This window comes from Anomaloglossus baeobatrachus, chromosome 5 (genome assembly GCF_048569485.1).
Source record: "Anomaloglossus baeobatrachus isolate aAnoBae1 chromosome 5, aAnoBae1.hap1, whole genome shotgun sequence".
In the NCBI taxonomy this organism is placed as follows: Eukaryota; Metazoa; Chordata; class Amphibia; order Anura; family Aromobatidae; genus Anomaloglossus; species Anomaloglossus baeobatrachus.
The window spans coordinates 295,975,793-296,119,971 of record NC_134357.1 but is presented as its reverse complement, the minus strand read 5'-3'; the positions used below and the strand labels follow the sequence as shown (position 1 = coordinate 296,119,971).

General features: G+C 47.1%; 1 protein-coding gene across 2 annotated transcripts; it reads right to left on the bottom strand.

The window, feature by feature from the left end:
- Window positions 1–41,692: 41,692 nt before the first annotated feature.
- Window positions 41,693–139,777, bottom strand: LOC142310003 (glutamine-rich protein 2-like). Of its 2 annotated transcripts, XM_075347481.1 has the most exons (19): window positions 139,731–139,777; window positions 134,184–134,323; window positions 132,851–132,955; window positions 119,348–119,783; window positions 116,542–116,630; window positions 110,055–110,155; window positions 107,211–107,325; window positions 88,822–88,916; window positions 88,605–88,719; window positions 84,504–84,839; window positions 79,853–79,975; window positions 79,182–79,256; window positions 77,943–78,107; window positions 59,472–59,593; window positions 56,290–56,355; window positions 56,089–56,190; window positions 54,343–54,567; window positions 54,009–54,168; window positions 41,693–41,984 (listed from the first exon to the last, which is right to left on the bottom strand). In XM_075347481.1, the coding sequence occupies exons 2-19, from the start codon at window positions 134,217–134,219 to the stop codon at window positions 41,745–41,747; spliced, it is 2,706 nt and encodes a 901-aa protein (XP_075203596.1). In that variant the 5' UTR covers window positions 134,220–134,323; window positions 139,731–139,777; the 3' UTR covers window positions 41,693–41,744. The 2 variants fall into 2 exon arrangements, with proteins under 2 accessions (XP_075203596.1, XP_075203594.1); XM_075347479.1 differs by lacking the exons at window positions 134,184–134,323; window positions 139,731–139,777 and adding an exon at window positions 133,578–133,998.
- Window positions 139,778–144,179: the final 4,402 nt, after the last annotated feature.

Genomic DNA, 144,179 nt, shown 5'->3' with positions numbered 1-144,179 from the left:
CTTCACCCGGCTCCCACTATGGCTACCCACAAACCGGACCCACACCGGTCTGCTTCGCGCTTGAGATTCCGCCCGCTCCTTCACTCTTCGGCTTCTCCTTTCTCCAGCTCCCACACTCTGCCCCTGCTCTGCTTCTTCTCTCCCGTCCCACAACCAACTGCCAACTAATCTCACACTTTCCTCAACAACACTGCTTGTCCCTCCCCTTGCTTCTGCCGGCTCCTCCTCTCCACTGTGGTGACAGCCGTCCCACCCGGCCACTAGGGGGAACCCTAACCCAAAATACATACAATAAAAACATTTTTATTCAACAGTATCAACATTCCGGGCTCCTTTGTAAGGGGTCTGCCCACCCCCTACACTGGGAACAACTAAGATCCTGCGCAGAACCCTCAAACTCCCAGGCCTCTGGTAGAGGACCCGAGAATGAGGAAGGACAAATAACCACCCACAGGGGGTGAGAAGGTAATTTTAATTTTTTATATATAGTATTATATATTTATATATGTGCTTCCTGATCATACCTGGGCCTGGCTGCAGGACGTCACAAATTATAATGTATGGCACTATAAAATGATATAAAATGTCTTGGTGCAAGGCCCAGGACCAGTCAGTGTGTGATTCTGTATATTGGTGTCTGCAGTTGCTCTCACTGGGAGTTATTGCTGCAGATTGAACATTCTTTGAGATCGGGTGACACTGACGGCACAACCTAATCTGTCCAAAGGCTCAAACTGGATCAATAACTCATCATATTGTGTGCTTCGGAGCCTCCACAGATACACAGTATCTGACCCTGTACCTGACTTTCTAACCCCGGACCCTGCTGACCTCTCCTCCGAGTTCTCTCAGTCTCCAGTGAGAAAGCAGCCTGCCTGGGCGGCATTTTGGGGCGTCAGGTCAGAAGATATGCTCATACAGCATTAAATGTGGTGGAGTCTGAAGTGCTAGGCCGGGCCTGTACTTGTACATACGTACAGTAGAGTGGTAGCAGCAGACAGCTGGGAGGCTCGCAACTGCTGCTGGGGGACCGTCCCAGGGGGCATTTGCCCCCTGTCCCAGCCCGCCCCTGTCTCTGACTCCTAGGTTGCTGCTGGGAATTAATAAATAATTTAAAAAAAAATTATGTGGGGCCCCCCCATTTTTGATAACCAGCCGGCTCAACTCAGCGAGAGAGTTGATGTCAATGCTTGGCGCCTGTGAATACCTGTACTTTACTGCTATTCACAGTTTTTGGAGTTGCATTTCAATTGATGACCGAGGGATAATTTGGAAGAGTCTTTTAATGGATGCACAAATTTTGGAGAGGCTGGGGGCTGTTATTTTCAGGCAGGGAAGAGCCAAATAACCATGGAACTACCCAGCCTGATAACACCAGCCTGCAGCTGTATGCTTTATATTCTATGGTTAATAATTCAACAATAAATTTGTGAATGAGAGACAGTATCATGTCTATCTGTCTCTCTTCTTTTTAATGTCTTTCAGGTTTCCTTCAGGAATACAATCTGATTTGGTGGACTACTTCGAATTTGCTTTGCTCTCTTTTTTTTTTTTGAGGGGGATTTTTTTTGAGAAATTGGTGAACCAGGGAGTGTTTTTTTTTATAAATAAAATATTTTTGTGTGTGCTTTTTTTCTTACTAGGTTAGTAGTGGGGGTGTCTGATAGACACCTCTTTATTACTAACAGCAGGGCTTGATCCAGCTGATATCAACCTCAAGAACCACTACCCCGATTGACACTGCAACAGGGCAGCCGAGTTGAAGTGACTATGTTTATTCACAGAAACAAAAGGGCAACAGTGTTTACCTGCCAATGCCACAGAATCTAGTGCACGAACAGGATGCAGCAAAACCCCTTAATAAAGATGGAGGCAACAGGTGCAAAACACTGATGTAGCAACCACTCACAAACTACCAATCCTTGGGGAGGGTAACTGCTTAGTATTAAAATTGCACACAAAAAGGCATGTATGGATTGCTTGTTGTAAATGTATTGTGTAATGTACAGATAGCTATGAGAGACTCAGATTCCAATAATCTTAACATGGTTAGATTAGTGAGTTTTTTGAAAGAAAAGATGGCTTCCTCCATAGATGTAGATCCTGGGTTCTCATGTTTGAATCTTGTTTATTGTCGATAAATGACATTTTAAAGTAAGGTTTCTTGCGAGTTTATTAACATTTAGAACTGTTTTAAAAATGTCAAACTTATTCCTAGTCCTAATGCTCTAGAGCAGTGTTCCCCAACTACAGCCATCAAGGCCCAACAGTACATGTTTTCAGGATTTCCTTAGTATTGCAGACCTTTTTGACTCATCATCACCTGTGCTGGGATGAGATTATCACCTGTGTAATACTAAGGAAATCCTGAAAACATGCACTGTTGGTGGGCTTTGAGGACTGGAATTGTGGAACACTGCTGTAGATAATAAGGAGATTTGCATTTCCAAAAGACTATAGCTTGATAGATTCCAAACTGGACATGCTAATATCTGTTCCTTGCACGTCAAGGGTATCTTCTGACAATTATGCTTTTTCCTGCATGACTGGTGAGTTTTTTTGTCTGACATTTCCGTGATGTTTAATTCTGTGTTCCAAAAGAAAAATCTCCCATAGAATCCAATGAAAATTCTGACAAACCATCAAGTGTATCCTGATTAGAAGAACCTGTGGAGACGCTGGTCAGGCTGACCCTCCTGTATTTGTAATAAAAAGTTTTATTCCTCTTACTTTTTAATATAGATCCAGTAGTTTTATCAAGTCTCCATGTACATACTCAATCTTTTGAATATATCACACGTGTTTGGCTCTAAACTCGCCGCGTTTCATGGCAGTTCCTGGCGCTGTTCACACCACAGACTCTGACACTCCACACTGTGGTTTCTCTGAGGCTTCTGACTTGCACAGGCAGGCTTGGGCTTCGACCAGCTGTGTGCTCAAGTCAGTAGTGATCGGTCTGGCAGGATTTAATCTCTCCTGGTCTGCTGGTTATCTCTAGGATCACATGTTATGAGAAACCTATCACAGTTTCTCCCCACCTTTTTAGATTTTGGAAACTGACTTCCTGTGCAGACTATAGGTTTAAGCGATACCACTCCATGTGCTGTTGTGATCCAGTTGCTGGTGAACTACTGAATGCTGTTTGGTGTGTTGTGGGAATTCTCTTATTGTTTGTTTATTCCCCTCTGTTCTTTATCTCCTCCTGATCACGTATTGTCTAAGGGTACTTTCACACATCCGGATTTTTGCTCTGCGGCACAATACGGCGTTCTGCAGAAAAACCGCAACCGGCTTTTGTAACGCCGGTTGCGTTTTTTTTTGCATAGACTTACATTAGTGCCGTATTGTGCCGCAGGGGCTTGCGTTCGGTCCGGTTTTTGCCGCATGCGGCAGATTTAGCCGATGCCGCGGCCGGATCGAACGTTCCCTGCAACGTTTTTTGTTCCGGCAAAAAACACCGCATTGCGCCGCATCCGGCCGCTGCGGCGCATTTTTCAATGCATACCTATGGAGGCCGGATGCGGCGCGATGCGGAAAAAAACGCATCCGCTCGCCGCATGCGGTTTTTTCCACTGCGCATGCTCAGTAGCATGCCGCAACCGGAAAAAAACGGACGGGCCGCATGTAAAAACTTATGCAAAGGATGCGGTGTTTTCGCCGCATCCGTTGCATAGTTTTCACAGCCGGATTGAGCCGCACTGCTCAAACCGGATGTGTGAAAGTAGCCTAATACCTCTGTGCGTGATTGCTGTTAGAGTTTTGGTTTCCCCGTTTGTCTATTTGTGTGGGTTTAATCACTCCTGTCCCAGTCCTCCCCTGGGATGGGGATGAGGGGATAAATAGAGCAGAGCTGGCCAGGACCAGGGCTAGGTTGGCGGGACAGATCTTGCACCATCAGTAGTACCTCTGGGCAGGGCCGGCGTTAGCACCCAGCAAACCCGGTCAAATGCCGGGGCCCTAGGCTGTCGGGGGTGCACACTTGCAGTGGCAGTGGGGCCTGGTGCCAGCGCTGTCACCGCCTTCCCCCCCCCCCGTTGAGGCTCGCACTTTCACTTGTATCGGCATCACAGTTGCCGATACAATTGAAAGCAATGATGAGACGGAGTGGCGCGCTGCCTCTCATCATTCTCCCCGCTGTGTCTGGAGTGTCGGCACTCTGACAGGACTGCAGCGGAGCGCAGTGACATCACCACCGCGCGCCTGCAGTCAGGTCAGAGCGAGCGACAGCAGTGGACGCGCCGAGGAGACCGGAGCAGCGGTGGAACGGGGAAAAGTGAGTATGTGCTAGTTACTGTGGCCAGACGACCATGGGGGCTATATACTACATGACCGTGCCTAATGTTATCTGGGTCTGCACTGTCTATATGGGGCTGTATACTACTTGAAAGTGCCTAATGCTATCTGGGTCTGTACTGTGCTATATATGGCTGTATACTACATGAAGGTGCCTAATACTACCTGGGTCTGTACTGTGCTATATGGGGCTATATACTACATGAAGGTGCCTAATGCTATCTGGGTCTGTACTGTGCTATATATGGCTTTATACTACATGAAGGTGCCTAATGCTATCTGGGTCTGTACTGTGCTATATGGGGCTGTATACTACATGAAGGTGTCTAATACTATCTGGGTCTGTATTGTGCTATATACGGGCTGTATACTACATGAAGGTGCCTAATGCTATCTGGGTCTATACTGTGCTATATACGGGCTGTAGACTACATGAAGGTGCCTAATGCTATCTGGGGCTGTATACTACATGAGGGTGCCTCATGCTATCTGGATCTGCACTGTGCTATATATGGGCTGTGCACTACATGAAGGTGCCTAATGCTATCTGGGTCTGTACTGTGCTATATATGGCTGTATACTATATGAAGGTGCCTAATACTATCTGGATCTGCACTGTGCTATATATGGGCTGTGCACTACATGAAGGTGCCTAATGCTATCTGGGTCTGTACTGTGCTATATATGGCTGTATACTACATGAAGGTGTCTAATACTATCTGGGTCTGTACTGTACTATATGGGGCTGTATACTACATGAAGGTGCCTAATGCTTTATGGGGCTGTATACTACATGAAGGTGCCTAATGCTATATGGGTCTGCACTGTGCTATATAGGGGCTGTGCACTACATGAGGGTGCCTAATGCTATCTAGGTCAGCATTGTGCTATATAGGGGGCTGTATACTACACGAAGGTGCCTAATGCTATCTCGGTCTGCACTGTGCTATATGCGGGCTGTATACTACATGAGGGTGCCTAATGCTATATGGGGCTGCATTGTGCTTTATGGGGGCTGTATACCACATGAGGGTGCCTAATGCTATATGGGTCTGCATTGTGCTATATGGGGGCTGTATACTACATGAGGGTGCCTAATGCTATATGGGTCTCCATTGTGCTATATGGGGGCTGTATACTACATGAGGGTGCCTAATGCTTTATGGTTCTGAATTGTGCTATATGGGGACTGCTTAATGTTAATGGGGGTTGCATAGTTCCATTTGGGGGCTGCATAGTGCCATATGGGGGCTGCATAGTGCCATATGGGGGCTGCATAATGCCATATGGGGGCTGCATAATGCCATATTGTCACGGCCGGGCGGTCGGGCCGACCCAGGAGGTGGATCCACTGGACCGAACTCTTAAGATGGTGGTAGGGAGTCCGGCAGCTGAAGCACTGATGGGCAGCAGAACAGTCCGTGCAAGTGAAGGCAGCGGAGGAGTCCCTGGGACCACGGTGTCACAGATGGTAGTCCTGGTGACGTAGCTCAGGTTCGGAAGCCGAGATGATATCAGGCGGGGTCCGGAACCTCAGGAGCGAGATGACGGGTCACCGCAGGGATCCGAGATGGTACGGACTGTCAGATGGCAGACGGACAGTGTGCGGGGTTCAGGATACGGCAGACGGGATGGCGAGGCAGGTACGGCTCTACAAAGAGAGATAGGTGAGTACAGGCACATAAACACCAAGAGACCTGACTCCTAGCTCAGGGAACACGAAGATCAGGCCCCGCCCCCTTGGACACTAACCCCCTTTATACCCAGTACCTGTTCAACCTCATTTCCTGTTAATGGACGCTGGCCCTTTAAGAAAGGGTCAGTGACCGCGCGCGCGCCCTAACGCGCATGCGCGCCGCCCGGGTGCCAGAAGCCAGGGAAGGAGGCTGAGGGGAGGACGCAGGGGAGCCGGCCAGGTCCTGGGAAGCCGTCGGGCGCCGGGATCGGGGACCAGGGGGCCTGGGACGGACGGAATCCGGGGGCTGAGGAGCGGGCAGCGTGGCAGGTGAGCCGGGGAGCGGGGGTGAGGACCCGGGGAGCGTGACAGTACCCCCCCCCCCCACGCCCCCCACCCCGCAACCGGGACATGAAGGCACGGATAAGAGGAGTGCCCACGTTCTCCCTGGGCTCCCAAGACCTATCCTCAGGACCATACCCCTCCCAGTCCACCAGGAAGAACTGCCGACCTCGTACGGTCTTCATGGCCACGATATCCCTTACCGCATAGATGTCGTCATCGGCAATAGGTGGAGGGGCCGGACTGGCAGCATTGGAGAAGGGACCAAGGACAACCGGCTTGAGCAGGGAGACGTGGAATGAGTTGGGTATCCTCATCGTGGCCGGGAGCTGTAGCTTGTAGGAAACCTCATTGATCTTGCTGAGGACTTTAAACGGCCCAATGTAGCGAGGACCCAGCTTGTATGACGGTATCTTCAGGCGGACGTACTGGGAAGCAAGCCAGACGAGGTCTCCAGGAGAGAAACACGGAGGGTCTAGACGCCTTTTGTCAGCGTGTTTCTTCATCCGCTGGGAAGCGCGTCCAAGGGACGCCTTGACAGAGTCCCAAATGGTAGCGAAGTCACGGGCTACAGTATCAGCCGCAGGGACATCCGAAGAAGGGGATATAGGCAATGGAACGGAGGGCTGAAGTCCGTAAACGACATGGAAGGGAGATTTGGAGGACGACTCACTGATGTGGTGGTTATGTGAGAACTCAGCCCAAGGCAGAAGCGTGGACCAGTCGTCGTGATGGGTGTTGACATAGTGACGTAAGAAGGATGTCAAGATTTGATTGACCCTCTCCACTTGGCCATTAGACTGAGGATGGTATGCGGAAGAAAAGTCCAGAGTTACTCCCAGGTGTTTGCAGAGCGCCCTCCAGAAGCGGGAGGTGAACTGAGTTCCTCTGTCGGACACGATGTGGGATGGAAAGCCATGCAAGCGGAAGATGTGATGGATATAGGCTTCCGCGAGTTCCTGAGCAGAGGGCAGTCCAGCCATGGGGATGAAGTGGGCCATTTTGGAGAACCGGTCCACCACGACCCATATGACTGTGTGTCCAGAGGATAATGGCAAGTCCGTAATAAAGTCCATCGCAATGTGTTGCCAGGGAACTGAGGGTATCGGTAGAGGCAGAAGACGGCCATAGGGCAGGTGTTTGGGCGTCTTGTTCCTGGCACAAGAGGAGCAGGCAGAGACAAAGGCGGCGACGTCAGTGCGAAGGGATGGCCACCAGTAATGGCGTACAATCGCACCCCATGTTCTCTTCTGGCCTGCATGGCCGGCTGTTTTTGAGGCATGACCCCAGTGTAACACTTTTTGCCTGTCGGTCTCCGAGACATAGGTCTTCCCGGGTGGTATTTGGGCCAGAGTGACGGGAGCCACCGGAACAATCTTGCTAGGAGGGATGATAGGTTGGGTAGTCTCTTCCTCCTGCTCCATGGACATGAGGGACCTAGACAAGGCATCGGCGCGTACATTCTTGTCCGCGGGTCGTAAGTGGAGCTGGAAGTCAAACCTGGCAAAGAATAAGGACCACCTGGCTTGCCGCGGGTTCAGTCGCTGAGCGGACCGCAGGTATTCCAGGTTCTTGTGGTCCGTGTAGATGGTCACGGGGTACACTGCTCCTTCCAGGAGGTAGCGCCACTCCTCCAGAGCTAGTTTGACCGCCAATAATTCTCGGTCACCGATGGTGTAATTCCGTTCTGGTGCTGAGAAGCTCTTAGAAAAGAAACCGCAAGTCACCATCTTCCCGGAGGAGGATTTTTGCATGAGCACTGCTCCGGCTCCTGAGGAGGAGGCATCCACCTCCAAGGTGAACTGGCGGTTTAACTCCGGTCGGTGGAGTACAGGAGAGGAGGCGAAAGCTCGCTTCAAAGAGCAAAACGCGGCGTCGGCCGCAGGTGACCAGTCCTTTGGTTTAGCCTCCTTTTTGGTCAAAGCGGAGAGAGGGGCAGTCAGGGCGGAGAAGTGCGGGATAAACTGGCGGTAGTAGTTGGCGAATCCCAGGAACCGTTGGATTGCCTTCAGTCCAGAAGGAGGAGGCCAGTTGAGTATGGAGGAGACCTTCTTTGGATCCATCTGCAACCCCGTACCCGAGATGATGTATCCCAGGAAAGGGAGAGAAGACTGCTCAAAGACGCACTTCTCATATTTGGCGTAGAGACGATTCTCTCTCAGTCTTTGTAGGACCAGTTTTACGTTCTCTCTGTGGGTCTGGAGGTCCGGAGAGAAGACAAGGATGTCATCCAGATAAACTACTACACAGAGGTAGAGGAGGTCCCGGAATATGTCGTTCACCAGTTCTTGGAATACGGCAGGAGCGTTACACAGACCGAAGGGCATCACGCAGTATTCGTAGTGCCCGTCGCGAGTATTAAATGCGGTCTTCCATTCATCCCCAGAGCGGATACGAACTAGGTTGTAGGCACCCCGAAGATCCAGTTTGGTGAACACACGGGCTCCTCTGAGCCGGTCGAACAATTCGGGGATGAGCGGTAGGGGGTACTTGTTTTTTATGGTGATCTGATTCAAGCCCCGGTAGTCAATGCATGGGCGTAGGTCACCCTCTTTCTTCTTAACGAAGAAGAAGCCTGCTCCCGCAGGAGAGGAGGATCTCCGGATGAATCCCTTTGCCAGGCTTTCCGTGATGTATGTGGACATGGCCCTGGTTTCCGCTGGAGACAACGGATATATCCGTCCTCGAGGTGGTGTTGTTCCTGGGAGCAGGTCGATGGCGCAATCGTAGGGACGGTGTGGCGGAAGTACCTCAGACTCCTTCTTGTCAAAAACGTCCGCGAAGGACCAATAGGCCGAGGGCAGTTCCGGTAGGTTCTCTGGAGCCGGAGGACGTCGGATTGGTTGTAGGGACTTTAGACATCTCTCATGACAGGCAGAGCCCCAACGAGTGATTTCGCCAGTACCCCAGCTGACTGATGGTTCGTGCGTCCGCAACCAAGGAAGTCCCAGCAGGATTTGATGGGACATGTGTGGAAGGACGTAGAGAGCGATGTTCTCGGTGTGCAGAGCACCTATACGCAATTCCACCGGCTTGGTGATCCAGGAGATGGTATCAGAGAGGGGTCTCCCATCCACCGAGGCAATCATTAGGGGCTTATCGAGTGGAGTAACAGGCAGCTGGTACTTGTCCACCGTGGCCTGCTGGATAAAATTGCCTGCTGCTCCGGAGTCGAGGTATGCCTCAGCCGTGAAGCGCGTCTCTCCTGTTGACACTTGTACCGTCCACATAACTGGGTCTGAGAGAGTCCCAGCACCTAGGGTGGCCTCTCCTACCAACCCTAGGCTTTGGAGTTTCCCGGCCTTTCCGGACAGGAGCGTAAGAGATGTGTGCCCTCTCCGCAGTAAAAGCAGAGGCCTTTGGCGAGCCGCTCTGCTCTACGTTGGTCAGACTGTCGTACTCGGTCAACCTGCATGGGCTCGTGGACAGGAATCCCAGCTGTTGAAGAGTGAGGCACAGAGGACTTCTGTGGAGGAGGGGAGTGCCGTACTGCACGTCTCTCACGATACAGCTCTTTGGAGCGTTCCTGGAAACGAATGTCCACTCGAGTGGCTAGGGCAATCAGGGCATCTAGGGTGGAGGGCACGTCACGACCCGCCAACTCATCCTTGATGCGACTCGAGAGTCCTTCCCAGAAGGCGGCTGTCAGGGCCTCATTATTCCACCCGAGTTCAGAAGCCAAAGTACGGAAACGGATGGCATATTGACCCACCGTCAGTGTTCCTTGACGTAGGCGGAGGAGGGATGAAGCAGACGCAGAGGCGCGTCCCGGCTCGTCGAAGGTGCTGCGAAAGGCCTGCAGGAACTCTTGAAGGTTCTTGGTCATGGGGTCCTCCTTCTCCCACAAGGGGTTCATCCACGCCAGCGCCTCGCCCTCCAGATGAGACATTATAAAGGCGACCTTGGCTTGGTCAGAGGCGAACAGATGTGGCAGCTGCGTGAAATGAAGGGAACACTGGTTTATGAAGCCCCTGCAGGTCTTGGGATCTCCAGCATAACGAGGTGGTGACGCCAAACGGAGACGGGAAGCATCTGAAGAGGCTGCCACTGGTGCGGGAGCCATGGCTTGCATAGCTGGGGACCTGGGTGCCGCAGGCGTCATTGATGCTTGTAACGTGTACAGGCGGGTGTCCACGGAGGTCATAAATTGCAACATGCGGGTCTGGACTTCATGCTGACGTCGGAGTTCCTCTTGCAAGGCCGCTAGTGCTGCAGCGGGATCCATGGCCTGATCTTACTGTCACGGCCGGGCGGTCGGGCCGACCCAGGAGGTGGATCCACTGGACCGAACTCTTAAGATGGTGGTAGGGAGTCCGGCAGCTGAAGCACTGATGGGCAGCAGAACAGTCCGTGCAAGTGAAGGCAGCGGAGGAGTCCCTGGGACCACGGTGTCACAGATGGTAGTCCTGGTGACGTAGCTCAGGTTCGGAAGCCGAGATGATATCAGGCGGGGTCCGGAACCTCAGGAGCGAGATGACGGGTCACCGCAGGGATCCGAGATGGTACGGACTGTCAGATGGCAGACGGACAGTGTGCGGGGTTCAGGATACGGCAGACGGGATGGCGAGGCAGGTACGGCTCTACAAAGAGAGATAGGTGAGTACAGGCACATAAACACCAAGAGACCTGACTCCTAGCTCAGGGAACACGAAGATCAGGCCCCGCCCCCTTGGACACTAACCCCCTTTATACCCAGTACCTGTTCAACCTCATTTCCTGTTAATGGACGCTGGCCCTTTAAGAAAGGGTCAGTGACCGCGCGCGCGCCCTAACGCGCATGCGCGCCGCCCGGGTGCCAGAAGCCAGGGAAGGAGGCTGAGGGGAGGACGCAGGGGAGCCGGCCAGGTCCTGGGAAGCCGTCGGGCGCCGGGATCGGGGACCAGGGGGCCTGGGACGGACGAAATCCGGGGGCTGAGGAGCGGGCAGCGTGGCAGGTGAGCCGGGGAGCGGGGGTGAGGACCCGGGGAGCGTGACACATATCGGGGCTGCATAGTGCCATATGGGGGCTGCATAGTGCCATATCGCGGTTGCATAGTGAAATATGGAGGCTGCATAATGCTACATGGGGGCTATATAATACTATAAGGAGGACTATGGGGGCTTCATAACACTATATGGAGGAATATGGGGGCTGCATAGTACTATAACCCCAGAGTTGTATGTCCCCTCCACCCGGGTGCTGTATACCCCCTCAGAGCTGTATGTCCCCCCCACCCCAGAGCTGTGTATACCCCCAGAGCTGCATGTAACCCCCACCTCAGAGCTTTTTGTCCCCCCATCCCAGAGCCACTGCCCCTCTCTAGAGCTGTATACCCCCCTTTGCTGTATACCCCTTTCCTCAGTATTATGTATGCCCCCCAGTAATGTGTATGTCCTCAACCTCTCTTGTGATGTATACAGCAGTGTTAGTGTTCTCTATGTGCGGCCATGTCTGTTAGTCATGGCCACCAATCAGCGTGGCACCAACACATGCCCAGGAGGAGCTGGACGGACACAAGTGGGGAGGTGAATGAAGGCTGTTGCCGGCTTCTCAATATTAGAAATATCTCTAATGTGTCTGTGTGTGCATGTATGATCTGTATCTATGTATGTCACTGTATATGACTGTGTCTAGATTTCTGTCTATATATATATATATATTATATATATATATATATATATAATATATATATATACTAGAAGGTGGCCCGATTCTACGCATCGGGTATTCTAGAATTTACGCATTGTGTAGTTAATGTATGATTTTTGTTATATATATAGATGTTGTTGTGGGTAGTTGCCAAGTGTTTGTGTAGTGCGCTGTAAATGTTCTGGGTGTTGTCTGGGTGTGGCGGGAGGGTGAGAGCGGTGTTTGTGTGTTGCATTGTTTGTGGAGCGCTGTGTGTCTGTAGCGTTGTGTGTGTGTGTGGTGCTGTGGGTGTTGCGCGGTTTGTGTGGGTGTGGGGTGCGTGTGTGTGTTTTGGGGGGAGGTATGTTTTGTGCAGTGTGTGTGTTGTGCGGTATGTGCGTATATTTGTGTGTGCCGCGGTGTTTGTGTGTTGGGTGTTGTGTGTGTGCGGCGTTGTCTGTGTGTGTGGGTGTCTGTGTAGGGCGGTGTTTGTGATTCCCAGTGTGTGTGTGGTGTGTTGTGCGGTGCGTGCGTGGCGGTGTGTGTGTGTTTTGGGGGGAGGTGTGCACCCCCCATCGTGCTCCATCCCCCATGCTGCGCACCCCCCATCGTGCTCCATTCCCCATGCTGCGCACCCCCATCGTGCTCCATCCAACATGCTGCGCACCCCCCATCGTGCTCCATCCCCCATCGTGCTCCATCCCCCATTCTGCGTACCCCCCAACGTGCTCCATCCCCCATGCTGCACACCCCCCATCGTGTTTCATCCCCCCATTCTGGGCACCCCCCATCGTGCTCCATCCCCCACACTGCACCCCCCATCGTGCTCCATCCCCCACGCTGCACCCCCCCCATCGTGCTCCATCCCCCATGCTGCACTCCCCATCGTGCTCCATCCCCATACTATGTACCCCCCCGTGCTCCATCCCCCATGCTATGCACCCCCCATCGTGCTCCATCCCCCATGCTACGCACCCCCCATCGTGCTCCATCCCCCATTCTGCGCACCCCCTATCGTGCTCTATCCCCCATGCTGCACCCCCATCGTGCTCCATCCCCCATGCTGCACACCCCCCATCGTGTTTCATCCCCCCATTCTGGGCACCCCCCATCGTGCTCCATCCCCCATGCTGTGCACCCCCCATCGTGTTTCATCCCCCCATTCTGGGCACCCCCCATCGTGCTCCATCCCCCATGCTACACACCCCCCATCGTGTTTCATCCCCCCATTCTGGGCACCCCCCATCGTGGTCCAGCCCCCATGCTGCACCCCCCAGCGTGGTCCACCCCCCATGCTGCACTCCCCATCGTGCTCCATCCCCCATGCTGCACTCCCCATCGTGCTTCATCCCCCATGCTGCGAACCCCTCAGAGAGGAGTATAATAGGAGGAGTATAATAGGAGGAGTATAATGGGAGGAGTAGTCCTGGAGAAAGAGGAGTATAATGGGAGGAGTAGTCCTGGGGAAAGAGGAGTATAATGGGAGGAGTAGTCCTGGGGAAAGAGGAGTATAATGGGAGGAGTAGTCCTGCGGGGTGGTGTACAGGTGCCCAATGTGTGTGGGGGGCGTGGCCTAGTGGGCATCGCATGCGGGGGCGTAGCCTAGCGGGCATCGCGTGCAGGGGGCGTGGCCTAGCGGGCATCGTGTGCGGGGGCGTGGCCTAGCGGGCATCGTGTGCGGGGGCGTGGCCTAGCGGGCATCGTGTGCGGGGGATGTGGCCTAGCGGGCATTGCGTGCGGGGGATGTGGCCTAGCGGGCATTGCGTGCGGGGGACGTGGCCTAGCGGGCATTGCATGCGGGGCGTGGCCTAGCGGGCATCGCATGCGGGGCGTGGCCTAACGGGCATCACATGCGGGGGCGTGGCCTAGCGGGCATCGCGTGCGGGGGGCGGGCCTGGCCAAACGGTTAATCCATGCGGGGGGCGGGGCCAGCGGGCATCGCATGTGGGGGGCGGGGCCAGCGGGCATCGCGTGCGGGAGGCGGGCCTGGCCAAACGGTTAATCCATGCAGGGGGCGGGGCCGAGCGGCTAATCCGTGTGGAGGGGCGGGGCCAGGCCGAGCCCAGCGGCCAATCCGACGGTTGTCACTGTAAGGAATTATCATAAAAGACACTGCACTCTCGTCTAGATATAGTAGGAGTAAAGAAATCAACAGATTCGTTTTTTTCATATGCAAAATAGTATATGTGTTTATTTACAAGTATTGTAAGTGGGAGGGACTAAGGGGACGTTTCGGCCCATACAAGGGACTTCTTCACGCCAAGTCACGCTGGAAAAGGGGGGAGAAAAAATGGCAATCAATATTTACATATATCACAGGGGGTACATATTTACAAATTTACAAACATTTGGACAAACATATAAAAAGTAGAGATAAATCATGTCACAGTTTGATTTTCAGTGGTCCCTTAAAATGCATGAGGGAGGGGTGCTGACTCCTCTACAATGTAAAGGGAGGAGTGTTAGACTGCAAGTTGCATACCTTGGTGACCGTCTTCCCAGACTCTGGCTTATTGCAACGTGTAGCTGGATCCAGCTACACGTTGCAATAAGCCAGAGTCTGGGAAGACGGTCACCAAGGTATGCAACTTATTTCTCTGCCTCTATATCTCCTGCACTTCTACTCTTGCAGTCTAACACTCCTCCCTTTACATTGTAGAGGAGTCAGCACCCCTCCCTCATGCATTCATCTTGAAATCCACAGGTAATATGTACCATTCCATGAATTGCTTCCAATGTTATGTCCTCCCTTTCCTTCTATGAATCTTAGTTGTTGCTAACCTTACATCATTATTTCAGATGTGAATAAGCTCCATAATTTTCTAAGTGGATTCCCACAACACATTACGTATTCTATTTGAAGCGACCGATGGGAGGGCCGCGGGTGTGTGTGTATGCTCTATTCCAACAAAATCCCCATACTCAGATTTTACCGGTAGTAACATTTCTTTACTAGGAAACATGTTTATAATACAATCAACTGAGCTATCTGCACACATGGGTATAGGAAGCCCCTGGACTTTCACTCCTTCCGGGTATGCAGCAAGAAAAAAACAACAACAAAAAAATGGCGGCAACTTTCCCTAACTTTCCCTACAAACACGTACCAGTCTATCCCGAAAGAAGATGTCGCTCCCACGTCGCAGGCCTGGGGTCTCGCGGTGATGGGTCCCGGTGCAGCGCTGGAGAGATGAAGCTCCTCGGTCTTTTCTTTTCTTTTATCTTCCCCAGCTGGTGACGGATTATAAGTAGTCTTTTGGTCCCGGAGCACGCCGGGCAGAAGAAGGCAGGTCACAGTCCCTGCAATTACACTCAGATGGCGGTGCTCGGTAGTCCGGTTAACTCCCTGAGGAAAACAAAGTTCTGCAGACTGGGAGTGACAGAAACTGCTTTCACCGGGTGATTTCTTCCTGACTTTTGCGGCAAAACGAGCCCTCTCTTCAGGGAGACCACACGCAGGACTCTCCTCACTGAGCTCCGGAGCTGAACAACACTTTCCCGCGTCTTCTCTTCTGGTTTTTCACACACCAGCTCCTGTGGGGAATTTCCCAGCTCTGTGTTTGTCGTTGTACAGTACGACGCTGCCCCTTTGTGGGCAATTGCTGGAACAGTATTCAAAGCCATTTCTACAGAAGGGATACAGTCGGACTTGTTGACCCCATTACATACCCCCCCACTTAAAGGTTGGCAGTCCCTGTCAACTACCGTCGGTTCCCAGGCAGCGATGACTGCAGACGTTACAGGGGTTGGTTGAGAAGTGGGCCATACGTACTGGTCCCTGTAAGACCGCCCGGGCGGGATCCCAGCAGTGGTGCGGTCAGTGCGCCTCAAGGGTCGGTTGTTCCCCTCCCTGTCACTGTCTCTACGCCCCACTCCAGTCAGCACCCCGGGGAAAGAACTGGGTTGTGTAGGGAGGTCACTGATCTCAGAGTCAAGGTGATCACTGTGCCGGGAAACGTCCGTGTCGTCAGTCGTGTTGGTAGTGTCATCCCCTCCGGGTACTGTGGTAGGGGAGTCAGGCTGGGATCGGCAGGGCCGCAACATATTTCGGTGCACAGTGCGGATGCTGTGATTGTCTTCACCCCGCACTCGGTATACATGCCCGTTGGGGTAGGGGCGTTCGATTACCCGGTAAACCTCAGTCTCCCACTTGGCTCGAAGTTTCCCTTGGGGCTTCTTGATACGGAGCAGGACTGGCTGTCCCAACTTCAAGGGTTGCTCTTGCACGGGGAGTGGATCAGCATGTATCTGGCCCCGGATTTGTTTGCTCACCAGTCGGTGTACCGTCTCCATCTTCTGTCGGTGAGCATTTAGCCAGGAGGGGTAGTTATGGCAGACGTCAACTCCAGGGCGAAATAGGTTCAGGTCATGGACCCCTTTTCCGGGGCGACCAAAGAGAAGGGTGTGTGGAGTGTAGCCAGTCACAGAGTGGACCTGGTTGTTATAGGCCCATACTAAATCAGGAAGGAATTGAGGCCATTGGTCTTTCTTATCATCGGCCAAGGTGCGGATCAGCTGGAGTAGGGTCCGGTTGAAGCGTTCACATGCACCGTTCCCTTGTGGGTGATAAGGAGTGGTCCTCGACTTCTGGATCCCATACATCTGGTGCAGCTCTTCGATGACTCGGCCCTCGAAACAAGCCCCCTGGTCGGAGTGCAACCTCTCCGGGCACCCGTAGACATGGATGAACTGTCGACAGATGGCCCGAGCAGCCGATTCAGCCGTCTGGTCTTTGGTAGCGACAGCGACAGCGAATTTTGTGAAGTGATCCACCATGACTAAACAATACTGATAGCCACTGCTCGCCGTCCCAACCAGCAGATAATCCACCATCAACAGCTCAAGGGGTCTGGATGTTTTAATTGTCTGAACAGGTGCACGCTGCTCAGAGGACTTGTGTAGTTCACAGGTGCGACAGGTCTGGCAGACGTCTTCAACCAGCTTGCGGAGCCCCGGACAATAGATGGACTGTTGAACCCACCGAAAAGTCTTGTCCATTCCGAAGTGTCCATTCCTTTTGTGGGCCTGGACCACCATCTCACGGGCCAATTGTTCAGGCACTACAACTTGTGCGCATTCTTCCAGCATGTGTGACAAGAGAACCTTCCGGTATAGCACTCCTTCTCTCAGAATCAGCCGGTCCCACTGGCTGAGCAGGGTCAAGGTCCCGGTAGACAGTCGCGCCCGTATATCGGCGGGAGGCTTCTGCTGCCGTTTCACCCATTGTTTGAGTAGAGCCCAATCGGGGTTCTGGTCCTGAATCCTGCACCACTCCTGGGGTGGCAAGGCGACTCCCACCGGAGTTCCAGCTTCGCCCACAACGAGCTGGCGGTGATCCACCATCTGTTGGGCGAGCTTTGCAAAGTCAGGTGTCTCGTCCCCTTCTAATTCTTCATCCCGGTCTCGGTTGAGTAAGGGGTATGACACTCTAGACAGGCTGTCCGCATTTTGGTTCTCAGCGCCAGCCCGATACTTGATCTTGTAATTGAACTTGGAGAGCCGAGCCATCCAACGCTGCTCCATGACTCCGAGCTAGATGGGCCAACGGGTTGTTATCGGTCAGGACTAGTACTTCGGTCCCCGTGAGATACCCTGCAAATTTCTCCGCCATAGCCCACGTTAGGGCCAACAGCTCCAGCCGGAACGAGCTATAATTGGTGGGGTTCTTCTCGCCCTCATGTAGGGACCGACTGGCATAGGCTATGACCCGTTCCTTGCCGTCTTGGACCTGTGAAAGTACTGCCCCTAGACCCTGTAAACTGGCATCGGTGTGTAGTTGGAAGGGCAGGTTGTAGTCCGCATATGCCAGGATGGGGGGAGACGTTAAGGCACCCTTTAGGGCTTGGAAGGAGTCTTCCTGGCTGGGTCCCCAGCGGATGAGTCGTCCTCTGGGGCTGTTGGTGGTCCCTCGAAGCAGATCCTGCAAGGGTGCAGCAAGCCGGGCGAAGTTTTTGACGAACCGGCGGTAGTAGCCGGCCAACCCCAGGAAAGCCCTGACCTCCTTGACGTTTGTGGGCTGCGGCCAATCCCGTACGGCGGCTATCTTCTCTGAAGATGGCTGGACGCCTTCGGCTGAGATCCGGTGACCCAGGTAATTGATCTCGGGCTGCAGAAGACGGCACTTGTTGGGTTTCAACTTCAGGCCATGTTCCCTCAACCTACTGAACACACGGCCCAGCTGCTGCAGGTGTTCTTCAAATGTGGCCGAATAGACTACAATGTCGTCCAGATAGATGAGGGTGAAGTCGAAGTTGAAGTCTCCCAAGCAGCGCTCCATCAGCCGCTGGAAAGTCCCCGGCGCGTTGTTCAGACCAAAGGGCATCCGGTCAAACTCGTACAGGCCCATGGGTAAGATGAAAGCAGTCTTCTCTCTATCTTTCTCATGCATAGGTACCTGCCAATATCCGCTGGCCAGATCCAACGAGGAGAAGTATTTGGCTTTCTTCAGGGCTGTCAGGGATTCTTCGATCCTTGGCAGAGGGTACGAGTCCCGGATGGTGCAAGCATTCAAACGGCGGTAGTCCACACAGAATCTCAGGGATCCGTCCTTCTTCTTGACTAACACTACCGGCGCCGCCCAGGGGCTCTGGCTTTCCCGTACCACTCCCGCGTGTAGCATGGAATTCAGGAGATTTTTCACTTCTTGGTATTGCTGGGGAGGAATTTGGCGGTACCTTTCACGGATAGGAGCAGTGTCACCGGTGGGGATCTCGTGTTTGATACTGGTGGTGCACCCAAAATCGGTGTCGTGCCGGGCAAAGGACGCCTGATGCTCTTGGAGTAGCTCTTCCACCTGAGACACCTCCCGTTTGGAGTATTGGGATACGTCCAACTGACACTTCTCTCGGAGTTCTCGCCCCACGTTGGTGTCACCCGCGACAGCGGCCATGGTAGAGACCGTCACTGTCCAATCTCCCTCTGTAGACGGTACAAACTGGAGGGGGCTCATAGGGTTCACCTCTTCGGTTAGAGCGTAGACTCGGCCGAGCTGTGTCCCGGCTTCTAGGTCAACGCTCACATTAGCCGTGTTGCCCAGCCTGACAGGAATTCTTCCCTTTCTCACTACTGCTAGAGTTCGAGCGACTAGTGGGTTCAGCTTCCCCTCCCTCGGGGAGCGCGGCTCAATCAGCACCTCCACGCCTTCAAACTGTCTCATGGTGCCAAGGGGTAGTGAGATAACTGTCTCTTTTCCAGCTGGTAAGGTGATCCTAGTATGGCGGGGTACGGTGACCGTGGCCAGCGGCAGCTGTTCTTCGGTCATTCGCTGGAGGTTGCAGGTCCGGACCACTTGTTGAAAGGCACGGCGGGTGGCCTTATGTGCGGTCACTCCTTGCCAGTACTTGGGCCCCTTCTTGGTAAACAGCACCAGATTCAGGTCCTTCAAGATGTTCATCCCAATAATCATGGGCGTTTCTGGTTCAAAGCCTTCCCTGACCACAATTATCCCTCTCTTCCCGAGATCTTGGCCACAGATTTCGGTGTTCATCCAGGCAACTCCCGACACCGGAATGGGTAGATTATTGGCTGCTTTGATCTTGATGGCGGTATCAGGGTCATAGGCAACTCGCGGTTTTAGACATTCTTCGTAGAACTGCTCGGAGATAGTGGATACCTGAGACCCAGTATCCATTAACCCTTGTACGGCGATCCCTTCCAGTAATACTTCTAGGGTGGGGCTATTTGATGCAAGTTTGTTCCGTGGCTGGCTCTGTTTTCCTACACCCCTCTCTTTGGCATCCCCTGTCGAGTGAGCCTCTTTGACAGGGGCGTCTAGTTTAAAGGCGGCCTCTGTTGTGGGACCTGACTTGCTGGTTCTGGTAGATCGGACTGTGGAGGAGCTTGAAAGTTCTGAGGGCAACGGTTGGCTCTATGGCGGGGATCGCCGCATGTCCAGCATCTTCCCATCGGCCGGCTGGGTTGTTGTCTCGCTTGCCGGCCCGCCTGTTGATCTAAGGTGAGCTGTAACACCTGTTTCTGCAACTCTGCCACCATCTGTTTCAGTTCCTCCGTGTTGCTGTTCGGCGTCCCGATATCAGATATGGACCTGCAAGCCGCGGTATATGTCTGTGTCTCCACGACAGGCCCCCTTGAACGTTCTATAGCTTCTTGTTTGGCCTCAGCGAACGTAAAGGCCGGATTTATCCGGAGTAGATCTTGCAATGAGCGGTTAAGGTACGGGTCTCTCAATCCGGTCACAAACTGATCTCTCAACACCAGGTCACGGGTACCCGTACTAGCTATCTGTTCTTCTTTTCTACAGGCTTGTTCTAGTAGCACTTGAAGGGCATTGGCATATTGAGGGATGTCCTCCGACTCGAGTTGCGTCCGCCGGAAAAACATATAGCGCAATGTTCCCGCATATGTGGTCGGTCCATAGGTGTTCTCCAGCACCCGCACTAAGTCATCCAACGTACGCTGGCCCCTAACCGTCTCCAGCCTGACTGTCGTCCACGCTTCCCCTTCTAGTGTTAGCATGGCCATTTCTGCTAAGGTCTTAGGGTCAGTGTTATACATTTCCCCCACTATCTTAAGTTGTTCAGTCCATTCCGTTACAGGATAGTTCCGTCCGTCAAACTTCCTCACCTGATTGACAATAGACGGCGGGGGAGCTGTCTGGTTATAAGTTACTACCGGGGGATGATTTTGTTGGTCACACATCCTGCCGACTACGCCACATGAAGCGACCGATGGGAGGGCCGCGGGTGTGTGTGTATGCTCTATTCCAACAAAATCCCCATACTCAGATTTTACCGGTAGTAACATTTCTTTACTAGGAAACATGTTTATAATACAATCAACTGAGCTATCTGCACACATGGGTATAGGAAGCCCCTGGACTTTCACTCCTTCCGGGTATGCAGCAAGAAAAAAACAACAACAAAAAAATGGCGGCAACTTTCCCTAACTTTCCCTACAAACACGTACCAGTCTATCCCGAAAGAAGATGTCGCTCCCACGTCGCAGGCCTGGGGTCTCGCGGTGATGGGTCCCGGTGCAGCGCTGGAGAGATGAAGCTCCTCGGTCTTTTCTTTTCTTTTATCTTCCCCAGCTGGTGACGGATTATAAGTAGTCTTTTGGTCCCGGAGCACGCCGGGCAGAAGAAGGCAGGTCACAGTCCCTGCAATTACACTCAGATGGCGGTGCTCGGTAGTCCGGTTAACTCCCTGAGGAAAACAAAGTTCTGCAGACTGGGAGTGACAGAAACTGCTTTCACCGGGTGATTTCTTCCTGACTTTTGCGGCAAAACGAGCCCTCTCTTCAGGGAGACCACACGCAGGACTCTCCTCACTGAGCTCCGGAGCTGAACAACACTTTCCCGCGTCTTCTCTTCTGGTTTTTCACACACCAGCTCCTGTGGGGAATTTCCCAGCTCTGTGTTTGTCGTTGTACAGTACGACGCTGCCCCCTTGTGGGCAATTGCTGGAACAGTATTCAAAGCCATTTCTACAGAAGGGATACAGTCGGACTTGTTGACCCCATTACATATTTACTACAAATTCAAGGTATTAGCTACAACTTAGTATGCACTATATGTGAATATAGTATACTGGTTTTACCATACTAATTACAGCTTGTTGCATTTTAAGGGACCACCAGCAAAAAAAACTCCCCTTCTACAAATCACTCTATACGAATAGACCTTTTGAGAATACCAGTAAGTTAATTTCTTCCTCTTAGTGTTATAATTACTCTAGTACAAACTAGATTCCCATATATTTATACTCTTTTACCTACAGGACTTATATTCTGTGACCACCATAACCAATATCCTTAGGGGTGACTTCCTCATTAGCACTACCCCTGCATGAACAATTCTCTGAATAAACTTATTCTTCTTTATATGGAGGTATGCTACTGGTCATTTGCTTTCATATCTCATTTCTCCTGCTCCTGTGTTACTACTACTATTTCATCTTTCACTATACTCTGAAAAAAATCCGTCATGATGACTGCCAATATGCTATTACTCCAGTCACTGAAAATAAAACTGTGACATGATTTATCTCTACTTTTTATATGTTTGTCCAAATGTTTGTAAATTTGTAAATATGTACCCCCTGTGATATATGTAAATATTGATTGCCATTTTTTCTCCCCCCTTTTCCAGCGTGACTTGGCGTGAAGAAGGCCCTTGTATGGGCCGAAACGTCCCCTTAGTCCCTCCCACTTACAATACTTGTAAATAAACACATATACTATTTTGCATATGAAAAAAACGAATCTGTTGATTTCTTTACTCCTACTATATCTAGACGAGAGTGCAGTGTCTTTTATGATAATTCTATATTCTGGACCTTGGTCCCCTCACTAGCACCTCAGAGTACCATTTACTCGTTTAAGCAGTGTTCACACCATTTGTATTGTCACTGTGAGGACACAATTTTGGAGCAAGACAGACAGACCGACAGACAGAATAAGGCAATTATATATATAGATACAGTATATATGTGTGTGTTTTTGTGAATTTTTCTTTAAATATATATGTGTATGTATGCCTGTATGTATCTGTGCATGTCTATGTGTGGATGGGGCCCACTGAGACTCTTTCGCCCAGGGCCCACAAAAACCTGGAGCCGGCCCTGTCTCTGAGATAAGGGACAGCTAGGGTTCCCTAGCCTGAAGGCCAGTCTAGGAGCCCCAGTCCCCGGTTATCCCCTTATACTTCATGATAAAATAGTTCATTATATCTCTTTGGAATTTTGTTCTCTTTAAAGGGAAGGATGTCGTCAAAAAAACCTTTTTTTTCAATAACTGAAAAAATATATAGTATTAATGTTTTAATGTTCTATTTAAATATTATTTGTTTTAATTTAGAAAAATATAAAACAATAAATTAAAAGTTTGATATTTTCCACTCTTAAACACTAGGGGGAGCAGCTGCTGAAATCCTGCTGTAGAGCAACTGTAGAACTAGCTCACATTACAACTGCAGTAAAAGTGGGTGGAATCTGCTCTCCTTCGTGTGATGTCACAGCCCCCCCTCCTGTTCTGGGTGTTTCCAAAAGGATAAGAGAGAATGAAGTTTAGGATCACAGTGCAGAGCCATTTTGTTGGTGGCCGCAAAGTGATCCTAATGTCTAAAGTGTCACTAAGGCCAGCTGCATAGTGATCCACTGTATCCCGCTCCGCACTGTATCCCAATGCTCCACTGACTGTATCCCAATACCCCACTGACTGTTACCCAATGCCCCACTGACTGTATCCCAATGCCCCACTAACTGTATCCCAATGCCTCACTGTATCCTGCACCCCCATATACTGTGCTGCTGGCTGGGATCAGAGGTCCGAGGTGACATACGGCAAGGAGGGGTGATCTGTAGTGCAGTGTCACTCAGACTGCAGATATCATGCCACGCTCACTGCTCCCAGACGCATGCACTCACCTCAGACCTGCAAGCAGCAGAGGCTCGAGGTGAGGACATGCGGGGAGGGGGGTGAGTGGTGGGGGAGGGGGAAGTGAGCGGAGGGGGGTGAGCGGAGGGGGAGGGGGCGTGAGTGGCAGAGTGGGGGGGTGAGTTGCAGAGTGGGGAGCAGCATGCCAGGATCAGTTACGGTGCAATCACCGCTGTCCAGCGCCGGTACTCACCCCATCCATCTGGCAGTTGACAGGGGGAAAGTGGAGCACACAGCATACGCTGTGAGCTCCACAAAGATGGTGCTGATCTCCTCCCTCTGGTGATCTGGACAGCTCAGGGGGCCTGTCCAGATGACACCAGACGCTGTTTCTGTGTTAAGTATAGGGATCGGAGCCTGACAACGATTTTATATGCACAGGGGGCTGCCATAAATGAGGGAATTGTCGTTACTCACAGCAAATCCAAGATGGCAGCCCCCAGTGCTTCAGTAAAACTAGAATTAAATAAAAACTAAATAAACAGTGAATTTAATTTTGTATTAAAAATACTTGATTTCATAATCACTATTATTAATACATTAAGTGTTTGTGTTTGTTTACTTTCACTACAGATTAATCATGGAAGGTGTCTCATAGACGCCTGCCATGATTAACCTAGGACTTAGTGGCAGCTATGGGCTGCCATTAACTCCTTATTACCCCACTTTCCACCACACCAGGGCAATTCGGGATGAGCCAGGTAGAATCTAATGGATGTGGCAATTCCGGGAGGCTCCTGGCTGATATTTTTAATAAAGATGAAGGCTGCACATCCAATAATTTGATAATGGTATAATGCTACAAGCATGCTGACAATTATAATGAAAAATGCAATTTGCTAACTGGGAAGTGAAAATGTGAATAATGATATGCATACCTGCCAAGAATATTTGGAAAAAAGAGATATTTAGCAATCGCATTGATCAATGTAACCAAGCCCCAATACCTCGCCAAGGTATATCTCTATATTGGGGTCTCTAGCTCTGTGACCCTAACTCTGTGTCATCTCATTGCAATTAAAAACTGCTGTGTGTGGAGAAGCTGATATTTTTAGGCTGGGTGGCTCCCCATAACGTGGGGCTCCCCATCCTGAGAATACCAGCCTTCAGCTGTGTGGCTTTACTTTGGCTGGTATCAAAATTGGGGGGGACCACACGCCATTTTTTATTCTTAATTATTTATTTTACTGAAAGATTTAAATCTGCCCACTGGAGCTGTGATTGGTTGCAGTGAGAGCTATCACTCAGCATAGGGGCGCGTCTGACTGCAACCAATCATAGGCGCCGATGGGCGGAGGAATCAGTGAATACGAGATGGAATAATGAGCTGCCGGCATTTTCAAAAGCAGGAAAAGCCGCTGGAGCAGTGTGACAGCTGTTCAGCGCCACGTCCGTGATTGGCGAGTATGAGAGACGAGGTGAGAGGGAGAGACCGACCGACAGAGAGAGAGAGAGACCGACATCGATAGAGCAAGACCGACAGACAGAGAGAGAGAGACCGACATCGATAGAGAAAGACCAACAGACAGAGAGAGAGACCGACATCAACAGAGAGAGACCGAGAGAGAGAGTTTTGGTGTGTATCTTAACACATTAGGTCTATATTTATTTCATCCATCTTATTATTGAGGTGCAATGTTAATATGTAACTAGATAAAATATGCTTGGGAGTAGTACAAAAACCTGAATATACCCAAAAATGAAGAAAAGGGAGGGGGGGAATCATCTCACTGATCAGATGGTACCTGTAGCCTCTGTGTAAACCATTGCGCGGAGACTAGGTGCAAGCCAAGCCAATTTTTTTACACCATTTACCATGCGGTATAAGTGATTAGACTGCCTTATTCTTCGGGTCAGTGCGATTACAGCGATACCAGATTTATATAGCTTATTAGGGTTTTCTATTATCATGCACTAAAAAACGTTGTTTTTTATTTTGTTTTTTAATACAAAAAAAGTCTTTGCATTTTTTTATGTTTTGCTGCTTTTACACAATACAAACAATTTTATATAAAAAAAAATAAATTGTTTTTGCATTTTGAAAGCTGTAGTTTTTGTATTTCTTTCTTTGGTGATGGAGCTGTAGCTAGGCTTCCTCAGCCGGATTGAAGATTCTATATTTTCAGGCGGAGGCAGAGGCAGTGTTGGTGCGCTTACAGGTGCCTGACGGGACATGTCCTTTTAGCCCCCCAATTCAGCCCTGGGATTAAATATTAATCTGTTCAATATTAATGTAAGGAAATACTATGAAAATTGGATGATCTATTGCACCTAGTTTCCTGACTGGATCATCTTTATTGGTAACGTATTGGATAAATTAAGACTTTCAGGAGTTTATATAGTTACATAGCTAGTATGGTTCAAAAAAGGCACATGTTCAGTTGAGTGAAGGGAAAGAAAGTATAATGCAAATGGGGATAGGTACAGCCAAAATGCATGAGCCAATCTGCCCTAAAAGAGGAGTTTATTTTCCCTTCTAATCACGTGTTCATTAATTGGATCAATAATCAAAACATGATATTTTTACATTTACATAAGTATTTGCTAGATTATTCCACAGAATAATAGTTGTTTAAAAAAAACATTCTTTTATTGAAAATTTTCACATTACACAAATTCAAAAATACATACCCTCAAAGAAATAGGTATTAAAGATAATGATATGTAAAGGGCGCTTTACACGCTACAATATATCTTACGATGTGTTGGCGGGGTCACGTCGTAAGTGATGCACATCCGGCATTGTAAGTTATATTGTAGCGTGTGACAGCTAAGTGCCATTGCGATTGAACGGTAAAACGTTCATCGCATGCACGTCGTTCAATTCCTAAAAATTGAACGTCAGGTTGTTCATCGTACCCGGGGTAGCACACATCGCTCCGTGTGACACCCCGGGAATGATGAACTGCAGATTACCTGCGTCCCGCGGCTCCCGCCGGCAATGCGGAAGGAAGGAGGTGGGCGGGATGTTTACGTCCCGCTCATCTCCGCCCCTCCGCTTCTATTGGCCGGCTGCCGCGTGACGTCGATGTGACGCCGAACGTCCCTCCCACTCCAGGAAGTGGATGTTCGCCGCCCACATCGAGGTCGTATGGACGGGTAAGTACGTGTGACGGTGGGGTTACTCGTTTGTGCGACACGTTCAACAAATTGAACATGCCGCACATACGATGGGGGCGGGTACGATCGCATATGATATCGTATGCTGGATCGTATGGTGTAAAGCAGGCTTAAGTCACATCAACATTCCATTGGGAGGAAAGGCCTCTCAAAGTTTCCCTTCTTCACCCTTTTCACAGACTCCCCAACCCAAAATCAACACAGTAACCCTTCCCACACCCAACCCCTTTAACGGTTTCCCAACATAAGGCTATGTGCGCACGCTGCCGATTTACTGCGGATTTTGCCGTGGATTTGCTGCAGAAAATGTGTCTAACATTGCTACAGTCATTCCCCAGAAAATCCTATGGGTTTTAAAAAATGCTGTGCGTACACTGTTTTTTTATACCGGTTTTTGCCATAGATAATGGTAAAAATCCGCAGGGACCAACATGCGGAAAATACGCAGTAAATCTGCCGCAAACCGCGGTAAAACCGCATGCGGATTTCGCTGCAGTTTTTTACCGTGGGTGCGGGAATCTTTAAGAGGGTCCGGATTTTTCTTAAGAAATAGTCACTTTTTAGTGCGCACATGGCCTAAAATTCCTACCCCACTTAACACTAGAACTACTGGACTCGTGACACCTATATAGAAATACATAGTGCAAAGTAGTCAAAATGACTACCTCAGTAGTTCTAGTGTTAATCTCTTTTGGTGCAGCACTATCAGGTTTTCTATCATATTTATCAACATTGATGTCTAATATGAAACCTCCTGTCACCCCTAGATTTTTAGTTTTCCCAAGCTGTCCATCAGATCTTCAGTCAGGTACCACTCCATATGTACAAATGGGGAAACAACCCGTTCAGTCTACTCATTCGAGTATAATCTCACTATGAAAGCTCTCCATTTCCCGAAAAAAAAAATGTTCTCATTTTGTCTTTATCCCTCTCCACTCCCAACTTTTTCAAGTAAAGCAAATCTTTTAACCTCTTTACTACCTCCTCTTGTGACGGTAGTTCTCCAACTAACCAATTGTGTAGAATTAATTTCTTACTCAGCATCGCTAAACAGTGGAATAAGCTGGATAATTTCATTTTGGATGTCCTCACTCTCCTCTCGCTTTCCACAGTGAAATAACCACAGGATCAGGTCCAGCTTCAAACTCCCAAATGTTCCAGGTTAGCTTCTGGATCTGTACCCAAAACATCTGGATAGCCTTACACTGCCACATCCCATGGAACAAATCCGTTTTTTCCAATTTGCATCTTGAGCAACAAAGAATCTTATCGGGCTGTTTTGTATTAGGAATATTAAACCCATATATTGTATGATGCAAAACTGAGTAATAGTTTTTATGGTACAAGAGACTTGTCTCCTTTGGAGATTGAACATTTTTTCTGCAGATAGAGAGCCCTCTGGTGTTTAGAGGGGGATTTACAAGAAATTAAAAAGGAACCTGTCATGTTGTTTTTTTTACTTTTAAACTGCCCCAAGGTGTTTTAAGTGATACAATGTGCATCACCAACATAGTTTAAAAAAATAAATAAATACAATAAATCCATGGATATATCTTAAAGAAAACTTGTCACCAGTTTTTTGCCCTATAAGTTGCGGCAACCACCAGTGGGCTCTTATATACAGCATTCTAACATGCTGTATATAAGAGCCCAGGCCGCTGTGTAGCACATAAAAATCACTTTATAATACTTACCTAAACTGGTCGCTCCGGTGGATGTGGCTCAGATGGGCGTCTTCATCCTCTGGTGCCGGCACCGGCTCTTTCGGCCATCTTTGTCGCCGCCTCGTCCTTCTGAAGCAGTGGGGTATGACGCGTCCGACATCATCCACAATCGCCGTAATTGAGGTCCTGCGCAGGCGCACTTTGAGCTGCCAGTGCACTAGTACGCCTGCGCGGGATCGGCGAGTGTGTATGACGTAGACGCGTCATGCACACAGGCTTCAGAAGGAGGATGAAGATGGCCAAAAGAAGCGGCGGCAACACCGGATGACTAAGACGCCCATCTGAGCCACATCCACCGCAGCGACCATTAGGTAAGTATTATAAAGTGTTTTTTTATATTCTACACAGCTGCCTGGGCTCTTATATACAGCATTCTAACATGCCGTATATAAGAGCCCACTGGTGGTGGCTGCAGCTTATAGGGAAAAAAACTGGTGACAGGTTCCCTTTAAAAAAAAGACTTTATATGCTTAGGTGAATGGACCTGTGGTAATCAACAGAAGAGAAGTGTTGTGCAGGACCTATAGTGATGTCACGTCCATGTAAATGTAGTGGGCAGAGCTCAGCAGAGAAGTGATGAAGGACCTGTGGTGTAAACACTTACAACACTGGGGGAGTGGCTAAGTTAAAAAAAAATGATCCCTGAACTTGAGTGACAGTGATTGAAGCCTGCAAAAGCTTAACTGCTATGACTGAAACCTAAGGTTTTTACTGCACTCACCTAAGCATACAAAATCTTTTTTTAAGATAAATACATGGATTTTTTTTTAAACCATGTTAGTGATGCACATTGCATCATTTAAAACACATTGGGGGTAGTAGAATACAAAAAACAACATGACAGTTTCCCTTTAACATTTTTGGCACTCTCCGTAAAATTTCTCTTTCTCATACACTTCATTGGGGGACACAGAAGCCGTGGGATAGTCTGCTGCCACCTGGAGGCTCTGACTATGCTAGTAACTCTGAGGGAGAAGAGAAGCAAGGTACTTAAAGGAAGGAGAGCAATCACCTCATTAATGTGAAATAGCGGAGCACTCCACTAAGGCGAAACGAGGGAGCTGAAAACCACAACATATTATGCTGGAAAAGGAGAGGGGAAAAAATATTTAAAAAGCTGAACTGGAGGGTTCTCTCTGGCACAAAAAAGGGGGGCATGAAAGGGCGGAATGACTCCATAGAAGTCTCCCGGATCCCAGGCAACAATACAATGGCGGCGAGTCCTGACCCTTGGACTATAAGATAAATTCTGCTGGACCAGGATAACCACGGTAGGAAACAAACTGGCTCTTGGGAGTCTACCCTAGTTCAATAAGACATGCAAAATGTACTAAATTAAAAAGGCAGAAAAATGACCTTTCAAGGCTTCAGTTCCCTAATTCTAGTCAGACAAACCCAAACGAAAGGCAAAGAGCCTTCTGAACTGTAGACTTGCCGGTAAACTAAATAATCAAAAAATTGTCTAAAAGTGGACAACCCTGGGAGAGGTCTGACTGGATGATACAAATGGTGCCACCCCTGAACCCATCAGGGTGCTACAAGGTTCTGCATCCCCACCAGGATGCAGGGCCTACCCCCTTAGGGACCCAGAACCCCAGTGCCGGTAACCAAAAACCCAGGTGATCCCAGTTTTCCCCAACAAATCCCCCAAACAATGGTACCCAGCTAAGGTGGGACCAATGGATGGCCGCCTAGAGGTGGAGCCACTCCAATCCACTAGTTGACCAGATGGGAGGGGCAGATTGTGGAGAGTAGTCAGTCTAGAGTTGACTGTAGAGGTGTAAAGGTGGAAGTGAAGTGACTCCCTGACTCGGGTAAACGGTGACCTGGTACCCAGGAGAAGTGGTTGCTGGTAGAATACGGTGGAGTACTCCCGGACCTACGCACCAACGGGGTACAGAACCCTAGGACAGCAAAGAGCTTCAAGCCGACCTGTTAACACTTGCACAGCAAAGGGGACTATCAAGGACCTTGTTGACCCTAAAGAATCCGAAGACTCAGTAGCAAAGGGAGAACCTGGGACAGGACCAGAGACTCCAACCCCACAGGGTTCATGCTACCGTCAGGCAGACAGAAGTGGACAAACCACAGAACGGGGACCACCAGTGTTCTATACCACGGGGACCCACTTACCAGAGACAGGTGCAGGGGAAGAAGGTACCAGAGAAACCAGACTGGCACTGGGACGAAGGGAACCCGGAGGCGAAACCAGCCGGCCACGGGCAACAAGTTAACGTCTCAAGTGAGTAAACTAGTTGCACTGAATACCCATCTGGACTCCCTTCTATCGACGCCTACTGCACCATACACCCGCTGGGGCAAAATCCAATAGAGACTCTGCCCGGAACAGAGTACACCATACCCCTGGGTGCTACACATCTGCCCATTAAATAGGAGTCCTGGACTCAAACAACAGAATACTAAGCTAAACTGGCAATCAAAATATCCAATCAAAGCTGGGAAAGGAGAATGCTATCCTAATAAGGAAAGACCAAGATTCTTCTTGGGTGTGAAGAGCACAGATGTCTGCCATGACCCATCACCTACTGAAAGAAGCTCTAGTGTAGGCAGTAGGCCTCTTGGGAGACCCTTAGAGGTGTAAGATCGCCAAACGCCCTGGAAGATGATTGTCTGAATGACTTGCATTAACACCCAAATGAGACGGACCTGGCCAGAGTTCCATAGGAGGCGACAAGAACTAGGATAAGATGCAGACTAGGATAGCATAGAGGATGCATCCAAATAATGAACTAGTTGCCTCAAAAGGGGGCCACAATAGCCAATCAATGTATCTAAAAAGTACCGCTATACTCAGGAGTATCAATCCTGGTATATCTTGATCAATGGTTTCCTATTGGCTGAAAAAACCTCAATGAGTGTGAGCAATCTGCATCTCTCACTGTAGAGCAAAAAACACTTGCTGTGTAAGTAAGTAACCCTGGCGGCAAGAATTAGAGGAAATGCTAAAACTAAAGGCTCACTAATCAATCAAAAGGGAGCCCTAGTCACTTAGTGGAAAAGCTGAAGCAGGGCTACCTGGACTGCTAAAAGGATGCCCTAAACCGAGAGGTTTCTTCTTGAGACAAAAATACTTGCTGAAAGTTGAAGTGCACTTAAGACCTGCAAGTCCTCCAAAACGAAAAGTCATTGTTGATAGGTCTGAGTCAACTAGCAAGAGATCAGAGACCTGTTGTTCACCCAAAATACACCTTTCCAAGGGGTCTGAATTACCTGGACAGACTCTCACCTAGGTAGGATGAGGCTAAAGAACTGGTCCATGTGTGCAAACGGCCTACCAAGCGGTCTCCTCTAGAATGAGGCTCATCCCGGATAGGGGTCCAGGTGCCAACTGAATTACCTGAAAGACTAGCAAATAAAATGCCTCGCTTGTGATACAACAATAGTTGTAGTGATGGTGCTCTCTCCATTAAGATGCAATATATGGCAATTAGTTTTTACCTTTATAAGATTCCACAGAGTAACTCACAAACTGTTTTTTGGCTCCTGACAGGCGCTTTCATCAAGTATTGATTGTAGTGATGACCAGCCGAGAAAAAATAAATGGTTAGAGCAATGCCTATGCTACATGCCAAACTGATGGTCTCAACCTAACTGATTCCTCTTTGAAGAGACATCTTCTTTGGGAAGTGGTTAGGGTCCCTCAGGACTAGTCATGTGCTACCATCAACCGAGGAGTCAGAGTTTGATGGTCTGACTGATTTGGGGAGATCAGAGTACTGACTGGTCTGCTATTGCGATACACCCTGCAAGAGATCATGCTCAGTTGAATCGGCTAAGTAGAAAGAGCCCAGTCTGGCCTGCTTCCATGATGTAGAAAACCCAAAATAAGAATATGAACATATAACCTACTGTAACTAAATAAAAGCATAGTGCATATAAATAATCATAGGGTACTTAGTAAACACTGTTTTTGATCAAAAAAGCGTAAAGCCATCCTACTGCGAGAAGGTGTATCCAAATCGGGACAGTACCTACACTCTCTAGTATTAACACCTTACCATATGACAGAACAGACCTTAATCGGAATAAGGCTAGGGCCCCACTTTGCGTTCACCTACTTGCAGTTCAGAACGCATGTTTTGGGCTTAATTGATTTGACCAAAGTTGCCTTTTTCAGATATTTAGCGCTGAAAACGTATGCGTATTTACCACGTTTTAGATGCGTTTTCAGCGCTTTTTACCTGCTTTTCCACCTGCGTTTTGATAGATGCGTTTTGAACATCAACAGACTGCTAAATAAAGTTTAAATAGTCAAACTCAATGAAAAAAAGAAACAAATTATATTTTTGGAAAAATAGTGGAAATTAATTATTTTAATGAAATTATAGCGGTAATATGATATTTAATGGAAAAATAGCACTAATTTAATACATTTCTTATTTTTAATTGTCGGACTATGTGTGTGTGTGTAAAGGGACATATGAAATCATTATTTTAATGTCCAAAAAGCATGCGTTTTTGAAGTCCAAAACGCATGTTTTCTGCACTGAAAAAGCAGGTAAAACACTGGAATTTGTAGGAATCTTGGTTTTTGCCGTTTCTCATAGACTTCAATGTTAGCAAAACGCACCCAAAATAGCAAAAACAATTGACATGTTGCTTCTTTGAACGCATGGTTTTTGCCACAAAATATGCAAATTAAACGCAGCGTTTAGAAACGCAAAGTGGGGTCAGGAAATCCACTTTTTCCATAGACTTTGCTGGAAAATGAAAACGCACACATTTAGGCATGAAAAAGGTGCTTCTCAAAACAGACCTAAAAAGCACCTAAAACGCAGGTGGAAACACAAAGTGGGGCCCTAGCCTAAGGGGAGAGAATGGCTGGGTCCTGACTATAGGCACACAGCCATGGGATGAAATGCTCAGCTCACTGGAAAAAGGGGGCCCACACCCTATTTGTACTAAGTACAAGACACTAACTAAATATATGGGATAGGATAAAATCTGGCTCAACTGTTCAATAGGCTTGTGCCACCGAGGGAAAAAACGGTTGTATTAGAAAAATACGGTCAGGCACACATACATGACAAAAAGAAGGAAAGAAGGGAATTTTGTTACTTACCGTAAATTCCTTTTCTTGTAGCTCCTATTGGGAGACCCAGACGATTGGTTGTATAGCACTGCCTCCGGAGGCCACACAAAGCATTACACTAAAAAGTGTAAGGCCCCTCCCCTTCTGGCTATACACCCCCAGTGGGATCACTGGCTCACCAGTTTTAGTGCAAAAGCAAGAAGGAGGAAAGCCAATAACTGGTTTAAACAAATTCACTCCGAAGTAACGTCGGAGAACTGAAAACCGTTCAACATGAACAACATGTGTACCCGAAAAACAACCAAAAATCCCGAAGGACAACAGGGCGGGTGCTGGGTCTCCCAATAGGAGCTAGAAGAAAAGGAATTTACGGTAAGTAACAAAATTCCCTTCTTCTTCGGCGCTCCATTGGGAGACCCAGACGATTGGGACGTCCAAAAGCTGTCCCTGGGTGGGTAAAGAAATACCTCATGTTAGAGCTGCAAAGACAGCCCTCCCCTACGGGGAGGCAACTGCCGCCTGCAGGACTCTTCTACCTAGGCTGGCGTCCGCCGAAGCATAGGTATGCACCTGATAATGTTTGGTGAAAGTGTGCAGACTCGACCAGGTAGCTGCCTGGCACACCTGTTGAGCCGTAGCCTGGTGTCGTAATGCCCAGGACGCACCCACGGCTCTGGTAGAATGGGCCTTCAGCCCTGATGGAACCGGAAGCCCAGCAGAACGGTAGGCTTCAAGAATTGGTTCTTTGATCCATCGAGCCAGGGTGGCCTTGGAAGCCTGCGACCCTTTGCGCTTACCAGCGACAAGGACAAAGAGTGCATCCGAGCGGCGCAGGGGCGCCGTGCGGGAAATGTAGATTCTGAGTGCTCTCACCAGATCCAACAAATGTAGATCCTTTTCATACCGATGCACTGCATGCGGATAAAAGGAAGGCAAGGAGATATCCTGATTAAGGTGAAAAGAGGACACCACCTTAGGGAGAAACTCCTGAATGGGACGCAGCACTACCTTGTCCTGGTGGAACACCAGGAAAGGAGCTTTGCATGACAGCGCTGCTAGTTCAGACACTCTCCGAAGAGACGTGACCGCTACCAGAAAGGCCACTTTCTGTGAGAGTCGAGAAAGTGACACATCCCTCAGGGGCTCGAAAGGCGGCTTCTGGAGAGCAACAAGGACCTTGTTTAGATCCCACGGATCTAACGGCCGCCTGTACGGAGGTACGATATGACACACCCCCTGCAGGAACGTGCGCACCTGAGAAAGTCGCGCTAGACGCTTCTGAAAAAACACGGATAGTGCCGAGACTTGCCCTTTAAGGGAGCCGAGCGACAAGCCCTTTTCCAACCCAGATTGCAGGAAGGAAAGAAAGACAGGTAACGCGAATGGCCAGGGGGATACTCCTTGTGCAGAGCACCAGGATAAGAAAATCTTCCACGTTCTGTGGTAGATCTTAGCAGAAGTGGACTTCCTAGCCTGTCTCATGGTGGCCACGACCCCTTGGGGTAATCCTGAAGACGCTAGGATCCAGGACTCAATGGCCACACAGTCAGGTTCAGGGCCGCAGAATTCCGATGGAAAAACGGCCCTTGGGACAGTAAGTCTGGACGGTCTGGTAGTGCCCACGGTTGGCCGACCGTGAGATGCCACAGATCCGGGTACCACGACCTCCTCGGCCAGTCTGGGGCGACGAGTATGACGCGGCCGCAATCGGATCTGATCTTGCGTAACACTCTGGGCAAGAGAGCCAGAGGTGGAAACACATAAGGGAGCCGGAACTGCGACCAATCTTGCACTAAGGCGTCTGCCGCCAGAGCTCTTTGATCGCGAGACCGCGCTATGAAGGTCGAGACCTTGTTGTTGTGCCGAGACGCCATTAGGTCGACGTCCGGCACCCCCCAGCGGCGGCAGATTTCCTGAAACACGTCCGGGTGAAGGGACCATTCCCCTGCGTCCATGCCCTGGCGACTGAGGAAGTCTGCTTCCCAGTTTTCTACGCCCGGGATGTGAACTGCTGATATGGTGGATGCTCTTTCCTCCACCCACATCAAAATCCGCCTGACTTCCTGGAAGGCTTGCCGACTGCGTGTCCCTCCTTGGTGGTTGATGTATGCCACCGCTGTGGAGTTGTCCGACTGAATTCGGATCTGCTTTCCTTCCAGCCACTGCTGGAAGGCTAATAGGGCAAGATACACTGCCCTGATTTCCAGAACATTGATCTGAAGGGTGGACTCCTGCTGAGTCCACGTCCCTTGAGCCCTGTGGTGGAGAAAAACTGCTCCCCACCCTGACAGACTCGCGTCTGTCGTGACCACTGCCCAGGATGGGGGCAGGAATGATCTTCCCTGTGATAATGAGGTGGGAAGAAGCCACCATTGCAGAGAGTCCTTGGCCGTCTGAGAGAGGGAGACTTTCCTGTCTAGGGAAGTTGTCTTCCCGTCCCATTGGCGGAGAATGTCCCATTGAAGTGGGCGCAGATGAAACTGCGCAAACGGGACTGCCTCCATTGCTGCCACCATCTTCCCTAGGAAGTGCATGAGGCGCCTTAAGGGATACGACTGACTCTGAAGGAGAGACTGCACCCCTGTCTGTAGTGACCGCTGCTTGTCCAGCGGAAGCTTCACTATCGCTGAGAGAGTATGAAACTCCATGCCAAGATACGTTAGTGACTGAGTCGGTGTCAGGTTGGACTTTGAAAAGTTGATGATCCACCCGAAAGTCTGGAGAGTCTCCAGCGCAACATTCAGGCTGTGTTGGCATGCCTCTTGAGAGGGTGCTTTGACAAGTAGATCGTCTAAGTAAGGGATCACCGAATGTCCCTGAGAATGCAAGACTGCTACCACTGCCGCCATGACCTTGGTAAAAACCCGTGGGGCTGTCGCCAGACCAAATGGCAGAGCTACGAACTGGAGATGGTCGTCTCCTATCACGAACCGTAGAAAACGTTGGTGCTCTGTAGCAATCGGCACGTGGAGATAAGCATCCTTGATGTCTATTGATGCAAGGAAATCTCCTTGAGACATTGAGGCAATGACGGAGCGGAGGGATTCCATCCGGAACCGCCTGGCGTTCACATGCTTGTTGAGCAGCTTTAGGTCCAGAACAGGACGAAACGAGCCGTCCTTTTTTGGAACCACAAAGAGATTGGAGTAAAAACCTTGCCCTTGTTCCTGCAGAGGAACAGGGATCACCACTCCTTCTGCTTTTAGTGAGCACACCGCTTGCAGAAGGGCATCTGCTCGGTCGGGATGTGGGGAGGTTCTGAAGAACCGAGGCGGAGGACGAGAACTGAATTCTATCCTGTACCCGTGAGACAAAATGTCTGTTACCCACCGGTCTTTGACCTGTGGCAGCCAAATGTCGCAAAAGCGGGAGAGCCTGCCACCGACCGAGGATGCGGAGGGATGAGGCCGAAAGTCATGAGGAAGCCGCCTTGGAAGCGGTTCCTCCGGTTGCTTTCTTGGGGCGTGAATGAGCCCGCCAGGAATCTGAGCTCCTTTGCTCCTTCTGAGTCCCTTTGGACGAGGAGAATTGGGTCTTGCCGGAGCCTCGAAAGGACCGAAACCTCGACTGCCACTTCCTCTGTTGAGGTTTGCTTGATCTGGGCTGGGGTAAGGAGGAGTCCTTACCCTTGGATTGCTTAATGATTTCAGCCAATTGTTCACCAAACAGTCTATCTACAGATAGTGGCAAGCTGGTTAAACATTTTTTGGAAGCAGAATCCGCTTTCCATTCTTTTAACCACAAGGCTCTGCGCAAGACAACAGAGTTGGCAGACGCAATTGAGGTACGGCTTGTAGAGTCCAGGACAGCGTTGATAGCGTAAGTCGCAAACGCAGACATTTGCGAGGTTAGGGACGCTACTCGCGGCACTGCTGGACATATGATAGAGTCCACCTGTGCCAAGCCAGCTGAAATAGCTTGGAGTGCCCACACGGCCGCGAATGCTGGAGCAAACGACGCGCCGATAGCTTCATAGACAGACTTTAACCAAAGGTCCATCTGTCTGTCATTGGCATCTTTAAGTGAAGCCCCGTCTTCCACTGCAACTATGGATCTAGCCGCAAGCCTGGAGATTGGGGGGTCCACCTTTGGACACTGGGTCCAGCGTTTGACCACGTCAGGGGGAAAAGGATAACGTGTATCCTTAAGACGTTTGGAGAAACGCTTATCTGGGCAAGCATGGTGTTTCTGGACTGATTCCCTGAAGTCAGCGTGGTCCAGAAAAGTACTCAGTTTAGGCTTGGGATACCTGAAATGGAACTTCTCCTGCTGTGCAGCTGCCTCCTCTGCAGAAGGGGCAGGGGGAGAAATTTCCAATAGACTATTGATGGCCCCTATAAGGTCATTTACCATGGCGTCACCATCAGGAGTATCCAGATTGAGAGCGGTTTCAGGATTAGACTCCTGATCCCCCTCCTCTGTCTCATCATGAAGAGACTCTTCTCGCTGAGACCCTGATCCGCGTGATGACGTGGAGGGTCTCTCCCAGCGAGCACGCTTAGACTGTCTGGGACTGTCATCTGAATCAGAGCCGTCAGGCTGAGATGCCTGGGACCCCCTTGAAGCACGGATTAACTCCAACTGAGGGGGACCGGGGAACATTGCCGCAGCATTGTCCATGGACTGAGTAACTGGCCTGGCCTGCAAGGTCTCTAGGATCTTTGTCATAGTGACAGACATTTTGTCAGCAAAAACTGCAAACTCTGTCCCCGTCACCGGGACAGGGTTCACCGGCGACTCTGCCTGGGCCACTACCACCATAGACTCCGGCTGACGAAGTGGCACAGGGACCGAACATTGCACACAATGGGGGTCATTGTAACCTGCCGGTAGATTAGCCCCACAAGCGGCACAAGTAGCGCTCACAGCCTGTGTCTTGGCACCCTTGCGTTTTGCAGATGACATGTTGTCGTCTCCTCAGAGCAATTGGGGTATACAGCCAAGAAGCGACCTTACAGTGCAACTATATAGATATATATGGTACAGAGAAAAAAGTACACAAATATAACACTGTGGCACAAGTGGGGCCAGCACTTAAGTGCTGCTTACCGCCCGCTTAACGCGGGTGTGTGGTCGCCAGAAATCCCTTGTCTGGGTCTCCCAGAGCTTGTGTCCGTTCTCCAGCCAGACTGCATGTGAGGAATGGCTGCCGGCGTCCTGTGGAGAGGGGCGGGCCCTGGGCGTGTGCAGACAAAAAGCGGGAAACCTGCGTCCCACTGTGCTCAGTGAGAGGGCTGGAGCATGTAAATAAGGCTCCAGCCCTCGGCGCTGCTTAATCGTACAGCGTCTCTCCCTTGCCCTGATTGACAGGGTGGGGGCGGGAACGAAGCGGAGCTAGGCCGCAGAAGCCGGGGACTAAATTTATAAGCGACGCCGTCGTAAAAGCACGGCGTCGCTAAGTCCCCGGCGCACTACAAGTCGCAGCTGCGCCGCCGCTCCAGGGGCGGCCGGCGCAGCAGTCCCCAACACATAAAGTCACTCAGAAAAACTGTAGTGACTATAACCCCAGCGCGCAGCGCTACTGTCCCCGGCGCACTAGCACACCCAGCAAGTCTGGAGTGTGCGCGGCCTGTACATACGGGGACACAGAGTACCTTAATGTCGCAGGGCCTTGTCCCTGAACGGTACCCAGCTCCGTATCCAGCAGGTTCCATGGGTCTGTGGATGGAGCCCGGCCTCAGGGCTTGGGGGCCGGTAAGATCCCACTTCCTCAGAGCCCCTCAGGGGGATGGGGAAGGAAAACAGCATGTGGGCTCCAGCCTCCGTACCCGCAATGGGTACCTCAACCTTAACAAACACCGCCGACATAAAGTGGGGTGAGAAGGGAGCATGCTGGGGGCCCTAGTATGGGCCCTCTTTTCTTCCATCCGATATAGTCAGCAGCTGCTGCTGACTAAACAGTGGAGCTATGCGTGGATGTCTGACCTCCTTCGCACAAAGCAGAAAACTGGTGAGCCAGTGATCCCACTGGGGGTGTATAGCCAGAAGGGGAGGGGCCTTACACTTTTTAGTGTAATGCTTTGTGTGGCCTCCGGAGGCAGTGCTATACAACCAATCGTCTGGGTCTCCCAATGGAGCGCCGAAGAAAATCATATATACTTCTTTTAACTGCTGTTTTATTTGTGCAAAGATTCAGAACAAAAAATCTGACGTTTTGTCAAAGACATTAGATCTATACGAAACTAGGGGAAACAAGCAGGAGGTGAGTCAATGATCACTTGTACGTAGATATTAAAACAAATGAGGTATACCTTTGCTGTGTTCCAAGATCGTATATTAATAGGCGTAATCACAGGTTGTGTTACGATATGAGTGCCAGGACTTATAGGAGGCTCGTCCTAGTAACCGGGTTGTACGATAAATGAAATTGTGTAGTAGTACGTGGCGCTTACACCTCAGTTGCTTCTAACTGACACTACAAAAAACTGAGGAGATCTGATGCTAGCAGGCAAGGTATAGTCTGCTGGGGAGGGGGTCAATTTTCATTTAGGATGTAATAATAGTGTCAGAGTGAAGGTGGGAACAGACTATCCCATGGTTTCTGTGTCCCCCAATGAAGCGACAACTTTTGACCATATTTATTGTATGAACCATTTATGTACTTGTACAAGTTAATTATGTCCCCCATTAGTTGTCTGTTCTTTATGACCCTTATCAGCATTCTTTAAGAAAAAAAAATATTCTTCAATCCCCTCACAGATAATCAGTTTCCACGATGGTAGTAGTATTGCTTACGCCTTGAACTCTGCTATTATGAAGGTGAGGCATTCATCATTCCCTGTTTATGGGGGCACACTGCCCCAATGGCAAAATTGTTTGTGTAGTTGTCGCGGGCGGCGGGGCGCTGCGCTTACCACGCTCGGGTCCGGCGCTGCTGCTGCTGCTGCTCGGTGGCTCGAGCAGTGGGCCGGATCCGGGGACTCGAGCGGCGCTCCTCGCCCGTGAGTGAAAGGGGTGGTTTGTTGGTGTTTGGGATGTCGGTTTGTGACACCACCCACGGTGTGTGGTGAGGTTGGGGCACCACCGCTGCTCTGTACGGGGATCCCGGAAGCAATGACAGGGAGCAGCTGGGATGTTTCTCTCCCCTCCGTGGGTAGGGGGACTTTGGCAGTCCCGGGGCCCGAAGTTGTTGTCTGTTTGGTGGATTGCGGGGCTTGGCCAGGTGCAGGGTCGCGGGGCAGCGCAGTGCCAGATGGCACGGTGGTACTTACTCAGACAGTAACGCACACGGAGTCTCTGGTAAAACAAACGGCTGGATGGACGAGTCCCACAGACGGCTGCGACGGTCACTCCCGCTAGGCTGGCGGTAACTGTCTCTCCCTGCACCGGTGTTATGTTCTCGGCCCCAATGGTTTCCCACCGGAAACCCGCTCCCCCGCGGTATGTTGGCTAAGGGAGCCCCTGTTTGCCCGCAGGCTCTGGCCCTGGGAGCTCTAGCTCTGGCGGTAGCTTTATCTCCCTCACGGTTTGGACGGTTGCCTTCAGTCGGGTCTTTACTGCTGGGAAACCCCGGAGGTTCCCGTCGCTGACGGATTTGACCGGTTTAACGGCGACTCCTAGCTTGGTCGGGGTCCGTAGGCCCTTCCGGATGGTGCTGGCTTCTCTTCGCTCCCCGATCCGGTACCGGCGGGCCACCGCCCGTCCCCGGTCCTTACGGTTGTGCGTCAATCGGCCTCTCCTGCAGACGGTCACCACCGTCTGCCAACCTTGCTGTTTCTGTGCCCGGGCCACGTACCCGGACACGGCCAGTCAGTTCCGCCACTACTACTTCCCTAACTCTCACTCTAAACTCAACTGCCTTCCTTTTCCCGCCTCCAGGACTGTGAACTCCTTGGTGGGAGGAGCCAACCACCTGGCTCCACCCCACCTGGTGTGGACATCAGCCCCTGGAGGGAGGCAACAAGGATTTGTGTCTGACTTAGATGTTCCTAACCGGGGTGTGGGGTGTGTTGTTGCAGTACCTGTGACGTCCTGGCTTGTCCAGGGCGCCACATAGACCACTCTGGTAAGGCTGCTCTCACATCAGTGGTATTCTGCCACAATGCCGAATCCGTCAAAAATGGGGTACAGTTCAATGAACTCGCGGCAAGTTAAGTTCACATGCGGCCGCATGTGACCTTATCTTGCCACGATTCCATTGAACTGTATTGAACTGTACCACATTTTTGACGGATCCGGCATTGCGGCAGAATACCACTGATGTGAGAGCAACCTAAGACAGCTAATGATTGTGTGCAAATATAATAATTAAATATGGATATTATTTGGGAAATGTATAGTGCCATAATTGATTGTAGGGTATTATTATGATATTTGTGTATTGTGGCCTTACAATATATGAAAGTTTAGGTACTTGCCAAACTTATGAACTTGTATTGATGATAATCTTTAGCGGAGGCAGACATCTATTTAACTAGATGAAACCAAGTATAGAAATTGACTCTTGCTAAGAAAAAAAAAGACAGAATACTTCTCTATGCTGGAGCCATACAGTGTATTTAAGGCCGGAGATTCGGTGATGCCATACGGAGAGATTTACTTCAGCTCCTCTGACAACATGTGTAACAATGTCGTTGCCTTCTTACCATGAGGAATCTCTAAAGATGTGACAGTAGAATATTCAGAAGGATTTTCTTTCCCCTGTACATTATATCCGCTGACTTTCTGATGAGAAGAGGGTTCTATCTTGCTATCTTTTGGCTTAGTTGTTCGTAAGTGGTTGGCCTTTTTGCCACGATAGAAGCGTCCATCTTGGCCTAAAACGAATACTTCATTCTGTGATAAAAAGGTGGAGTAGAAAAAATATAAAAATGTGAACACAATGGGTGAATTTCCTGCTACTTGAGCCATAAAGCATTATTCACCTAAAATCTTTTGAAGTTTCCTTGTATCCATGAATATTAATATATTTAATTATATACACATAAAATTAATAATATTATGGAGAAAATATCTAAACTGCATCTGAGCTGAGAAAAAGCAGATAAATAAATCATATCATGTAATAAATAACAAATCTCACTCCTTGATAAAGCCAAAAGGCGAAACATGCATCTCTTCCTCATGATATGCCTGTTATTTGGTGCATACGGTATATCATATCTGGTTTGCACTAATTTATTAATATTTATTTTGATATATTTACTTATATTCGCTATATAATGTTGAATGTGGCTTGATTGGCCAAAGTCAAGATCAAACCATTTGACCAAAGCACCTATTTTTTTTTTCTAAATTAAAAAAAAAAAAAAAAGATTAGCAATTACAGAAGTAATTGGGGCCTCATTTATGAGAGTTGCCTCACAGTAAAATCATTCTGGTTGCCTGTAGCCACTGCAGAAGTAACTGTGTTGCCCAGGGCTATGGAGTACTCGGTCCCGGGCGATGTACTCCTGGGGAAATGTCACTGGGTGGCTGTTACCCGGTTCCGTGACCCTGGGGTCGCTTTTAAAAGGGGAATATTTACAGGGGATTTGAAATAAAAGTTTTTGTCGTGACGCCACTCGCCGGTTGCGACTATTTAGTGGAGCCGCAGCTGCACAATTCTCACTACTGGGGCTGGTGTTGATTGCAGCCTGGATGTTGGGTCCTCCGCAAAAGGGGCCAGGCCCCAGGGGATAGATGATGTTGTTGGGCGCAGAAAGAAGGTAGACCACACCAGTGCAATGTAACTGGATCCTTTACTCACAGTAAGATGGTAGCTGGTAACTCGAGGAAGGCTTGTCTTGACTGCTGGTCCCCTTAGTTCCAGTGCTAGTGTGGTGACCTGGTGACTTCTTTCCCCTGCACCTGTCTCTGGTTGGTGGGTCCCCGTGGCTTGGAGTGTCTGAGTACTCCACCGGCAGCCACACGCCCTCAGGTCACCGTTGCAGTCTCCTGTCAGTACTGCTACGTCCGTCTCCTCTCACTTCCACTTACTATCTGACCGCTCCCACCTAGTTGTCGTCTAGTGGACTGGCTCGGCTCCACTCCTAGGTGGCCATCCGCTGGGTCCTACCCTAGTCTGGCACCAGTCTTTGGGAATGGGGAAAAACAGCGATTTATTGGAATGTTTTGTTGTTACCGGCACTAGTCTTCTGGGTCCCTGGAAGGTAGGCCCTGCATCCTGGTGAGGATGCGGTACCTTGTAGCTCCTGATGTCTTCATGGGCGCTACATAACTGGGGTCTCATTTATGAGAATTGCCTCCCACTAAGATTGTTCTGGTTTCCTGTAGTGACTGTAAAAGTAACTGGATCTTCATTTATGAGAATTGCCACCCAGTAAGATCGTTCTGATTACCTACAGCAACCAGATTGAAGCTGTCAGCATTGAAGCTGCTGAGGTAAAAAGTGAAAGTTGAGCTCTGATTGGTAGGTAGCTATGGACAACTAGATCCTTATGAGCGCAACCAATAATCTATTCACTATATAATGTTGAACGCGTCCTATTGTCCGAAGCCGGGCCGGCGCTTGCGCAGTGCTATGTTCACGTGAACATAGCACTGTGCATGCGCCAGCCGTCACCTCCTCCCCCCCACAACATATGCATCATAGTGAGGGAGTGGAGAGGCATGGAACCACCCACCCACAGACTTGTCATGGTGAGGAGAGGAACCGCCCGCCCATACCAGACACGTCATGGTGAGGGATGGGTGAGAGGAGGAACAAAGACGTGTCGCCACAGCAACCGTCCGATATCATCTTCGTCTGCCCACACCAGGCACATCATAGTGAGGAAGGAGGGAGGCGAGGAACAAGACGCATTGCTGTGGCAACCACAGAAGTGGAGGGTGGAGGAGCACATACTGCCAAAGGACAAAGATAGGGAGAAAAAGCAAGGCAACAATGCCCATAATGAGTGCTAAATACATAAGGCGATAAGTATTAATTTATATATGTATCAATTGAGGCAGAAATTTAGGAAATAAATAAAATATACACTGTAGAACACAGTATGTATAAAAAGTGCATAGTGCAAGATAATCCACATGAAAATAAGAGACACTGTGTGCATATTTTTTATTCACTATATAATGCTGAAAGTGTACTTTTGTCCAAAGTTGGGATCGAACCGTTTGTCAGGCGAGTGTGTAATGCTACAGTTAGGTCCAGAAATATTTGGACAGTGACACAAGTTTTGTTATTTTAGCTGTTTACAAAACCATGTTCAGAAATACAATTATATATATAATATGGGCTGAAAGTGCACACTCCCAGCTGCAATATGAGAGTTTTCACATCCAAATCGGAGAAAGGGTTTAGGAATCATAGCTCTGTAATGCATAGCCTCCTCTTTTTCAAGGGACCAAAAGTAATTGGACAAGGGACTCTAAGGGCTGCAATTAACTCTGAAGGTGTCTCCCTCGTTAACCTGTAATCAATGAAGTAGTTAAAAGGTCTGGGGTTGATTACAGGTGTGTGGTTTTGCATTTGGAAGCTGTTGCTGTGACCAGACAACATGCGGTCTAAGGAATTCTCAATTGAGGTGAAGCAGAACATCCTGAGGCTGAAAAAAAAGAAAAAAATCCATCAGAGAGATAGCAGACATGCTTGGAGTAGCAAAATGAACAGTCGGGTACATTCTGAGAAAAAAGGAATTGACTGGTGAGCTTGGGAACTCAAAAAGGCCTGGGCGTCCACGGATGACAACAGTGGTGGATGATCGCCGCATACTTTCTTTGGTGAAGAAGAACCCGTTCACAACATCAACTGAAGTCCAGAACACTCTCAGTGAAGTAGGTGTATCTGTCTCTAAGTCAACAGTGAAGAGAAGACTCCATGAAAGTAAATACAAAGGGTTCACATCTAGATGCAAACCATTCATCAATTCCAAAAATAGACAGGCCAGAGTTAAATTTGCTGAAAAACACCTCATGAAGCCAGCTCAGTTCTGGAAAAGTATTCTATGGACAGATGAGACAAAGATCAACCTGTACCAGAATGATGGGAAGAAAAAAGTTTGGAGAAGAAAGGGAACGGCACATGATCCAAGGCACACCACATCCTCTGTAAAACATGGTGGAGGCAACGTGATGGCATGGGCATGCATGGCTTTCAATGGCACTGGGTCACTTGTGTTTATTGATGACATAACAGCAGACAAGAGTAGCCGGATGAATTCTGAAGTGTACCGGGATATACTTTCAGCCCAGATTCAGCCAAATGCCGCAAAGTTGATCGGATGGCGCTTCATAGTACAGATGGACAATGACCCCAAGCATACAGCCAAAGCTACCCAGGAGTTCATGAGTGCAAAAAAGTGGAACATTCTGCAATGGCCAAGTCAATCACCAGATCTTAACCCAATTGAGCATGCATTTCACTTGCTCAAATCCAGACTTAAGACGGAAAGACCCACAAACAAGCAAGACCTGAAGGCTGCGGCTGTAAAGGCCTGGCAAAGCATTAAGAAGGAGGAAACCCAGCGTTTGGTGATGTCCATGGGTTCCAGACTTAAGGCAGTGATTGCCTCCAAAGGATTCGCAACAAAATATTGGAAATAAAAATATTTTGTTTGGGTTTGGTTTATTTGTCCAATTACTTTTGACCTCCTAAAACGTGGAGTGTTTGTAAAGAAATGTGTACAATTCCTACAATTTCTATCAGATATTTTTGTTCAAACCTTCAAATTAAACGTTACAATCTGCACTTGAATTCTGTTGTAGAGATTTCATTTCAAATCCAATGTGGTGGCATGCAGAGCCCAACTCGCGAAAATTGTGTCACTGTCCAAATATTTCTGGACCTAACTTTATGTCCATGTTGTAGTTAAATACTTCACTAAACTGGTGCAGAACCACGCTCTTCGACACCATTTTATTGAAAACACTGTTTCTATGAATATCACCATTCACCAGTTTGTTTCAGATGAGAAACGCAGATTTTAGTGAAGAATTCAACTACAACGTGAACATAGCACTGCATACACTCCGGCCATAGGGATAATGGTGGCCGGTGCGGCGCAAAATTTAAATAAAGAGGAGGAAAACAGCCAGAGGAGGAATAGATAAAGAAGACCAAACCCTCAAAGTCCCTCCATGATGCCAAATGATTGCCACCTGGACGTAGAACTGGTTCAATAGCTAGTACATATATGTTCTAATATCATACACTCCTGCGCTATATACTCTCCATAGGGACCATTAATGTAGAGAACATAACACTAATATCTATTTAATACCCACTTCTGATACGTTTGTGGTGCACTTTTCTTTGTGTCTTGCCCACCACATTTTCAATATATGCCTTTTTATCCAATTTTCATGTACTAATAAATATTATATTTTCACTTTTCCTCTTTTTGTGTAGTCATCTGTCATGTTAAAATTCTTAAGGTCCCTTATACCACCCCCCACCTCAGCACTAGCACAGATCACCATGACGACACTATCTGATCTGCCTGAGAGTTAGGTACTACGACCAGAGAGATGGAAGCATCTGAAGGAAGATGTACAGACAAAGACATCTCCTTTGTTCTTTTAAGTAGAAAAGCTATTAACAAAGTTTTTAGGTGCCACGGTAATACTAGAAAAATATGAAAATCATATTGTTAGAATTCCAGTGAAGAGATGAATGTAGAACACCATCTTATATTGCTGAGCGATCGCTGGTATCCTGACAAATGGGTATTGGCCAATAAAATCATGCTAGATGTGTTGTGTTTGGTATCTATGCGAATTAAAAATCGAGATATAAAATATGACGCTGATATTTCTCACATGTGTGGCCCATGGGCAAAGATATGCAAAAAACTGGAATTATCTAATTTTGCTGAGACCCTCGGCACAGCCCACAAGATATCGTAAAATGAGGTCACAGATGGCAGGGTGAACTTAGGCCATAAAAGTCAGAAGCCCATTTTTGACCGGTGGTCAGTACAAGAGGGCATACTTAAGTGGTGGTGCTGTCCGTTTACATCTTATTCTGAGAAACCTCGCTCCATACATTCGGACATCACATCTGTGGTACAAGTTTAGTAAGTTTCATGTTTATGCCTTTTCTTTTTATGTAACTGTCTACACTGTGTTTGTTTTGTTCCCCTTTGTAACATCTTGTATATTTTATAAACACTGTCTATTTTCGGATTAAATGAAGGGAATTTTGTTTACTTACCGTAAATTCCTTTTCTTCTAGCTCCTATTGGGAGACCCAGACAATTGGGTGTATAGCTTCTGCCTCCGGAGGCCACACAAAGTATTACACTTTAAAAAGTGTAACCCCTCCCCTCTGCCTATACACCCTCCCGTGGATCACGGGCTCCTCAGTTTTGGTGCAAAAGCAGGAAGGAGAAAATTTACAAATTGGTCTAGGGTAAATGCAATCCGAAGGATGTTCGGAGAACTGAAGACCATGAACCGAAAGAACAATTCAACATGAACAACATGTGTACACAAAAGAACAACCAGCCCGAAGGGTACAGGGGCGGGTGCTGGGTCTACCAATAGGAGCTAGAAGAAAAGGAATTTACGGTAAGTAAACAAAATTCCCTCCTTCTTTGTCGCTCCATTGGGAGACCCAGACAATTGGGACGTCCAAGAGCAGTCCCTGGGTGGGTAAAAGAATACCGCAATAAAAAGAGCCGAAAAACGGCCCCCTCTTACAGGTGGGCAACCGCCGCCTGAAGGACTCGCCTACCTAGACTGGCGTCTGCCGAAGCATAGGTATGCACTTGATAGTGTTTCGTGAAAGTGTGCAGACTAGACCACGTAGCTGCCTGACACACCTGCTGAGCCGTAGCCCGGTGCTGCAATGCCCAAGACGCACCCACGGCTCTGGTAGAATGGGCTTTCAGCCCTGAAGGAAGCGGAAGCCCAGAAGAACGGTAGGCTTCGAGAATCGGTTCCTTGATCCACCGAGCCAAGGTTGACTTGGAAGCCTGCGAGCCCTTACTCTGGCCAGCGACAAGGACAAAGAGCGCATCTGAACGACGCAGGGGTGCCGTGCGAGACACGTAGAGCTGCGCTCCCTGCACCGTCCCCTATGGGGACACAGAGTACCTTTGAGTTGCAGGGCCCGGTCCCTGAGGTTGAAGAGGCTCCAGTCCGGCAGGTTCCCACAGGGGCTGCGGATGGAGCATGGTCCCAGCAAATGGATGACCGCTTAGGATCCCACTTCTCCCAGAGCCGCATAAGGGAAGGTGAAGGAGACGGCATGTGGCTCCAGCCTCTGTACCCGCAATGGGTACTTCAACCTTAACAACACCGCCGACGTAGTGGGGTGAGAAGGGAACATGCCGGGGGCCCCGAGGGGGCCCTCTTTTCTTCCAACCGACATAACTAAGTATGAGAATGCATGAGTGGATGTGTGCCTCCTTCCACACAAAGCATAAAACTGAGGAGCCCGTGATCCACGGGAGGGTGTATAGGCAGAGGGGAGGGGTTACACTTTTTAAAGTGTAATACTTTGTGTGGCCTCCGGAGGCAGAAGCTATACACCCAATTGTCTGGGTCTCCCAATGGAGCGACAAAGAAATATAAAATTTAATAGCTCGTTGCTCCTGCTCTATATACGAATCCGAAGAGCCTTTTGCTATCTGTAACAGGTGTCCAGACTACCTGTGGAAAGTCCGGTGGTGGCGTTAAATGTATTGTTGTGTAGAATTACTGGGGAGCTACCAGTCAGGAGTATCAAGGTGTACAGTATATATATATATATATATATATATATATATTCCATTAGCGGGAATCGGTGATATGTACATTACCCATGCTGGGAGACCTTCGATATAATATAATAATATTTATTCATTTACATAGCGCCATTAATTCCACAGTGCTTTACATACATTGGCAACACTATACCCATTGGGGCTCACAATCTAAAGTCCCTATCTGTTTGACTTTGGAGTAATATTTGGCATTAGTAGCTCAGCAGCCTCATTTACTTATTATCCGGAAGTACCGAGAGTGACCTGCCGACAAGGGGGGCGCTAGAGCGCAGTCTGATCGTGACAAATTGGTGAACAGCGGGTGGATCTTGTGAAACCCCCTCCCGGCTGTTCCTGACATCATATATTTGTTGTGAACATCCACCTTTTATTAATGATTTATTTTTTCTTTATTATTTATTGTGATGTACTTCCATGTACTAAACAAAAACAAAGTACTCCATCGAATAAACAGGTCACACCATGTACAGATATCTTTCCTGTGTGTTAAGCTGGTGTCACACACAGCGACAACGACGTCGCTGCTACGTCACCATTTTCTGTGACGTTGCAGCGACGTCCCGTCGCTGTGTGTGACATCCAGCAACGACCTGGCCCCTGCTGTGAGGTCGCCGGTCGTTGCTGAATGTCCAGCTTCATTTTTTGGTCGTCACTCTCCCGCTGTGACACACACATCGCTGTGTGTGACAGCGAGAGAGCGACGAAATGAAGCGAGCAGGCAGCAGGAGCCGGCGTCTGGCAGCTGCGGTAAGCTGTAACCAGCGTAAACATCGGGTAACCAAGGGAAGACCTTTCCCTGGTTACCCGATATTTACCTTCGTTACCAGCCTCCGCTCTTGCTGCTAGTGCCGGCTCCTGCTCTGTGCACATGTGGCTCCAGTACACATCAGGTAATTAACCCGATGTATACTGTAGCAAGGAGAGCAAGGAGCCAGCGCTAAGCGCGGCTCCCTGCTCTCTGCACATGTAGCACAGTGACGTTATGATCGTTGCTGCGTCGCTGTGTTTGACAGCTAAGCAGCGATCATAACAGCGACTTACAAGGTCGCTGTTACGTCACCGAAAATGGTGACGTAACAGCGACGTCGTTGTCGCTGTCGCTTAGTGTGAACCCAGCTTTAGTCTAAAACCCCTTCACCCCCGGCCGATTCTCTGATTTTGTTTTTTTTTACTCTCCTTCTTCTGGGAGCCGTAACTTTTTTATTTTTCTATCAATCTTGCCATATGGGGCTTGTTTTTTGCAGGACGAGTTGTACTTTTAAAAGAAATCATAAGTTTTACTATATAGTGTACTGTAAAAGGCAAAACAATTCCAAGTGCGTAAAAATTGCAAAAAAAAGTGCGATTGCATGATTATTTGTGAGATATTTTATTCACCGTGTTCACTATATAGAAAAATTGATGTGTCGGTGTGATGCCTCAGGTCGGTACGAGTTCATAGACACCAAACATGTATACGTTTACTTTTATCTAAAAGGTTAAAAAAAATCAGCGGTTTGTCCAAAAAAGTGGCGCACTTTTTGCGCCATTTTCCGTGACCCGTAGCGTTCTCATTTTTCAGGATGTATGGCTCAGTGACTGCTTATTTTTTATGTCTCAAGCTGACGTTTTTAATGGTACTATTTGTGCGCAGATGCTACATTTTGATTGCCTGTTATTGCATTTTGCGCAAAATTTTGTGGCGACCAAAAAACGTAATTTTGGCATTTGGGTTTGCTGCTATGCTGTTTACCGATCAGATTAATTCATTTTAGATTCTGATCGGGCATTTCTGAACGTGGCAATGCCAAATATGGTATGCGTACATGTTTTTAACCCTTTAATTTTCATGGGGGAGAAAGGTTGGGGGGGGTGATTTGATCTTTTAGGGTTTTTTTTATTTTTTTTCAAACATTTTTTTTATTTTACTAGTCCCCCTAGGGCACTATAATGATGAGCAGTCTGATTGCTAGTTAATTTCTGTTGATCACAGCTACACAGCACTCTGCTGGCTGCCTGTTACTTGAAGTGAATCATGTGAGCTACAGGAGTCATCACATGACCCTATGCTACCATGACAACTATCGGCTCACAGTGATCACGTCACAGCGCCGCTGATGAAGCTGGGTAAGTAAAGATTTACCACAACTGGCATTTAAATGGCACTGTGACATATTGACAGCGCCATTAACACTAGAACTACTGGACTCGTGACACCTATATAGAAATACATGGTGCAAAGTAGTCAAAATGACTACCTCAGTAGTTCTAGTGTTAAAGGGATTAACAGGCACGGGTGGAACATGGATCCACTCGTGCCTGCGAGGCACACATCACACATGTCAGCTGTACAAATCAGCTATGGTGGTTTAGGACGTAATTTTACTGCCCACGGTTGTTAAATGGTTAAGAACGATTGACTTTATCATAGAACCTCAATCAATTTATATTGTTAGGTGCTGATTTACACTCTTCCATGCCAAGATATCTTTCTGCACTGTGAAAAAAATTAAACTATTAATTTGATCTGCTTGGTGAACCCTTGATTAGTGACATACTGAGCTGAGCACTGCTCTCCTCCGAGACTAAAGTCAAGCGTATAAAAAAAGTCTTCAGTTATTCCCGGATACCATAGGAGAACAGTGCTCAACTGAGTGCATCTCTCCCATAATTTTAGTGACCCATAAGGTTATCAGCAGCACCACGATTACAACAAAAAAATAAAAAAAACAAATCGACCTGCACACTTTTAGAATTGAATTAACCCAATTTTCCGTTTTTACCTCCCCTTCTTCCATAACGTTTTATTTTTCCATCAATTCAGCCATATGAGCACTTGTTTTTTTGCGGGACAAGTTGTACTTTTGAGTGACGCCATTCATTCTGCCCCATATTGTACTGGAAAATGTGAAAACAAAAAAAAAAAATCCAATATATATATATTTACCATGCTCACTATATGGTAAAATTGACATGGCATTATGGTTCTCCAGGACAGTACGAGTTTGTAGATACCAAACATGTAGTTTTACTTTTATCTAGGCGGTGAAACAAAATTCAGTAGTTTGTAAAAAAAAAAAAAAAAAAAAAAACAATTTTGTTGACATTTTCTCTCATTTTTTCTCATTGCGTCTTGAGCTGATGTTTTTAATTACACCCTTTTTGGGTAGATGTGATGTTTTGATGCAATGTTGCGGCGACCAAAAAATGTAATTCTGGCGTCTTGATTTTTTTTCTTGCTACGCTGTTTACATTTTATATTTGCTAGATCGGGCATTTCTGATGGTGAGGTTTTTTTTTGTCTTCTTTTAAATTGTTTTATCTTTAATGGGGCAAAAGATTTGAACTTTTTTATACATTTTTTTTATTAAACTCCTTAGGGGAGTTTATGCCTGCACTATCTGATCTTCTGCTGATCAGAGCGATCACCAAACAAGCCTCATCTGAATGAAGAGTGAAAATTGAACCAGGTATAGCTTGGAATTAAAAATCTTGTGTGGGAATGATAGGTTAATATGGGTGTTGAGCCTTTGGTGGGGCCACAGCTCTTAATATGTGCTACAAAAAAAAGAAAGAAATAGGATCCCCACATCTTTTGTATTGAATTAACACAAGGTTTTAATTGCAAGCTACGCCTGGATCACTTTTCACTCCCCATTTAGATGAGGCTGGTTTGGCACTTAGAGAAGTAGGACAATAGGGTTTAGGGGCCATCCATATTAAAAGGTACACCTTGATGTGGTTGGATGACTTTTCAGTTCTTTGATCAAAAATTGCTAAATAAATACCTTTTGTTTTTATTGTTTATAGTAATATTTTATGTATTCCTTAATCGCAATATGATGCTGCACCATGTATGTACAACTCCTGACTAGTCAGGGCTCAGTCACGTTAGTGAATTTTTTTTTAAGTCAATAAATAGCCTGAGGTTATTCAGTATTTTGGATAAGATTTTCATCTGAGCTTGATTCTTGTGTCAGTTTTACCATCAGATTTTAATCAGTTTTTCCTGTATGCAAAAAAAAAAATCACTGAAAGAGTTTTCTCCTATTAAATAGTCAGTGAAAAATGGAAAGCACACAGATGATATACAGGCATACTGTCCAATTGTTATTCATCGACTTGTATTGCCCAGTTTGATGTGTGACTCGGATCAACATTGGACATGTCTCTATGACTTCGTACAAACCAGTCAGTCTGAAAAAGACATGGACATGTGAACAGCGCTATAGATGATAATAATAGGTATGAGTTCAATCCGTAAAAACAACACGGAAAGAACTTCATTGTGAAGAGCTGACGTCCAAACAAGCTCTTAAAAGTTTTCTGATGTGACAATTACTCTTTTAAATGAATGAAACATTAAGCCACGTGCCCATGAGAAAATGTACCTGCGGAATTTTCTGGAGGTATTTCCGAAGGTTTTCGCAGCAGCTCCCCGGAATCCGCAGCTATCAGTTATCGCGGATTTCAGGCAAAATTGTTGCGGTAAACCTGCGGAAAACGTTTGGAATTCGAGCGTTATTCCTGCAGGAAAATGTGCATGAATAATTGACATGCAGTTCTTTGTGGCTGCGGGAAATCTGCACCATTTTCCGCAGCCGCAAAATCCGCAGCAATGAAACAGCACTCCCCAAATCCCATAGGATGTGTGGGGAGTGTCTGTACTTGTGCAAACCTGCGGATTTATCTCGAAAATCAAGAAAATCCGCAGTTAATTTCTCCCGTGGGCACATGGCCTGAGTGTTTGAGTTTTTAACATCAGTATTTGTAAGCCAAAACCAAAACCAGGAGTGGGACAATCAGAGTAAAAATATAACATAAACACGGGCACCACTTCTGTATTTATCACCCACTCCTGTGTTTGGCTACAAATACTGAGGTAAAAACTCACCAAATACTCAATGTGCACACGATGGGTATTTGTTGAGTTTTTACCTCCGTATTTGAAGCCAAAACCAGGAGTGGGTGAATAATGCAGAAGTCGTGCTCGTGTTTCTATTATATTTTTCCTCTGATTTTTCCACTCTTGGTTTTGGCTGAGAGATACTGAGGTAAAAAACTCACCAAATAGTAAAGTGTGCACCTGGCTTTAGGGTAGCACTAGTATCTCCATTGTTAGTCCTTCCTCTCCCCATGCCTCGCCTTCCTAATGTAGCGTTCCTCATCATACCTTTAAGAAAACGCCAGTAGTATCTTCCTTCTGTCCAGAGCCAGTGGTGTTTGATGGTACCTTTGTAAAACGTTTGCGTGAAAAGGTCAGTGTGTGACTTCCTCCACAGCTGCGAGAGCTGGGCATGTATCCTAAGCTACCAAGCTCAGGTAAGTGATCCCTAAGGAAAAGGAACATGGGATTAGCCAGGTGAAAATCACTTCATACAACCCTACACTAAAAGCATTTATGGGTGAGTGTTGGAAACTTTTCTCCATATCCAGTAATATTGCTGTATATTATTTTCCACGCTCACTACAGCCTGCCTCTTTGACTCTAACCTCTAAATACTCACGGGTTGTAGTTGGGTCTGGATTTCTTTAATAACTTTCCCAGGGTGACACAACGCGTCTGCTGATGATGGCTTATAGTCTTTACGGGAGCTTTATCTGAGTCTCCAAAATGCAGTCGGACTCTTGCAATCTCCTTACACATATGTGCATGGATGCTGCGCAGCTGGTTGATGCTCATTTCTAGCTGTGAGGCCTCCTTTCTCGCCTGGTATAGTCCCGACTGTAATCTAATAATGTAATAATGAGAAGGTGGGAGAACTTCTTAAAATGCTTTTTCTACATGAAGAAGACATAGCAAGTTTGTCTTTTGTTTTCTGCAGGTCTGTTTCAGTGCTAATTAAGAAGTATTTGGGGTAAAATGGATACAACCATTCTATTGCAAATTATTCTATGAAGGAATATTTACTTGTGATTTTTTTTGGGTGATTTTGGGCACTTCTTTTATTTTAAAAACAAATAGGGCAAAAAAAAAAAAAAAAACTAGAAAATTACATTGTCCTTAAAGGGAACCTGTCACCAGATTTGGCGACTATAAGCTGTGGACACCACCACTGAGCTCTTATATACAGCATTCCAGAATGCGGTATATAAAAGCCAGGCCACTGTGTAGAATGTAAAAATCACTTTTATAATTGTCACTTAATGGCCGGTCCGATGGGTGTCGCTGCTCTCCGGTCTGGCACCTCCTCTCTGTAACGATCGCTGTCCTTCTTCTCAGGCCCGTGTGCATAACACGTCCTACGTCATGCATGTTAGACGGCATTAAGGTCCTGTGCACGTGGTCTTTAACCTTTCCTCGCGCCTGCGCATTACAGTACATTGATGTGCCCTCAGCACGGCAAAGAGATGTGCGCTTGTGCAGGACTGCAGTTTTGACCTGTGTGGATGATGTAGACGTGTCATCCACACTGAACTGGGTAGAATGAGGATGGAGATCGCAGCAGAGAGGAGGGGCCGGACCGGAGAGCAGTGACACCCATCGGACCAGACCGCCCTCCCTAGGTGAGTATTATAAAAGTGTTTTTTACAATATACCGCACAACCTGGTCTCCTATATACAGCATTCTGGAATGTTGTATATAAGACCTCTGTGGTGGTGGTGGCCACAGCTTATAGTCGCCAAATCTGGTGACAGGTTCCTTTTAAATATATCTTGACTAACTAAGTAGTAGAGGGATTGACTGGTTTAGAAGCTTTATTTTCAAGTATTGTATTGCAGTGTTCTCAAATCTATGGCTTTGGTGCAACCTGTGAGGCCAAATAGGGGCCATAGAGGTTGGTGGGCCTATTTTTACCTCCAAAGCAGGTGGAATTGGGCATAATGATGAGCTTTTGGACTGAAAAGGGTCCCTATATTGTCCTTGCATAGGGGTCCTCTCCCGTCATTATCCGCCATTGAGTCTCCCAGCATGACCTGACACCCCCATGCTAGGAATTGTAGTCTCTCAACAGTTAGAAAAAAATGGTCTTTTCAATCATTTTTGGTCAATTGAGAAAATAGCTGGGAAGAGTAACTTCTCTCTCATGGACACAATATGTTATTTATGATGGGCATCATGCAATTCTTAATTTCCACTGTAGTGGCACAGCTTCTCTGCAGATTAGAGCCGATTGCTGGGGGACATAGAATCCAGATAAGACTATTTTCAGGGAAAAGGACTAGCCAAAAGTAGACAATCTCTTGAGTTACAGGCAAAGCTGGAATTGAGTTCAAAACCACATACTACTGTACAGCCTCCGTCACCCACCTGTTGCTTTGCTGACGGACTTGGTTGAGCTCAAATGCAGAATATGGCCGACTGGAATAATGAGCTGGTAGCCCTGGTATCCTTGGGATCGTTATCATTACGCTAACAAAATGAGATAAAATAATTTAAAATATTACATAACCTCCTGGTATTATCTATTTAAATAATGAAAATGAAATGTATAAAACCATGAAGACTTACGGTCTGGGCACCATCATATCCACAGTGCGGTCACAGGAGATGCAATTAAATCTTTGTATCAGTTGCCTGGATGTAAAACATAATTATAGACAATAATTGCTCTCCTCGTAATAGAAGCATTTACTGTACATCGATCAACATTAGGCCTCATTCAGAAGTCAATTGTTTTTCTTTTACGCAAAAAAAAAAAGGTCCTCATTTCATCAATGTTTTGGATGCGAATTCATGATAGTTTTGGTAAATGTGTCAAAGTTCCAGCAGTTTTTCCTGAATGGCAAAAATATATAATATAGGTTTCATAAAGGGGTTTTCCCACAAACAAATGTAATTTTAAAGTTAAATTTAATCAATAGATTTTGGAATAATACTGATGAGGGGCAAGCACCCCGAAACACCGTGCCTGCAAATTGTGATTCTGATCTGGCATAAATCCTAAGTCATATGCAAAGGATTGTTAAAAATCCACTTTTGACTTTTAGGATCGCTACTTCCAATAGGTGGCGCTGCGCTAGAGTTTGTCTCCTTTCCTGGAGAGACAATTGGAATAATAATAATAATAATAATAAATTTCCACAATTGGATGTGTTAAAAAACTAAAAATAGAAAAAAATAAAAATATCCTGTGCTGAGATAATCTTTATAAATGTGCCCCTGCTATGTACTGTGTAATGGCTGTGTCTGACCGTACAGGAACATGGTCTGATCATACCACAGCTCTTGGGCAGGGGAGGAAGCAAAAGAGCATAAAGATATTACAGCGCGGGAGCATAGCTGATTCTTTTTCTGAAGTAAAACATTTCCCTGCTTGTTTTTAAAAATGTTTTACCTCAAAGAATGAATAATTTGCGATCCTGTGCTGTAATGTCTGTATAATTTATTTCTTCTTCCCCAACCCCACGAGATGTGGTATGATCAGATCATGTTCCTGTGCGGTCAGACACGGCCATTACACAGTACATAACAGGGACACATATATAAGATTATCTCAGCACAGGAACATTTTATTTAAACACATCCAATTGTGGAACAAATTATTTCAAAATCTTTTGATTAAACTGAACTTATATGTGTGTATCTGTCTATAGATATATAAGCATACCCACCTTTAAAGGGGTTGTCCACTACTCGGACAACCCCTTCTTCTTCCATATGTTTCCCCCAACAAAAGAACACCTATACTCAGGAAGGAGGGGAAAGTGAAGCAAGTGTCGATTGGCCAAAGGAATTGCATGACATAACTTTATGAACTAATTCCTGAAAGAGGCAGTGCCGACATTGCTGGAACAGCGTTGACACTGTTAGAACAGCGCCAGCACCAGACGTGATTAGAGGTGTTGTTGTATTGTTTCGGGAAACATAAGGATGGAAACGGGTTTGTCTAAGTAGTGGAAGCACTTTAATATAGTAAACAAGCTTGCTGACTCACCAAAATGTCACAAATCATAAGACATTTTTTAGTAGACTTTAACAGCATTTTTCTCTTGGCAGATGTTACTTTAACACCTTCACGAACGGCCGATTTTGAGCTTTCCGTTTTTTTTTTTCGACATTCTTCCGAGAGACATAACTTTTTTATTTTTCAGTCAATATGGTCATGTGAGGGCTCGTTTTTGTGGAACGAGCTGTACTTTTAAATGAAACCATGAGTTTTACCATATAGTGTACTTGAAAAAGGCAAAACAAATTCCAAATATGGAAAAATTCCAAAAAAAGTATTCACTATATGGTAAAACTGATGTGTTGATGTGATGCCTCAGGTCGGTGCGAGTTCGTAGACACCAAACATGAATATGTTTACTTTTATGTAAGGGGTTAAAAAAAATCAGAAGTTTGTCCGAATAAAGTGGTGTATGTTTTGCGCAATTTTCCGCGACCCGTAGCTCAGTGACAGCTTATTTTTTGCTTCTTGAGCTGGCGTTGTTAGTGGTACAATTTTTGCGCAGATACTACGTATTGATCGTCTGTTATTGCATTTTGCGCAAAATTTGCGGCAACAGAAAAACATAATTTTGGCATTTGGAATTTTTTTGCCACTACGCCGTTTACCGATCAGATTAATTGATTTTATATTTTGATAGATCGCGAGTTTCTGAAGGTGGCGATACCAAATGTGTGTATATTTTTTCTTTTTTTAACCCTTTAATTTTCAATGAGGCGAATGGGGGGTGATTTGAACTTTTACATTTTTTTAATTTTTCAAAACATTTTTTTAAACTTCTTTTTTTTTATTTTACTAGTACCCCTAGGGGGCTATAACAATCAGCAATCTGATCACTCATTTATTTCTCCCGATCAGAGCAGCTTCGCTCAGACCGGGAGAAATGATCATCTCTTGGAACAAGCAGCACTAAGCTGCTTCTTACAGGATCTGCGTCATGAGAGCACAGGAGTCATCACATGACCCTGTGCTACCGTGACAACCACCGGATCCACATGATCATGTCGCGTGACTTCCTGTATCGGCCTGTGAGTAACGTTATAGCGCAATCACTATTATAATGGTGCTGTCACATATTTACAGTGCCATTTAAGGGGTTAAAAGGCATGGGCGGATAGTGATTCCGCTCGTCCCTAGCAGGCACACATGTCAGCTGTACAAATCAGCTGACATGTGCGCCGATCTCCTCTGGCTGCCGGCAGTAGCTAGGGGAGATTAACACTATGGGGTTAAATATAACCAAAAACATGCCACTTGGGTGACATAGTCTGCTCTTGGCTTTTTTTTTTCACTAACCCATTGAATGGGCAAGTTTGTTTGGCAGATCAGAACACACTGACCAAGACACTCATGAAAATACGATGCACACAGATGAAAATCATTCAATTTTTTTCACATATGAGAAAAAAAATGAAGTCTGAATGAGGCCTCGTGAATGAGTTTCTGTGGTGCAAAGCCCACTGAAAGAAGTTTTTTGTGACAAAAGTTTCTGGTTTGTGGTCTCACAATCCTCAAAGACTCCAAATATCATATATCAAACAGATGAGCATGTACTGTTTAGTGTGGAAATAAAATTATCTATTGGTGTACTAACATTCGGACGCCTAATCCTCAGTAGATTTATCAACCACAAAGATTTTTTGTGGACCACAAGGGGATTTGTTTAGTGGTGATTGTTACCTGTCACATTTTCTTACCCAAATCTGCCCCTTTTTTTCAGCTTTCACCCATGGTAGTCACTTACTTGCGGATTCCAGCAGCCTCATCGGCCTCATACTGAGGTGGATGTTCCTTCAATTGTCTAGAAAGGTCTTTCCAACGCTCTTCCAAGATGTTCTTCAGTGGTTCAATTTCTATGCGGTTCAGCTGTAGAATAAAGTCATGGAGCCATATTAGACGCTGCCATAAAACTCATCTCAGTCTGAGTCCTTGTGCTTTTATATTGACATACAAGTTAATGAGAATATGGAATGTACGCAGTGATCACAATTATTAGGCAATTTGTAAATTTGTATATTTGATGATTAATTTGAGTAATGAACAACTACAGTGCTGTCGATCATTAAAAAAGGTTAATAAACCTGAATTTTTAAGGGCGGCTTCTCACTTGCGAGTTTCTCGCAGTAGAGCAATGCGAGAAAATCTCGCATTGGAATCGGACACATGTTAGTGAATGGTTCAGCTCGCATTTGCGATTTTTTTTCTCAGTCCAAATCGGACTGAGAAAAAAGTCGCAGCATGCTGCTTTTTTGCGAGTTTCTACTGCGAGTCTCTCCAATGCAAGTCTATGGGAGCGTGTAAATAATCGGATGTCACGGGACGGCATTCACACCATCCTAGTGACATCCGATTTTCTAAATATATTTCTTGCATGTTTCCTAAAACACTGGAAACGAGTGATGTCTCACAATGTCTGTCAATCTCTATTCTCTGTCAGTTGGTCTCTCCCTCTCGGTCTCTATTCTCTCTCTGTCTGTCGGTCGGTCACTATCTCTGTCCCTCTCTCTCTGTCCATGTCAGTCTATCCCTCTCCCCCTTCTCTCATACTCACCGATCCCCGATCATCAGCGCGGCGCTGCACAGCGTTCACACTGCTCCAGTGGCTTCTCCTCTTTTGAAAAAGCCGGCTGCCCATTATTCAATCTCGTATTCCCTGCTTTCCCCGCCCACCGACACCTATGATTGGTTGCAGTCAGACATGCCCCCACGCTGAGTGACAGCTGTCTCACTGCACCAATCACAGCAGCCGGTGGGCAGGTCTATGCTGTGCAGTAAAATAAATAAATAATTAAAAAAAACGGCGTGCGGTCCCCCCCAATTTTAATACCAGCCAGATAAAGCCATATGGCTGAAGGCTAGTATTCTCAGGATGGGGAGCTCCACGTTATGGGGAACCCCCAGCCTAACAATATCAGCGAGCAGCCGCCCAGAATGGCCGCATACAATAGATGCGACAGTTCTGGGACTATACCCGGCTCTTCCCGATTTGCCCTGGTGCGTTGGCAATCGGGGTAATAAGGAGTTAATGGCAGCCCATAGCTGCCACTAAATTTTAGATTAATCATTGCAGGCGTCTATGAGACACCCCCAATGATTAACCTGTAAATTAAAATTAATAAACAAACACACACAGTTAAAAAATCCTTTATTTGAAATAATAAATAATAACAAAGACCCTCGTTCACCACTTTATTAAGTACCGAAAAAACCCATCCATGTCCGACGTAATCCACGAATGTCCCGCGTCGCTTCCAGCTCTGCTACATGAAGGTGACAGGAGCTGCAGAAGACACAGCCGCTCCTGTCACCTCCACGCAGCAACTGAGGTGAGTAGCGCGATCAGCTGATGATGTCAGTCAGGTTACTCGCAGCCACCGCTAGATCCTCCAACAATGACAGCAAGTCACCCGAGTGACAGCGATGAAGACACAGGTGAGTTGCGGTCACAGGGGGAGGATCCAGCTAGCCGCGGGTAACCTGAGTGACGGCAGCGCTAATCGCGCTGCTCAATTCAGTCACTCAGGGGATTAGCGGTCACAGGTGAGTCCTGCACGGGTGACCGCTAATCAGGACGCAACACAGAGCCGCGGGATCACAAGGAAGTCGGGTGAAGTTCACCCGAGTTTATTCTGATCGTGCGGCTCTGTCTGTGTCTGCTGTCATCTGCCATTCAGCTCTGCTACATGGCTGTCTGAGTCTACTGTCAGTGGCCATGTAGCAGAGCTGAATGGCATATGACAGCTGCTGAGAAAAAAAAAGGATCACACACGGATCACACACACATTGCACACGCACTGCAATCATGAAAAAAATCTCAGGATCGCAGTGCAGTTGCGTTGCACTCTGACCTAACGTGAACTGAAATCAGCCGAGTTTTTTTCAGCCAACTCGAACCGATTTTACTCGCATAGATGTGTTTCCAGCCTATGTGAAAGTGAGGTTTTGTTTTTCTTAGGAGAAAATCTATGTGTGCAAAATTATTGGGCAACTATTAGTGAGCAGAATTATTATGCAACTAAATGAACATGGTAAATTTTGTCATGCCGAGTGTTTATCTTTTTTTCCAAATCAAAGTTTTATGGTTTTAAAAATAAGAAGAATTAACAAAAAAATCCCAGAAAGTTCAATTCAAGAAATAGGAAGAAAAGTTACAAGTATTTCAACAAGTAGACAATGGAGATATAGGTTATGGTATCTACAATATAAAACATTTTACAGGTGATTAAATCTCTCAGTTGAGGAGTAGAGAAAAAAGTGGAAAGAAGAGTCGAGAAAGAAGGTTAGCACCTTTAACATGAGACCATGGGGATTAACCTAAACGTTAAACAATAAACAACATATGCTACACTAGAGGTGATAAGAAGTCGAGGAATGGAGAGGGTGGATAGGTTGAAATGGTTGTAGTGGATTCAGAAGTGGACTAAGGTGTGTAGAAAGGACAAAGAAGGAATTATCTCAAAATGTTCTGGTAAGACTGAGAGGGGACAAAGGATTCCCAAGGAAACCATTTAGAGACAGTTATGGTAATTTCTGCCTGTGTTTGGGCTATCATTTTTTCCATAAGGTGAATTTCACCTATCTCTGTAAATCTCTCCTCTAAAGAAGGAGGGTCTCTTGACTTCCAATGGTGGGGAGTTAATGTGTTGGCTGCCTGAATTAGGTGTCTTAACGATAGTATTTTTGTAAGCACACTTCGACATAGGAAACATGTATAGTAGGGTTGCTTTGGGGTTGTAAGGGATTATTATCCCTGTCATCGTTTGAGTAGCCCTGAGGACTACATCCCAAAAGACCTTCAAAATCAGTCATGACCACCATATATGTGGCATTGTCCCTTCATGAGCTCTGCAGCGTTAACACAGATTTGAGACTTTTGGGAACCATTTTTGTATAGCAGAGAGGATTCAAAACCACCTTGAGACAATTTTGTAGCTTGTTTCTTAAGACTTGGTGGCAATTACAGATTTATGGGACAGATTAAAGCCCTTATCCCACTGCTCTTTTGTAAATGTCTGATGAACCTCAGTCTCCCAGGTCTTATAGAAAGGGACAAGTGTCTCTAAAGCCCGCTTTACACGCTACAATATATCTTACGATGTGTCGGCGGAGTCACGTCGTAAGTGGCGTACATCCGGCATCGTAAGTTATATTGTAACCTGTGAGAGCTACGTGCGATTGAGATTGAACGTTAAAACATTAAAAGGCTTAAGTTCATGTCATGTCTATCAGTAGATTATAAATGTCTAAGATGACATGCACTGGACTAGAGGAGGCCATACAGATCATTTCAAAGGAAGGCAGAGGATAAGCTGTTAAGTTCTTTGAAGCGTTGAAGTTAAGCATATTCAAAGTTGTGCTGTTAGGGTACGATCACCTGAGATAGCAATGAGGGGTAATAATAGCACATCTCCTGGGGCAACTTGATAAAGAGGTAAAGGTGCTCTTTTTGAGTTGCTCAGGAAGTACAGTACAGACCAAAAGTTTGGACACACCTCATTCGAAGAGTTGTCTTTATTTTCAGGACTCTTAAAATTGTAGATTCACATTGAAGGCATCAAAACTATTAATTAAAACATATGGAATGAAATACTTAAAAAAGTGTGAAACAACTGAAAATATGTCTTATATTCTAAGTTCTTCAAAGTAGCCACCTTTTGCTTTGATTACTACTTTGCACACTCTTGGCATTCTCTTGATGAGCTTGAAGAGGTAGTCACCGGAAATGGTCTTCCAACAGTCTTGAAGGAATTCCCAGAGATACTTAGCACTTGTTGGCCCTTTTGCCTTCACTCTGCGGTCTAGCTCACCCCAAACCATCTCGATTGGGTTCAGGTCTGATGACTGTGGAGACCAAGTCATCTGGCGAAGCACCCTATTACTCTCCTTCTTAGTCAAATAGCCCTTACACAGCCTGGAGGTGTCTTTGGGGTCATTGTCCTGTTGAAAAATAAATGATGGTCCAACTAACCCAAATCGAATGGAATAGCACGCCGCTGCAAGATGCTGTGGTAGGCTTGCTGGTTCTGGATGCCTTCAATTTTGAATAAATCCCCAACAATGTCACCAGCAAAGCACCCCCACACCATCACACCTCCTCCTCCATGCTTCACGGTGGGAACCAGCCATGTAAAGTCCATCCGTTCACCTTTTCTACAAAGACACAGTAGTTGGATCCAAAGATCTCAAATTTGGACTTATCAGCAAAGCACAGATTTCCACTGGTCTAATGTCCATTCCTTGTGTTCTTTAGCCCAAACAAGTCTCTTCTGCTTGTTGCCTGTCCTTAGCCGTGATTTCCTAGCAGCTATTTTACCATGAAGGCCTCCTGCACAAAGACTCCTCTTAAGGGTGGAAACACATCTATGCGAGTAAAATCGGTCCAACTGGGCTGAAAAAAACTCGGCTGATTTTAGTTCACGTTAGGTGCGAGTGCAACGCAAGTGCGATGCTTTTTCTGAATAAATTAATGATTTTACTAGCGTGTGTAATGCGTATTTTTTACTATGTCATCTGCCATTCAGTGCTGTACATGGCCGCTGACAGCAGACACAGACAGCCATGTAGCAGAGCTGAATGGCAGATGACAGCAGACGAAGACAGAGGCGCACAATCAGAATGAACTCGGGTGAACTTCACCCGACTTCATTGTCATGCTGCGGCTCTGTCTGTGCCGCGTCCTGATTAGCAGTCACCAGTGAAGGGCTCACCGGTGACCACTAATCCCCCGAGTGACTGAAGTTAGCAGCCCTCTCTCATACTCACCGATCCCCGGCGCCGCGCTGCGCTGCACGGCGTTCACACTGCTCCGGCGGCTTTTACTATTTTGAAAAAGCCGGCCGCTCATTAAACAATCTCGTATTCCCTGCTTTCCCCGCCCACAGGCGCCTATGATTGGTTGCAGTGAGACACACCCCCACGCTGAGTGACAGGTGTCTCACTGCAACCAATCACAGCAGCCGGTGGGCGGGTCTATACTGTGCAATGAAATAAATAAATAATTAAAAAAAAATGGCGTGCGGTCCCCCCCAATTTTAATACCAGCCAGATAAAGCCATACGGCTGAAGGCTGGTATTCTCAGGATGGGGAGCTCCACGTTATGGGGAGCCCCCCAGCCTAACAATATCAGTCAGCAGTCGCCCAGAATTGCCGCATACATTATATGCGACAGTTCTGGGACTGTACCCGGCTCTTCCCGATTTGCCCTGGTGCGTTGGCAAATCGGGGTAATAAGGAGTTAATGGCAGCCCATAGCTGCCACTAAATTCTAGATTAATCATGTCAGGCGTCTATGAGACACCCTCCATGATTAATCTGTAAGTTACAGTAAATAAACACACACACACATGAAAAAATCATTTATTAGAAATAAAAAACACAAACAAATTCCCTCATCAACAATTTAATCAGCCCCAAAAAGCCCTCCATGTCCGGCGTAATCCACGGACCTCCAGCGTTGCTTCCAGCTTTGCTGCATGAAGGTGACCGGAGCTGCAGCAGACACCGCCGCTCCTGTCACCTCCAAGCAGCAACTGAGGTGAGTAGCGCGATCAGCTGAGCTGTCACTGAGGTTACCCGCTGTCACTGGATCCAGCGGTGGCCGCGATTAACCTCAGTGACACCTCAGCAGATCGCGCTACTCACCTCAGTTGCTGCTTGGAGGTGACAGGAGCGGCGGTGTCTGCTGCAGCTCCGGTCACCTCCATGCAGCAAAGCTGGAAGCGACGCTGGAACATCCAGGATTACGCCGGACATGGAGGGCTTTTTCGGGCTTATTAAATTGGTAATGAGGGAATTTGTTTGTGTTTTTTATTTCTAATAAATGATTTTTTCGGGTGTGTGTGTGTTTATTTACTGTAACTTACAGATTAATAATGGAGGGTGTCTCATAGATGCCTGACATGATTAATCTAGGATTTAGGGGCAGCTATGGGCTGCCATTAACTCCTTATTACCCCGATTTGCCAACGCACCAGGGTAAATCGGGAAGAGCCGGGTACAGTCCCAGAACTGTCGCATCTAATGTATGCGGCAATTCTGGGCGGCTGCTGACTGATATTGTTAGGCTGGGGGGCTCCCCATAACGTGGAGCTCCCCATCCTGAGAATACCAGCCTTCAGCCGTATGGCTTTATCTGGCTGGTATTAAAATTGGGGGGGACCGCACGCTATTTTTTTTAATTATTTATTTATTTATTTATTTCACTGCACAGTATAGACTCGCCCACCGGCTGCTGTGATTGGGTGCAGTGAGACACCTGTCACTCAGCGTGGAGGCGTGTCTCACTGCAACCAATCATAGGTGCCTGTGGGCGGGGAAAGCAGGGAATACGAAATTGTTTAATGAGCGGCCGGCTTTTTCACAATAGTAAAAGCCGCCGCAGCAGTGAGAAAGCCGTGCAGCGCCGCGCCGGGGATCGGTGAGTATGAGAGAGGAGGGGAAAATGACCGACAGACTGTGAGAGAGGGACAGAGATAGTGACGGACCGACAGAGAGAATAGAGACCGAGAGGGAGAAACTGACTGACAGAGAATAGTGATTGACAGACATTGTGAGACATCGCTCGTTTCCAGTGTTTTAGGAAACATGCGAGAAATGTATTTAGAAAATCGGATGTCACTAGGATGGTGTGAGTGCCGTCCCGTGACATCCGATTTTTTACACGCTCCCATAGACTTGCATTGGAGAGACTCGCAGTAGAAACTCGCAAAAAAGCAGCATGGTGTGATTTTTTTCTCAGTCCGATTTGGACTGAGAAAAAAATCGCAGATGAGAGCGGAATCATTCACTAACATGTGTCCGATTCCAATGCGAGTTTTTCTCGCATTACACTACTGCGAGAAACTCGCAAGTGAGAAGCAGCCCTAACAGTTGTTCTAGAGATGAGAAGGTGTGTCGAAACGTTTGGTCTGTACTGTATATGAAAGCTCCCTGTAAGAACTCCAGATTATTATTGGCATCTTTGGCACTAAGGGGTCAATCAGAAAGCTTCTTGCACTTGGAATGTGAATTGTGTTAAGTGTTTGACTGACTATATCAATTGTTTAATTTTATCTGTTAGTGACTAAGTGAATTTTGACCTTAATGACTACACCCAGTTTTTGAAATTTGACCAGTGTAATTTTTGTAGTAGTAACTCTAGAATGCTTCAACAGATTTTGCTAGAATAGTTTGCAGGCAGCATTTGTGAGGCCCCTAAATGTGCCAGAACAGCAAAAAAGCCCTATGGGCATGTGCGTACCTTGAGTTTTTTCATGTGTTTCCGCAGCGTTTTGAACTGCAGCATTTTAATGCCAAAATGCATGCGTTTTGTTTTCCAAGCAAAGTCTATGGAAATAGGCATATTATGTGCGCACTATGCGTCCAAAAACGCTGCGTTTTTTGTGATCAAAATTTTGTCAAAATCTCTGCGTATGAAAAAGCAACATGTCTGTTCTTTTGAGCGTTTTGGCAGCGTTTTGCTCACATTGAAGTCAATAAGAATTATCAAAACGCATCCTAAATTCAAATCATTGCGTTGTACTTGCATTTTTAATGCGATCTGCATGTATATTTGTCAACAAAAACGTATCCGTTTTTAGCTGGTAGTGAGCTCAAGGGCTTCCCTGATTACAGCACATCCTCAACTAATGTAGAGTTCCATTTTTGAAAGACATTTTCTATGAGATTCTACCTATTCAACAGAATGTAATGAATGTTAGGTCGCATGAAATGACATCAGTAGATGTTTTGGGGTTTTTTTTGTTTCATTTCTGGAAGCTTTATTCTATAATGACAATGTTTGGAAACACAGCTACTAAAACGCAAGTAAAACACATGTGAAAAGCAATCAAAACGCAACTAAAACGCACTGAAAACTTACTCAAAATGCATGCGTTTTTCAAGCGTTTTTGTGGTCAAAAACAAATTTGACATTGTCAAATTCTGCCAGAGGATGCGTTTATTTCTGCAAGGTACAGAACGCAACGTGCGCACATGCCCTAAAAGTGACCCTGTTGTAGAAACTGCACCTTCCAATAAATTAATCGGCTGCAGTTACTATTTTGTAACATCCACATCATGCTTTTTATTTTGTTGACTTGTAAATATACCAGTTTAGTGTCCATACATTGTACCCTGGCTTGTGCTTCTGGCAAATTGTTAATTGGGCTCTCCCCGTTTGGATTTGGAAACGCAGATTTCACTGGATTGTTATTTGAGGGGATGGGAGCTATGTGGCTTTACAGAATCTTTGTTCTACAGTAATGTGGGAACCCACTATATTTCCGATGATTAATCTGAGTGGGTTTTGTGAGGGGTAAGTTAGGGTTTTTTTTGGTAACATTTTGTAGTACATACTATTTTCAGTATAAGGCTAGAATCACATTTATTCTGCTCTCTACACTGAGCACTTACATCGGGGTTTTTGTTTAAATCACACAAAAATGCAATTCAGATGAAACCCCTGTCAAAACCACTCACTATAATGAGGAAGATAGAGACACTCTGGAATACGTTTGACATCTGTTCCAATGGTGTCCATCTTTTTAGGCATCCACAGAACTGTGGTGGACCACACTTGCGCCCTAAAAAGATGTCTAAAATAACGTGACAGTACTGGAACAGAGACCAGACGCAGTCCAAAGTGACTTCTATCTGCCTCATTATAGTGAGTGGTTCTGACCTGGGCTTTGTCTCAATCGCGTTTTTTGGAATTTGCGCAGGAAGCTCGATGTAAGCACTCAGTGGAAAGTAAAGGAGAAATGAACAAATAAATAGCAGTTCAAGAATACTTTTTATTTTTACACTCTTTTTTTTCCTACTTTTATTCTTCGGATCGGATCTACAGCAATACCAGATTTAGAAAATGCTTTCTATAAAAAAAAAACTTTCGTCGTCATATTCTGAGAGCTGTAACTTTTTATCTTTTTGGTGAACAGAGCTATATAAGGGCTTATGACGAGTTGAAGATATTTTGGATATCATTTTCATCTTAAATAACATTTTTTTGATCGCTTGTTATTCAGATTTTCCAAATGCAGATTGAACAAAAACCAGTAATTCAGTTATTGTTTATTTTTTTTGCCTCGGTTTGCGGTGTGATAAAAGAGATAAGACCAATTTATTGTTTGGTTCAATATGATTATAGCGATACCAGATTATAATAAAGAGAATTTTGTTTACTTACCGTAAATTCTTTTTCTCATAGTTCCGTAATGGGAGACCCAGACCATGGGTGTATAGCTTCTGCCTCCGGAGGACACACAAAGTACTACACTAAAAAGTGTAGCTCCTCCCTCCGAGCATATACACCCCCTGGATAACCAAATATAGCCAGTTTAGTGCAAAAGCTGAAGGAGAGTAGCCACCCACAAGTAGAGATAGAGCAAGAACCGGAACAACCGGAGCCTCTGTCTACAACAACAGCCGGTGATAACACGCGGAACAAGAAACTGCCAACAGGCAACAGGGAGGGTGCTGGGTCTCCCATTACGGAACTATAAGAAAAAGAATTTACGGTAAGTAAACAAAATTCTCTTTTTCTTCATCGTTCCTATGGGAGACCCAGACCATAGGACGTCTCAAAGCAGTCCATGGGTGGGAATAAACAGAAAACTGAAAAGTAGGCGAAACCTAACTTCACAAATGGGCGACAGACGCCTGAAGGATGCGTCTGCCCAAGCTCGCATCTGCCGAAGCATGAGCATGCACTTGGTAGTGCTTCGAAAAGGTATGCAGACTAGTCCAAGTGGTAGCCTGACAGACCTGCTGAGCCGTAGCCTGGTGCCTGAAAGACCAAGAGGCACCGACAGCTCTGGTCGAGTGTGCCTTGATCCCCGGCGGGGGAGGCACTTGAGTACACTGGTAGGCATCGGAAATGGCCGACCTAATCCAACGAGCTAGGGTCGGCTTAGAAACTGAGAGGCCCTCACGCCGACCTGTGATCAGCACAAAAAGAGAGGTGCACCGCCTAACAACAGCGGTGCGAGACACAGAGATCCGGAGCGCCCGCACCAGATCCAGAGTATGCAACGCTTTTTCAAAGCGATGAACAGGAGCCGGACAAAAGGAAGGCAGGGAAATGTCCTGGTTAAGGTGGAAAGGAGAAACCACCTTAGGGAGAAAGTCCGGAGTCGGACGGAGAACCACCTTGTCTTGATGGAAAACCAAAAAAGGTGACTCCGAAGAGAGAGCAGTCAAATCAGAGACTCTCCTGAGGGAAGTTATGGCCACTAGAAAGACCACTTTCTGTGAAAGACGAGACAAAGAAACCTCCCTAAGAGGCTCAAAAGGGAGGTTTCTGGAAAGCCGTGAGGACCAGATTAAGGTCCCAGGGATCCCAAGGCCGCCGGTAAGGCGGAATGATGTGAGATGCGCCCTGCATGAAGGAGCGCACCTGAGCCAGCCGAGCGATACGCCGCTGGCACAACACTGACAGAGCCGAGACCTGTCCCTTGAGGGAATTGAGGGATAGTCCTAGCTGCAGACCGGACTGTAGAAAGGACAGAAGGGTCGGCAAGGAAAAAGGCCAAGAAGCATGGCCGGAAGAGCGACACCAGGACAGGAAAATTCTCCAGGTCCTGTGATAGATGTTGGCCAAGGAATACTTCCGAGCCTGAGTCATAGTGGAGATGACTTCAGGAGGGATACCAGAAGTCGTCAAGATCCAGGACTCAAGAGCCATGCCGTCAATCTGAGAACCGCAGAATTCTGGCGGAAAAACGGACCTTGTGAGAGAAGGTCTGAACGGTCCGGGAGATGCCACGGCACCTCTACGGACAGATGGAGCAGGTCTGGGTACCAAGCTCGCCTGGGCCAGTCTGGAGCAATGAGAATGACCCGACGGCCCTCCATTCTGAGCTTGCGCAGGACTCTGGGCAAGAGCTAGAGGGGGAAACACGTAAGACAGACGAAACTGGGACCAATCTTGAACCAGCGCGTCCGCTGCAAAGGCCTGAGGATCGTGGGAGCGAAGATCCACTTCCGGAGTGCCCCACTTGCGGCAGATTGACCGAAACACTGCCGGATGCAGAGCCCACTCGCCGCTGTCCACGGTTTGACGGCTGAGATAATCTGCCTCCCAGTTTTCCACGCCTGGGATGTGGACTGCGGATATGGTGGACTTGGAGTCCTCCGTCCACTGAAGGATGCGTTGAACCTCCAACATTGCCAGGCGACTGAGTGTCCCGCCCTGGCGGTTGATGTAGGCAACCGCTGTCGCATTGACTGGACTCGAATGTGCTTGCCCGCCAACAGGTGGTGAAAGGCTAAGAGAGCTAGAAGCACAGCTCTGATTTCCAGCACATTGATCGAGAGGGCTGATTCGGACGGAGTCCAAGTGCCCTGCGCTCTGTGGTGGAGATATACTGCTCCCCAGCCGGATAGACTGGCATCCGTGGTGAGGATCACCCGGGACGGGGCCAGGAAGGAGCGTCCCTGAAGAGAGAGGGGCCGAAGCCACCACTGAAGGGAGCCCCTGGTCTGTGGCGACAGAGCCACTAACCTGTGCAAGGAGGAAGTCCGCTTGTCCCAACAGCGGAGAATGTCCAGCTGCAGAGGACGCAGATGGAACTGGGCAAAGGAACCGCTTCCATTGACGCCACCATCTGACCCAGCACCTGCATTAGGTGCCTGATGGAATGACGGCGGGGCCTCAGCAAAGAGCGCACCGCCAGTGGAGGGACTGCTGTTTGACTAAGGGCAGCTTCACAAGTGCCGGCAGAGTCTCGAATTGCATCCCTAGGTACATGAGCTTCTGGGTCGGAGACTTGGGAAAATGACAAGCCACCCGAATTAGACTAGCGTGGCGAGAGTGAGCGAGGCACTCCGCTGACAGTCTGCACTGGATGAAGCCTTGACTAGAAGGCCGTCCAGGAAAAGGGATCACTGCCAACCCCTGGAGGTGCAGAACCGCAACCACTGCTGCCATGACCCTGACGAATACTCGAGGGGCCGTGGCTAACCCGAAGGGAAGAGCCACGAATTGGAAATGTTCCTCTCCGATTGCAAAACGTAGCCAACGCTGGTGTGAAACTGCAATTGGCACATGCAGGTAGGCATGTCTGATGTCGAGGATGCTAGGAAATCTCCTTGGGTCATTGAGGCAATGACTGATCGCAGAGACTCCATGCGAAAATGCCGCACCTGAACATGCTTTTTGAGAAGCTTGAGATCCAGGATGGGCCGGAAGGAACCGTCCTTTTCGGGGACTATGTAAAACTGTAAAGGGGAAAAAAGCGCAATAGGGTCTTACCCGGTATGAGGGTGGACAAACAAGACAAAGAAGCACTCACCTGGTGAGGTTGTGCCAGTCACAACCCCTTATGATAGCCTGTGAGTGCCTGGTGGTTTAGCTGCAGCCCCGGGAGAGGAATTTTGTATCACACAGGTAGAAGAAAAGACCGGGTTTATGCCGCGCTGAAAACCACTGATGCGTGTAAATTAAAAGATTTCCTTTTAATTGGATAGTTCCTACGCGTTTCAGAGACATTCGTCTCCTTCCTCAGGAAAAGAAATCATATTACAGCAAGGCCGCTTGGACCTATATATAAGGAGCAAACAGCCATGTATGCATTAAGGACTGCCTGTATGACTCAGAGCTGATGACTCAGAGCCACATGGTAAAAAAAAAAAAAAAAAAAAAAAAAGGGAGAAGAAGAAGAAAAAAAAAAAAAAAAAAAAAAGGGGGAGATTGAACGATCGGGAATAACAGAAAAAAGTGTCTGATAGAGCATGATCCCAGCACAGCAGTGACAATGTAACCATTAGAAATATTTTTTCCAGACACTGGGGGATATTACTAAGTGACCCCATTCTTAGAAATATGTTACCTGCTCGCCCAGGGGTTACTTTTAGAAGGGCGCCGACCATCAAGAATATTATAGCTCCCAGCAGGTTAAAAGCACCTCTGCTGATGAAAAAAAATAGCTACCATAATTGGCTCCTATAGATGCGGTCTCAAAAATTGTCTCTGTTGTAAAAGTATTTGCCACAAAAGGACCACTTTCTGCTCTCAGAGGGGCTCAGAAAATTTCCCCATCAGAAGTCGTTTAACATGCCAGTCGGACTTTGTTATATATTTAGTAGACTGTGTGTGCGGAAAACAATATGTAGGAAGGACGAGTCAGGCCCTCCACAATAGGCTAAATTCACATAGGCACAATGTGAAGATAGGCTATATGCTCCACGGACTCTCTAAGCATTGCGCTCTGAAACACAATAAGGGGATGGTTTTTAATATTACACCAATAGAGCAGATAGCCCCAAATGCCCCCAATAGAATGGAAACCCTGAGCAGAAAGGAGACCTTTTGGATCAACAAACTAAATACATTAAAACCCTTTGGTCTAAATGAGGTCACTGACTTGTTTTATTAATTCGTTTTTATCCCCTATCAGTTATGAAGTACCCTTTTATCTGGTTTTATATAGTGGCTTGGCCGTTGTTTTTATATCTAGTGCTAACAAACTTTTTACCCATTTATTCTGTTTTATTGTATGTACTTTTATATTGACACTGTCCTATATATATCTACAATAAGTATAGTCTTAGTGTTTTACCATTTATTATTTATTTCTATTGCGTTTCTGTATTAGTCCCCTATGTTCCTCCATCTCTCGTTAATACTCTTACTCTTCATGCAAATGACTGCTACATGCATTTGGTAAACTTTTTTTTTTTTTTTTTTTGCTGTCTCTCTGCACTCTTTGCACTCATTGCCGCTAGATTGACAAAACCTCCCTGTCTGCTTGTCTAGCGCAAGCGCATTGTATCTGGCTTGCACTGTAGTGAACTCTGGTGTCACCCCTCGTTTCCTTGAACTTGTATCACCTCTATTGTGCAAGTGCCCTAGTTTTGTTTTTTTTTTTTGTTTTTTTTTCCACTCACTCACTTATTACCGGAGCATGTCTCCTTTTCAAAAATAGAATGCATACTAAGCATTAGAAAGTAAAAATCCCTGGACGTCATTTTTATATAAATGTCCCCAACCCCCTCTTTTTTAGTGGTTTCCTCACTGAGACCGCTCTTTTTGTCATTGTCGGACATTATAAACATTTTTAATCAAAATAATTTTCAATCGCAGTGCCCTTGCAGTTCCTCATTCTTTATAGTTTTATTTATAAATAAATAAATTTAAAAAGATTTTTTTCACGTCCCTCTGGATATTCACTCACGATCGCTGTATCCCCATATATAGTTCAATATATATATATATATACTTTTTTACACATTGTTTTGATTTTTCACTCTAAATCTCTGTATCCCCATGTAGAGTAGAGGACTAAACACTAATAAATTCACCTATACTTCATAGGTTCGCACACCATCTTGAACACATCCCTCACATTTCTTCCCCCCCTGACTTTATTAAATAACACGAGGAACAAGTGTTTTCATGTCTTTATTCATTCATTTATTTATTTATTTTTTATTTCTTCAGTACTCCCTTTGTTGGAATTATCCATGTTTCTTGGGATCATGCTCTATCAGACACTTTTTTCTGTTATTCACGATCGTTCCATCTCCCCTTTTTTTTTTTTTTTTTTTTTTTTTTTTACCATGTGGCTCTGAGTCATCAGCTCTGACTCATACAGGCAGTCCTTAATGCATACATGGCTGTTTGCTCCTTATATATAGGTCCAAGCGGCCTTGCTGTAATATGATTTCTTTTCCTGAGGAAGGAGACGGATGTCTCTGAAACGCGTAGGAACTATCCAATAAAAAGGAAATCTTTTAATTTACACGCATCAGTGGTTTTCAGCGCGGCATAAACCCGGTCTTTTCTTCTACCTGTGTGATACTTTTCGGGGACTAGGAAGAGATTTGAGTAGAAACCTCTGAACCGTTCCCAGGCGGGAACCGGTACAATTACTCCGTTGGCCTGCAAGGGTGCCACGGCCTGTAAGAAGGCGGCGGCCTTGGAGCAGGGGGGAGTTGACAGAAAAAATCTGTTTGGCGGGCTGGATAGAATTCTATCCTGTAGCCGTGGGAGATGATATCCCGCACCCACTGATCGGAGACGTGTTGAAACCACACGTCGCCAAAGCGGGAGAGCCTGCCACCGACCAAGGACGTTGCTGGCGCGGCCAGATAGTCAAGAGGAGGCTGCCTTAGTGGCAGCAGCTCCTGCTCTGAGGACGCGGCTTCGTGCGTCAGTTGGGTTTTTGGTCCTTGGCTGAGTTAGTGGACGAGGCCGAGGGCTTAGAGGACGACCAGTTGGAGGAACGAAAGGAACGAAACCTCGACTGGTTCCTGCCCTGGACAGGTTTCCTGGTTTTGGTTTGTGGCATGGAAGTACTCTTCCCGCCAGTAGCTTCCTGAATAATTTCATCCAGTTGTTCACCGAACAGCCTGGGCCCAGCAAATGGGAACCCAGCAAGGTACGTCTTTGAAGAAGCGTCTGCCTTCCACTCTCGAAGCCACAAGATCCTGCGCATAGCGAGAGAATTATCCGAAGCCACCGCAGTGCGGTGAGAAGCCTCCAGCATGGCAGACATGGCATGGAATGAAAAGGCTGAAGCCTGGAAGTTAAGGCAACCATTTCGGGCATAGAGTCCCTGGTGAGGGAATGCATCTCCTCTAGAGAAGCAGAGATGGCTATGAGAGCCCACACTGCTGCAAAAGATGGGGAGAACGAGGCCCCTGCCGCCTCAGATACAGATTTGGCCAGAAGGTCAACCTGGCGGTCAGATACTATTCCCGCCAGGGAATCCTTAAGAGAGGTGTCATCAGCCACTGATACAACTGTCCGGGCTGAGAGTCTAGACACCGGAGGGTCTACCTTTGGTGAATGAGCCCACTCCTTGACCACCTCTGGTGGAAACGGAAAACGGTCAACAGAACCACGCTTTGGGCAGCGTCTGTCAGGACAGGCCCTAGGCTTGGTCACAGTGGCCTGAAAACTGGAGTGGTTAAGGAACACACTCCTTGTTCTCTTGGGCAAGGTAAACTGGTGCTTTCTTGCCAGAGAGGGTTGCTCCCCTGATACAGGCGGATTGAGGTCCAGTACAAAATTAATGGATGCAATCAAATCACTAGCATCTGCGTCACTTTCGGACAGATCAATGGGGTACATGGAGGTAGCGTCCGAGCCCCCAGTAAAGGCATCCTCCTCGTCCTGCGAGTCAGCTCGTGAATCAGAGCCGCGGGACGAGGAAGGAGAGGGGACCCTGCGTCTCCTTTTAGGAGGACGGGGTCTGAGACCAGATGGAGAATCCTCTGTGAGCTTTGCTGAGCGAGCCGTAGCAGCAGAAGCGCCCTGAGAAGGGGGCTGATGCATGCTCAGCAGAGTAAGGGACAGCTGTCCCATGGAGAGAAGGATTCTGCCCAAGCCGGGGGTTCAGCCACCGGAGCCGGAGCAGCCGGAGGAACCACTGGGGATGAGACTCCAGGCTGAGGCACCACCATGTTAGAGCAGGCATCACAATGTGGTTATGTGCTCGGTACAAGCAGTACGAGCCTACATGCAGTGCATATTGAGTACAGCCTTGCAGCCTTGCCGCTCGTGTGAGACATGCTGCTGAAGTGGGGGCTCTGAGCCAGAATGACCCCCAGCAGAGCATATAAGCAGAGTATATACGCAGAGTATATAAGCAGGTCCACAACCGGAGGTTGTGGCTTGCCAGACCGTTTGACATTGGGACGTCTCTGTGCCCTCCAGATCCCACAGCCCGGACCCCCAGAGAGATGCTGCAGCCAGCGCCGATCGCTGTGCAGACATGGCATAAGAACGCTGAGAAAATGGCGCCGGAGCGAGGAGAGGGGGCGGGGCCTACTCTAAGAGCGGGATCCCGAGGGCCAAGGAGATATACAGGGGAGGGAAACATTTCCTCAGAGAGGAGTGTCCCTCTCCTGAGCCGAACGGCCGCTGGGCGGAGCCGCACTGTCCCTCTGCATGATTGGCATGCAGGGGCAGTGAAAACGAAACTAGGCCTCAGGCGAAGCCGGGGCCTAAATTTAACGATGCGGCCGGCGCGCAGGCACCATCGGCGCGGTTCTCTGGTGAAAACCAGAGAACCGGCCGGAAATGTCAGAATATTTACACAGCACACTCTCCCCAACAATAAAGTACAAGGGACCCCCCGATAATAACGTCTCAGATACTTAGCTTGTGAGACGCAGGGCCAGGTCCCTGAGGGATGAGTGCTCCGTCCGGCAGGATCCTGAAAGGGCTGCGGATGGAGACCGGTCTCCTGCAAGGCAGGGAGAACCGTGCTGGCTCCCACTTCAAGCCAGAGCCCGAGTGATGGTGAAGGAGCGCGGCATGTAAAGGCTCCAGCCCTGAAATCAACCTTAACAACACCGCCAACACAGTGGGGTGAGAAGGGACATGCTGGGAGTCCAGGCTTGGACCCGCTTTTCTTCAAACTCTTTCCAAAAATCAAAATCAGATGAGAATGCATGTGTGGATGTGTGCCTCCTGAACACAAAGCATTGAACTGGCTATATTTGGTTATCCAGGGGGTGTATATGCTCGGAGGGAGGAGCTACACTTTTTAGTGTAGTACTTTGTGTGTCCTCCGGAGGCAGAAGCTATACACCCATGGTCTGGGTCTCCCATAGGAACGATGAAGAAATATATATATATATATATCTATATATATATATATATATATATATATATATAATATATATATATAGGGTTTTTTTATACTTTGCAACTGTTGCACACAAAAAATAAATTTTTACAAAATGATTTTTTTTCCATCTCCATATTCTGAGAGTGCACTGCGCATGATCGGAAAACAGCCTCTGTGCTTCCCTAATTTGCATAAGAAAAACGGAGGTAATAAACGCGTTGAATAAAACCACCTTCATTCAATCTTTCCTGGACTTATGTCATATCTTCAACAACGCAGTAATAGTTCCACATCAACTTTGTTCCTGATCTGCTTCGGCTTTTTAAGTGCGTGGACTCTGCAGCAGCCAATTACATGCTTTAAATCTGGTTGTGTGACACATTCCCTTATTACTTCTATATGTACATTGGATAACACCCAGTTGCACTTTTTCCCTTCAGCTTTTGTTTTCATCAGGTTTTATGGCATCTAAAACCTGACGAAGATCCTGGTACCGATCAATAAATGGCCAATAAACTAGCTTCTAAAAACTATTGGAAATAAAAGGACCTCACTATATACGAGACAACACCAAAAACACTCATTTTTTCCAAATGCATCAGACCCCAATCATGATCCAATAAGGACATTAGATCATATTGGACATAAACCTACTCACTTTATTCTGCATCTCCACATTGATTGTCTCCATTAGTCGCTGCCAGTCTTGTTCCTGGGCACTCACTTTGCCAAGCAGCTCCTGTATCATTCTGCTCAGATGTTCTGTGCTGGTATCAAAACGTGTGCGGCTCACTTTCCTTTCCAGTGCACACTTGTCTGCTTTCTGCTCAGATAAGAGTGAAAAATTATAGATCACCAGACAAAGGTAGGAGGATAACATTCTGTAATGTGTATGCCACGGGGTTGGGATGACTGAACAGGGACACCTAGGCTGGCCCTCAGACTGGGGACCCTGCACTGTCCCTTATCTCAGAAGTACACTTGATGGTAGTGAGGTATGAGCCACCAACATGACCCTAACTCCTGTACAAGCCCTGGTGTAACGCCCCTCCCCATTCACCAGGTGTAGACCAGGACTGTAGTCACAAAACCCACAACTAAACACAGACAGGGGAAAAAACAAAACTCATACACACTGCAAACAAACACAAAAGAGTCACAATACGTGCACACAGGAAAATGATGTAAAAGGGAGGAAGTAAACTAACAACTGGGAAACTTCCACACTACACAGTATAGCACACCACAGATCACCAATGTATTGAATGACCACAATAAGACCGGAATTGCTGCACAAGCTGGAGCTATTTTCGACACTGAGCAAAAGGATCCAAAACCTTATATATGAAGGAGATGGCTGTGATTTGGTAATTAGCAACCTGAGCTCCTAGCTAAGTTCCCCAGGTCAACAGGAATTAACTCCTGCAGAGCTAAGGAATAGTGGACATGAAACAGCCAACGCCCAGCTCTGGCTGAACAACTAGGAGACATCAGGTTGCCTGTCAGACTCTGCAGTGTGAACAGAGCCTGATGCTGCCATGACATGTTTGGAACCAAACATCGCATGACAATGCACTGACTTTAGTATTCCAGGCACAGATTTATTACTGTCATGTGTGGGCTTTGGGTGGCATCTCAAGTTTTTTAAAAAAATTTCTTCCATTTACCATAATCGCAAACCTCTGAATCCAACAGATAACTTATTCCATGCTCATAATTATGTCTACTACCGTAGCACTCTAAAATCACTCATCACCTTTTCCCGTTAATTTTACTCTCAACTATTGTGTTGGAAAAGGGTCATCATCATCATCACACAAGGCTCAAACAATCTGTCGGATATAACTGGAGAACAGTTTGGGGTAAATATCCAGGGTGAATAAAACTTCAGACTCACCACATCTATCTCCAGCCCTATCAAATCTTTGTCAGCTTTCTTGTTCTCCAGTTTCCCAACTTCCTGGTAAAGGATCTGCAGAAACAATCACAGAAGTACAGCAAGAAAAAATTGACAGATGGTTCTATACATAAAGAAAGCAAAGTGAGGAAGAGAGTGAGAGAATAAATCAAATTGTGAGAGTAAAGGCGGCGTTACACGCTACGATTTATCTGACAATCTCTTAAATGATGTGACACGCTCAGATCGTAGTTACGATTTGCCGAGATCGCACATAGGTCATTTATTAGCGGTCACACGTAACGATCTCACAAACGACACAACATCGTTCACTGATATATTGTTTGACCAAGGCGATCGTGTGGATGTTGTTCATCGTTGGCAGGGTGTCAAATGTAGCAATATGTCTGCTGGGTTCCAAACGACGAACAATATTTTGAAACTGAACGACGTGTCAACGATCAACGATTTTCATCCTATTTGCGATAGTTCAGAGTCGCACGTAGGTGTCACATGCAACGATATCGCTAACGATGCCGGATGTGCGTCACGGAATAAATGAATAATAAATAAATAAAAAATCATAGCTTGTAACGCCACCTTAAGAGATGGTGACGAGTTATAAAAACAAGAAAATCTAGAGCAATAAATTTGGACTTCCAGTCTCATACATCAATAAGTTGCTGTTTTTGTTTGTGGTCGTGAATTAGCGATTTGGTAGTTTTGTTCAGGTGCTCGCATTCCTCTTGGAGCTTTGCCATGGTGTTCTTGATGTAACCAATTGCTTCTGTGTCCTATAATTAGAAAATGATCTGTTACCGGACTTGTGAAAAATATTAAGGGTGATGGTAAATAAATATATATATATATACAGTTAGGTCCAGAAATATTTGGACAGTGACACAATTTTCGCGAGTTGGGCTCTGCATGCCACCACATTGGATTTGAAATGAAATCTCTACAACAGAATTCAAGTGCAGATTGTAACGTTTAATTTGAAGGTTTGAACAAAAATATCTGATAGAAATTGTAGGAATTGTACACATTTCTTTACAAACACTCCACATTTTAGGAGGTCAAAAGTAATTGGACAAATAAACCAAACCCAAACAAAATATTTTTATTTTCAATATTTTGTTGCGAATCCTTTGGAGGCAATCACTGCCTTAAGTCTGGAACCCATGGACATCACCAAACGCTGGGTTTCCAACTTCTTAATGCTTTGCCAGGCCTTTACAGCCGCAGCCTTCAGGTCTTGCTTGTTTGTGGGTCTTTCCGTCTTAAGTCTGGATTTGAGCAAGTGAAATGCATGCTCAATTGGGTTAAGATCTGGTGATTGACTTGGCCATTGCAGAATGTTCCACTTTTTTGCACTCATGAACTCCTGGGTAGCTTTGGCTGTATGCTTGGGGTCATTGTCCATCTGTACTATGAAGCGCCGTCCGATCAACTTTGCGGCATTTGGCTGAATCTGGCCTGAAGGTATATCCCGGTACACTTCAGAATTCATCCGGCTACTCTTGTCTGCTGTTATGTCATCAATAAACACAAGTGACCCAGTGCCATTGAAAGCCATGCATGCCCATGCCATCACGTTGCCTCCACCATGTTTTACAGAGGATGTGGTGTGCCTTGGATCATGTGCCGTTCCCTTTCTTCTCCAAACTTTTTTCTTCCCATCATTCTGGTACAGGTTGATCTTTGTCTCATCTGTCCATAGAATACTTTTCCAGAACTGAGCTGGCTTCATGAGGTGTTTTTCAGCAAATTTAACTCTGGCCTGTCTATTTTTGGAATTGATGAATGGTTTGCATCTAGATGTGAACCCTTTGTATTTACTTTCATGGAGTCTTCTCTTTACTGTTGACTTAGAGACAGATACACCTACTTCACTGAGAGTGTTCTGGACTTCAGTTGATGTTGTGAACGGGTTCTTCTTCACCAAAGAAAGTATGCGGCGATCATCCACCACTGTTGTCATCCGTGGACGCCCAGGCCTTTTTGAGTTCCCAAGCTCACCAGTCTATTCCTTTTTTCTCAGAATGTACCCGACTGTTGATTTTGCTACTCCAAGCATGTCTGCTATCTCTCTGATGGATTTTTTCTTTTTTTTCAGCCTCAGGATGTTCTGCTTCACCTCAATTGAGAGCTCCTTAGACCGCATGTTGTCTGGTCACAGCAACAGCTTCCAAATGCAAAACCACACAACTGTAATCAACCCCAGACCTTTTAACTACTTCATTGATTACAGGTTAATGAGGGAGACGCCTTCAGAGTTAATTGCAGCCCTTAGAGTCCCTTGTCCAATTACTTTTGGTCCCTTGAAAAAGAGGAGGCTATGCATTACAGAGCTATGATTCCTAAACCCTTTCTCCGATTTGGATGTGAAAACTCTCATATTGAAGCTGGGAGTGTGCACTTTCAGCCCATATTATATATAGAATTGTATTTCTGAACATGTTTTTGTAAACAGCTAAAATAACAAAACTTGTGTCACTGTCCAAATATTTCTGGACCTAACTGTATAATATATATATATATACAATGTGTGTGTGTATATTCTAGATGGACCTAAAGGGAATCTGTCACCATGTTTTTCCTATGCCATCTAAGAGAAGCATGATGTAGGGTCAGAGACCCTGATTTAAGAGGTGTATCACTTACTGGGCTGCTTGCTGCAGTTTTTATAAAATCACAGTTTTATCTGCTGCATATCTATCAGTTCTCTGAATGCTGTGCTCTGCATAGCCCCACCCACACCAATGATGACAGATTTCTAAGTACACTGTGCATAGACAGAAAGATGCCAATCAGTGGTAGGGGTGGAGTCATACAGAGATCATGAATATGGAGGACTACAAGGTAGCAGGTAAACTAGCCCTCTTGTGATCTCTTCCTGATAAAAGGGATTTTATAAAAAATACAGCAAGCAGCTCAATAAGTAACACATCGCTGGAATCAGGATCTTTCCATATAAATGATGCTGTTCCCAGATTAGGTAGCAAAAATCCGGTGACAGATTCCATTTAAAGTAGTCAGATTTAAAGACCTGATTTTCATATGTCCTATAAGGGAATTTTGGATAATAAAAGAGGTCTTCAGTTTGGGATCCTCCTCTTTTATCCAGAGTGAGCAGTAGTTAATAAAAAGCATTTTTAGCTCTAGAGGATAGCTTCATCCATGAATTACAGTGCCTTTAAAAAATAGTTAATATCCCGTGAACTTTTCTACATTTTTTTTTCAAATTAGACCCACAAACATAAATGTACTTTATTGGGATTTTAGGTGATCTTCCAATACTAAGTAGTATGTATTTGTAAAGTGTAAATTAAATAATACATATTTTTCTAAATATTTTAAAAATCTAAATTGTGATATGCATTTGTATTCAGACCCCTCAGTCAATACTTTGTATTGGATCACCTTTTGCTGCAATTACTGCTGCAAGTCTTTTGAGGTATGTCTCTACCAGCTGACTCTCAGGAGGCTGACTCTCCCACACGCTCTTGTTTACTAATTTATTACTTAAAAATAAATCCTTGAAGTTCCAACATAATCCAGTCAAGAATAAAGACTCCTCCACACTCCCTCATTCACCAATTTATAAATTCAAAATAAATCCTGGAAGTTCTGACATAATCCAAAGTGTAATGCTCCTCGATGTCCATCGACTCCTATGGAGCAAGCGTGAGAAATTCCAGATCTCCGCTGACCGGCATTGACCTTCGGTAAGCTTTGTTCTGAGAAAGTTCTCAGAACAAGGCTCCATAGGTCACTCCCAGTCAGCAGTATGTACAAAATTTCTCAAACTCGTGAGAAATTCTGTACATACCGCTGACCAGCAGTGCTTTCTGGAGCCTCGTTCTGAGAGAGTTCTCAGGACAAGGCTCAAGAGGTCATTGCTGGTCAGCAGCAGACATGGAATTTCTCACATTCATGAGAAATTCCGGCTGCTGTTGACCAGCAGTGACCTATGGAGCATCATTCTGAGAAGGTTCTCGGAACGATGCTCCATAGAAATTCATGGACGTTGTGGGACATTACACTTTGGATTATGTTAGGACTTCCATAATTATTTTCAAATAATATATTGGTAAATGAGGGAGTTTGAGGAAGTTTTCATTCAAATAAACTATTTTTTTTCCTGTGTCTGTCTGTTTTAACTCTATACCTACCCGGTTAGTAATGGGGGTGTCTGATAGGTGCCTCCCCATTACTAACCTCTGGGCATGATGTCAGCTATCAATTCACAGCTGACATCAACCCCACAAGTATTACTCAGACTGCCACCGGACCAGGGCAATTGGGAAGAGCTGGATAAAGTGCCAGAACTGGTGCACCTAATGGATGGGGCAGCTGCAGGCTGCTATTTTTAGGCTGGGAGGGGCAAATAACCATGTCCCTTCCCACCCTGATAATACTAGCCCCCAGATGTGTACTTTACCTTGGCTGGTTATCAAAAATAGGGGGGAATCCATGCCCATTTTTAAAATTATTTATTTCAATAACTTAAAAAACGGCGTGGAATCCCATCTATTTTTGATAAGCAGACAAGGTAAAGCTGACAGCTGAGGGTTGCAGACCTATTGTTATCTATAAATCTTTTGCTTGTAAAACTTCCAGCTAATCATGCAGGGACTGTGTATGCGCATATTGTCTGGTTTCTGCCACTATTTGTGTATAAGCCTCGTAAACGCTTGATCTCCATGGTAACTTATACATGGGTAATGCGGATTTTTTGCCTATTCATTTGACACTCTTGCACATGCTATCTTGCTATTTGCTATCTTTGACACCAAACTTTTGACTTCGAGGTTGTGGAAGTAACCTACAGATGTGATTTTTCTGCTGACTTGTTTTAGATTCTTGCACATGTGCAGTATTTAATCAGTTTGACCTCATGTCTTTGAGTTCCAGTTTGTGCATGCCCTATACACATTATATTCAATACTATTCATTGATCTTGTTGGCGCTTAACCCGTGCAACAGGGAATTTGCAGTTTCCAACTCTTATCTTTGACGGCTGGTAACTAACTTCTCACACATGTATTATGTATATAAATACTGCATTGTGAGCCCCACATAGTGCATCTTGCCCCTAAGGAAGCCACACTTTTGTGGCGATACGTGTGGGGTTTCTTCTACCAGCTACCCATTACACTCATCATGGGTCCCCTTTGTGTCATTCTTGCGTTCTCCTGTGGTTGCCCTGCTTTAGAGAAATCAATTATTTATTCCCCTCTATAATGTCAGAATGCATTAATAAAGCACTTGGACAGGTTGTCGACCTGTTGGGACACTCTTTAACCACAACTTATTTACCTGTTCAGTTGCCTTCCCGCCTTGCTGTAGATTTTTACTGGCTACCTCTCTAGATGTATAATCTGTCACCAGCTTCTGTAGATGTTCATACTGGTTGACTAGATTGCTGACTTTATTCCCTATATCAATGGTGCAGGCTGGACAAGTAAGATGTTCTTTAGATGTTGAGGTGGTCAGAGGAGCCTGTGTCTGCAAAGGACCCTGTGATGACATTTCAGTCTCCGCAGTGACACTTGATACTTGTGTGCAGCTGTCAGATTGCTGAGGGATACTCATGGCAAGAAGGGTGGATGAGGAAGATGCCATAGTTGTTAATACCCCACGAAGCATGTCCAACTGTGAGAAAAGAAACAGACAAACAGTTCATAACTCAGAAAAAAATGGCCATTATGCTCAGATACGAGTACAGTGGAAGCTTGGATTACGAGTAACCCAGTGTGCGAGCGTTTCGCTATACGAGCAAAGCTTGCTGAAAATTTGTAACTCGGTTTGCAAGCAATGCTTTGCTATACGAGCAAATACTCACCGCACACACTTCAGGTTCCGTACTTTCCCCGCGTTCTGACCCGCTCTGGCTTGTGGTCCGTAGGCACATGGATCCGGTAACAATCGCAGCCGGTGCAGGGGCTGCTGCTGTCTTTGCTTCATGTTAGCCAGCGCTGAGCTGTCTCTGCACACCTACCGAAGGCAGCCCGCTGGCCAATCAGAAGCAAGCGGCTCCTGCGTATGACGTCTGCTGCTGAAGTACTAACAGTGGTAGCCGCTGCATCGGCCACGATCGTTACCGGGTCCACATGCCTGGAGACTGCAAAAACCAGGGAAGAGGCCGCCGAGTGTATGGAGGATAGGTGGGCATAATGTGTGTGTGTGTGTGTGTGTGTTGGCACAATAGGGGACCAGGATGGGACATTGCTACAAGTTGTGGAACCAATTGTCTGAGTTTCAATTATTTCCTATGGAAAAATCCACGGCACATGTGGGTTGTCCATGTGCAATCCGTGTTACGTGATCTGTCATCCGTGATTGCACATGGCCGTATACTCACCTGTCTCTGCTCCTGCTGTCCATGGTGCCAAACCCTTTGGCTCTGTTGTGTATCCGGCCGCCGCTGCAGCTACTTCCGGGTCGCGGTGTCTTGCATAAATGCATATGTACCGCTCCTGCAGCAGTCGGACTGCTCGGATCCGGGGTTGCCGTGGCTCGAGGATCTCCGTATTTGGGGGGGGTCGGGGGTCACCCGAAAATGAAAGGGGGCTATTTACAGGGGATTTATATTCGTGACGCCACCTGTGGTTCGCGGTAAGGGGAGTACCGCAGCTGCCGATGGGAGTACCTGGGGGAGATGGAGCGTGGCAGCCAGATGACTGCCCCGGTACTCTTGATGGTGGAGTGTAGGGGAGCGTAGTGCAGGTTGGACGCAGGAGGAAGGCAGCGTACTCACTCTGGCCTTGTTGGTGTTGATGCGACCATAAAGCAGACTCTGACATAGTGGTAAACCAAGTCTCTGGGTGCCGCTGTCACTTCAGGGGAGCTCGTCCGGGAGTCCGCTCCCGTTGGTATTGCAGATGGTCTGTAACCTGCCTCCATGCACTAGAATTTAGATGTTCTGAGTGACCCCTCAGCTTGAAGCTTTCGGGGTCCCGCTCCCTACGGTTAGTTAGAGGAGCTGTGCTCTCAATGGCTGACACTTGGGATCTCAGTGGTCCGCATAAGCTGGAAAGCCCTATCCCCCTAGTTGTGTTGATGCCTTCGATCTTTGAGCTCTTGGGGAAAGTTCATAAAGAAACTATCCTCCACAGGTTAATAATCAGGTTGCATGAAGCTACTCCTTGATCTAGGGTCCAGTACCCCGCCGTGCTCGGTCCCAGTTCGGTTACTATATTTGCCGGTGCTGACCATTCTCCCAAACTAAGTCTGGCACCCCTTACTAATACCCAGCCACCGGGTCTCTGACTCCTTCGGTCCGAGACCACCGTCTGCGACCTAGCCAACGTCTCCCAGGGAGCTCCAACTCCCTCCAGCTCCTCACTCTTTGAGGGCTACTACTGTACTGACTCAGCCCCTTCCACCAGTCTGTGTGACCCCTAGGCGGGTGGCCCTGTTCCAGCTAGACCACCCACTGGTGTGCCTGACAGGGTGTTGTGTGAGGTGTGGCTAGGATTTGGAAGCTGATGGAGCAATACCAAAGGTTAGGATCCCAGAACCATGGGGGGTTGAGCTCTGCACCAAAAGAAAAAGGAGTGCACTACCCTGTGACACACTGACTAGTGCAGGGGCATCACACATATGCATAACCATAACAAGCCAGCTTGGAAGCAGCAGCCAGCTGAGGCCACAGACAGCGTCGCTGGAGAAGGCGAGTATAAAATGCTTTTTATTTTCAATATCTGTGTGTTTCTGGTACGTGTTTCATGGGTCACACCATAGTGTGGTCCGTGGGACACCAGTGATGCCAGACAAAAACGGACATGCTTTTCACTGACCATGTCTCTGTGCGGCGTACACGCGTGTCCGTGTGCTCCGCATGGAGACATGTCAGTTTTTTTCTGGCATCATTAATGTTCCACAGACCACACAATGCCAGAAGCCTGCTGCTTCAGAACCGGCTAATTACTGTCATGCATATTCATGTATGCAGGTACAGTCGACCCGGAAGTAGCTGCAGTGGGGGAGGAAACAGCAGAGCTGAAGAGTTCAGTACCACGGACAGCAGGAGCAGGGATAGGTGAGTATACGTCCATGTGCAATCATGGATAACGGAGCACGTATCACGGATAGCACATGGACGACCGACGTGTGCTGTGCCATATGCGTTTTTAACACGTCAGTGAAAAACGTCTGTGTTTTTCACTGACATGTGAAACAGGTTTGACAGAGAGATAAAACATTTCTCCTTTCTGACAATCTTAGTAGATTTCAGTGGTTGGATCATCACTAATTATAAATTACCACCTATTTTGTGGATAGGTGATAACTTGTTTTCACTGGACAGCCGCTATAAGAATAGGTTGTCCCATAGTTTAATGTCTCATTGTGACATTTTATTTTTCCCATTGCATCTTGCTGAAGAAGGGGGTACTCGGTCCCAGGCGGTAACAAATGGGAATGTCACTCTGGTGGCCGTTGTCCGGTCCTGTGCTCTGGGCCCCTTTTGTTAATGGGGGTATCTACAGGGGAGATAAGAGTTTTTGTCATGTGACTCCACCTGCAAGTTGCGGTTAATGATGGAGAACCGCCGCTGCTTAATGTAGGTACTCCCAGGGCTGGTGGTAGTAGCAGCTGTGATGGTAGGCCCTAAACAGGTAGGGCTGTACCTGGGAGATGTAGAGGGGCAATAATGGAGACCACACCGGGTTGTCTTTAACAGTCTGTACTCACTGTGGATCCAGGGGTTGCTGGTTCAGGTCCCCGGAGGACCAGTGCCAATGTAGTGACCTAGGTTGCTCTGTACCCGGCACTCTATGTAGATTGAGTCCCTGTAGCGTGGAGCGTTTGGGGACCCTGACTGTCCCTTGTGGGGTACAGTCTCCTTCTCCGTATGGCGGGCAGTCCGGACCCTGCGGGGAGGTAAGTGTCCGAACCCCGATCCTAGTTTACTGCTGATGCCCCAGGATTATTTGGTTCTGTGTAGTCAGTGAAGGTGTCCTCACTGGGCAGGTATTTATCAAACAGTCTAAAACTTGCGCTTGACCTAGGGCCCTGTGCCCCGTGCATGCTCAGGTCCCAGCGGTATCTCGGCACCCGTCCTGGCGATCTCTCTCCTGTGCCCCCCGGGGTCACCGTTATACGGACCCAGCTCAGGCACGTCCGCACACCTTGCCTGTGTGCTACTCCACTTCAGACTACTCTCTGACTGACTGACCCCTCCCACCAGGCTGGCTATACCTAGGGACTCGTTCCCATGGCGACCATCCCCTTACGTGGTTAACCCTCTATGCCCAGTGTGGAGAGGAGAACTAGGATTTAGATTGTGTTTTGGTGGAAAAGGCACTGATACTCCAGGTCCCAGGGGGTAGGTCCTGCATCCCCAAGAGGATGCAGGTCCCTTTAGTGCCCTGAGGGTTTCAGGGGCGCTACACATGTTTGCTACAATTCTCTAACCTGATCCTGCATTTGTAGTGATTTATCAGTCACTGACTGCTCTATGGTGGCTTTTTCTTCTTCTTGTCTGTCACGCAGTTCTTTCAACTCTTTCTCAATGTCTAGAACCGTAGTACTTTACAGGAAAAAAACAGAAATTCACAGGAAACAATCATTATTTTCATTGTGAAACTATTCTATAGTTTTCTTTTCTCTCTTTTACATTGTCTTCACTTACCTTAGGTTACCTAACTGCTGATTGATGTGGTTGGTTTCCTCCCCCTTCAGGTCAATATGATGTGGGTCGTCCATTGCTCTGTGCAATTCTTCCAGCTGAAAGGAACAAAATGTGAACCAACCATTAAATTAATTGAATGTGTAGTGCCTGTATCATGAGGTTATATCTTAAATTGTGGCAGTTTTGCAATTTGTTTGTTTGAAGACACAAAGAAAATCAGATGCTGGGAATCTGTCACCAGGTTTTTGCTACCTTTTAAGACCAGCATAACATAGGAAAAGATACCCTAAATCCAATGATGTATCACTTAGTTTACTGGGTGCAACAATTGGGACACAACATTTTTAGATGTAGCAGAACTCAGCTAGCTAACCCCACCCACAACACAGCTATCTGTGTACATTGTATGACCGGAAGCTGCTAATCAGTGCTGGGGACATGGTTGGACCAGGTCTCATGGGAAACCTAGTCTAAGCAGTGATAATCACCTGCTGATAAAACGCACATTGTATATAAACAACAGCACAAAGCCTAACAAGTGACATATCACTGAAATCAGTGTCTCAGCATCAACCTCAAGCTCTCCTCAGATTACATAGTAAAAACCTGCTGACAGATTCCCTTTAAAGCATTTACTTGAGTTGACTAGGGGATTTTTGTGGATGACAATGAAGAAATTGGCTTGTGAAAATATGATATCCCCTATCCCAAGGAAGAAGTGAAGCCAGCACACTCAGGCAGGGCTTTCGGACCCCGAACAGGCTTGGAGCCGCCGGCAAAGGTCAAATCTGATAGTGACCAGAACCCTAGGGGTTTCCTAAAAACCAAAGACCCGTTAGAAGGCAACCGTCCGCACCGTGAAGATATACAGCTACCGCCACAAGCTAGAAATTCAAGGGCCAGCGCCTGCGGGCAAAACAGGCTCCTCCGGTATCCATACACCGGGGAGAGGGCTACCGTTGGGAAGTCATCGGAGTCAAATCAGTACACAAAGGTGCAGGGAAAGACAGCCGCCATCACCTGTCTGGGGAGAGACACTGCAGCCGGATGCGGGACCCGTCCATCCAGCCGTTTGGTTTACCGCAGACTTTGTGACTATCTGAGTGAGAACCACAGTGCCATCCGGCACCGTGCCGCGCTGTCCCTGCGACCCTGCACCCCACCAATCCTGCCTCCCCGTCACACCACCGGGCCCCGGGACCACCAACCCCTACCCACGGAAGGGTAAAACAACATCCGAGCTGCTCCCTACCATCGTTCCCGGGATCCCCGTTATCAGCAGCGGTGGTGCCCATCTTCACCACAAACCGTGGGTGGCGTCACGGACTAAATCCCCAAACAAACTACCCCATTTCACTCACGGGCGAGGAGCGCCACTCGAGTCCTCGGATCCGGCCCACCGCTCGAGCCACTGAGCAGCAGCAGCGCCAGAACCGAGCGTTAGGGAGCGCAGCGCCCCGCCGCCCGTGACAACTTGGCGTCACGAACAGGATCCTTACCGTTCTACCGGCTGGTAGAAGTGCGCCTTGTAGCCCCGCTGGCGGTGTCCGGCCGAAAAATTTCAGATTCCGCCATCTTGGGCGCGAAGATTTTCCCGCTCGAGCTTCTCCTCCGAGCAGTGGAGGCGCGAAAGGCAAAGCCCCGCCCCTGAAGAGGGAGTGTCGAAGAAATACCAAGGGGGGAAGGATGGCGTCCGGCCACATGTAGCCGCGGCTACAAAAGCAGGGACGCCAGGACTCTGCAGACCACCTGGTTCCTGGAAGATTGCTGCACAGCATGTCCTGTCCGTCCGGCACCGCTGAAAGCACAGAGCCCACGCCAGGAACAGCGGTGTGGGTGGAGGTCCGGACCGCCAGAATGTGCAGCCGCCTGCGGGCCCAAGTCGAGTCCTTCCTGCAGGGATGGGTGGCCGAAATGGTGGAGATAGCGACGGCCGAGCGGAGACGCGAGGAGGAGGCAGAGTTGGAAGAGCGGGTAAATGACCCACGTCCCTGTGTCCAAGTAGGACCGGTTGCTGCGGCTGAGGGGCCCGGACTGCGCCTGCTCGCCCTGCTGCCTCCCCCGCTATCCATGCCGGTCGCTGCTGCCCCGCCACTAGGTCCGCTACCCCCACCACCGGTAGCGGAGCTCCGCCCGTCCGCCCTGAAGGACCAGACGGCAAGCGACGTCCGCAGACAACCCGCATCGCTGCCATGGAAAGTCCGGCGGGAGGTGCGCGTCCGTGAAGACAAGCCGGCGGCACCGGAAGTGGACGCACCCAAGATTGTCCCAGCTCCGGTGATCTGTCTGACCCAGGAGGAGGCGGAGGCCCAGCCGGTAAGGACCCCTGTTCCCAGACCCCAAGCCTCGGCGGAGGCTGCGCCGGGTCGTCGCTGCGAGGCAGCACCCCAGGCCATGTCACCGCGGGAGCTTCCAAAAAGGGCGCCAGTTGTGGGCAGCGTAAAGGAAGTCCCGCGGGGCCCGACCCGTGCGCGGGGGCACGCAGACGCCCCTTATTGGGACAGGGAACCGAATCCGCTGGGTCGCGAAATTGCCGAGAGGGAGCGGCAGAAGGCTGAAGTGGTAGCCCGCACCATCCGCGAGAAAGACCACCTCCGCCATGCCATCTTCCGGGTACGGGGCCTGGTGTACGAAGGCCAAGTCCGAAGGTTTGATCCCCATCGGGGCTACGGCTTCATATATGAACCGGGCCTGGAGGCCGAAGTGTTTGTGGCCCGCCGGGACGTACATGCCCATTTGCCGACAGGCCACCCAGGCCGAGACCTGTTGCCAGGAGACCTCGTGTCCTACACCCGGCACTGTGGGGAGAGGGGCTGGTTTGCCCTCGATGTGAAGGTGAGGGAAGGCCGCAGTTTCCAGGCAGAGTCCCAGTCCCCTCCTCCACCTTGCCAGCAGGATGTTGAGGTGGAGCAAGTGAATGAGGAGGTCGACCTGAAGTAGAGGCAGCGGTCCACCGTTGCAACAGTTGTCCCCGTTGGGACCCCCAGCACCGTTGTTTGAAAGAATGAACAGTTAAATAATCAACCGAAGAAAACTTACCTGATTCCGTCCGAGAAGAGAACTGTCCCCGTTGGGACTGGAGTTGTCCCTGTTCAGTTAACCCCCCTCCAAACCCACATGAGAAACTACTCATGGACATGGCCGAGAACTTGCAGGCCACCCACGAACTGGTGGGTTTGTAAATAAGTTGTGGGATGGAAACCGTTGCTGCCTCTGGAGAGGCTGATTTGGAGGATGGGCCTGGAGGAAAGTGATGGCCCAGGCCCACCACTACCATAACCAGTGGCGATCCTCCGGGTGTCAGGGGTCCCCCTTGGATGTGGGGTCCCCTGAAGTGACAGCCGGGTGCGAGTTACCGTACCCGTTCCCGCTCGGGCAGCCTAAAACCTGGACTGGGGTCATGGGGTGCTGCCCACTTCTTAGGGGCAGCATCAGGGCTAGGTTGCTTGGGTGGGAGAGCGGAAGACATCCGTCCGTCCGTCTGTTATTAAAAATGTTTACATGTGCAACGTTAAAGTGACCTGAAAAGAATGCTTGTATGAAATGTTTACCGTTACATGTTATTTATATTTTTACAGTTTTGAAAAGAAAAATAAAACCGGTGATGGACGGGCAGCCCGCGGACGGTCTGCATTTTACCAAGGGGGAATGTGGCGCCCTGGACTAGCCAGGTCGTCACAGGTAAGAGACACACACACACACCCCATCCCCAGACAGTAACATTAGTCACACAAAAATCCTTGTTGCCTCCCTCCAGGGTCTGATGTCCACACCAGGTGGGGCGGAGCCAGGCGGTTGGCCCCGCCCATCAAGGAGTTCACAGGCCTGGAGGCGGGAAAAGGCAGGCAGATAGAGTTTGGAGGTGAAAGTGGAAAAAACTGCAAGTGTCTGGGTGTGTGGCCCAGGCACTGACAGCAAGGTTGGCAGACGGTGGTGGCCGTCTGCAGGAGTGGTGGATCGACGCGGAACCGTAGGACCGGGGTCGGGCGGTGGCCCGCCGGTACCGAACCGGGGAGCGAAGTGAAGCCAGCACACTCAGGCAGGGCTTTCGGACCCCGACCAGGCTTGGAGCCGCCGGCAAAGGTCAAATCTGATAGTGACTGGAACCCCAGGGGTTTCCTAACAACCAAAGACCCATTAGAAGGCAACCGTCTGCACCGTGAGGATATACAGCTACCGCCACAAGCTAGAAATCCAAGGGCCGGCGCCTGCGGGCAAAACGGGCTCCTCCGGTATCCATACACCGGGGAGCGGGCTACCGTTGGAAAGCCATCGGAGTCAAATCAGTACACAAAGGTAAGGGAAAGACAGCCGCCATCACCTGTCCGGGGAGAGACACTGCAGCCGGCTGCGGGACCCGTCCATCCAGCCGTTTGGTTTACCGCAGACTTTGCGACTTTCTATCTGAGTGAGTACCACAGTGCCATCCGGCATCGCGCCGCGCTGTCCCTGCGACCCTGCAACTCACCAATCCTGCCTCCTCGTCACACCACCGGGCCCCAGGACCACCAACCCCTACCCACGGAGGGGTAAAACAACATCCCAGCTGCTCCCTACCATCGTTCCCGGGATCCCCGTTATCAGCAGCGGTGGTGCCCATCTTCACCACAAACTGTGGGTGGCGTCACGGACTAAATCCCCAAACAAACTACCCCTTTTCACTCACGGGCGAGGAGCGCCGCTCAAGTTAGGGAGCGCAGCGCCCCGCCGCCCGCGACATCTTAGGCTAGTTTCACATATCCAGCATTTCGCCGTATTGCCGGATCCGGCACACTCCAGTACAGTGTTAATACTGTACAATGGCATCGCGGCACCTCCGGTCACATTCTGGCATGTGACCGGAGCTTGCCGTGATGCCATTGTACTGTATTACACTGTACTTAGTGTGCCGGAATTGGCAATCCGGCGAAATGCTGATGTGTGAAACTAGCCTTATACTCACCCAGTGGCATTTTCATCCTCTCTCATGCTGCTCTGGTCCTGTGGGCCCCATCTTGTGCCCGTAACTTCTGACTAGACGGTAGTCAGAAGTTATGTCACAAGCACTCAATACAAGTCTATGAGAACCATAACCAGGTTCCCATAGAGTTGTGACCTCCAGCGAAATGCATGAACACTGGAGCTGCCCGCAGGTCACAAATCGCCTGAGACCGACCATAGCGGTGCTGGAAAAAGATGAAGACGGCGGAAGGTAAGTATTAGACAGGGGGGCTGGGGACTTACATTTAAAGCACCACTCCAGCATTGAAATAAAAAACAAACGCTGGAGCGGTGCTTTAACCACAGACACTCAACAAGATTGCTCGCTTTCTCCCATCTAATTGGAATTCTTAGCAGAAAGAATCAAGAGTGATTGGGAGATGATTTTTGGCGGTCACATAGGAATACTAAAATAACATTTGCATATGACTAAAGTTTTTCTATTCTACCTCTGTTAAAAAAACAAATCAATTGGGAGCATTCTAGAGATCACAGAGCAGCTTGGGGTTTGTTTAAGATCTGAGTTGAATTGTCAAAAATGCATAATGCTCTCTATGCTTGTGGAAGGAAACTATCCAGTGGTGCAATTAAGGGTCTTAAAATTAGGTTGGGACCCTTAAATACCTGGGGATTATTATTAAATTAGAGCTGAATAAATTGATTGCATTGAATTTTTACCCAATGCTGGAAAAAAAAACCCTGTTATTAAGTAGGACATGGAGTAGGCTCTCATTTTCTGTGGTTGCTTGAATAAGCTTCATTGAAATAGTTGTATTGCTTTGTTTTATATGTTTTAAATAATTTACAGCATGGTATTAGAGGATGGCCTTTAAAAAAATAATAAAAAAAAAAAGAGATGAGATCATCTGGAGTAGAAAAATTGCTTGCATTCAACAAAAATATTTAACCCAACCAATCAGTATAACAGCTCCCATTTTTTATATAGCACTTGTTTTTCAGTACCCAAAACTGGCTGCTACACATTGAATGCAGCTTGTGTAGTGCAGCTTCATTCATAATGCTTACATACAGCGGGTTGAATGTAGTGATAGGCGAGTGTGCTTGGTGGTACTTGATTGAGAATTGGGGTGCTCAAGACAGGGTGTTCAAGTATCCTCGTACTTGGGCGCCATGCTTCAGTTCCTCCTCAAATTGTCCCTCCAGCGAGGAAGGAGACAAACTCTAGCGCCACCTATTGAAAGTCGCAATCCTAAAAGTCAAAAGTAGCTTTTTAAACAAGCCTTTTCATAAGACTAAGGGGTACGTTGCACGTTGCGACATCGCTAGCATCGGCTAGTCATGCCGAGCGCGATAGTACCCGCCCCCGCCGCACATGAAATATCTTGTGATAGCTGCCGTAGCGAACATTATCGCTACGGCAGCTTCACACGCACTTACCTGCCCTGCGACGTCGCTCTGGCCGGCGACCCGCTTCCTTCCTAAGGGGGCGGGTCATGCGGCGTCACAGCAATGTTACACGGCAGGCAGCCAATAGAAGCGGAGGGGCGGAGATGAGCGGGACGTAAACATCCCGCCCACCTCCTTCCTTCCGCATAGCCGGTGGAGGCAGGTAAGGAGATGTTCCTCGCTCCTGCGGCTTCACACACAGCGATGTGTGCTGCCGCAGGGACGAGGAACAACATCGTATCTCCTATTGGTGCGACATTATGAAAATGACCGACACTACACAGATCACTGATTTTCGACGCTTTTGCGATTGTTTATCAGCGCATCTAGGCTTTACACGTTGCGATGTCGTTACCGCCGCCGGATGTGCGTCACTTTCGATTTGACCCCGACGATATCGCAGTAGCGATGTCGCAGCGTGCAAAGTACCCCTTAGGATTTATACCAGATCAGAATCCCAATTTGCAGTTCCTCCTGGCATGTTTTTCGGCTTTTTTCATCCAGTAAGCATGCAGGGATTGCCTGACAATCACTGTAATTAATTGGTCTATACAAGACTCAGTGATGCCATGCTCTGCACACTGTACCCAGAAATAGTTTAGGGAGTTGTTCTGCTGGAGAAGGAACAGTGTGTTACAGTTATAACGTGACAGTACCTGCTGGAGAAACATTAAATAAACAGTCATTTCAGGGCAAATTATACAATTTCACTGCTCCTATCTGCATTTAGTGTAGGGCAAGCTGCTGGAGAAGGGATAGTGTATTAAAGGCATGTGGACAGGAATTTTAACCTTACAGACTTTGCTACTGCTACTTAAAAAATCTATTCTCTAATAATACCGCTCTTAGATGGATTTAGTGTAGGACAAGCTGCGGGAGAAGGGATAGAGTATTAGGCCACATGTGCACGCTGCTTTTTTTGCTGTGTTTTTGGATACAGTTTGTGGCACAAGTTTTTCCTTCCCCAGTAAGACTGAGATTTTAGTTTTGCTGTGTGCACATTGCTTTTTTTTTTTTTAAGGCTACAGATTTGTGGTGGTTAACAAAAACAGCTAAAAAAACATGGAGAACACGTGCGTTTTTGGATGCGTTTTTGTGGCCATAGGGTGCAGTTTTGTGGTGAACACAAAACTGCACCATGCGGACATACCCTTAGAGGCATGTAGGTGTGGATTCTCTCCTTACAGACCTTGCTGCTGCAACCTAAAACCAAAAGTCCTTCAGTGGCATATAAAAGTTTGGGCACCCCTGGTCAAAATTACTGTTATTGTGAATAGATAAGCAAGTTAAAGATAAAATGATCTCTAAAGGCATAAAATTAAAGATGATACATTTCCATTGTATTTTAGGCAAAAAAATTATTAACATTTGAAAAATTACAAAAAGGAATATGGGCCAAAGCAAAAATTTGGGCACCCTTGGAGATTTGTGAGCTCAGGTAGCTTTGACCAAGGTTTCAGACCTTAATTAGCCTGTTAGGGTTATAGCTTGTTCACCATCATCATTAGGAAAGGCCAAGTGATGCACAGTTCACAGCTTTATAAAAACCCAGCCTTTTTAAACTTTATGCAAAAACACAGCAGCCATGGGTTCTTCTAAGCAGCTGCCTACCACTCAGAAAATGAAAATGGTGGAGGTCCAAAAAGCAGAAGCTATAAGAAGATAGCACAGCGTTTTCAAGTAGTCCTTTCCTCAGCTCCAAATGTAATTAAGAAATTGCAGTTAACAGGAACAGTAGAGGTCAAGATAAGATCTGGAAGGCCAAACAAAATTTCTGTAAGAGCTGCCTGTAGGTGTAGAGCTGGCATCCTTGCGCTCCCCACTCTCCTCTCTACAGGGACGCTCACTTACTTACTGACGCGGCCGACTGTCGCTATGCGTTTTCTTGTTTCCCCACGTGTGCGTTCACTGCCTTCTCCTCCCAGGGCCTATGCATGCAGCGTAGGTCCACTGGCCCCGGGAGTGGTCCGGGGTGTGCGCGCTGCTGCCCTTTTCTTGAAGGGCCAGCATGTCACTCCCAGGAAGTGCCTCTCAGTTTATCGCTGAGAGGCACTGGGTACATAAAGCACTCTCTCACGAGGGGAGGTTGCTGATCAACATGTTTAGTTAGTTAGTAGTTCACCCTAGCCAGCTAGTTGTCAGGTCCCCTGTGCTTTTGTTTCAGTGTACTGCGTATCTGTTTGTTCCCCATTCCCTGTAGCTTCCAGTGCCTGTCCATATCGGTCATGCCACTAGGCGCAGCTACCCCGGTAGTCCTTGCTATACCAGAGACTGTACCTGTCCAACCCGGTGGGTGCTTAGTCAAGCCACTCCCACTAAAGGTTAGGCCTGGGGTTCCCTTGTGGTCCAGTGCGTCCACTTCAGCTGGCTGCCTCACCATCTCCAGCAGCGAGCATTACAGTAAGGGTAAGTTCACACAGTGCGTTTTTCGGGTGCGTTTTTGCCCAGAAAACTGCATGACTTTGCTTCCCCCAGCAAAGTCTATGAGTTTTCATTTTTGCTGTCTGCACACAGCGAATTTTTTCAGCTGCGTTTTTGTGGTGACCACAAAAACGCAGCATGTCAATTATTGCCGCGTTTTTCACCGCGTTTTTCATCCATTGAGTGCAATGGGATGTTGAAAGATGCAATGAGAAACGCAAATTGTTGTTATAGCTGCGTTTTGGTGCGTTTCTAAGACCAAAAACGCAGCTATATATGCAGGAGGTGGGTAGTAAAATGACATGTACAGGAAGAGGATTCCTTCTGTTAGTAAACACAGAAGCGTGCATCCTCCCGGTACCGCCACCGCTGCGTCCACCTCCCGTCCTGTGCATGTATGCTGCCGTGCGGCGCCATGTCTGGGCGAAGGTGGAGGCAGCTGCGAAATCAAAAGTGAACAGTAGAAAAAAAAAAAGTCATGCTCACCTGTCTAAAGACTCCCGGTGCCATGCCCGCTCCCAGCTCCTCTTCCCGGTACCGCCGCTCCGGCTGTGTGCAGACGGCCGGGACACCTCCGATAGCTTGCAGGACTTGGCGATGGATCACCTGATGCAGTCACCTGCCGCGTCAGCTAATCGTAAGTCTCGGGCTGATGCCAGCGCCCGGCCGGCTTAACCTGTCAGCGGATGCCGTCAGGAGACTTCATCCCTGATTACCGGCAGCTCCTGCAGCGATCGGACAGGATCAGACTCGCTCCAGGAGCTGCCGGTAATCTGCACATAAGTGAGTATTTTTTATTTTTTTTGCACAGATGCATCATCTGATTGTATAAACGGCTTTTATACAATCAGCTGATGTGTGATGTGATTCAGGCACTTGAACCTGACACATCATCTAATCACTTTGCCTTCCAGCAAACCGATCAGATGATATTGGATCCGGATTGGACGGCGCGGGACCCTAACCCAGGATTACTGCGGAGGGGGGTTCTTTATTTCAATAAAGATGGAGTCACTAATTGTGTTGTGTTTTATTTCTAATAAAAATATTTTTCTGTGTGTTGTGTTTTTTTTTTTATCTTTACTAGAAATTCATGGTGGCCATGTCTAATATTGGCGGGACACCATGAATTTCGGGCTTAGGGCCAGCTGATAATATAAAGCTAGCCCTAACCCCATTATTACCCAGCGAGCCACCATCACCAGGGCAGCTGGAAGAGTTGGATACAGTGCCAGAAGATGGCGCTTCTATGAAAGCGCCATTTTCTGGGGTGGCTGCGGACTGCAAGTCGCAGCGGGGGTGCCCAGAAAGCATGGGCACCCTGCACTGTGGATTCCAATCCCCAGCTGCCTAGTTGTACCCGGCTGGACACAAAAATTAGGCAAAGCTCACATCATTTTTTTTTTTAATTATTTCATGAAATTCATGAAATAAAAAAAAAAGGGCTTCTCTATATTTTTGGTTCCCAGACGGGTACAAATAGGCAGCTAGGGGTTGGGGGCAGCCCGTACCTGCCTGCTGTACCCGGCTAGCATACAAAAATATGGCGAAGCCCACGTCATTTTTTTGTTTGGGGGGGCAAAGAAATCCTGCATACAGTCCTGGATGGAGGATGCTGAGCCTTGTAGTTCAACAGCTGCTGTCTGCTCTCCTGCATACACTATTGGATGGAGGATGCTGAGCCTTGTAGTTCTGCTGTCCTGCATATACTATTGGATGCAGCTTGCTGAGCCTTGTAGTTCTGCAGCTGCTGTCTGCTCTCCTGAATCCACTAGTGGATGGAGTATGCTGAGCCTTGTAGGTCTGCTCCCCCTGACTTTACCTCCAGCATACAGTCCTGGATGGAGCATGCTGAGCCTTGTAGTTCTGCAGCTGTCTGCTCTCCTGCATACACTAGTGGAGAATGAAGAACATATGGAAGAAGGAAATTACATCAGACCTTTTTTTCCAACAATCTTTAATGGCAATGTTCACTGATAAAAAAAATGCAGAAAAACGCAGTGAACAAAAACACACCAAAACGCGGTAAAAACACATGCGTTTTTCCATGCATTTTTAAAGACGCTGCGTTTCTGTGCGTTTTTAGCGCTAAAAAACGCACAAAAACGCAGCGTCAAAAAAACGCAGTGTGTGCACATAGCCTAGGATTGCTAGACAGGCAAATTGAAACCCCCGCTTGACTGCAAAAGACCTTCAGGAAGATTTAGCAGACTTTGGAGTTGTGATACATTGTTCTACAGTTTAAAGACACCTGCAGAAATATGGCTTCTATGGAAGAGTCATCAGATGAAAACCTCTCCTGCGTGTTCACCATAGAATTCAACATCAGAATTATGCAAAAGAACATCTAAACAAGGCTGATGCTTTTTGGAAACAAGTCCAGTGGACCAATTAGGTTAAAATAGAACTATTTGGCCACAATGATCAAAAGGCATGTGTGGAGAAAAAAAAAGCACAGACTTCCTGTTCCTGCGCTGAGATGTGAGGAGGGAGAAGAAGCAGCTCCATACAGCCCCTGCAATATACAGCGACCTACAGAAGCAAACAGCACCCTAGACGAACATAGAGAGGCTGCACTGAATTACCAGCTGTCAGTGCATGGATCGTTATCTCCTCAGAAGTGGAGGACAACCATTCAAGCCCAGAGCAGAGCAGAGGGAGGAGGGGGAGACGCACTTTCAAAAGGATGAGTTCTTCCGTATGAACAAGATGTGGGTGGGAAGGGTATATGGGTCAGCCTCAAAAGGTAGGAAAGCAGGGGTTCTTATTTTGATCAATAAAAACTTTGCACACGAGGTGGAAACACAAGATTCAGATGAAGAAGGAAGATACATACATATAAAGATTTCAGGTACTCAAGGCACTTTTAGTATCCACAATATATATGCACCCAATACGGAACAAAGGGTTGTTTTTTTTTTTTTTAAAATATAGCTAATAAGATTTTGCTGGATGGGGATATATGTAAATTGGTGGGGGGAGACTTCAATGCAGTGGTTTCTCAGGAAGAACAGGAGGAGTCAGGGGAAGCAGGGGAGGAACATGGAGGGGTCGCTGAGAGCATTGTTAAATACAACTACACTACAGGATTGCTGGAGATTATATCACCCGCAAGAGAGAGAATTTACACACTATTCCCACCCACACGACTCTTGGTCAAGGATTGACCTTTGGCTGACAAGTGAGAATTTATTGCAGAGGGTAAAAGAGATAGTTATAGAGACTATGGTAATATCGGATCATAGCCCAGTGGTAGTCAGTATAGCTGACAAAGTTCAGAGAGGACAGGATTATATATGGCGCTTCCCCTCGTTCTTGACTTTGGACGAGAACTTCCATAGAATACTGAGAGAATGGTGGGTGGATTATACATTGACGAATCAGGAGCACAGTGGGGAAACACTATTGTATTGGGAGACGGCTAAGGCAGTTTTGAGAGGAAAAGTGATAGGATATACGACAAAGGCGAAACGACAGGCACAAGTAAAGTTTCAGGAGGCTAGCCGGGCAGTCAGGGAAGCATATACTGACTTCTTAGAAAAACCATCAAGGGTGACAAAAGCAAAGTGGGTGGAGGCGAAGGGCCATTTTGAGAACTGGGTAGAAAGGAAAGAAAGTATGTACAGGACACAACAAGAGGCAGAGTTGAATCGTTTCGGGAACAAAGCAGGGAAGCTATTGGCAAATCTGGCAAGGGGACGACGACCGATGACACTGAGAAACGCTGTGGGGAGTAAAATGACAGATCCCAAAGAGATAAACGACATTCTTGGAGACTTCTATGCAGGTTTATATAAAGAGGAGGGGTTAGATGATAGGAGAGAAGGAAATGAGTGGTTAAAAGGAACAAAAATGCCTACGCTCACAGAGGAAAATTTACAGGCTCTGAATAAAGAGGTGACGGAGGAGGAGGTGCTACAGGTTATAGGAGCGTTAAAAACGACAAAGGCCCCGGGACCAGATGGCTTTAGCGGCAGTTTTTTCAAAATTATGAAGGATCAAATCTCACCTATACTGACAGAGTTATTCAATAAGATAATGGACGGGGAAAGAATATCGGGTAAACTTAATACAGCCTATATAAAGCTCATTCCTAAAGGAGGAAAGAATTTAGAAGACCCATCTAGTTATAGGCCCATCTCGCTGATTAATCAAGACCTAAAAATTTTAGCGAAGTTGATGGCAAATAGGTTAGCGGCAGTATTGCCAGAGATTATAGATCTCCCCCAGGCTGGCTTTGTTAAAGAACGTTCAGTGGTGACAAACATTAGGAAAGTAATGCTAGCAATTGATGTAGTAAAGCAGACGAGAGAAGGGGGGGAGGGGAATCCAGCCTTGATCACCTTGGACGCGGAGAAAGCCTTTGACAATGTGAGGTGGTCATGGCTGGAACAGGTGTTAGATCACCTGGGCTTACACAGAGCTTTTAGGAATTTTGTGAGGGTCCTTTATGCAAATCCTCAGGCAAGAGTGAGTACCCCGGGATTTCTGTCAAAAACATTTCCTTTGATGAAGGGAACCAGGCAAGGATGCCCGATGTCACCACTATTGTTTAACTTGGCTATTGAACCACTGGCTAGACGTTTGAATGAGGGGGAGTGGTTTGAGGGGATCAAGGTAGGGAGGAAGTCATTGCACTCAGCCTTATTTGCTGACGATATAATCCTGTTCATGAGCAAACCTAAAACGCAATTGAGTAGAGTCATAGAACAAATTGAGGAGTTTGGGAGGTTAGCAGGGTTTAGACTTAACAAAAACAAATGTGAAATTCTCTTCTTGGACTGAAAGAGAGCGGAGGGGAAGAGGGGTGCATTATGTGACATTCCAATAGCTAGAAATACAATTAAATACTTGGGAGTACAGGTTGGGAGGGATACTAAGACCATATATTCATTAAATTATTCCCCTTTGATCGACAAAATTGAACGTGAACTGCAAGGTTGGGCAAATTTGTCGTTGACTCTTCTGGGAAGAAATCATCTAATAAAAATGATGAGCTTTTCCAAGCTTCTCTATCCAATGCAGACAATCCCATTGCTTCTTAAACACTCAGATGTCAACAGATTGACAAAAGCATTCTCACGTTTTTTGTGGAAGGGATATAGGCCGAGGATTAGTGCCAAAAAGCTAATGTTATCAACAGAAAATGGAGGGATCAGACTACCTAACATCAGGGGGTACAATTTGGCCTGTATCTTAAGACATGTAGTCGATTGGATTAGACGAACAAGTAGGTATTCTGACTGGGATATAGAGGCTGTAAACCTTGGGACCTGAGTTCAATCCTACATACCTCCATTCCAAATTTGTCGCCCAACATTAAACACTCACTGATTTGTGGAGACACAGTGATGACTTGGAAGGCGGTTAGGAAAAAGTTCGGGTTAGCCTGGAACATCTCCAAATTCCTTAATATATGGGCTTGTCCTGACTTTCCACAGGGAAGGGAAAATTATCTCTTTAAAGAATGGAGGGAAAAAGGGATTGGAACTCTAAAAAACCTGATGCATGATACAGAACGGAGATGGATGACGTGTGAGGAGTTGAGAGCAAAGTATGACTTGCGCCCATTCCAGACTCTCCAGTTTGAACAGGTGAAACAAGGGATAATGAAGAAACTATATAACATAAATAACGAATATGAGGCAAATCAGATGGATGCGATCATATTAAGGGACATCCATGGCACAAATATATCAAGTCTTTATGGAAATATGAGAGAAGTGTTAGTCCCTAACATATCAGGAAGAATGTTGGAAGGGTGGGCAAAGCAGTTGGGAGATCAAGAAGTGGAGGAGAAGATTTTGAATGGTTGGATGGTGATGAGAAAGAAGATTGTGAATGAGAACTTAAGAGATACCCAATTCAGGATCATACATAGAGCTATCTATGGATTTAATATACTGAATGCAAGACATCCAAATAAGATGATGAGTTGTCCAAATTGTGGTACGGAAAAAACAGATCTATATCATGGGATATGGCAGTGCGAAAGGATTGAAAGATTTTGGAAACAAGTCCAAGGGGTAGTGAGGAAAATCTGGAATAGAAATGTAGAGTTAGATAAAGCCTAAGAGTCCACAAGCCAAAATGGCAACATTTCCAGTGCAAGCTGCTGGCCCTATTACAATTATGAGTGAAGGTCTGCTGCTGGCCCTCCTACAATTAGGAGTGAAGGCTGGCTGCTGGCCCTCCGACAATTATGATTGAAGGCCGGCTGCTGGCCCTCCGACAATTATGATTGAAGGCCAGCTGCTGGCCCGCCTACAATTATGATTAAAGGCCGGCTGCTGGCCCTCCTACAATTATGATTAAAGGCCGGCTGCTGGCCCTCCTACAATTATGATTGAAGGTCAGCTGCTGGCCCGCCTACAATTATGATTAAAGGCCGGCTGCTGACCCTCCTACAATTATGATTGAGGGCCGGCTGCTGGCCCTCCTACAATTATGATTGAAGGCCGGCTGCTGGCCGTCTAACAATTATGATTAAAGGCTGGCTGCTGGCCTTCCTACAATTATGATTAAAGGCCGGCTGCTGGCCCTCCTACAATTATGATTGAAAGCCGGCTGCTGGCCCTCCTACAATTATTATTGAAGGCCGGCTGCTGGCCCTCAGAAAATTTGGAGCGGCGGCTGCATGAAAACCGTGTTGATATGGTGTAGTAGGAGGACTACCAGAAAAACAAACAAACATGAATTATATACCTTTTTTGCAATGGGAAGAGGTGCATGGGAATGCAAGGGAAAAAAGGAACATTTGATTTTGCTTTATGTTCTGCTTTTGTCATCCACTGGGATTGAGAAATCGGGGCCAATCCAGGCCTTATTCATTTTGAAAACAGTCAGCCTGTCAGCATTTTCAGTTGGCAGGTAGATGCACTTATCAGTTATTATGCCCCCGGTGGCACTAAAAACCCGTTCTGACAAAACACTACCACAAGGCAGGCCAACACTTCCAGGGCATAAAGTGACAGTTCATGCCACGTGTCCAGCTTGGATACCCATCAGTTTTATGACACAAAGGAATCACGGAGGACACCAGTACGGTTTGCTAGGTACTCCATCATCATCTTCATAAACATTTCCTTCCTTGTCAGACTAACCCATGATCAGGGCCTGGGTGCTCGGAAGGTCTAATGAAACTGCATGGTATGTTGGCGCAACTAACTGAAGGTTAAGAAAACTGAATACAGAGGATTATAAAAAATTAAAAAGGATGCCCAACTTTGTCCTTATATTTTCAATTTAAAAAATATAATGGAGTTTTATAATCTTAAAGGGAATCTGTCACCAGCTTTTTTTCTACTGTATCTGAAAGCAGCATGACGTAGGGACAGAAACTCTGATTCCAGCGACGTTTTTTTTTTACTGGGCTGCCTGCTGCAGTTTTGATTAAAAACTATTTTATCTGTTGCAGATCTACCAATTTTCTGAACGTTGAGTCCTGCGTAACTCCGTCCACACCACCAAGTTAATAGCCCCCTACGTTATGTTGCTCAGCTAAGGTAGCAAAAACTGGTGATAGAGCCCCTGTAAAGTGATATGTCATCAGAATATGTCCTATTGTTTAAATTAGGTTTTTGTTTCAAATGGATTTTTTGGCAATTTGTTTTCCATATCACAATCTGACCAATGTATTAAAGCAAAATGAGAAATATTGAAATATTGGGACTACTTTAGACCTGTCCTTTCAGGAAAATTTGCAGTAGGTTCATTATCATCAGAGGAAGATTCCAATGTCAGTTAACACTTCTATATTCAGCTAATAACACAGGATCTACCACTTACAATGGTCAATTGTACTACTTCAGCTCCACCTGTTTTCACAATGACATTTGCACATACTCATTAGAATTAAAAATAAACCTAAAAATAACTTCTTCTACACTCAAATGTCCTGTTATTTCATTAACTCTACATGTAGATTGGTATCTTAAGGTTATGTGCGCACGCTGCGTTCTGACTTGACAAATAAACTGCAGCGTTTTGACAACTGTAGTTAAAAGAAAAAGGTTTTGGTACCGTGTTAGCCAGTTGAAAAATGATTAATTACTCTCAGTGAGAGAAACAAAATTAAAATTTTGTAGTTGTTATATATTTTATTACATATTATATACATATATAATATGTTATATTACATATTATATTTTAGTTAGCCATTAAAAGGTATCACAACTACAAAATTTTAATTTTGTTTCTCTCACTGAGAGCAAGTATTGACAACTGTAAACACTGTGTTTAACAAAAAAAATGCATCCAAAAAATGCATGCATTTTGGATGCATTTTGAATGCATTTTGGATGCATTTTTGACAGTGCAGTCCCACTCTGCTCTGCTACATCCCCATAGAGCATGGCTGGCTGCGAGAAAAAGCCGTGCGATCAGAATGAACTCAGATGAACTTCACCCGACTTCATTGTCATCGCTCTGTCTGTGTGCCACGGCCTGATTTGCAGTCACCGGTGAAGGACTCACCGGTGACCGCAAATCCCGAGTGACTGAAGTGAGCCTCACGATCAGTGGTGTCATCACTCAGGTTACCCGTGGCCAGCTGGAGTCCTCCACCCGAGGCCGCAAATCCCCTGTGTGAGAGCACCGCTGATCACTTCAGTCACTCGGGCGACTTGCTGTCACAGTTGTAGGATCCAGCGATGGCCGTGGGTAACCTGAGTGACGTGATTGCTGACAGCGCAACTCACTTCAGTTCCTTCGTGGAGCTCACAGAGAGCCGTTGTGGTCTGTGGACGCTCTCGGTCAGTTTCCGATGTAGCAGAGCTGGATGCGTCGTGGGACCTCGTGTGGATTACGCCGGACCTGGAGGGGTATTTGGGGATTTTAATAAAGTGGTGAAAGAGGGTGTTTGGTTTTTTTTTTTGTCTTTTATTCCAAAGAAAGGATTTTTTGGGTGTATGTGTTTATTTTCTTTAACTTACAGATTAATCATGGGGGGTGTCTCATAGACGCCTGCCATGAATAACCTAGGACTTAGTGGCAGCTATGCGCTGCTGCCATTAACTCCTTATTACCCCGACTGCCACTGCAACAGGGCAATTCGGGATGAGACAGGTAGAGTCCCGGGACTCTCGCATCTAATGGCAATTCCGGGTGGCTCCTGGCTGATATTTTTAGGCTGGGGGGCTCACCATAATGTGGGGCTCCCCATCCTGAGAATACCAACCCTCAGCCGTGTGGCTTTACCTTGGCTGGCATTAAAAAATCTAATGAGTGTGTGCAAACTAACGTCATTTTGAAGAGAGGTGAAATAGGAGAAGCTCTGACATTGCCTATTGTAAGTGGTGGATCCTGTTAGCTGAATAAAACATGTTAACTCTCATTGAAATCCTTCCTGTGATGATAATGAGCCTGCTGAAACGTTTCCTGAACTCACAGGAACAAGTATGGGTATAAAGTAGCTCAATATTTCTCATTTTGTTTTAATACAATTGTTCTGAAAAAAAATATTACCACAATATATATATAAAAAAAAACACAAAAACCTGTTTTAAACAGTAGATCATTTTCTGACCACATTCTGTTTACTGATGCATTGTAACATTTTATTTTTGCTGCAATTCTCTAACCTGATCTTGTAGTTGTTGTGATTTATCAGCCACTGACTGCTCTATGGTGGCTTTTTCTTCATCTTGTCTGTCACGCAGTTCTTTGAGCTCTTTTTCAAATACTAGGACGGTAGTACTTAGAGTTAAAAAAAGAAGAAAAAAAGACAGTCACAGGACACAATCATTTTTCTCATGTAAACTATTATATTTCATTAGCCTATAATACTGAAAATAAAAAGAATATGTTCCCACAAAGAGCTTTTGATGAGTTTTTGATGTTGCAGAATTTCTGCAGCATTTCTGAATCTGTTAGAAAATTAGGTTACTATTTCTGTTATTCTTAGGCTGGGGGGGTCACACTAATCATGGGCCTCCTCAGCCTGAGAATGTCAGCCCCCAGCCATCGGTTTTATCTTGGCTGGGTATCAAAACTAGGTGGACCACAAGTCGTTTTTTTTAAATTATTTATGTAAATAATTAAAAGCCAAATGCGGTTCCTCCTATTTTGATACACAGCCAAAATGAGCCCACGGCTGGGGGCTGCAGCCTGTAACCGTGGCTTTATCTGTGCTGGGTATCATAATATGGGGGACTCTACACCAAATATTTTATTTATTTTTACTATACAATACAGACCTGCAGACAGCGCCTGTTGTGAATACATTTTCCAGTTTGGGGCTCCCTCTTGTGGTCAGTGCTGGCGGTCCAGTTGACTTGTGGAATGAAAGCCACATACCTGTAGAGGACTGGAAATCAGGCCATTCAGATTGGGACTATATAAAACTAAAAAAAACACCAAAAAGGAGCCAAGACAAATGATATGTGCACACACAGAATGTGGTGAGCCTTCCTCATAAAGATGGCTGCAGCCAAGGTGCAAGATGCTGATGTCACAGCCACTCAACCTCCACACTAGAGGGGAGGAGCGGCTGCTTAGCATAAGACATGCACACTAATAAGGCTTGCACTGGGAGCCCATCATAGTCATGTCTTATGCTAAGCAGCCACCTCCAGTGCTAACTGACCCGCCTGGACCTGGTGTTGTGCGTCATTTATAGCCCATTATTCAGACACTGTGCGTCTCGTGTATCCGTGCGAGATGCACCTATATAGTGCTGTTTAGCCCGCCTGACCTGGGTTTCTGGCGTTATTTATAGGTTACAGTTCAGACACTGTGCATTTCACTCATTATATGATGGGCTCCCAGTGCAAGCCTTATTAGTGTGCATGTCTTATGCTAAGCAGCCGCCCCTCCCCTCTAGTGTGGAGGTTGAGTGGCTGTGACATCAGCATCTTGCACCTTGGCTGCAGCCATCTTTATGAGGAAGGCTCACCACATTCTGTGTGTGCACATATCATTTGTCTTGGCTCCTTTTTGGTGTTCTTTTGATATAGTTCTTTGTGGTTTTTCTGACTATATAACTGAGTAGTTTTCTCCTGTTACTTGCCGGTGCTCAATTGATTTCCTGTGTGTTAAGGACATTCTGAAACCAACCCTGCTCTCTACCAGAACTCCTCTCAAGATAAGTTGGTCTTTGTAACTCTGCATATTGTTTCCACTTTCTTGTTGTTTTTTCTGTTTTGATACTATTGCTTGATTCCTATTTTGCCTGTGTGGAGGTCCTGGTGGAATTGGATCATTCCCTGCTGGGAGTGTCTGTATATTTAGCTCCATGATTCTGCAATGTATTGTTTTTTCATGCTTGGTATTAAATTCAGTCCCTCATCTATATTAGTGTTTTTGGATCTCAGTAACATTAGAGTACTGATATAGTGTGGGAGAGGCCGTGTGGTCTCAGGGTTTTTCCATGTCAGGCGTTCTAAGATTTTTTAGGGTTTTTACGGCTGCAAACAGTGCTCTTTCCTATAAAGATAGTTTGGGCCTCATCTTTGCTGAATCTGTTTTCTACCTTTGTATTGTGTTTTCCTATATCACCGTAGTCTTTACATGTGGGGGGCTATCTATATCTTTGGGGATTGCTCTGAGGCAGATTATCTTTTCTTATATTTCTATCTGTAAGAATATTTATTTCTCCGGCTATGTCGAGATGACTAGGTTATCGTAGGCTCGTTCCACGGCTACTTCTGTGTGTCAGGATTAGGTCTGAAGTCCGTTAAGGTTCCAGCCACTCTGGTTACTTTTTGGGTTTCTGCATTTTTTGATCCTCCTAGGTCCCTGAATCATAACAGCGCCTGTGATTGGTTGCAGGCAGACGCATTCCCACAGGGGGTGCGTCTGACTCGAACCAATCACAGATTCTAGGACAGCCGGTGGGCAGGGAAAGCAGTGCATATGCAATGAAGGTAATGAGCAGCCCTGAAACTTAATGGTTCGCAGCAGGAGTAGTGTACAGCTGTGTCGGAATGTCGGTAAGTATGAAGCGCTTGCGCCATCCTAATTTTCTTTAATTTTCCTTTATTTTTTTTTAGTCTCTAAGTTGACAGATCTGGATCCACTCGGATAAGTTTGAAACCACATGGCTCCGGACCTTTATAGTCCGGGTCCGCTCATCACTATATACATGAGGATTACATGCTTTTTTTTATGCATTTTCGCTGCAGAAATGCTCTAAAAATGCATTTGCATTTTTTCACCTGCGGATTTCCCACATCTGATACAATTCTATGGGGAAAATCTGCACATAAAATGCAGCGTACATGCAAGAGAATTTTATTTGTGTGCGGATTTGAAACACGTGCACCGCAGGTCAGTAAAAAAGACGCACTGCGGGCAGGAGATTTCTATAAATCCTTTCTACTTTGCTGGAACTGTAGGACACTGCTTTTTTGATGCAGTAAAAATGTCATGTCAAAACTCACCAAAAACTCATCGTAGACATATACCCTAGCATTCTCTTTACATACCTCAGGCTACCTAACTGTTGATTGATCCGGTTGGTTTCCTCCACATTCTGGTCAATATGTTGTGTTACTATTGGTTCCAATCCTCTATGCAGTTGTTCCAGCTGAAACCAACATAAGAGGAGTTAATTGTCAAATTGATTGAATGTGGATAAATGCCCCCATAGAGCCCTCCAAACAGCATAATGGCCTCCACACAGTATGATAGACCCCACACAATCCTTCACACTGTAGAATTGCTTGTATATAGTGAATGGACCCACTAGCCATCCAAACAGTAGAGCGGCTCGATCATTTCCCTGCAAATAGTATAATAGCTCCCAAATAGCCCTGTAATAGTGTAATTGCCCCCACATAGCCCTTCATAAAGTATAAATGCTCCCATATAGCCCTCAATATAGCATAATAGCACCCACACAGCCCTTAAATTAGTATAATGGCACCACATAGCCTTCCATATAGTATAATGGGCTCTACATTGCATTCCATGTAGTATAATAGGTCTCACATACTACTTTTCCCTGAAAATAAGACCTACCTGTAAATATGCCCTATCAGAATTTTTCTGGCTTTTTGTAGCATCACCACACCAGGGGACACTGCCTAGTCAGACAAGGGGAGGGCAGAGCCAGACTAGATGGCTAGACAACCTGGTGGGAGGGGACAGCAGTCAGTCTGAGTAGGAAGTGAAAGTGGAAAGAGGTGCCTAGAGCTGGGTCGTGTAACAGTGACCCGGGGGCACAAGAGAAGGCTCGCCAGGGCGGGTACACCCAAGTACCGCTGAGCACGCACGGGGCACAGGGCCCTAGGTCAGGCGACAGACGGCCTGGCAAATACCTGCACAGTGAGGGGTCCTTCATGGACCTCACTAACCCACAAATCCGGAGGCACTAGCGGTAAAACAAGGATCAGAGTTCGGGACACAAACCAGCCCTACAGGGTCCATACTGACTGCTGTACGGAAGAGACTGCCACTGCAAAGGGACAGTCGGGCCCCAAACGCTCCACGCTACAGGGACTCAACCACACTGAGAGTGGTGGGGACAGAGCAACCGAGTCATCAACTGGCACTGGCAATACAGGGACCTGAACCAGCCATCCAAGGGTCCAGAGTGAGTAGAGACTGTTAATTACAACCCACGGTGTGGCCTCCCTTATTACTCCATCATACATCTCCCAGGCTCAGCCCTACCGGCGGAGGGCCTACCACCACAGCTGCCATTACCACCAGTCCTCGGGGATAATCAACTCTGCAGCGGCGGTTTCACAATCCTAACCGCAACCCGCAGGTGGCGTCACACAAATGACTTTAATCTCCCCTGTAATAACTCCCCATTAAAAAGCACCGAGGGCACGGGACCGGGCAACGGCCACCAAAGTGACATTCCCCAGTGATACACTGCCCGGGACAGAATACCCCATTCCCTGGGCGACACACTTACAATATAAGCCCTACTCCAAAAATAAGCCTTACTTGAAGTTCATCATACTAATAGAATCCTGAAATAAGGCTTCGGCAGCCCTTTCAGGATGTGTAACTTTCATTGCTGCACGTTGCCCTGTTGTGTTGCTGTAAGCCTCAGAAAATGCTGGGTTCAGAAATGCCCAATCTATCGAAATATAAAATCAATTAACCTGATCGGTAAACGACGTAGCGTCAAAAAAAATCCAAATGCCAAAATTATGATGTTTGGTCGTCTCAAATTTTGCGCAAAATGTAATAACTGGTGATCAAAACGTAGAATCTCCTCACAAATGGTACCATTAAAAATGTCACGTTGAGAAGCAAAAAATAAGCCGTCACTGAGCCCCAAAAAATGTGGACACTACGGGTCATGAAATATGGCGCAAAAAATGCGCCACTTTTTTGGGACACACTTCTGAATTTTTTTTAACCCCTTGTATCTGAAAGTGTTCTCTAATTTTGATCAGTGTTCTTTTTAATTTCTCATTTCCATTTTTATTATGTGCTTTGGAATAAATTCAATTTATGAAATAAGCTTAAAATAATAATAATAATGCTAGATTACTCATGTTAGGATATAATCTCATAGGACTACAAAATGAACTTAACATTTAGGAAATTGTGTGTTGTTCTTTTTGATCTCCAGTGTACAGTGTGTCCACCCATATCCTGTCCACCGCCATTAACTTGAGAACGGCGGCAGATATAGGAATAGAAGTGGTGTCTAGATATAGTAAAGTAGCCATGCGCTACGCAATGAAACCACCTATAGCGCCACCTGGTGGAAAATAACGGAGTTAACATTTTTATCTCGAAAACGGAATGAGATAGAAAAAAAAGTGAATTACAAAGTTGTAGGGCATCATCAATTCAACACGAATCGACACCTTGCATACAGAAATGCTATGATTAGAACGTTTAAACCTCACATGGCTGCGGACATGAAGCGATACCTCATGGAGACCTTCCTAAAAGTCATTGGTTATGGTGGCTGCGTGGAGTGGCTTCCACGTTCACCTGACCCGACTCCATTGGACTTCTTTCTGTGAGGTCACATCAAACAGCAGGTGTATGCGACCCCTCCACCAACATTACAGGACCTACGACGATGTATCACAGATGCTTGTGCAAACGTGTCACCTACCATATTGCACAACGTGCAGCCAGATGCAGTATGCTGTCCAGAGTCCAGATGTGCATTGCAGGTGACGGTGGCCACTTTGAGCATCTAAGTTAAATGAGCGCCATATGCGTGACCAGCATTCAATGTTTTGGGGGAGTCACGGGTTTCATATCATAGCATTTCTGTATGCAAGGTGTCGATTCGAATTGAATTGACGATGCTCTACAATTTTTTAATTCACTTTTTTTCTCTATCTCGTTCCGTTTTTGAGATAAAAATGGTAACTCCGCTGTTTTCCACCAGGTGGCGCTATAGGTGGTTTCATTGCGTAGCGCATGGCTACTTTACTATACCTAGACACCACTTCTATTCCTATAGCTGCCGCTGTTCTCAAGTTAATGGCGGTGGACAGGATATGGGTGGACACACTGTGTATACCAAGTGAACGGCACCCCCTTACTTGACAGGTGGGCCCCTTGCTAGAAAATGTGACGCCCCTGCGGTAACCAGGTGTCACAAAAATAAGGTAACAGCCCAAGTCCAACATAACTGTGCCAGCCACTACACACACACTAGTACACCAGGACATTTACATTCGCTGTACCCGGCTGGGAGACTCACCTAGCCAGATGACAGGCAGCCAACTGGGAGGAAGAGACCAGACCTGGGGGAGGAGATAGTGACCTGGGGAGTGTGGGTAGACAGTGAGTCAGTCAGAAGAGTTTAGGAGGAGGAAGTAGTAGGTTGGAGCTAGTCAGTCTGGAGTAGACAGTGAAAGAGGAAGGGTGTCAAGACAGACCAGAGACTCTTGAGACACAGAAAGGAAAGTGAGGAGTAAGAAAGTCGGTGGAGTGGTAGTAAAAGAGACTGCAAAGACCTGAGTAGTAAGAACAGCCACTCAGAGGAGGAAAGTAGCTGCAGAGCGAGAGAGCAAACCCCAAGGACAGAGGGATCCTGTGGGGTGGACATCCGGGGCTCACAGTACTTTGCACACACGGGTTGCAGATCCCAGAACAGACACGGACTTCAAGCCCTCTGTTAACTCTGCCAGGTGAGTGGGTTTCCAGGACTCATCTGCCACCCTTTAACGTCCGAGGCATCAGCAGTAAAGTAAAGTGGGGACCGGGACATATTCCCTTAAATAGTCCAAACTGCCTGCGGCAGGACCCAGACACCAGGAGGACCTCCAAGTGCTCCACGCCAGGGAGGACCCACACACACAGGAGTGTACAGGTGGAGAGTGGCACCAGGTTGGCAGGCACAGCCATCAGGACACGGGCGCACCTGGAATCCAGTACGTTTCAGGGTGTCGAACCAGTGAGCAAACACCATCAAACTGCTCTCCTTGCCTGGACTGCTTCATTACCACGCGCTTCCACGTTAGACCTTCACCTACCTGTGGGGAAAAGCCCTGCTCACGGAGGGCTCCACCATCCACGTTGCCCCCATCCATCATCCCCAGTGGGAACCTGCAGCGGCGGCCCTATCATCCCTGGCTGCAAACAGCGAGTGGCGGAGTCGGACTTTTATTTTATTTTTATTTTTCATTTAAAACTGTTTGATGGTGCCCCTGGGTCCGGGACCCCTCGAGCCACGGACCACTCAGATCCGAGCAGCTCGGCTGCCCCGGGCCACAACAAGAATATACTGAATATGCCACCTTGAAAATTTCAATAGGCATACCTTCAGAAAGAATTCCAGTCTTCTGGAAAATCTCACCCACTCTTTGTCTGTACACACATTATTCTGACTCTATGTGCCTAAATAAAATATGGACATGGAACATGTCACATGTTTCTGGGACTCCTACAAATTGGGATTTCTTCTGAGTGCACAATGAATGAGTGAAGTGTCGCTATAAGAGATTTCATCTCTCAGTGAGGTAGAGTAGGATCTGCAGCTGTTTCCTTACACAAATACAAAGCCTTCCACATACCTTTTCCAATAATACCAGAATATGTACCGTATTTTTCGGACTATAAGATGCACTTTCTTCCCACAAAATTTTGGGGGAAAGTGGGGGGTGCAGCTTATAGTCTGATGACTGAGGAGAAGGGGGGTGAGGTGGTGGTGGAGCGGGTCATCAGAGGCAGGAGCAGGCTGTAGCAGCGCCTACCGTGACCACGTGGGTCCGCTCATTAGCCTCATTTCATATGCACTGCATCCCGACGCCCATCATCTCTCAGCCCTGGAGGGTGGGATGATGGGCAGGGGATGCGCATACTAAAAAGCCGGCCCGCGTGAACATCCCTGGCTCCTACAGCCTCGAGTGAACATGAGTGGCTATATTCACTGCCCCCTGCGTATCATCATCAGCGCAGTGAATAAGTATACTCACTGGCCACCAATCCCTGCAGCATCGCGATGACCTCCTGTCTGCCTACCCGCTGATGTGTGTGGAGAGCGGTGCGCACAGTGATGACGTCATCCACACAGGTCAGCGGCGCTGCTGCTGGCACAGACAGGAAGACGAGCGATGCTGCGTGGAGTGAGGAAAGGTAAGTATACAGTGGGAGTCCTTCACTTGTGACCGCATATCAGGCCGCGGCTGAAGTGAGCGCGAGATTAGTGGTGACCTCAGTCAGGTGATGTACGGTGACAGCTGAAGTCACCGCTGATCCCGCGCGGCTCACTTCACTTGCGGCCTGACTCTCACAGAGAGCGGTCGTGCTCTATAGCCGCTCGCTGTGATTGTCAGATGTAGCAGAGCTGGATGTGTCGTGGGACCTCGTGTGGATTACGTCGTACCTGGAGGGCTGTTTTAAGGGTTAATAAAGTGGTGAAAGATGGGGCTTTTTTTGTGTTTTATTTCAAATAAAGGATTTTTTGGGTGATTTTGTTTATTTACTTTCACTTACAGCTTAGTGATGAGGGGTGTCTCATAGATGCCTGCCATAACTAAGCTAGGACTTAGTGGCACCTATGGGCTGCTGCCATTAACTCCTTATTACCCTGATTGCCACCGCATCAGGGCAATCGGGGAAAGAGCTGGGAAAAATCCCGGGACTGTCGCATCTAATAGATGCGGCATTTCTGGTTGGCTGCTGGCTTAGATTTTCAGGCTTGGAAGGCTCCCAATAACGTGGGTCTCCCCAGCCTGAGAATACCAGCCCCCAGCTGTGAGACTTTATCTTGGCTGGTTATCAAAATTGGGGGGACTGCACGTCGTTTTTTTTTAAATTAAATTATTTATTTAATTTACTGTACGATATATGGCTGCAACCAATCACAGCCACCGGTGAGCAGGGAAGGAGTGAATCTGTTATGAGCCTAATGAGCGGCCGACTCCGGAGGATGAAAGAGCTGCCGTGGTAGCAGTGTGACAGCCGACTGGTGATCGGTGAGTATGAAACATTTGCTCCTACCCCTTTGCGCCCGATTCTGGTCTCCATAGACTTTATATGGGGAGCAGTATCTGGCCAAATACCAGCCCTCCGAAATGCAGGGACAAAACGCAAAAAGAATTGACATGCTGCAGTGGTCGCCACAAAGACGCAGCCAAAAAAAACTGCAATGTGCGGACAGCAAAAATGAAATCTCATAGACTTTGCGGGGGAAGGAAATTCATGCAGTTTTGACACCAAAACTGCACCCAAAAACGTGGCGTGCGCACATAGCCAAAACGTTTATGGTTTTATGTGAAGGGGACATATATAAAAGGATGGGCATAATATACAAGGCAAGAGGATCATTACCAGGATGGGGGACCTTAGTAGAGAATTTGGGGACATTATGCCCATAACAGTGTCAGCAGCAGATTCTCGCCCCATAAGTGTGTCATGACCACATTTTTTGCTTAAAATTTTATTTTCCTCCTCTAAAACCAGAGTGCGTCTTGTGGTCCGATGCGTCTTATAGTCCGAAAAATACGGTAAGAACACCCAAATGATCCACTCTCTCACCTTATCTCTATCCCCTCTTAGGTCTTGCATCTCTTTACTAAGGCTGGATAGTTTCTTCCGCAGATCAGGTAGAGTCCTAGCAAGGTCATCTAGAAGAAGGGAGGACATGAGATAAAGTTTAAACCATCATAGATAACTATGTAACTTGATACTATTCATCTCATGTGGTGATGACTGATGATATATCAATGTCTATTGACAGGTTAAAATGATTAAATATTGTATTCTGTATTCATTGAATAAGCCCATGTATAACTTACTGGACTGTTTGCTATATAGTTTTGATAAAATCACTTCTTTATCTGCTGCAGAACTATCAGTTCTCTGATTGCTGTGCTCTGTATAACCCGACCCACAACACTGATATGCAGCTTTTAGCCTATGCACAGGGTACTCAGAAAGCTGTCAATCAGTGGTGGTGATAGGGTTATACAAACCTCATGAATGTGGAGGGGCATAGCAATCGTGGCTGCAGAGGTTGTGTATACACCAGTACGGGAAACATATTGTATACCAAGATGCACCCAGGATGGGGAACATATATACTAGGATGGGCCATATATATACCAGGATGGGGAACATATATACCAGGATGGGTCATATATATACATATACAGTACAGACCAAAAGTTTGGACTCACCTTCTCATTCAAAGAGTTTTCTTAATTTTCATGACTCTGAAAATTGTAGATTCACATTGAAGGCATCAAAACTATGAATTAACAAATGTGGAATGAAATACTTAACAAAAAATTGTGAAACAACTGAAAATATGTCTTATATTCTAGGTTCTTCAAAGTAGCCACCTTTTGCTTTGATTACTGCTTTGCACACTCTTGGCATTCTCTTGATGAGCTTCAAGAGGTAGGCACCAGAAATGGTTTTCACTTCACAGGTGTGCCCTGTCAGGTTTAATAAGTGGGATTTATTGCCTTATAAATGGGGTTAGGACCATCAGTTGTGTTGTGCAAAAGTCTGGTGGATACACAGCTGATAGTCCCACTATGTAGACTGTTAGAGTTTGTATTATGGCAAGAAAAAAAGCACCTAAGTAAAGAAAAACAAGTGGTCATAATTACTTTAAGAAATGTAGGTCAGTCAGTCCGAAAAATTGGGAAAATTTTGAAAAAGAGTCCCCAAGTGCAGTGGCAAAAACCATCAAACGCTACAAAGAAACTGGCTCACATGAGGACCGCCCCAGGAAGGAAGACCAAGAGTCACCTCTGCTGCGGAGGATAGGTTTATCTAAGTCACCAGCCTCAGAAATCGCAGGTTAACAGCAGCTCAGATTAGAGACCAGGTCAATGCCACACAGAGTTCTAGCAGCAGACACATCTCTAGATCAAAGAGGAGACTTTGTGCAGCAGGCCTTCATGGTAAAATAGCTGCTAGGAAACCACTGCTAAGGACAGGCAACAAGCAGAAGAGACTTGTTTGGGCTAAAAAACAGAAGAAATGGACATTAGACCAGTGGAAATCTGTGCTTTTGTCTGAAGAGTCCAAAATTGAGATCTTTGGATCCAATCACCGTGTCTTTGTGCAATGCAGAAAAGGTGAACGAATGGATTCTACATGCCTGGTTCCCACCGTGACGCATGGAGGAGGAGGTGTGATGGTTCGGGGGTGCTTTTCTGGTGACACTGTTGGGGATTTATTCAAAATTTAAGGCATACTGAACTAGCATGACTACCACAGCATCTTGCAGCGGCATGCTTTTCCATCCGCTTTGCGTTTAGTTGGACCATCATTTATTTTTCAACAGGACACTGATCCCAAACACACCTCCAGGCTGTGTAAGGGCTATTTGACTATGAAGGAGAGTGAAGGGGTGCTACTCTAGATGACCTGGCCTCCACAGTCACCAGACCTGAACCCAATCGAGATGGTTTGGGGTGAGTTGGACCGCAGAGTGAAGGCAAAAGGGCCAACAAGTGCTAAGCATCTCTGGGAACTCCTTCAAGACTGTTGGAAGACCATTTTCGGTGACTACCTCTTGAAGCTCATCAAGAGAATGCCAAGAGTGTGCAAAGCAGTAATCAAAGCAAAAGGTGGCTACTTTGAAGAACCTAGAATATAAGACATATTTTCCGTTGTTCCACACTTTTTTGTTATGTATTTCATTCCACATGTGTTAATTCATAGTTTTGATGCCTTCAATGTGAATCTCCAATTTTCAGAGTCATGAAAATAAAGAAAAAACTCTTTGAATGAGAAGGTGTGTCCAAACTTTTGGTCTATACTGTATATGTATATATTTGATCCATCCTGGTATATATGTTCCCCATCTTGGGATATATCTGGGAGACATACTGTATATACCAGGATGGGGACATTTATACCAGGATCGGACCAGGATAGGGAACGCATATGACAAGATGGGCCCAGGATGAGGAACCTATGTACCCGGTTGGGACCAGGATGGGGGATATTATATTAGTAAAGGATGGGGGACATTACTACATAATGGGGGAGGGGGACTCCTCATATGAAGTTTTAGGATTTAGAAGTCTACAAGGGCCCATACATCTGACCAACATGCAGAGGGTGGAGATAGGTCCAAATTTCCCACTGGGGCTGATCAGACTTGCTATACCACTGACAGCAGGTTTACTAGTACTCCAGTGACAATCATCTGCTGATAAAACTTTTTATAAAAACTACAGCAAGCAGCCTTGTAAGTGATGCCAGATTCAGGGTCTGAGTCTCTAAATTATGCTGCTCTCAGGTTAGGTGTCAAAAACCTAGTGACAGATTCCCTTCAAACAAACACTTTACATTTTATTTAAGGGGTCTGCCTAAGCATTACCTGTATTTTTCTGTATAAGTCCCAGTTCACTACGGTCCGCCTTGTCTCTCTCCAGTGCGTCCAATCTTGAATGAAGCATTGTATAGTCCTGGGATGTGGCTCTAGGTGACCCAGGGACAGCAGTACTATCCATGCTGATCACCGTATGGTTATTCCCAGTAATGTGAGGTGTAGAGACCGCAGGGTCAGCATGGGTTAGGTCTCTCTCATGCTGCTGACCTGACACTTTTATCTGATTGTCTTTCAATCTACTTGCTGTCATGCTATCTTGAGTAACATGTGGGGTCTCCACAAGGAGAGCAGAGTCTTCAGCCTGACTGGATCCTTGTGTCCTCTGGGAAGTGGCTAATATGGGTATATCAGAAATTAAGATCTCAGTACCATGTTCAGGTCCTGATATAGGAGTAGGTTGTAGTGAATATGAAGCCTTAGCATCCTGGTGACATAAGGAAAGTTTCATATCAGTGACATGTTACAATAATCCCTGTCTTGACTTCATACATAACTGGTAGAAAAAAAAGACAATGAATATGGTGCGTACCGTGTAGGGAAAACATAGAATGCGGGCTAAGAGTATGTGCACACGTGTTTTATAATCAGGCAAACCTGCTGAGGCTTTCACCAGAAGATGCTTCAAGAAATCCTTACATTTTTTAAGCATCTTTTGTGTCATTTTTTTTTCAGTTGTTTCCTGAGCATTTTTCTGATGGTTTTGGCCAATGGCTTTTTTTTAGAGAGTTTTCTCATGGTTTCTGTGACATCTTTATTGCTGTCATTTATTTTTTACTCCAATGAATAATGAAGAAACTGATAGTGTTTCTTTTTTGCAAAAACAAAGCCAAGAACACTCTAAAAAACATTCAGACGTTTTTGGAGCTTTCCCATTGACTTAGTGTGCCGCACCTGCAGCGGTCGAACCGCTCGGATCCGGGGGTGATTACTCGTGGCTCGAGGGTCTTCGGACCCGGGTGCTAGGGGCCACACTCAAATTAAGAAGGGGCTATTTACAGGGGAGATATAGTTCGTGACGCTACCCATGGTGTGCGATAACAGAGAGTACCGCCGCTGCCGATGGGAGTACCAGGGTTGATGGAATGGGGCAGCTAGGTGACGTTGACCCTCCACGGGTAGAGAAGGCCCTGGGACTCTGGATGGTGGTGTGCAGGGGATGACCATGTACTCACTCAGACCGGTTATCGGGGTGCTGGATGATGTTTTGTAAAATCATTACACACATAGGCTGCAGGTGAATCAAAAGTCCCAGTGTACCACTGCTGCTTGGGAAGGGGAGCACGTCCAGGTATCCGCTCCCAATAGTATTGCTTTTGCTGTGTCCCAATCTCGTCCGACCTCTCCGGAGCTTCGACTCCTCAGCCCCTCACACTATGAGGGGCACTACTTCACTTTTCCTGGGGGCTGCAACCACCGGTTCCCTCTCCCTTTGAGAGTTTCTACTACACTTCCTCTCCCTTTGCTCCCCTGGAGCCGACTGACTTGTCACCTCCCACCTCTCTGTCTGACCCCTAGGTGGGCGGCCCTATTCCTGCTTAAGCAGCCCACTGGTGTGCCTGACAGATGTGGTGCAATCTAGGATTTGTGAATGCTGGTGGACACAGCACTGCAGGATGAAGACCCAGAACCATGGGGGGTTGAATACCGCACGGGGAGGGCAGTTTGTGCAGTACACTGTGACGACCTGAATAGTCCAGGGGCGCCACACATACGAGGGGCGATTCAAAAGTAATGATAATCGGTTATTTCTATTGCACACAGAAATTAAAATAAAATGTTTTCTTCTCTCTTAGGTACCCACTAGTCCAGGAAAACAAAATCACTTAAATAGGCCACGATTCCCGGGAGCTACATTCATTTGAATATGAACTGCCGAGGAGTGAACATCAAAATGGAAAAAAACGAGCTCAGAGCTGTCATCAAATACCTCTGCTTGAAAAAAATTACTACCAAAGACATACACAGCGACTTGGTGGAAACATTGGGGGACTCTTCTCCTCCATATTCCACAGTTGCATGCTGGGCCAAGGAATTTAAGCTGGGAAGAACATCGACGGAAGATGAACATCGTGAAGGACACCCATCCACGTCCCTCAATGAAGAAAACGTGAAAAAAGTTGAAGAAGCTGTATTGGCAGATCGAAGAGTGACTATCAGGCATGTAGCTGAGGTCACAGGGATCTCCTATGGCAGTATTCAAAGAATCCTTGCAAAAGAATTGCATATGAGAAAGGTCTCCGCGCGTTGGGTGCCAAAAATGTTAACAGACGAGCAAAAGAAGAAATGAGTTGACATTTCAATAGCAAATCTCGAAAAGTTCCAAGCAGACAAGGAGAATTTTTTGTCACGTTTTTTTGACCATGAACGAGACCTGGATCCACCACTTTGATCCCGAAACTAAACAACAATCAATGACATGGAAACGAGCCGACGAACCGACGATGAAGAAATTCAAAGCATCAAGCTCAGCAGGGAAGGTTATGGCGTCCGTTTTTTGGGACGCTGAAGGAATTATTATGGTGGACTATTTGGAGAAGGGAGCTACTATTACGGGCTCCTACTACGCAGAACAAATAAGAAGATTGCGGGAGGCTATCAAGGAGAAAAGACGCGGCAAACTGGGGGCTGGAGTGCTGTTTCACCAAGATAACGCTCCGGCTCACAAAGCTGCAGTTGCCATGTAACCATTCAAGAAGCGGGCTTTGAACTGGTGGAACACCCCCCCTATCCGCCAGATCTACCCCTCAGTGACTTCTTTCTCTTTCCTCGCCTCAAGGAACACCTCCAGGGCAAGAAATTTGACGACAATAGCGACGTGATAACCGCTGTTGGGGATTTTTTTGAGGGTCCAGATCAAGAATTTTTTTCGAAGGGAATTCTAAGTTTAGAAAAGAGATGGACTAAATGTATAGACTTGTTAGGAGACTATGTAGAAAAAAATATAATTTTTTAATATATTCATTGTGTTTATTATTGATTATCATTACTTTTGGATCGCCCCTCGTAGTATAAAGTGTTTTCCAAGTGGAAGATGCCAGAAGAAAGGACATGTCACTTTTCTAACCACGTGGCATTTTTATAAAGCAGTAAAAAGATGCTGAAAATCATGAAAATACAGTATTATTATTATGATTATTGTTTATTATTATAGCGCCATTTATTCCATGGCGCTTTACAAGTGAAAAGGGTTTCTGAAGCTATTTTAGGAGGTTTCTGAAGCAGAATTCACCTGAAAAAGAAGTAATGTGCACATACCCTAACTGAGCACTGTAGCCCTTTATCCCCACCGATCATAAAATGAAGGCAAATCCTAGTAATAAGACATCATTTTATAGTAACTTCTGAATGTAGACTTCAATTTAATCTGCATTACAGAATATGGACTTCAAGTTACTGAGTTTACAGTCATGGCCTAAAGTGTTGGCATGCTTGAATTTTTTCCAGAATAAGTATTTCTCCCAGAAAATTATTGCAATTACATATGTTTTGTTATATACGTTTATTTCCACATAAAAACAAAACTGAGACAAAAAAGGCAAATTGGACATCATTTCACACCAAACTCCAAAAATGGGCCAGCCAAAATTGTTGGCACCCTCAACTTAATATTTAGTTGCATACCCTCTGAAATAAATAACTGCAAACAATCGCTTCTTATAAAGATCAACAAGCTTCTTCCCCCTCTCAACTGGACTTTTGGGCCACTCTTCTTTTGCAATCTGCTACAGGTCCATCATATTTGAAGGCGCCTTCTCCCAACAGCAATTTTAAGATCCCTCCACAAATGTTCAATGGAATTTAGATCCGGACTCATTGCTGCCACTTCAGAACTCTCCAGCGCTTTGAGCTTCTTGAGGTATGCTTGGGGTCATTGTCCTGCTGGAGGACCCATGACCTAGGATGCAAACCCAGCTTTCTGACATTGGGCACTACATTGCAGCCCAAAATACAAAATACTTTGATGATCTTCAGATTACATGATGCTTTGCACACTGTTAAGGCACCCAGTGCCAGAGGCAGCAAAACAACTCGAAACATCTCTGAATCTCCAAGATATTTGACTGTAGGTACTGTATACTTTTCTTTGTAGGCCTCGTTCCATTTTCGGTAAGCAGTAGAATGATAAGATGTACCAAAATCTTGGTTTCATTTATCCATAAGACACTTTCCCAGAAGAATTTTGGCTTACATACATTTTGGCATACTATAGTCTAGTTTTTTTATGTCTGTGTCAGTGTCTGTGTCAGCAGTCGAATCCTCCTGGGTCTCCTGCCATAGCGTTTCATTTCATTTAAATATTGACAGATAGTTTGTACTGGCACTAATGCACCCTGACTCTGCAGGGCAGCTTGAATTTCTTTACAACTTGATTGGTGCTGCTTATCATCTGGACCATTCTGTTTTACAACCTTTCGTCACTTTTTCTCTGCTGTTCACATTCTGGGTGATTAGCTACAGTGCCATGGGTTGTAAACTTCTTGATTATGTTGCGCACATCAAGAACCCTGGAGACTTGGAGACCCACACCTGTTACTTGCCACAGGTGATTTTGAACGAGCATCATGTCTCAAGGGAAGTCACACAGATATCCCACTGCTGCTGCCAATTTGTCACAAACAGCACTCTGCTGCCGCCAATTGGCAGGACAATTACATAATTGACCAATGATTAATGAACTAGGCTGCGGCTGTTTCCACTACTGGGCCAAATATTGGGGGGGCTCACAGTCAGGGTATAGTGTGTGTGTGTGTGTGTGTGTGTGTGTGTGTGTGTGTGTGTGTGTGTGTATATATATACATATTATATATATCTGATTCCAACTCATGGAATATATTTATATCTCAGTACAGTCACTGCCAGTTCCACAATAACAAAAGGAACCATTAGCATTAGTTGCCATCACCAATTGTTTTACAGGCCGATTGGACACCCATTACAGATGGCATCTGGCTTCAGGGTTTATAGTGCAAGAGGAACAAAGCTATTCAATATTATATATTTAACCCGAAAGTAGACAGTGTATTTAAAAATCTATAAAGGATGTTACAAAGGGGAACAAAGCAATACAGAAGGTGGAAGATATTATGGTCATGTTTCCTATCATGATTTTACCTTTCCATACATAGAAAATATGATATGTGAATTGTCATCTATCTGCCCGATATTAATTTGAGACTGCTGTTCAGGTCTCACAGTTATGTAAAAATGTGCTTTACATTCGCCATTCTGTCATAATGTTGATAATATATCTCCCATAACTGTACGATCTGTGAAAACCGCAATATTCATAACTTTGCTATAGCTTGAAAAGCCTGGTTGCAGTGTTTTGAACTTTAGCAGAGTTGACTGGAGAGTTAACAGAAGTGATGATTTTCTGATCCCTGGATATAGAAATACCAGTTTTTATTACACTGACAAGCAAAAGAATACATCAAAAGAGAATACCAGAGCACTTGCGCATTTTCAAATATAAATATGTTTATTAACACACACATTTGTATATATAAAAACAATGATGAAAAGCAGACATTGACATTAAAAGATGAGGTGTGACAGTGTACAAAACACACACATAGATGCGGGGGTGTTTTTGCTGGCTGGATATTTAAAAGCAGGGAAACCTACAATGGTCTTTTTTTCTTCCTGCTATGCTGAGTAGCAGATAGTAGCACATATAGCATATGCTGCCAGGATGTTTGGGATTTTAGTAGAGGGGTGCCTCTCCCAATATTGTGTCTATTTGTGTCCTAAATGGATACAATTCTTGTAATATATCTATACATCCTGGCCAACATATCCTAGTACATTATTCACCTAAGGGTTGAGTTTAAAGTGCTTAGTGCATTCCATGGGTTAATAGATGCCCACACCATCCAAATAAGTAAGTGTGGCTACTGTGTCTCGCCATAGTACATGGATATAGTAAAATACAATCACCATATATACCATTGTGAGTAATCATTACACTTTAACATCATGTATATAGTTTAAGCAAATAAGTGCCTGCACATGTGAATCAACTATCACCAGTTTAAACTGCAGTACATATTCAGCTCAGTAACCCACATGGTAAAGATCACTCATTGTATGAAGGCAAAGCAATATTACCCATAGCGTTTAGGTGGATAAATTCAGCTCAGCTAGACCTCCACCCCAATGTACATTTCGCATTGGAGAGCTTCCTCAGGGGGCTGCTGTTAATCGGTGCACCATAGGCTTCTTCCCCTTTTTTAGACCACTATTCCAAACTTGAGTAATGTGCACCGCATAGTGCTTGCATGGACGTCTGTGATCCCATTATTACGAAGCATACCAGCCACTTCCACTGCCATGTTTGTCACGCCAGAACTGATAGACTTTCTGATGAGCCAACTTGTTGACTCCGATATTTTGCCTTGATGTCCTTCTCTTGGCTTTTGAATAGATGGATAGACAGAATTAATTTCATATTCTTCAAACTGTCTTAAGACTCACAAGATACAGTTTGGCAATTTTCTTGTTCGAGAGACCGCTGTCTTTGAGCTGGATGATGACGTTTTCTCTTTTCTTGTGAAATCGTCTTCATGGCTGCTCCTCAATTCGAGCCAGTGACCTCTCACTTGGGAATCAACTTAATAACACACTACTGAGTTATTAGGGAATGTGAGAACATTTGTAATTTGTAGCACACAGGAAGAAAAAGATTTTTCCACCACTAGGAGCAAAACAGTAACAATGCTGTGACATGACAAGAATATACATAACTAATCATATGCGAAATAGTTGCAAGTCAAATTTCTGTATGAGATAGCCAAGATGATTGTCTATAAAATGAAAGTTGTCTCACGTTTGAAACTGTAGTAGATAGTGACATATTGAGCCTGAAATTCAAAAGTTCAAAACATTGTTACAAGGGATGATCGAATACCTCAAATATTTGGCTACGCCCATATTCGACGAATAGGTCGCCGCTATTTGACTATTTGCGAATATTTGATGCGCAATGTAAGTCTATGGGAAACCCGAATAGTTGCCGAATAGCAACTATTCGGGCTTCCCATAGACTTACATTGCGCATCGAATATTCACATAGCGGCGACCTATTCGTGGAATATTCGCGAAGCCAAATATTGCCGAATATTTATGATATTCGATAATCCCATCAGAAGGTCTGGCTTCAATGAACATGGAAGTGTTATCCCTCTTTACTTTCCGATTTTAATTAATCCCATATCTTTAATGTGGAGGTGGGCAGATATGTCCCCTATTCAGAGATCAAAGCGATGTCTTATGGATGTTAATTTCATTCTATGACAACCTGCTTGAAACAATGTTGCTTACCCACAATTTTGGAAAGGTTTCAACAATTTAGTCTAGCCCATTTTTGGGGTTTTGTGTTAAATTATGCCCAATTTGCTTTTTTATACTCTGGGTTTTTTTCTGTGTGTGTTGTTCCAATACATGCAAAGGAAATAAACATTTGTATAACAAAATACTGTATGTGTCATTGCAATAGTTTTCTGAGAGACTTAAGGCCGTTTTACACGCTACGATTTATCTGACAATCTTATTAGCGATGTGACACGCCCAGATCGTAGTTACGATTTGCCGAGATCGCACATAGGTCGTTTATTAGCAGTCACACGTAATGATCTCACAAGCGACGCCAAATCGTTCAGCGATATATTGTTTGACCAAGGCGATTGTGTGGATGTTGTTCGTCATTTGCAGGGTGTCAAACGTACCAATATGTCTGCTGCGATCCAAACGACGAACGATATTTTGAAAATGAACGACGTGTTAACGATCAACGATTTTCAACCTATTTGCGATTGTTCGGAGTCGCACGTAGTTGTCACATGCAATGACATCGTTAACGATGCCGGATGTGCGTCACGGAAACCGTGACCCCGCCGACAAATCGTCAGATAAATCGTAGCTTGTAACGCCGCCTATACTTCATTCTCTGGAACAATTTCAAGGGTGACAACATTTTCAGTCATGACTGTATAATCTTTTCAGTGGATACAGACTGCAGTAATTTAGTAATCTGGATTGTGCTCTATCTGCCCACGTAGACAGAATGCTCATCTCAAAGCTGCTGAGCTCACTGACTGGCTGCTGTGCTTTCAATGTAATATCAGCGCAGCAGCGAATCATGAATACTAGTGTGCACCCCTGAGGCTCTAGGCGCCACAGAGGTACTGCACATCAGCCAGAGGTGTGGTATCCCATTCCTAAGGAGGTAAGGAGGAGGTCTCAAATTGGTAACATACAAACACAGACACACTCTTATTTAGCAACACTCCATCAGGCCATGGTTAGGGCCAAGTGCAAACTAAGCTATCTCCTTCGGAAAAAGCACCATCCCCAAAACCAGCTTGGAGGTGGAGTCTAGTTAGTGGGAGCACAATGTAGAACGTTAGTCAGTCAGGAAGTAGGTGCAGATGAGTGAAGACCTGTGGTCTGGAGCTGGAGCAGCTCGGCCCAGGCACAGGAGAGAAGGGGTCCTAGAGCCCACAGGAAGTGCGCCATACACCCGTGGTCTTGTTCCACAAACGTCATACCAGAGTGGAGGGACTTGGCCGCAGCAGCGGTCCGACCCCTCAACTAGCGGAGAACTACAAGGCTCAGCTAGTAAACCGGAAGCTGAGGTTACTGCAAGTACCGAAACCACATCTACACACATCCAGTGAAAAGGTGACCACATAGGGCCAGGCCAAGGGATAGAGCTTCAAGCCACCCGACAGGGTCCACGGACATCGGCTCGGGGCTCTGTGTGCCTAGGCGCGGGGCAGGCGGGACAGGCCAGCGCAGGAAGACGACCAGGAAAGGAACACAGAAGGGTACACCGGGTTGTGCCTCCGAACTATCCGGGATTGGCTGGAGCCCATCACAGCAGGATTCAGCACTCCGGGGGCAACATTTTTCCGGTCATGTAAACTAGGAACTTTCAACAGTGAGTAAAATCTTGAGATTGCATCCCTGTGTTGCCCAATTATTTGCCTGCACCTTTGGCCCTGCACCCCACCTTTATATCTCTATCATTTACAAAGACTACTACTCCCAACAGACCTAGGGCCCAGCTCTACCTGTGGTGAGCTATACCAACTTAGCTGCATCACCACCGACCCCCAGGGAACTGAATAGCAGCGGCAACACCTATCTTGCCGCATACCACAGGTGGCGTCACAAACGTATCATTCCCTGTAAATAAACCCCACCATCATCTCCTTTTAACGACACCACCGGGGTCACTGAACCAGGCCCTGTTGCCGTGACATCCTCCGAGCAGAAACAGAGCCGCGGCCGTGTAACGGGTGCCCCCAGGCACCGGTGGGGCGTGTCACTAGAGTCTCAGCGCTTGATCTGGGGGAAAATGAGTAAATAGCAGTTTGATATTTTATTTGCCTTTATTGCAGCTGGGGATGAAGATTTTCTAAAAGAGGACAACCTCTTTTAAGCTATTTTCCAAGCCAGATCAGTTAACTTAGTTTCTGGGCTTTTTATCGGACTCTCGCGCAATACTTGCAATTTTTTTTCTAGATCCTTCTACAGTAAGATGCAAAAAAAAGAACAATTTTAACATATAAAAGAAAAAAATGTCACACAGAGTTTTGCCCAAACTTTGCTGACTGTCATCGGCATCGGACTCTGTTCACATTGCAGATTTTGACACTCCGTCCAATGGTTTCTCTGGTGTCTGGAATCAACTAAGGCAGACTCGGGCGTCGACCTGCTGTGTGCTGAATCATAGGCAAGCTAGCAAGAGCTTACCTCTGCTGGTCTGCTTGTTAGGATCCTTTGATCACATGTGGTGGGGAGGCCAATCACATCTGTACTGATTTGTATATTGGATCCTGTGTCCAACATGATTTTTTATATACATGGAATTGTGTGTTTTTTGCATGTATTTTGTAAATATATTTGCTCTCAGGTTGTTTTAATTAACGGTAATGGAGATTGGGTGTCCCTCTATATAGGGGAGGTGACTATGTTTGCTGTAGTGAACCCGTGGAAGCACTAGGATGTGCAAAACGGCCGTCGTCCCTAGGGGCCTGCACCCGGCTCTCCTCCCGCTTTTTTAATGCACTCTTTGGACTGAATAAAGCACGTGTTGGATGTTCGATGGATTGTGCCGCTGTCTTCTAATCTTCTGGAACATTTATTGGGAATCTTTCTCCTTTTTCTACGTGCACCCATGACCAGTGTGCTACTGGATAAAGACCCGAGCAAGCCTACTCCTCCCTGGCACCAATTCAATGTACAACGTGGTGGTGCAAAGCCGCATCTGTTTTGTATACTAATGTTTACTTGTGCTGTGTGACAGAGTTTTGGCTTTTCCCTTGTCTGTCTTTATCTATGAGATTTCATCACACTCTTGTCCCATCCCTCCCTGGGGAAAGAGGAGGGGGAACCAGAGCAGGGACAGGAAGGAGACTCAGGCATCCTCACCATTAGGGGTATCCTTGTGAATAGGGATAGCATAGTGCCCCCTAGCTTGAGGGACAGCTTAGGGGCACTGGTTCCCACTATCCCAGTCATTGTGACAAAATCATCTTATGGCCAACCACATTAACCTCTATTAATGAGGTTATATTGATGACCTCTCTTCAGGATGGGTGGTGGTGCTGGGTATCACACCTCCACCAATTGGATATTGATTACCTAAGGCTAAGCAATGGCTAGGCTAATCAATAATCTAAGGCGAAGCAATGAATAAAAAATGAGTGTTCAACACCCTTGAGCTACAGAAGAAATAGAAAATCCCAGACCTGTATAAAGCACAATCCAGGTAGAGTAGCTGATGAGAACCAACAGAACATGTGTCATTATTTGGCTGCTATATGGAATGCTGCATGTCTCAGGGGGCAGGAGATCAAGATTAGTAAATTGAGTTGAAAGAAACCCCCTTTCAGAAAATACTTTTTCACGTTGAGGAATAATAATATTCCGCTTCATTTTCTTTAATATAATACTCTTCAGATCAAGGATCACTGAAGTATAATCTAGTAGTATTTCTTATAAAATGATAGAACAAACGGCATAGATATTACACTGTTATCTCGGGGTATGCGCACACAGGTCAATAATATATAGTGGATGGAAAATCTGCAATCTACACCATACCAGCACTGTAAATTTTCACTTGAAACTGCAGGTGACATATGCTGCACTAGAATACTATCTCAACATATCGTTACAGTTATGTACGGCTCACAGCATATTAGTGTTAATGTAACTGCAATCTAATGTTTGGCTAATAGATGGCAGAAGAAACGAATGAACCAAAAGAAACTCTTCTTGGTGTATTTTACAGGTCAGTAAAGACTTTCCTAAAACCAGTAGAAACCTCACTGGCAAACAATTTGTGTGGCAAGTAGGGTAGTATCTTCCTGACTGAGTTGGAAAGGGGGTGCATGGACTGGATGAGTGACATGAAGTGGAGGATATAGGCTAAATGAACAAAGGGGTGTAGGGGCTGAAATACTGACTGTTCGATGGGTTGAATTTGCTAAATGAGTGGTGGGCTGACTGAGGGTGTATGGGCTAGAGGGGAGTCAGGGCAGTCAGGGGAGTCTTTGGGCTAGAAAAGTAGCAAGCAGGGTTTGTGCATGGGCTGGACTAATAGGCAAGAAGAACTGCAAGCAGGGACGTGTATGGGCTGGAAGAGCAATGGTTTGGGGGCATATGGCCTTGGATGAGCGTTGGAAAGGGGGTTTTATTGGCTACATAATCCATAGACAAATGGTTGAAAAAGAAACTGTCAGGGGAGAGTATGGATTGGAAGAGTGACAGGCAAGGTGGGCGTATGGTCTGTAATAGCAGCTATCAGAAGGTTGTATGGGTTAAATGAGTAGCGGTCGGAGGGGTGTGTGGGCAGGAAGAGTGAAGACTGCGGAGTCTATGGGTTGTATGAACGTCCAACAGTGGCACTGCTGGAAGAGCAGGGTTCAGGAGGGTTATGTGGTTTGGATTTGTGGAGGTAAGGGAAGTGCAGCCAGAGCTTTGTATGGACTGGATAAGTGGTGGTCAAGAGGTAGTTATATGGTTCAGAAGAGCGTTAGGCAGGGGTTCTATGAGCAGGTGGAATTTTAAATCTAGGATGTAAGTGCTTGAAAAGCATCAGTCAGGAAATTTGGATAAGCAGCTGACAGAGAATATTTTGGCAGGCAGAGTGGTATTATAGAAATAAAACACCAGAGGTAGGGGGTTGTATGGGCAAAGGATTGGCGTGTAGAGCAATGTATAGGCTGAAAGACTGTCAGGCAACAAAGTGTATAGGATAGCAGCCTGCAGGTCCTGGAAGAGAAGAGCAGCAAGCAGACGGGTGTATGAGTTACAAAAGCAATGGTCAGGAATGAATGGGTGTCACGGTGGGAGTGTATAGGCTGGAAGAGAAGCGGCAGTCAGATAGTTGGATTGAGTGGCGGGTGGAGTTGTATATGGGCTGATGAAACAGCTGTCTTTGAATTCTATAGACTGTGTTTGCTGGGCAGTTTAGGAGCAAAACTTGCTGACAGAGGGGTGTGTGGGTTAAAAAACCTGTGGACTGCTGGATGTAAGGATATAAGGGATGGAAAACTCATAGGAAGATGTCTTTATGTACTGGGAGAGAGTCAAACAAACTAGTGTAGGTATTAGAGGATTGACAGTCAACGCGATTTAGGCAACAGTGAACAGCAGATGAGGAGGATCAGCAGCTACGGAGGTGGTGTATAGGCTGGATAATCAGCCACCAGGGTAGTGGTGTATGAGCTGAACGAGCACTTGGCTCATTAATATACAGTACATACTGGATTAGCAAGGATTAGCGGGCTGAATAAGTTCCCATCTAATGAATTCTACAACCGCAGGGTTATTTTCAGAAAACTTGAATTTATTACTTTGGATTAGATCATGGTTCACAATATTACAAAGTTTAAAGAAGTTGTTCACCCATTTTCTTTACTGGCCACATCAATATTATTTTGACAAACAAGGTTTCTCTCAAATACCATGTGTTGCCAATAGTGCCTGTGAGCAGCGCTATAGCGGACCAATCATCCCCATTGCGTGATCCCTGTGCTCATTGACCTCAGGGATCTGGTCATGTCACGTCAACTTCCTATTCACCTGACATCACCACGGCCGGCCCCAGTCTTCGTGAATCACTGGGCTGTGGGCAGCGTTTCACCACTCAGCACAGCCCAGCATGTCTCCTGCTGCAGCTCTCTGCAGTAAAGGAGGGGGGAGCAGAGAGATGATGGGCTGTGGTGAGTGGTGACATGTCGCTCACAGCCCAGTCACTCAGGAAAACTGCGGCCCACCTTAGTTGATGTGAGGTCACGGAGCCCGGGGGTCACGTGAAGGGGGTTGCACTATTGCCAACACAAGGTATTTCAGAGAAACATTGTTTATCAACATAATATCGTTGTGACCAGTAATGAAATTGGGTGAACCACCACTTTAAGGCCTTCTGTGTATCTGTGTAGAGTTTTCCTTGGTCACTACATTTATTTTGTCACTTACCATTGCTACAATCCCGGTCATGTTCTCGGTCTGTTTTTCTATCCCACGATGTGAACCTTTTAGGATGTTGACCACCTGCATGAGGTCCTGCAGCATTGTCATAGCCTAAAATTAAAAAAGGAACATCATAATTACGGGCAATATAATGTTCTTTAAATTACCTGAGTGGAACTTTACATAATTGAAGCACTTAGATACTGTATGATACAGATTAGCTATACACAGTGCAGCAGACTCAACTGTATCCAGAATATTTTCACTTTATACTGTATATTGTAGTGTCTTTGGCACCTTTTACTCCAACACACTCTTCATCAAGACTGTACAAGTACAAAATAGCAGTCTGGATGACTTGAGGCCAGAATCTGTTATTTTTTTTTCCGGCTGAAGGAAACTCTAGTTGTTAATCTGCAGTCAGGTTTGGCCTTTTGTACTGGTGAGAGCTTCATTGATGAATCATTAAAGCAGTGGACACAATCAGACATTTTTGGCTTTTATTGGCACACATTGGGCCACCACACCATTTTCACATGGCTTTATACATATTTTATAATCATTGATTTACACTTGTGATCACATGGAGATGGCAACACGGGACTGCATCATCTTCATAATACAGGACATGATTAGTGGTGTGGTCTGCACTAGTGATAATTTGTAGATGACATGTTTGGGTCTGTATCGCCACCTTCATCCAGGACCCAATGAGGTGATGCACATCCATTACCTTGCTCACTCCTTCCTCATTCACCTCCAGTCTCCTCTTCAGCTGCATTATCTGCCACATGTCCTCCACAGCGCTGCTTCCCCCCTCCTGCCCAGATTTGCTCCTTTCAATAAGATGTAACCCAGAGGGCAAGGTGTTTAATGCCTCCAGCTGCTGCTCCATGTGCAGGATCCTGCGCTCCATCCTGTCCACATTCTCCTCTTTTTTCACCGGGATGACTCCTGATGGTGGGTGCTGCCCGGTGCCCCCTGGGAGTTGAACGGTAATATCCTGGATCTGTAGGTGCTTGATGATGGCATGAAGGAGAGTGTGCAGTGCCGTGAAATTCACTGCCCCGACTTCTGGAGTCCCGATGGCCAAATTGGCCAAGTCAGATAGATGGATTCCTACCATGCTGAAACCTATATTCACCAACCCATTTGAGCTCTGCCTGGTCATAACATGGTTCTATAGCCACACCCACCAGTGACATCACAAACAGCTGATCCTGCCTATCACATTTCCAAACATAACCAGTGAAAAAAACAATAATAATAATATATATACACAGTTTACACTCTCATAGTATATTCCACACACCATATGGACAAAAATATTGGGACTCACCTCTACCACCAAATCAGGATTTTCATTCAGTCGCATTGCCCCAGGCGTGTATAATCAGCTTCTTGCCGTGCAGTCTGTCATTACAAACATTTGTGAAAGAATGGCTCGTTGTAAAGAGATCAGTGAATTTGAGAGTAGTCCTGTAATACAATATCATTGTACAAGTCAGTACACTAAATGTCTTCCTTCCTAAATAACCCACTATCCACTGTGAGTGATATTATGGAAGAGAGAGGGGTTTTTCATAGACTCCTCCATTTCTGAGTCGCATAAAAGTCCCATATTTTACTTTGATTTTTGAGCAAGCACAACATTTCCTAAAGATCCTATTTATCTTTGGCAGATACCAAGTATGAGCTAATTCTATACATCATCTACACTAGTGCTTGAACGTTTTGTGAACTCTTGAAAATATTTCTGCATAAGTTTCCTCTAAAACGACAGCAAATATTTTCACACAAAGCCTACAAGCAGATAGACAAACAAATCAAACAAAAGAGTTAAACATATTAGACTTTGGAAGCACGGTTATGCTCATGCACTGAGCAGAGGTGCTGCAGTGGAGCTCCTGCCATCCTGACTTTCTTTTGTCCTCCCCAGCCACCCCTCAATCAGAAAATCACCAAAGGGTGAGAGACCTCAACTGGGTGACAAGGGGCTGCCAGTATTAAGGGACCTCCTGACGAAGCCACTCCTGGTGAAACGCGAGTTGAGGCTCCCTGCCACCTGGTTTCCCTGATCTCCTGCTGCACACTGTCTCAAGTATCAAGTATAAAATATCACAAAAGCATATAATTTGTTTAGTACAAAAACAAACTAAATTACTATGTGACGCCCTGGCCTATCAGGTCGTCACAGGCTATTGTGCAATCTGCCCTTCTGTGCAACATCCACCTCCTCCTTGGTTACAATATGTGGACATATCACTGAAAAAAGATATATATGTGTGTGATACTTAAAACCACCACTGGAGGTCACTGGCGTCCATATATTAAGCCACCATCTATGTATATAATTGCCTTATTCTGTCTGTCTGTCTGTCTGTCTTGCTCCAAAATTGTGTCCTTACAGTGACAAACATCGGATTGGCCGCTGGGCTCGGCCTGGCCCCGCCCCTCCACACGGATTGGCCACTCTGCTCGGCCCCGCCCCCTGCATGGATTAACCGTTTGGCCAGGCCCGCTCCCCCGCACGCGATGCTCGCTAGGCCACGCCCCCCGCATGCAATGCCCGCTGGCCCCGCCCCCCGCATGGATTAACTGTTTGGCCAGGCCCGCCCCCTGCACGCGATGCCCGCTAGGCCACACCCCCGCACGTGATGCCCGCTGGCCCCGCCCCCCGCATGGATTAACCGTTTGGCCAGGCCCGCCCCCTGCACGCAATGCCCGCTAGGCCACCCCCCCCGCACGCGATGCCCGCTGGCCCCGCACCCCGCATGGATTAACCGTTTGGCCAGGCCCGCCCCCCACACGCGATGTCCGCTAGGCCACTCCCCACACACGATGCCCGCTAGGCCACGCCCCCCGCACACAATGCCCGCTAGGCCACTCCCCCGTGATGCCCGCTAGGCCACGCCCCCCGCACGCGATGCCCGCTAGGCCACGTCCCCCGCACGCGATACCCGCTAGGCCACGCCCCCCGCACACGATGCCCACTAGGCCACGTTCCCGCACGCGATGCCCACTAGGCCACGCCCCCCGCACACGTTGGGCACCTGTACACCACCCCCCAGGACTACTCCTCTCATTATACTCCTCTTTCCCCAGGACTACTCCTCCCATTATACTCCTCCTATTATACTCCTCTCTGAGGGGTTCGCAGCATGGGGGATGGAGCACGATGGGGAGTGCAGCATGGGGGATGGAGCACGATGGGGGGTGCAGCATGGGGGGTGGACCACGATGGGGGGTGCAGCATGGGGGGTGGACCACAATGGGGGGTGCCCAGAATGGGGGGATGAAACACGATGGGGGGTGTGCAGCATGGGGGATGGAGCACGATGGGGGGTGCAGCATGGGGGTTGGACCACGATGGGGGGTGCCCAGAATGGGGGGATGAAACACGATGGGGGGTGCACAGCATGGGGGATGGAGCACGATGGGGGGTGCAGCATGGGGGATAGAGCACGATAGGGGGTGCGCAGAATGGGGGATGGAGCACGATGGGGGGTGCGTAGCATGGGGGATGGAGCACGATGGGGGGTGCGTAGCATGGGGGGATGGAGCACGATGGAGGGCACATAGCATGGGGGATGGAGCACGATGGGGAGTGCAGCATGGGGGATGGAGCACGATGGGGGGTGCAGCGTGGGGGATGGAGCACGATGGGGGGTGCCCAGAATGGGGGGATGAAACACGATGGGGGGTGCGCAGCATGGGGGATGGAGCACGATGGGGGGGATGGAGCATGATGGGGGGTGCGCAACATGGGGGATGGAGCACGATGGGGGGTGCGCAGCATGGGGAATGGAGCACGATGGGGGTGCGCAGCATGGGGGATGGAGCACGATGGGGGGTGCGCAGCATGGGGGATGGAGCACGATGGGGGGTGCGCAGCATGGGGGATGGAGCACGATGGGGGGTGCACACCTCCCCCCAAAAGACACACACACCGCCACACACACACCGCACAACACACCACACACACACTGGGAACCACAAACACCGCCCTACACAGACACCCACACACACAGACAACGCCGCACACACACAACACCCAACACACAAACACTGCGGCACACACAAATATACGCACAAACCGCACAACACACACACTGCACAAAACATACCTCCCCCAAAACACACACACGCACAACACACCCACACAAACCGCGCAACACACACACACAACGCTACAGACACACAGCGCTCCACAAACAACGCAACACACACAACGCAACACACAAACAACACTCTCACCCCCCACCACACCCAGACAACACCCAGAACATTTACAGCGCACTACACAAACACTTGGCAACTACACACAACAACATCTATATATATATATATATATATATAACAAAAATCATACATTAACTACACGTATATACGTAAATTCTAGAATACCCGATGCGTAGAATCGGGCCACCTTCTAGTAATCTTATAGTGGCTGAATATATGAACGCCAGTGACCTCCGGTGGTGGTTTTAAGTATCACACATATATCTGTTTTTCAGTGATATGTTCACATAGTGTATCTTATGGGTTAGAACATGCAATAGGTCTTAGTATTTGATGGGCCTAAGTCCTCTCTTTTTTCTTCTGCTGTGCTGGTTTATGTATACTCACCACATCCACAGATGTAATAATTAAATATGTTTTTGTACTAAATAAAATTTCTGTCCTTTTGTTATAGTTGGGCATTTGTCGTTTCCTTCTTTGGTTTGTACTTGTTCACGTAGCGACTTGCCCTTACTATATGTCAGTCCGTTATATGCTGATACAAAATAATATACCTTGTGGTTATCAGTGATATGTATATACCAGGGGCATAACAACCGCCAGCAGTTTAGGGGCCCACTCTGCAGATCAGCAGCCGGCTCCTCTCTGTGACAGAGGAGCTGCGCTGTTCTGTTGCAGACCACGTGGCCGCTATATGATCCGTGAGTCATGGGGGCCCGGTGTCAGCGGCACCAGGCCCACATCGCTAGTCCTAGCATACAGCAATAATGAAGCATAGAGCGGCCCGCGCCGCTCCATGCTTCATCATTCTCTCCCTGTGCCTGCACGGTGACGTCACTCCTGTGCGACTGCTGTGCTGAGGCATGCAGAGCGCAGGGTGGGAGGACACTGAACAGAGCAGCGGGGGAACGAGGAGAGGTGAGGATAGAGCAGTGGTGAAACGAGCAAAGGTGAGGACTTGTTTTTTTTTTTTTTAAATCCGTAAGTACACGGTGGCCAGAGGCCTAGGGGGCTGCATTTTACATGGAGGCCTGGGGGGCTGGCATCATTATACATGGAGGCCTGGGGGCTGGCTGCATTATATAACGTGGTCTGGGGGGCAGCATTCTACATGGAGGTCTTTGGAGCTGCATTATACATGGAGGTCTATGGGGCTGCATTATACAACATGAAGGACACCTTATACATGGACTATAGGGGTGTATTATACATGGAGGAGTATGGAGCTGCATAATACAATATGTAGGTTAATGGGGCTGCATTATAATACATATAGGACTATGGAGGCTACATTATAATATATGGAAGACTATGGGGGCTACCTTCTACATGGACTATGGGGGTGCATTATAAAACATGGAGGCCTATGTGGTGCAGAATAATATATGGAGAACTATGGGAAATGCATTAAAATAATTGGAGGGCTATGACGGCTACTTTATACATGGAGGGCTATGGGAAATGCATTATAATACATGGAGGGCTATGGGGGTGCATTATAATATATGAAGGACTATGTGGTGCAGTATAATACATGGAGGACTATGGGGTGAATTATAATACATGGAGAACTATGGGAAATGCATTGTAATATATGATGGACTATGGAGGTGCATTCTAATATATGAAGAATTATGTGGGACTCTTTATACTATTTGGAAGGCTATGTGGGGGCCATGATTGTATTTGGGGAACATGGAGCATGGGGGGCTTGCTGTATTATACATAGGGGGCTGGCTGCATCATACATGGTGGCCTGGGGTGACTTATAATATATGGAGGACTATGGGGTGCAGTATACTATATGGAGTACTATGGGGTGAATTATAATATATGGAGAACTATGGGACATGCATTATAATACATAGAGGACTATGGAGCTGGAATCTTATAAGAAGGGTTATGTGGGACCCTTTATACTATATGGAAAGCTATGTAGGTGGGGGCATTATAGTATTTGAACTATATACAAGGAGGGACAAAGATACAAGCAGGGGATGGGAACATTTTCTGCTGAGGGAAAAGGGCTCTTTCCCTCAGCACCCAGCTTTCCCATGCTCTCCTATACATCTCTAGGCACCCAGCTTTCCCATGCTCTGATATGGGAAAGCTGGGTGCTAAGGGAAAGATGTATAGCAGAGCATGGGGAAGCTGGATGCTGAGGACAAGATGGATATCAGAACATAGGAAAGCTGGGTGCTGATAGAGGGATTTCAGATCATGGGAAATCTGGGTGCTGTGGGTAAGAGCCAAGTGTCAGCGTCATTATTCTGTACCCCGAGTGTCGGTGTCATTATCCTGTGTACACTAAGTGTCGGTGTATGTGGAGGGTGGCCCATGTCCAAACTTTGCACCAGGGCCCATCGAACTCTAGTTACGCCACTGGTATATACATTGATCTCATCATAAAATATGCATTGGTTTTCACTGCTCTTTTATATTTATATACACTATGTCTCAAGCAGTGGCGGAAATACCGCATGTGCAGCTGCACAGAGGCCCTGAGCGGGAGGGGGCCCCTAGGTCCTGACAACATATGGGGATTTCCTTTGCCTGCGGCAGCTTGGACAGTAACAGGAGAAGCAGGGGCCCGATCAGCTGAGCGCATATGCTGCAGCTGAGCTGACACGTGCCCCTTTCCCACCTGTTAGGGCCTGCAGGAGGGAGAATCCATGTCTGCAGAAGCTGCCGGCCGGCGCGCAGAGGATGACGTCATTTCTCAGCACCAGAGGGGAGGCTCCGCCCATTAGCTCCATCTCCAGCAGACTCTCAGAGCAGGGGCCTCTGTATACAGACATGGCTCCCTGCCTCCCCTCATAACTGAGTGCTCTCCCCCTCCTGCCCTGGACTATTGAAAGAAAATTCATCAGTCGGGCCCCAGGAGGAGAAGGAGGAGAGGCTGCACCATAAGAGAAGATGGAAGGACCTGCCCTCCTGGGCCCCATGTGCCATCATCTGCAGAGAGGGTGAGTCCATGTATAATGTGTGCATATCTATCTATTATATGTGTATCTAATCTATCTATGCCTCTGTCTATCTATATATCTATTCTATGTGTATCTAATCTATCCTATTATATGTGTATCTAATCTATCTATCCCTCTGTCTATCTATATACTATCTATCAGGGGCCTAACTACCACGGTCGCAGAGGCCCGGCAGCTTAGGGGCCTGCTCTGCAGATCAGCGGGCAGTGCCTTTCTGTGAGAGGAGCTGTGCTGTTCTGGCGCAGACCACACGGCCGCTATATGACCCGGTGCCGCCGCCGCTGACACCGGGACCCCTGCCGCCAGGCCCCCCTCCCCCGTCATCTCACGCACAGCAACAAGGAAGCGTGGAGCGGTCCATGCAGCTCCACGCTCCATCATTCTCCCTCTGTGCATGCGCGGTGATGTCACGCCTGTGCAACTGCTGTGCTGAGAGACGTGAGGAGAAAGGAGGAGACGTGAGGACAACAGCGGGGAACGAAGAGAGAGATAAGAACCTGTTTATTGTTTGTTTTTTTTTAAATCAGACACGGTGGCCGGGAGGGGAGCATGGGGGGCTGCTAGCACTATACATGGAGCATGGGGGGCTGCTAGCACTATACATGGAGCATGGGGGGCTGCTAGCACTATACATGGAGCATGGGGGGCTGCTAGCATTCTACATGGAGCATGGGGGGCTGCTAGCATTCTACATGGAGCATGGGGGGCTGGCTGCATTATACATGGAGCATGGGGGGCTGGCTGCATTATACATGGAGCATGGGGGGCTGGCTGCATTATACATGGAGCATGGGGGGCTGGCTGCATTATACATGGAGCATGGGGGGCTGGCTGCATTCTACATGGAGCATGGGGAGCTGCCAGCATTCTACATGGAGCATGGGGGGCTGGCTGCATGATACATGGAGCATGGGGGGCTGCCAGCATGATACATGGAGCATGGGGGGCTGCCAGCATTATACATGGAGCATGGGCGGCTGCCAGCATTATACATGGAGCATGGGGGGCTGCCAGCATTATACATGGAGCATGGGGGGCTGCCAGTATTATACATGGAGCATGGGGGGCTGCCAGCATTATACATGGAGCATGGGGGGCTGCCAGCATTATACATGGAGCATGGGGGGCTGCCAGCATTATACATGGAGCATGGCGGGCTGCCAGCATTATACATGGAGCATGGGGGGCTGCCAGCATTATACATGGAGCATGGGGGGCTACCAGCATTATACATGGAGCATGAGGGGGCTGCCAGAATTATACATGGAGCATGAGGGGGCTGCCAGCATTCTACATGGAGCATGGGAGGCTGCCAGTATTATACATGGAGCATGGGGGGCTGCCAGTGTGACGCCCTGGACCACAGGGGTCACAGAGTAACATCACATACACACACACACCCTCCCCTGGTCAGGAACACCCGTCAAACAAAACACTTGTTGCCTCCCTCCAGGGTCTGATGTCCACACCAGGTGGAGCAGAGCCAGGCGGTTGGCCCCACCCACCGAGGAGTTCACAGTCCTGGAGGCGGGAAAGAGCAGTTAGTTGGAGTTGAGTTTTGGAGAGTTGAAGTGGAGAAGTGTGGAGAGAGAGACTGTGTGTGTCTGGGTCGGAGCCAAGGCACCATCAGCAAGGTCGGCAGACGGTGGTGGCCGTCTGCAGGAGTTGGTGGAGGTCTGCGGAACTGTAGGACCGGGGTCGGGCATTGGCCTGCCGGTACCGAACCGGGGAGTGGATCAAAGCCAAGCACCATGGCAGGGTACTCAGACACCGACTAGGCTCGGAAGCCGCCGTAACGGTCAAATTACCTGATTGCGGTCTGGACCTCAGGGGTTCATTCCCAACCAAGTCCCATCAGAAGGCAACAGCCCAACCCGTCCGGATAAGTGCCATCGCCAACGGCCAGAGATCCAAGGGCCAGCGCCTGCGGGCAAAACGGGCTCTCCCGACACGTACAAGCCGGGGAGCGGACCACCCGTGGGAATCCATAGGGGTCAAACACTTATACACAGGTGCAGGGAAAGACAGCCACCATCAACCCGTCCGGGGAGTGAAGACACCGCAGCCGACTGCGGGCCCCGTCTATCCAGCCGTTTGGTTTACCAGAGACTCTGTCCTTGACTACCTGAGTGAGTACACCAGTGCCACCCGGCACAGCGCTGCACCGTAATGCTGCCCCGCATCCACGCTGCCTCCCCGCATCAGCACCTGCACCTATTCCCTGCAGCACGCTCCCTCCTCCCGGGCCCTGGGACAACAGCCCCTACCTACGGAGGGGCCAACACCTCAGCTGCTCTCTGCCATCGCTCCCGGGAAACCCCGTCACCAGCAGCAGTGGTGCCCATCCTCACCACAACCCCGTGGGTGGCGTCACAACCGACATCCCACCACCAAACCTCCCCTTTTCATACGTGGGCGAGGAGGCACTGCTCGAATCCCCGGGTCCGGCCCTTGCTCGAGCCACCGAGGAGCAGAATCACCGGACCCGAGCGCCAGAGATTCCCCAGGCGAGCGGCGTTCCCAAAACCCCTCCGCCCGCGACAACTTGGCGTCACGAACAAGATCCTACCCATCTACTTACCGGTAGAAGTGCGCCTTGCAGTCCCCGCCGGTGGTGTCCGGCCGAAAATTTTGAAGTTCCGCCATCTTCGGCGCGAAAAGTTCCCGCTCGAGCCGTCTTCCCCGAGCAGGGAAGGCGCGAAAAGCGAAGCCCCGCCCCCAGGGAAGGAGGTGCCAGAGAGAACCAAGGGGGGGCGAGAAAAAGATATCTGCGCCTGACGGGGCTGTTGGAGGGGCGCCGGTCGTGGTGGCCCCCGGAGATGGTAATATGGCAGCCCTCGCCCCAGCCGCAGACGCGGGGGAAGCCGCGGGTCCGGTGGTCGCCCAGGTAATGCCGATCTCCCTGCCCTATGTGCCCGGTGCTACCTGGCTGGCGCAATACGATGGGAAGCCTAATGCTTTGCAGGCGTTCCAGAAAAAGATTAGCCCGGTTCTTAACCTGTATGCCATGACCCGCAGACAGCGGCGTCGGTAGTGCTAGGGTAGCTGACCGGCGCGGCTGATCAGGAGACGGAGACCTGGACCGACGCGGACCGGGCCTCTGTGACTACTATTTTTGAGAAACTCCAGACCGCTTTTGAGACCCGCACAGAAGCTGAATTGCGGATGCAGTTTTACCAATGCCGACAGCGACCTGCAGATAACATAAGAGACTATGCCTTGCAGACTGCTCTCCGTACACTGAAACGAGTGGACACCATTAATGATGTGGACAGCAATAAGATGCTAGTGGAACAATTCCTGTAGGGGCTGGGGTCTACGGAGGACCGCAAGCAGCTGCGGCTGTGGGCCCTGGAACACCCCTATCTGGACTTTACCATATTGAAGGAGCGGGACATCAAGGCCCTGCAAGCCCCAAACCCTGACGTTCCTGATGCAGCCCCGTGGCCGGCTGAAACCGCTCCTGTCTCAGTAGCACCTCCCCTCATGGCTCTACCGGCCCCTGCGCTGCCCAGTGGGCTGATGGAGGAGTTGGCCACACAAGTCCGCCGCATGGATGGAGACCTCGCCCGGATCCTCACTGCACTCCAGCTCCCAACGAGAGTCAAGCCCCCAGAGAAGATTCAGCTCGCTGACAGCCCGGAGGACGTCCCCTGGATGCAGCGGAAAAAGATCAACGACCAGCGGTATGGACCTCCTACCTGTTACAGGTGCTGCAAGCCTGGTCACTACTCCCGGCGATGCCCGTTAAACGAGCGACCCCTGGGGCCAAGGGCCAATCCTCAGGAGTAGACCCTAACTGCCCTACCGATTGGTGAGACCGGTACGTTGGAGGCCGCCCCATCATCCCCCTGGCGGTGAACGGCATCCCGACCATGAGCCTATTGGACACAGGATCACAGGTAACTACTATGCCATATACGTTGTACCAGCGGTATTGGGATGATAGTGAACTTGCCCCTCCTGATGACAGCCTGACCATTATTGCAGCCAATGGGCTCCCTATGACACAGGTGGGCTTTAAAGAAGTGACCCTGACTGTGGGACGAACCAAGTTAAAACACCAAGGGATGATTGTGGTGCTGAAGGAATCCAGTGACCGTAAC

Bases quoted from the DNA above. Each gene is read 5' to 3' on its own strand.
- LOC142310003 (XM_075347479.1), bottom strand. From the start codon at position 133,970: ATGGTAGGAATCCATCTATCTGACTTGGCCAATTTGGCCATCGGGACT. The intron at 88,917-107,210 runs GTTAGAGAATTG...TGTTCCTTTCAG, and splicing joins CACAACAACTACAAGATCAG to CTGGAAGAATTGCACAGAGC. The intron at 78,108-79,181 runs GTGAGTCTGAAG...TTATCTGAGCAG, and splicing joins TAGGGCTGGAGATAGATGTG to AAAGCAGACAAGTGTGCACT.